The 144,179-nt window shown below is 39.2% G+C and overlaps 1 protein-coding gene and 1 long non-coding RNA gene across 3 annotated transcripts; one reads left to right on the top strand and one right to left on the bottom strand.

Moving 5' to 3' along the window:
* Positions 1 to 42,653: 42,653 nt before the first annotated feature.
* Positions 42,654 to 81,318, bottom strand: LOC128467440 (uncharacterized). Its single transcript, XR_008345726.1, has 2 exons — positions 81,253 to 81,318; positions 42,654 to 42,764 (listed from the first exon to the last, which is right to left on the bottom strand). It is a non-coding gene; the product is annotated as an uncharacterized LOC128467440 (long non-coding RNA).
* Positions 81,319 to 81,470: 152 nt separating this feature from the next.
* On the top strand, positions 81,471 to 115,401 carry RPGRIP1L (RPGRIP1 like). 2 transcript variants are annotated; one of them, XM_053449140.1, is made up of 26 exons: positions 81,471 to 81,572; positions 82,570 to 82,657; positions 82,884 to 83,028; positions 84,630 to 84,928; positions 85,673 to 85,778; positions 86,054 to 86,197; positions 90,089 to 90,194; positions 91,211 to 91,357; positions 94,214 to 94,287; positions 96,642 to 96,787; positions 96,976 to 97,082; positions 98,111 to 98,161; positions 99,399 to 99,578; positions 99,720 to 99,837; positions 100,273 to 100,725; positions 100,814 to 100,962; positions 101,057 to 101,402; positions 101,726 to 101,937; positions 102,124 to 102,204; positions 102,508 to 102,585; positions 104,318 to 104,483; positions 105,073 to 105,164; positions 111,760 to 111,946; positions 112,590 to 112,674; positions 114,330 to 114,463; positions 115,220 to 115,401. In XM_053449140.1, exons 2-26 carry the CDS (start codon positions 82,582 to 82,584, stop codon positions 115,309 to 115,311), a joined length of 3,774 nt encoding a protein of 1,257 aa, XP_053305115.1. In that variant the 5' UTR covers positions 81,471 to 81,572; positions 82,570 to 82,581; the 3' UTR covers positions 115,312 to 115,401. The 2 variants fall into 2 exon arrangements, with proteins under 2 accessions (XP_053305115.1, XP_053305114.1); XM_053449139.1 differs by having other exon boundaries at positions 81,480 to 81,567.
* The last annotated feature ends 28,778 nt before the right edge of the window (positions 115,402 to 144,179 follow it).

The raw sequence follows: 144,179 nt of genomic DNA, 5'->3' as shown, positions 1-144,179 counted from the left end.
GAATCAGAAGAGGTTAAAGAATTTCTCGCTCCGCTTGAGTTGTTATTTATGTCTGGCTTTCTATCATATCCAGCAATAAAACGATAAGAAAGGCTGTAATTGATGTTGATTTATAATCGCCAAGCTCGGTTTTGCTTTGTTTCGCAGGTATGCAAAAACTTAGATTCACAACAGGGAAACTTGGACGTAACCGATCCGGAAAGAAAATATTTATGTAATATTATCCAGAAAAAAATAAAATTAATTAACAAACAACTTGTGCTGCTCAACTTGTGTTCACTTCATACACAACTAGAACTTAAATGTTAATGTGCAAGTAAAAAATAGTATAAAAAGTTGAACTTTAATTTAAATTTCTCTCACAAATCTTTGTTTATCTTTAACAAAGAAAACAATGTTTTACGGGGAAATATTTCCTACAGCGGTTGCCTCCTGATGTAACTAGCGGTGGGTATCTGTGCGTATGAGTTGGGTGCGCACACTCGAATGCTCCCTCACTCTTCCTATGTCAGAATTGTTTCAGAAAATGGGGGGTGACTGCAGCAGAAAAGGCAGGCGGCCAAAGCAGCTCAGCATTGTGTTCATCTATGGAACTAGGAGATATTCATTTATATCAACATATTTTCAAGGGGACAGCTTCTTTCGCAGGCTGCTGCTTACAATCAAGACCGTCTAATACAATGCTGCCCAACTCAGTAGGGTAACTATGGAGCAAACAAATGCAAGGCGTAAGTTTTGCAAGCTAAGAAACCAGAGCTGGTACGTGATAAACATATCTAGGAACTTCCCAGGGCAGACTACCCAGAGTTGTCCAACTTCTAGGAGGCATTACATTATATTTATATAGCGCCAGTAGATTCCATAGCATGCAGGAGAGTGGTGGCAGAACTAGACCAAGACAGTCTTAAATAGGAGACAAAAGTGGGCAGGAGTGGATGTGTCTAAATATTGTTCCTCCTGTACGGAGACCAAATGAAACAATGCTTCAACCAGAGACCCCAAGTCAAACCCAGGGAGTTCCCATGTATGGGGTTAAATTATATCAAAAGCTGTCAACATGCCTGCTTTCTAATCATTTGTCACTGATTCGAATGGCCCATCAGCACACATACCATGCAGACGGTATTGTCATGGGTATCTTGTTCATAGATTAAATCACTCCATTTTACGAGGCAATAAAAATAGGAAAAAACAGAACATATTTGCCTAAAGTATCAAACTAGGTATATCTTTAAATAAAAATAAATATTTTTTGATAGTTGAAGTTCTTTAAAACCAGATTTTGAGTTCAAAATGGCAGCCATCTTAGAGCTGGTGTAAAAGTTAATGAATTACTGTTCACTCTTAAATGTCAGCATATGATTTTTTTTTTAAGGTGTTTACATATGAAAAGTTTGTGTTTCCTTTGCCAATAAGGAAAGTGCCTTTTTTTGTTTAGTCTTTGAAAATTCACATTAATACAGTCATTGTAATGGTAGGCATGTATTTCCCAAATATTTATTAAAACATATACATATCTGGTATTAATTTACTCTCGGTACAGCACAATATAATATTATGTTCACTTTAACTGAATGTCTGAGTTTATTGTATATATCTGGGAAGCAGGAAAAAATAAAAAAGGTAAATGTTCCTTTTCATGTTTATTAACCAATATCATATAATATACCCATAAAAGCTCACATTACTCAATAACGATTCATAAGAACTATAACAAATGGAGGGAATATTCTATAAATTGCCCAACATGTGCTGCATAGCAATGAATCAGAGAATTTGATGAGCATCAAATTTGCTTCATGCAATGGGAGGCCATTGGTCCAGAGCGGGAGGCCATGTTTACACAATGTCATCGCAATGGTTTAGAAGATAAATCCCCAAACAACGTATGGATTTCTCAACAGACTTGAGATGAACGAAATACTAGAATAAGAACTAAGGGTTATAGTATCTGACAGACAGAAGAATTGGAGAACAAAGAAAAACACATAATAAAGTTTCATAAGTAAAATAGTATTTAAAGGGCGTCATAGACAAAGAAACACAATGATTAAGTGAGTGATCAGCTGGATTATATAAACCCAACAGACTAGTGACCTCTGCATGTAGCTGTATTATGGGCGGAAATATAATTATATTAATAGGAGGATTAGCGTTGCCAGTAAAAATAATAATTTACACCCAATTATGATGCTGTCGGTGTCTAGTCGAGGCTCCTACCAACAAGGTGCACAGCCGTAGCCGACTCTCAGGCATTATTTAAGACATGCGAAATCAGGCCTTGAAAGGAGATGCCTTGTCTCATTTAGAGATGCTTATTTGTCTTCATGAGTGAAATGAGAAGAGTCTGTCACATTGATGTATAAACACTGTTACTGTCATTATGACTGAGACGTCCCACGAGAATCTAATGCATCACTGGACAGCTCTCTAACTACAAATGGACGGAGAATGTCTTTATAATTAACACTGCTTTTTGGCTGTAAGAGATCGCAGCGCAATGCACTGGAAATCACACTGTTCATATAAAAAAAAAAAAAAAAATTCTGAAAAATAAAAAACCATGTCCATGAGCTCATTACTAGTAACATCACTGTACTATGAGTTGCTGTTTTATACATAAGTGTTAACGTACTAATTCTTACAGTTCTCATAATAAATAATGATGACAATAATAAAAATAACAGCATTCCTCCCAACAGTTTTCTCAGGACAGTCACAATTTTATGGCATTGTACCAGGTAGATGCCTCGATTTTGCAGGCAGAGGGGATCATGGGCTAGTTGGGGGGATCCTTCATTTTAGTTACATGGCCTCTTTTGAAGATGAGCATGGCAAGGAGGCCTATAAAGAGGTGCGAGACTAATACCAAGCCCCTACCCGTTACAGTGTCTCTGCATGTCTGGGCTGTATTAAGGAAATCCTACCCTTTGCATGCAACCAACATTGCCAGAACAGATAGATGAATGCAAGCCTGGACTGGCCATCTGGCACACCAGGCAAATGTCCGGTGGGCCACTGGGCGCATCAAGACTTACCAGATTGGCTGGACATGCCTGGCCACACACTACGTGAGCAGAAAAAAAGTTATGTGTGGCCGCGCATATCCGCCTGGTGACCACACTGACATCATTGGGTGGCTGCCACCTTATGGTGACCGATCATGCCTTCCAACACGGAATGTGGCTGGGGTCAGGGCTTTACTGAGAGCTTTTGTGACTTTCAGCTTTTGACAGCAAATCATCTAATAGAGTAGAGATCTGGAAGAGCATTTGGTGAAGAAGGAGAGACACAGTAAGTTGGGTCTGAATGAGGGACTATCCCTTTCTGAGAGGGGGCTAGCATAAAGCCTGAAGACAAGAACAAGGGACCCATTCAAATCTGAGTCTTTACATTAGGCAAAAGGGGCAGACTAGATGGGCAGAATGGTTCTCATCTGCCGTCAGATTTTATGTATCTTTGTTAAAGACGGACACTTGGGAGGTACGATAGAGAAAGTTGCGACGAACCCAAAATCAGTTTTCCTGCAAACAGATGGCATCTTTAAGTACATTAAAAAAAAATCTAATAATTACTGAAAACTGCCATGATTCAACACAATAAAATGTACGTGTTACTTTAACCCCATCAGCCAATTTTAATTAAACTACGTGAAATCAAAGCTTGCAAGCTATGATGGCTGATAAAATTACTATTATTCGGTATACCATTGATGTACTTCTATGTGCAGCGGGGCAGGACAAGAAGACAAACAAACAAACAAAGAAAATAGCCTAATTATGTTTTTAAAAGCTCAAAATGCCGTGTCCTTCCAATCCCTGATGCTCGTTAGCACTTGTAATTAACTTTACAACTGTCAACACAGCCGCCAGGCTGGCAGACAGCGAGGGAAGAGGGGGTGTTACTATTACAGCTGAGGACAAATACTTTGCAGGTGATGGGGACATTTCTGACATCAAAACTAATTATGGTGGAAGCAGCCAAGAGACACAACGCACAGATTAAATAGTTTGGGGGTGGATCGCATGGAACAGAATCAGATACATTTGGCTCTCGGAGTCTAGCACATGCAGGCAGATCTGGGTCATTAGGCCCATCCAGTCTGTCCATTTCCCCGGCTTCTCCGTCTCCAGATACGTGTGGTTACAGCTACAGCTTGTTGAACAGTCCGGCGTCACATTTACGGACGCATTGTACTAGTTGTTAAATCTAGATCCTCTAAAAGGTTTATGACACTGCCTTTCGACCACGTTTTCATTTTGATTTGATTTTTACTCGTTAAAGTTTTCATTTTATCGTAGACCCGTCACACACAACCTACAAAAGTAGAGATTTAAACTTATTTATGGTTCAGAACATACTAAAAATTTGATTCTTGATTTTTTTTGTACATTATATAAAGTGATTGATATAGGAGATGTAGTCGAATTCCATTTTTGTGGCACATAGCTTAGATAATTGCATCACCATGTTCACCAGCCCTAAAAGTCACACTAACACTTGCCCTGCTTCTTCAATTCCTGTGATGTCATTAATAAGAACAGTTATAGACTGAAGTCATCACCACATAAAAAACATAAAATGTTTTCTTTAAATACACATTGAAGTACTTTATGGCTACTTTAATATCAATTCTTTCACTAAGTTATAAGTTATTATCATCCAGATCTGCAGCATACTGATTGCTGTCCAGGTTTGAACCAGCCAATCACAGGCAGTAAAACACTCCCATTAAAATGAAGGGTAGCAAACTCGGCACATGCGCATGGTGAATCTTGTTAGACCACTTGGAGCGATGCAGCTAGCTGGTAGTGACTATCCTGTGCATGCAGCATTTATGAGTAGGAGATACATTGCACCATGGAAGACAAAACAGATAATTCTGATAAATTAAAATGCATTAATATATTCTAAACAATTTTTTATTCTGGATCTTGCAAATACAATCAATTGAAAAAAGGTGACATAGGTAATGTTTAATTATCAAAAGTAATATATGTTACGGATCTCCGAAACTCTACCCAAACCAGTGAGATAACTGTTTTGCAATGCTATTCCAAACGGGCAGAGAATAGATCAAAACATTATCTTTTTGAGTTAATAACAATATTCATTCACCCTGCTAGTCACGCTACTTTATTGAGGCTCAGGAAAGATATGGTGGGATTTGGCGAAAATACATTTCAGCTTCCAGAAAACAGCATGATGAGTCAAACTATGCATTTCAAGCCATAGCATCTCTACTTAACTCTCACTTAGTACCGAGAGCTCATCTATTACGAGTCAATAGCAGAGGGTCTTGCGGTTCTCTGTTCCCAAAATGTACTGATTTTTGTTGTCTCCTGCCAGTGACAGTAGCTATTCTTGTGGCCTGGATATTGTGTGGTAGAAGTAAAAAGAGCTGAAATTCGTGGCAGCTGTCAGCAAAGACACGCAGGGACTTCTTATTAGCCTGTAGTCAGCCAGCCAGAAAACCCATTACATGGCCCTAAACAGACTTAATCACATCTATCAGTGGGGAAACAGGATAATTACAAGAAATAACAAAATGCCAAAGAGTACTCATAGAACAAAGAAGAGCACAATACTAATATCGCTCGTACTGTACATTATACAGGTTAGACATCAGATTGCAGGGCAAGGGTAGAAGCAGAAGAGTTAAAATACCTTCCTATAAAAGTATATGTATTTTCTATACCCGACAATGTTTGATATAGGTTTTAGTGAAAACAGAATAATATTGATTATGACAAATGAATAAAACATATACACTTATTTCCACTGCGCAGGTCAAATTAGGGACATAGCCGAGGAGCTTAGGGTGCTAGGAGGCCCTGCTGCAGAAGTACGTTCTTTGAAGCTGGCAATAATGATGTCTGCTGCTAATGGCCTATGTAATCATAATATGTGATGCAGTGTGCGGCCAGCAGCTGGATTTCCTTGCATATTGCGCATATCCAGATGCACTTAGGTCATCAGGTGTCTGCTGGCCTTAAAGTGCTCAGGCAGCCTTGCCATCGCCATTCCGGCTCTGGGGTTTGTACTTCATTGTTCCAGTTGAACGCCATTACTATTTTGCCTCAGACTTACTAACGTCTACAGAAAAGACTACATTTGTCATATATTGTGATATACAGGTATAAATGCTATCAATCACACCTTTAATAGTACATATGACCTTACTGTAGGACTGTACTGTTTCTTTTTAGCAGCCTATCTGTTGGAAGTACGAGTCAATGCTGTAGCACATCACATGTTAAGCAAGGAAGATGCTCAACCTGTGATGCATGTTGCAACATTAGAATTACCCTGGCATCTGGTTTCTTTATTTAACTGCCTTTCTTGCATCTTGGATCTTAATTTTTTACACTTGACAGCAGTGTTATTACAGGCAGACTGTGGCATCTGGCTACAGAAAACACTCCGAGAACTTTAATTAATTGGGGAGAAATTACATGGTCTTCCAACCGTGTAGTTTCTCATCAGAGCATATTACAGATTTATATGAGATGTTTCTCCACAGTGTCAAGAGTAATTAAAAGAGGGGGACGGAGGATGCTAAACTATTCTTTCCAGAGGAGGTGAAATTTTCTTTTTGTTATACAATAGTTATGATGAGCGGCCAGTTTTAAAGTCACTTACGTGGTTGTGTCCATTTCAACACATACTAGATGTTAAGCACATGCCTTCTTACTGCACTAAAGTTTATGTCCATTGCAGGTCATTTGGTTAACACCCTCTATGGTGACAAAATAAACCCAGGACTGACCAATTTCGACTTACTTTGAGAATGTGGGCTATAAGAAGTTCCTGGGGCCAGGGAACCACGGCACCTAACTTTTTGTACTATGTTATTCTCATTTCCATGAATAAAACTCATCTTGGCTCCTAAGAAAATCAAGAGGCCCCAAGAACATCCGTGTGGTTCCTACATTCTGATTATAACTATAATGTCACAATTTTGGGACCTTGGAGGCCTCTTCTTCACGAGGTATCTCTGAGAAATAAAAGGTTATGTTACTCTATTTTTCTATGTAGGCCCAGCCAAAGGTATGACACCTTCAACTAAACGCCTTATCTTCTCTCGGACCAATACGGTTATAAATGTCTTCCTTATAAAAGCTGAAGAAATAACCAGAAGTATGTTGGTTACTCAGGCAACACATTTATGGCTGTTTAGCTTTTGGTGGTTATATTTCTCAGAGAGATAACACATTGTATTTATATGGCCTGTGGAAAATTATGGTTGGCCAGACATGCTAATCAATTGAAGAGCACATATGCGCAGCCAATCATTAGCCACGGTGATTCATGATTGTAAGACTGTGTCTTATAAATAGATGAAGTTTGTCGGTGTAATTCATATATACAGCCTTAGCCATCAATCAGCTGTTCCCCTTAAAGCAGATCTGTCACCGTCCGAAGCTTTCAGCATCATTACATTCATTCATTAAGACTAATTCTCACTGGTGCTTTTTGTTTTTTCAGTCATTGCATTTTTCTTTTATGAGACATGTGGTAAGGGATTTATTTACCTCGGCAAAGTGGAGTTCAGTGGGATTTGGTGACCTATGCAACCCTGTCCTTAATTCTGCTGCGTTATACTCACAGAGATTGTGATGTTCAGAACGAAGACAAATAATCGTGTATCTCCTGAGAATAGGAAACTAATAATGTCATTATATCCATATAAGACAGGTTTCTGATACACATATATGCCTTTTTTTTTTTTTTACGCAAATGCATTACAGGAGTTTATTAAACATACTGGTAATTTACATCTTCAAAAATACACGTAAAGCTACTATTTATATACCTAGCTGGGAAATCTAGTTGGGGATACGGAAGCCGAACGATATTCATTTGGAGGATCAGGTACTTTCTGGGCGGAGTGTGTGGCATATTGCCCCACCTACTTCCTACCTGGCCCCTCCCACCATCTATGTTATCCCCCTTTTCATATGTAACTCAGCTCCACCCCTTCACAGAGAGGGAGGGGCATCATGGAGTAAAACAATTCCAGGAATGTTAACATGAGCAGAACAACACTGCGGGGGGGGGGGCATCCATTACACAAAGTCGAATATAAAGACCAACCGCTGACATGTAACTGTGGCCCTCAGCTGGATACCACCTACCCGCAAGGGGAGCTCCGGGTAGCCAGAGCCCAAAAGTTCCCAGGTATGCTGGTGTCCCTGATGGCCAATCTGGGCCGGCAAGGAACCGAGTCATATTTATTATGTCTTTACACATCAAAGCAGACCCTTACAAAGCCTAACATTATCAGATTACTGCAACCCTGCCACTGCTGGGTGTCATGGACATGTATGTTTACATGTAATTGGGTCCTATGTGGAGAAGGGAAAGGACAAGTACCTTTTATCACATACTTTACTTTCTGGAAAACAAAATAACCAAGGGCAGAGCAGAGGGCATCTGGGGCAAATGTTTCCAATATCTCCTGAATAAAGAGCATAAATCAGTTTAAGTAATTTGTTTTGTTCTGACAATGGATTGTTACATGTTAGATATTTGTAATATTCCATAAACATGCTCAAAATGAAACATATGTCATGTGTCAATGTGGCATGAAGCTACTTGTAGGTGTTGTGCGTAGGATTTTTCAGGCACGCCTTTGGATGTTGCAAAGGTTGCTATCGGTAAATCTTGTAAGGGCATATTTAAACACTACTTAACATGAAAAATATGTCAATACATAATGAGAACGTCTCATTTCTGCTTGCAAAACAGAAACACAGCTGCAAGCGACGCTTTAAATTACCCCCCAAAAGAATGCGCAGCGTTCAATCGAGTCCCCGTGACGTGAAAGTAGGAGGGATGGGTAATTTGTAACACTTAGCAGAGTGTTTGCTTTATCTTGTCTCTGTCCTCATCATCCTTTCAGCTCGGAGCTATTCTACCGTTGGTTCTCATTGATTAGATTCTGGATTTGTCAGCAAGTTCATCCTGCCTTTGATGTCTGACAGAGATGACCGAGTGAATCTGTACGTCTGCAAACCAATGGGCTAAATATTATTTTTTGTTTCCTTTTAGTTTCTGTGTCTTTATAATTCCTGATTTTATGAGTGTCAAAATAAAATCACTTTTCTGTTTGATACTTTATAATTGGGTTGAAGATATTGATGGAGCTGTCTGTTATCGCCATAGGGTGCATTTACCAAAAAACAAAACAGCAGTTTGCAGATGGGTTGTCGTGAGATAAAAGGGTTCAAATCAGAGAATGCAATATACATTATGAATAATGTTGATGGTTAAACTAAATGTCTCCAAAACATAAGCAAAAGGAACAACTATGCTAAAAGCTGCTACAGTGGCCATTGCCATTCATGAAAATAAGGAAAACAATCAAATGCTTTACTAGAAATATGATGATTCTATTTTTTTTTAAATGTAATGTTAATATTAACAAAGGGTATAGTGTGATAGCTAGTGTACATCACTGTTAATGTCATTTGGTGTCAGAAGATGGGATGGGCTCGTTAGAAGAGCGAAAGCCTTGGAGGTGGGATTCTCAAAACGAATAACAAACCTGCCTCAAGCTGCTGTCAGCTAACGATAAGTTAGAATTATAGTATCTGTCTATTGTATGAAACACATCAAAGCCTAGATCTTGATTAGCAGGTTTTCAGAACGATGACAAACCGACAAAAGTGCTGTTGACATAACTATGCAAGAAGACATTGCACATAATAAGCATTTAGGACTGTAATCACTAAGTAGTGTAGCTGGGATCGGTGCCAGTTTTAGACAGGAGGGAACCCAGGGCATAAATAATTGTAGGACTCTGAACCTCCAACTTGAGCTAAAACACCAGTTAGAACAAAAACTTTACTATTAATAACATAATTTATCTGCAATTAGAACAACAAACGGTATTCATTGCTACAGGTAAATAAAATGGAGCATAGAAAAACTACCTTTTCTGAACTTCTAAATTTGCCCTTTTTAAGGGAAATACATCCTCTAAAAGTGTATAATATATATATATATATATTAGAAGATACAAATTGAACATATGCGCGTTCTAAGGTTCTTCGTGATTCAACTACGCAGTGCAAAGTTTTTAATTTTTCTGCTGATGCCATAGGCAACGAAGACGTTAATTTTATAATCACAACTATATCATTGCCTTCTGCAATCAATCATGAACTCCCCATCAGCTGGTGGTGGGTCCTGCTCCGAGATGGCTTTCTGTAGCTCGGAATTAAATGCTTGAAATGCAGTTATACTCCTGGAAAATCAATATATGATTACTGAAAAGATTTGTATGGATTGGTCTGTTATGTAGCACACAAAATACAATGATCTTGAGAAAGGAGATCTGAGCTGTATAAACTTATGGACACAATGCCACTGCAGTTACTTTAAAGTTACAGAATGCAGTAATAAAGTGTCACCTTGCCGTAATGAGCTTTCAGATGACAGAAGGAGGTAATCGTAGGGACCTCGCCAGGTCCACACTGCGTGGATCCGCCAGTGGTTTTAAGTAATATAAAGTTCCATGATCGAAAGGGCTTTTTTCAATTTTATCTAAGTATGTTATATTGCCCGTGTATAGTTTTTGGAATATTTAAAGCCATGAAACATAATGATTGGACATTTTTTAAAGCCATTGGGCTACTATTCACATCTGCTCATGTTCTGCACAGCGCACTCCCGGCCCACATCTACATTATGGCAGCCCTGTTACACTCTTGTGTAAATTTCACAGAGAAGATATCTTAAAGCTGCTAAAGAAACAACTGTCAGCTGTATTTATACTGGACAGACAAGTGCAAGTTAAGGAGACATTATGTAAAGCGCTGAAACCAAACCCAGCAGATTACGCCTGGGACCGATAAATACTTATGTGAAAAGCTAACATTTACATTTTTAGCCGCAAAGATATTGTGTTACCAGTCACATTACATACAGGCTACATCTTAAAGCGACAGAGAATCCTATTTTTTTCCAGGGCAATATTTTCCAATTCTATGCACCAACAAAAGCACGCTCTACAAGTCCGTTCAACTCATTCAATTCATAATAGGAGCACCATTGTGGATGGCTCGCCAACAATGGAATTCATCTTTGAGTTGTTTACTTAGCTCTTGCTTTGGTTTAGTACAAGGTTCTATAATATTTAATATGCTTCAAATTTCACATACCTATATGTAATGGCTACATATCGATTCTGAGCTGCAAAATATACCTTAGTGTCAATTAAAATTGGTATACCAAAAGGGGTTACAACAACAAATTATATCAGCACTAAGAGATATCCAGGTATCCTCTGAAAGAGAAGACCATTCTTGTGTTAGGATACTCTTTTTTATGTCATATTAAACACCTGCACTTTTAGGCTAAAACTAGAACTACATTACCGTGCCAATTATCTGGTCTCAGTTACCAGTCTGGACTTAATGTAATTAATTAACCTGTTCCACTGTCTTGCTTTGATTCTCCTAAGAGAATAATTAATTAGAGTGAAGACATAAACAGCAAAAGTATATTCAGGGAGGGCTGGCCCCTTTGTTGCCCACTGTATTTGAGCCTCCTCATGTAATCCTTAGTTTGCACTCGCTCTCTTTCGCACACTCATGCATGCACGCACACACCCTCTCTAACAATCAGAGCTGAGGTTATACTGTCTGGTTCCTGAGTAGGCCTCTGAGTTACCGCACTACAACCATAGGGCTGTGTAATGTCACACTACACGTTACCACTGAGTGTCCGTCTTCCCCACCGCAGGGCACAACACCTCTGAGCATATTAAAATATTGAAATCTAACAAAAGATAGCAAAAAGCTATATCATGGTGCGTAAAAAAACACCCCTTAAAACAATATTGGACCGAAGAAACATTTCAGAAACAATTTTAACAGCCGGCCCTGGCACGTTAAGTTTTTATACTGTTGCAGCATGTGGTGGCACGTATCGACTGGCAGCGGCACACTGCACTCCAGCGGCACACTGCACTCCAGTGGCACACTGGCCGTTTCCCCGGTGAACCAGATGGCCAGTCCAGGCCTCACCACAGCTTTTAATGTAACTAAACGAATCGACGAACACTACCCACAACTTGCTCGTTTTGTCTTATATAATTGTTTGGGATATATTTGTATTTTATAGCGGCCGATTAGACAGCTTCCTGAAATCTTTACCTTTCATATCACCCCCAAGGAGAGGCATCATTTATAAAAAAAAGGGTGGAATAATCCTGCTAATCCTACAAACAGGAAGTTAAAATGGCTGCTCCCATCACATTGGTTTGTTAACTGTACTGGACTGCGGTAGATCAGTTAAAAACAATGAATAACAAATACAGTACAGGTAAAATATGAATCTATGCACGCGGAATAAAACTCACTCAGATCTATCTTCACTTTAATGCTCTCTTAGATTTACGTGCCTAATAAAATTTATCAGAAAGAAGAAGGAGGTGAAATAAATAATAAACTGCTGGACTAGCTCTGAGGGTAAGATAATATATAACATCTAAATAGGACAGCTAAGCGATGACCTCTAGCCACTTACTGTGAGCGGCAGGAAATCTCAACTCTATTTCATCCAAAAGTGCTGAACTGTCTTAAGTAAAACCGCAGCTTTTTCTGAGGGTTCCTCGGGGAAACGTCCCCAGCGCCGGAAATTAATTGACTTCGAAAAGATCTCTCTGAATTTACCTGCGTGAATATTGCTGTGAGGCAATTATTAGTACTTTTGTACTTACAATAAAACAATTTTCCACAGGCTCGTCTGCTCGGCTGGGGAAGGGAGAGGGGGGGGCTTTTATTTTTCCACTCGACTGAGGCTTCTTTTTTCAGTTCGTGGTAAGATCCGTTACATATCTGAGAGCTGCTTAATACCATAATCACACGAGAACTCTGCCGCAAGATAATTTCAAGCGCTCTTTAACCCTTTGCTCCAAACAAACCTTGTGACGGCCGTCATGGCTTTCGAACCCCGAGACTTCCGCGGAAACCCTCTTCGTCTTTCCTTGTTCGGGAGCCGATGCATCATTTTACTTGTATTTAAATCGAAAATGACATATTACGGTAATCGGGGATTAACTAGGTCTGTGAGATGTGAAAATTCATAGAGCAAAACAGTAACACGACTTTATTCAAAGCGAACAGGCTGGAACTATTTCCAAAAAACACAACTTCATTTCCGACGGGCTTTTTCTCTTTTTCTGTTAATAGTGATGTTTTTCAAGCATATATTTGTGTTTTTTTTCTACCAAATCCTCTAAAACACCTGGTTTGCTTTGATAAATAAAGTAGAGAAAATATTTTTTAAAACTGATGCAATCACATGAAATATTAGGCATACGATGCACTTATGTATATTACACATGCTTAATTTAGAACTCGATTTTTAGGAAAACCTTACACAGAGGTCATGTTATTCTATACTTGTGTATAATTTACACCTTTAGGACAACTTTAAAATCACCTACGGGGACGACGACGCTGTGTGCGATTGTACAGTACTGTTTACTAGAAGCAAAGGGGTTAACTGACATGATTTGCCCTTAGCATAGAGGCAGGGTTCTGGAGCTGGATTAGTTCTGAGCTGGAACTCAATCAAAGGCAGAAGGATTTGGAGAGAAAGGCCCACAGGTGATCCTGCAGGAAGCTTTCTGAGCACTTATCAAAAACATACAAGTTCAAAGCAGCTCAATTTTCATATGTTAAAAGTATCTGGCGAGGGCCCCAGGCTGCTTTCTAGGTAGAGAAATGTGTAAAAGCTGTTTGTACTTGCATATTTAGAAAAAGAAGGGGGATTGGAAAGCATGTGGTGAAACAGGATTAAGAGCAGACCGACCCTTGTTAGAAATAATGTCTTAACAAGACGTGGTAAGAGAAGACTCAACTTTCCCATATATCTCAGAGCGACACAGTGAGAAGTAAAAGAAGACCAGATGATAATCCTCTCAGTCGTTCTAAATTCTTCCATACATCCCAAGGGTCCCTCTTCACGAGAAAAAGTATCTCATTGAGACCCATCTAAATCTGTAACCCCTAGGGTTTCTTCTGTTCCTCTGGTGCATACCTTCCAAGTCTACCTCTTTGGGACCCAAATCCTTCTGTACCTGTTTCTCTTCCGATGGTCCTCTTTTCTATGAGCTCAGGATGTTTGCTGGGTAGGAGCATATCATAGTGATCTACAGCCCTAAAAGCTGCAAAAAATGTGTAAATAAAATACACATAGCCTTCTATGTCACTCAATTACATGAACGGCTATCAGTAGGTCACATAAATATCAGGCTAAAGCTATAGCCAAACATATAGTTACACCCTCTTAAACCCAATGTCCCACTTGGTCCATTTGAAGTGATGGAACGTATGTATCACCGTTTTTATCTGTAACTAATACTTAGCTTTAAGATGCCCCTCTGGTGGAAGCATTTGGATGAGAAGTAAGGAGAAGGGGGTTTAGTTTAGGAACCATGAAATAATTAGTTATTCAAGCTTTCCCCCACGTCAACTAACTTAGTGTTCACAAAGTAACAATCCTAACTGTTAAACCTAATATCCCTAATTATACTGTTGGAAAAATAAAGGCACAAAGAAATGTTTGTGTATTATACCCAGTCATGGACTAGCAATAATGAAGAATCCTTTTAGAATATATATCTATATATATAGATATCTATCTATATATATATATATATATATATATATATATATATATATATATATATATACACATACATTCAAAAAAATAAAATCACACATGTATGTATGTATGTGCACACGTGTCTAATGATAAATAGATGCAGGTATACATCTGTCTGTATGACCAAACAAAAATATTTTGCCAGAAACAAAATCTGTCTTTCATTGTCTGCCCCATCTGCGTGGCATTATGGGCATGTAAAACAGATGTAACCTCATTACTTTTCATTTAAATTGCTAAACAACTATTTAAGTAAAAAGCTAGCATAACATACAAACAAGTTAACGTAATAACCGATCAAAAAAAAAAATCCCATCTGGCCGAGGAGTTCTCAGCGTTTAGAAAATATTTGTGGCACATCAGATCTTCACAGAAAGTCTCTCTGGTATCTTGGGATCACCTCCTTCCGAGACACATGAAACAAAATGAATAATGCTGGCAATATGTTAGACTAAACACATAGCAGGTTTACGTGGGGTCCTGCTGAATAATTTTAAAAAAATGCCAAAGAGGAAGATACTATTTTTTGTTATTAAAAAAAGACAAACATATTTGTCTGATATAATGTACCAAGATGAAGAAATGGATTAGAACAAACAATTGCACATGTAATCCCAGACAAATAACTTCACAAAACAGACCAAACATCGGTCGCTGAATTTGCTGGAATTGGGAGCGAGACAATGTAAGGTAACTAAAGTTAAGTCAGAAATAATAGAATAGTGTACGGCTCGGTCCTGGTGGTGCAAAATAAACAGTGTAGGCAGTTCCTGGGTCCCGATATTATCACAAAAGGGACAACAACTGGGATTCTTGAACGAAGCAAAGGGGAAATAAATCCAAGAGACTCCAGGAGTACTTTGAAGATACTTATGAAGGCCTTTTCATAGATCCACACACAGTATATATATATATATATATATGAAATTGCTTGACGCTTTTCGCACCTTAACGAGCAGTTAATTGGACAGTGAATAATAGCAAAGATGCATGCATTCCTTATAGATCGATATATATGACAGCACACAGATCTCTAGTTGCCTCAGTTCGGAAGGTTTTGATGTTCTTGTATTATGGTCATCTCAGGGGTTTATTTCATGTATGGTGAATGGCCAACCCTACGGAGCTTCATCCACAGAAAAAGCTTGGCTGGCCCTGTATAATGTATAGTTAAATCAGTAACATTTCTCCTCAGTCCTCTCATCCATTAAATTATACATTATACAGGGACAGCTCAACCCTTTCCACTAGAGAAACTTGCCAGTGTTAGCCCTTAATAATGAAAAGTGAAGAGTCTCCCCTTAATAAATAAACCCATCAGAGCTTTCACCATATTGTGTCTAATGATTTTGGAAACATGTCACATTCTCATCATTTTATATTTCACAATTCAATACAATAAATAATCCTATGTAATATGTGTCTATGGTAGGAGAAGCCATCTTAACTTGTTCAGAGATTTTGTATGATTATTTCTCCCCTTGAGACGTCCCACACAAAATAAAGGTTTTATGTTTTCTTTGCTGGACACTGGATTATTTTGCACTTATAACCTGTATGGGTTGTGTGTTTTACATACTACACAACAGCAGTCATATAACCAAGGCAAAGATTTGATTATGGAAGTTCTGCCGTATGTATAATTCAAATGCACCTTTGTTGTATTTATTTTAGACGGAGGGAGGGCTGATGGACAACTCAGCCTTTCTTCTTAGAATTGTTATTTTTTTTTACTCATGCAACTAAAGGACAAATGGAGTCCTCTAATTAAGAACATTTATCTTGGGGACAAGAACATCAGGTTTTGAAGAAGGTTCTGTGAATACAAGGACAGATGGCACAGGGACTCATGGGGCTCAGAGTGACCCACAGAAAAAAAAATAATGTCACGCATTTTAAAGGTTTCAAAACATGGCACTGGAGTGTAGCCAAAAATAGTCATGTTATCCTAACTTCAGATGAGCATCATTAACGGTACAATGCAAAGCAGTCTGTTCCACAGAAACCCGTTCTGAATAACCGAAGACACACACAGTTATATTTATGCGTGTGATGCGCTGTATCTTAAACACATTCATAAACAATACGATAAACAATATAAACAATATCCGGTCAGCGCCTTGCAATTCCTGACATGTAGCTGTGTACTTGGACTGCTGCTTAAAATATAAATAATGATAATTCAAATATACGCAAGATATATAACTAGAAACAAAATAGGCGTCGATACATAAATAAAATACCCACAGTATGAAATAAAAATGGTGTAGGTGTTCATACATGATGGAACTGTGAAACCAATATGAAGCTTGAACCATGGGATATCGCGCCTTTTGAAAATACAATTATTGCAAATGTATTTATGGGTCTAGCAATACTGATTTCTCTGGTAGTTGGAGGGTTACAAAGGGTATGCTATTGTGGATTCTTGGGGAGATTTACTTTAAATGCAGTTAGAAATCTCAAAGACCTATGGTAACTCTTCAACTGCAAGGTATAGGGTGTGAAGTTAGTAGTACAACTCAAGCCTAACAATATGGTATTACTTTGGTAGACACAAGAAAATGGAGGATGATCATGTAAGGTGTAAATATGCAGAAGGCAAGAGGTACAGGCAAGGACAGTCCTAGAGACTGAAGATAAAAAGCAATTATCTGTGTAAGAAAGTCAGACTAGGTGCTTAGTAGTCACTCAAGGGAACTAGAAAATAAGCCTCAAAAGGAAAGCAGGCGAGATGGAAATAGGAAAGATGGAAAGGGGAAACCAAGGGGATCACCAATATGTCAGCCAACTCTGTGTTTTCACTCACTGCATTTTGCAACAAGATAAAAATGTATGTCGCTTAACCTGAAGGAGTTCTACGAAACCATGTTCCTAGCATGTGGCTTGCAGAGACCACCTTTGTTAATCACTCTGCATGTGAAGGAGATCAAACTCCATAAGAATGTTGAGAAAGCTATATGAGATTGGCCAGAGTCAGGGGGGTAGATTGGAAACTCCCCCAACCTACCTCTGAGAACAAGGAGGTCATTTATTATATCAGCTGAGCATTATGATTATGGAGCATACACTAAAACTACCCTGGGGTATGAGCCAGGCAAGGATAATGATGCATAAGGAATATGATGGTGACCTTCAACTGCTAACTCGGCCAGCCTGTCTCTAAAAGATGCAAGGTTGCCAATCTGTTGAAAATCACCATTGAGAGCATTATGCGTTCTATGCACTGGTTGTTATGTTTTCATAGGGCCATTAGTCAATCTCCTCACCCTTGACATCGCCTATCCGCCACAACAAAGCACGGTGGGACATAGTGCGTGACATTCAGTAAGCAAGAGTTTGCAATAAACAGTACACCTTCTGCTCAAAAATGAACCAACATCAAGCTTTTTGACAACAGTAAAGCCCTGGCACAGTAGTCATGAATGCATTAATAACAGCAGATTCTGGACAATATGTACAATAAAAAAATGTAATTAATGCGAAATCACATTCAGCCCCTAATAAATAGATTTTGGGGAGCTAAGAAAGCTAGAGTGTTTAGGCTTAAAAAGTGTGGCTATTTTTAATTCCCTATATTTGCCTTTGTGCCTATATGCTATTTATAGTGGTCTGAGTTTAATACATCAGAAAGAAAAAAGGAAGGTCTATTCTTCAGCTGCAACTTAGAATAGAGTGGATTCAGACCGTTTCCCAGTATTCATGAAATGATTATAACTATAGACATCTCCGTGACTAGAAATGCCTCTTCTGTTTGTTGCAATGTTTTTTTTACCGTGAAATATAAACACGGACACTCGAAAACCTTACATACATCTTAATGTACCTTTCCTGAAGGAGCATATTAAAAAAAAATGTAAAGAAAAAAAAAGCACGCTGGGAAAAAAAAAAGTACCAGTTGCGTTTAGTAAATGATATGTATATGTTAGCGTGGATAGGATCATTTCTACGCCGTTCGCCCTCTGCTAAATTAATCCAATTATTCAAATACCACTGACAGCTGTCAGCAGACGCTTCGCGGGGTTGGGCCGAACTGTTAAAAATTAAAACTGTTTTTATTTCGTTTAGTTTCTCTGCCTTTTTAATGTAATACCCGAAGCCCGTACAAAAAGTTGGGGGAGTTGACGGCGGGCAGCGATCAGACTTCCGACGCTGTTGGACATGCATAATTTACTTAGGAAATTTGAGGCTGCCTTTAAAATATTTCTAAAATATACATGTAACATATGCTAATTGAGCAGCAGTGTCTTGTAAGCCGGAGTCACTAGGTAATGTGCTAGCGTTGCCAAGTGCAATGTGCTGTGTGTAATGGGATTATATATGAAAAGGAAGTGGTGCTGCCCCCCGGCTTCTAGTCCTGAGCTCTGGCCAAACTGACAGGCCTAAATCCCAGCTACATTTAACATGGGCTTCCCGTGGTGAAGACAGGCTGTTCTTAGAGTCTTAATTACATCCCAGCTGACCTGCAGGCCCTGCCAAAAGCAAGCAATATGGTCTGTAGACAAACTGGAAAAAAAAAGGAGGTTTTATGTTAAGATGGGATCAGAAGGGACAAGTGAAAGGAGAAGCGAGAATAAAAGATCTAGTGAGGTTTCTGCTGAATCCGTGAGTCACATCTAAGCGCCTGGAGAAAATTCTGCTGAAAAGAGGCCAGAGGAAAAGAGGGACAATCAAAGTTTGCTAGAGGGACAGGACATAAAGACGCAAGATGGGAGGAGAAAGAAACGGCATGGAAAGGTTACTTGTTGTTTTAGTCTGACCTTTCTAATAAAAACCTATTTTGGCACCATCCTGGAGAAAAATCATATTTATCTAATATAACGTACCTCGATATGGCATCTTATGCCCGGTATCTTTTGGCAGCATCTTGTAAGACAATTTTTGCTAAAATTTGTAAAGTCGACACGAAGGCGGCGTTTTGAAGAAAGTTCAATTCAGGATAAAGGGGGCTTACCGTAAACGTGGAAAGCTCTGTAATCATAGAATGTTTTGTCCGAGAAATTCCCCCCCACACACACACACCACCACCATTATGTTACTGGGCTAGGATTTCTTGTAGAGGATAATTCTCTAAACGTTTTGCAGGTAACATGAACCTTGCAAATCACTGACTCCAGTATGTGTTATGTAGGGTCAACCACGTTCATGTAATAAAAGCAAGCCGGAGGGGTTCCTGGAATAACGCACAGCGAGTGTGAGGAGATTTCTGGTCAGCAAAAATCTTCTTCCAGGAGAACATCACTGTGGTTGGCCTTTCAAGATGCATATTGAAATCGTCGAGCTGACGCCTCACAAAAAGTTTACTGAATACGCCCTCTTAGTTACTATGCCTACATACACCTATTATATGTATAATACATATATGTATTTTACATATGTTGGTCTAAATTAAGTATCCTCATAAAACCAAAGGTGGCTTTTGGTATAAAGTAGTCTAATTCCGGCACCGTAATAGTTCATATATATATAGGACTGACCAAGATAAATGCATTCCCCTCAGACTCAACCAGAGATTAATTCATTTTATGAAGAGTCAAACCTGGTCTCATGACGGTCCGGCCATTATAATTACAGAAGAACAGCAGGTTACCTTGTGCTGATGTTATCATACGCTCATTTGGCTTGGGAAATTGATCTTCAGCAAGTTTCACATGGGCCGGAATCTTCACACTTCTAATCTAGTTAATCCCATGTTTTTATTTTGGGAAGCTGGGTTGAAGGAGTAGGCTGACAAATTAGTTTATGGAATACCATTAAAGAGAGGGTGTTTCAAAACTGGTAACTTTGTTGACTGGAAAAGATTAGTTTGATTCCGTTAATGGTTTCTTTTGATCTGAGACAAAAGTTTTATCAACATCGAACCTTATAAATGTTCACTGCAGAGTACAAAACAGTCCTCGTGAAAAATATTAATTACAGCATAATAAATACAGTCAAACATGGATATCATTTAGGCTAAATAATATGTTTCTCATGAATCAGGACCAGCTGTGTGACAGCTGCAGTCAGAAGAACTTATTTCCCTTGTAGGGTTTTCAACTTTCTTTTACTGTAAGATAAATTGCTAAGGTTGATGTATATATAATCTCTTTGGTGCTAAACTAATGTAAGTATATGCTTTAATTCATTTATTTTGCATTGAGATATCAGTGGTGAAGATATAAAACTAGTGGTAGCAAAAAGTCTCAATGATGCTACATCTCATTATTAATAAATTATATACACAAGATGAGAGTATTCATTTAACTAATAAATTACCGTATTTGCTCGATTATAAGACGAGGTTTTTTTCAGAGCAAATGCTCTGAAAAATACCCCTCGTCTTATAATCGGGGTCGTCTTCTAATCAGACCTCAAATAGAGGTCTGATTAGGAGACTAAGATCCAGATCCCCCGCACCGCTGCAGGGGACCTGGATCCTCCTGTCGTCGCCCCCCCCCACACACACACACTTACCGGTGCTTCCGGAGGTGAAGTTGGCAGCGGGGGTTTGTATGCGTCCATCGCAAATACCTTCCCCGACTGTCAGAGATCAGAGTTCAAGAGTTCCTGATCTCTGAGAGCCGGGGAAGGTATTTGCGACGGACGCATACAAACCCCCGCTGCCAACTCCACCTCCTTCCGGCTGCCGCGGAATGAGACGTCAACCCGCTGCCCCGGCAATACAGCAGGAAATTGGAAGCACCGGTAAGTAAGTGTGTGTGTGTGTGTGTGTGTGTGTGTGTGTGTGTGTGTGTGTGTGCGTGTGTCATTTCTGGAATGCCTTACACCCCTATATGCCACTCTGGCACTTAGGGGGTTAAAAGGCATATTATGGGGCAGAGTGGCATATAGGGAGGTATAAGGCATTTCAGGAGGCAGAGTGGCGTTAAGGGGGCATTTAATAGTGCACTCTGCCTCCTGAAATGCCTTATACCTCCCTATATGCCACTCTGCCCCATAATATGCCTTTTAACCCCCTAAATGCCAGAGTGGCATATAGGGGTATAAGGCATTTCTGGAGGCAGAGTGCTCTATATAATGCCTTTTAACTCCCTTAATGCCACTCTGCCTCCTGGAATGCCTTATACCTCCCTATATGCCACTCTGCCCCATAATATGCATTTTAACCCCCTAAATGCCAGAATGGGATATAGGGGTATAAGGCATTTCTGGAGGCAGAGTGGCACATAGGGGGTCAAAAGGCATACCATGGGGCACAGTGGCATATAGAGGGTTAAAAGGCATATCATGGGCCACAGTGCCATATTGGTGTGGCAAGCCTGGGGGCAGATGTGCGTAACTGGGGGACAGGTTGGAAAATACAAGAAATAAAAACAAAAAAAATATATTTTTCTCAATCATAGCTTTTATTAAAAAAAATAGTTTACATGAATTAACATTTACTGGTAAAACTTTTTTCCTTTAGGGTCGTCTTATATTCAGGCTTTTTCTTTTTTTCCTAAGTTAATATTCAGATTTTGGGGGGTCGTCTTATAATCAGGGTCGTCTTATAATCGAGCAAATACGGTATGTTCTTTTCTTCTAACATCACAAAGAAAAACAATTATTAGAATTTATTGAGTCCTTTGATTTCTGTTATGATAGGTTTTGGAACGTTTTTTTGGGGTAGGGCAGAATGTAATTCTTGGTCCGTGGCAGCACAATGTCTTGGGACAGCCCTGATGATAATACCTGTTAACTTTTTTCAACTGAAGTACCCTGGTGAAGCGATGCTTCCTCGAGTTGGTGTAATCAATTTCCAGACACGAGCGCTATTTGGTCCAACCCGCTTCTACCTACTTTCTGTCCCTTTTAAGTCTAACTAGGGCTAGACCCACCCGTATGCATGGCTAGTCTCACTCATTGATAGCAGCCATTGTCCTTGGGCAGGTGAAAGCCCCAGAAATTACCCCAGATAGTTCTGACCCCAGCCATTCTGGTCTGAGAAAAAAAATCATATTCAATTTGCGTAACTTTCTTTGGCAAAAGTCAATTATATAGCAAAGACACACCCGTGTCCCGTACAATGAGACACCTACTACTTTTATTAAAAAAATACTTTCTATTGTATGTTATACGTTGTTTTTCTGATGTATTTACATGTAAAAATGCCTGATCCATGATCAGCAAGGTCTCTTTTGATGTCCTAACAATAAGAGGATGACAATTCCACTCTAAGTACTCTCATGGACATAAATAGGACTGACGTGGAACATTAACAGCAAATTACAGAACACAGAAACCACAATTTCATCACAATTCGCTGCTTTGAGAGCTAGAAGAGTCGGTTTTATACCCTTCAGCAACAATTTAGGTACCAGTAATTCCTCCTAACTGGGCATCGAACATGTAGAACAGACTTGTTATGCAAGCTGCAAATTATATTACTGAAACAGAATGTTGTCCAAATAATGTGATTTATCACATTCAGTTATTATTGAATTGTAAAAAAATACAGCTAAATAATCTAAGGTTATTTTACTGCGTTTGTTCCAATTTTCATAAATGAATAAAACTGCAGACGGTACATTTCCAAAAGTATCGGCTCAAAATGGAGAAGACAATAATGTAAGGTTATTTTACTTCCTGTTTGTTCCAATTTTCATAAGCAGGAGGCACGTTTCCAAAGTTCTATAAGTCAATAAATGTGTTTTCCCCTTAAGTAAAATAACTTTATATTTCCTTTCTATGTAAAGTATCTAAAACCTTCTGCTTCTTCTCGCTTCCAACAGTCTGAACAAAAAAAAAAAAACCTGTGTTGTGATCATTACACAGACCTAAAGTAATCAAACTGTATAATTTTATTTCACATGAGATATTATCACCCCATGGTCTGTTATTCTGCGTATCTGATTTATTGAGCTGAGTTCGGCAGCACTGCCCTGTACAATAACACGGAATAAAGTGTTATTTTCTCAAGTGAGATAAAATTACACCATTTGATAATCCCTTCACCAAAGAATTATTAGCATGGAAACTTAAACCTATAAGAAAATCAATTTGTAATACGCATAATGATAATTCATTCTTAAAATGACGTTTGTGGCTTAACGCTCCGGCCTTAATGTAGTTATCAAAAATGTATTTTTTTTTCTCATTTCTGACAGCGGTTTGCAAAATAATAATAATGGTACTTTCCTAAATGAATTCTGGAACCTCCCAGTGACAATAAATCAACCTGAGACGCTGGAAACTAGTTGTGGTATCCTGCAATTTATTAGATGCAATAATAACAGGCTAGGTAATTAGGGTAGGGCGAAAGTTCAGAAGACGTGTAGTTAGTTCAACAACTCAAGCTATGTGTCACAGATTGTATTCAAATTATCTTTGATACATGAGGCAGTATGCCACAACCGTTAAAGGGAATCTATCATGCAGAACTGAAGCTACTTAAATTTGATAAGGTCTGAAGATCCGAGATGCTTAAAAGGTAACGGGGAATTTTAAAAGCGTCTTTTGGACTATGTGTAAAAAAAAAAAAAAAAAAGTCAAGGGTGGACTGATGATGAGGGGGCAGCCCTAGCCCTAGCTGCATGCTCCAGCGGGAGATTGGGTGAGTATGTGGCTCTGTGGGCCAGTGGCTCACCAGGCTTTTGCCTGTTGTCCCAGACGGCCAGTCCGAGCCTGAATAAGGCTATGCAAAATACGTCAGCATCTATATCATCACAACGGCGGCTGATAATATTAGGGCTACTATATAAGAAAGCCTATAGATATAAGGCAGAATTATTTGAATTATAATGATAGAATGAAAGAAGCCACGTAAAATCTTTTCAGCTGATAAAAACAATTAACAATTTGTTGTGTGAACACAAAAAAACAATATAAAAATTCACATATAACTAGTGAAAATTGTTGATTTGATTTACACATTTTCAATTTTCAGTGAAAATAGACTTCAATAAAGACGAAACCTGGTATCATTTTGATTTTGCATTGGTATTTAAATAAGCTCTATAATAGTTCATCTATCTAGCAAACTGTGAATGACTGTATACAGTAAACAAGCAGTGCCAATATCAGTCTCAATGACTTACTCACTATTCAGCTCAGGTAGGTGGATACTTAATCCATACACCTCCAAACGAGGTACCAAAGAGGGACACTAGTTTTGTTGGGAGTCATTAGGGCTGTAGAATACTAGGATTCACTTGTGTTTGCCAAACATTCTGAACAGAAAAGAAAGGCAGAGGGATATGGCTCCTAAAGAGGGACACTCGGGAGGTATGGAGCAAAGTCACTTCAAAGAGAGCATTACAGTTGTACTGTAGGAGAAAATCAATATGTTGCTTGGTACGTAGAAAGTTCAGCTGCTTTTAGTATCTACTGAAAATCCTTCCATAGAGCTGGAAACCCTCAAACTCCGTTTGAGTTGAGCATTTCAATTCACGGGCTTCCCTAGGATCATTATTGAGACTTTTCTAGTTGATTTAACTATGCATTATATGGAGCCAGAACAAATGCTTCTGAAGTAGAAGCCACCAGGATGAACCTATAATCCATAGTGGAGTCCAGATTTCTTAAAAGCTTCAATACAAAACAATATTAAAAAGCATAAAATTGATTAGGCAGTGAATAACATTATAATGCTCTTTAAATCATTACTGGACAACTGATGCTGCCATGGAAACCTCAGCTAAATTTTCAAATGAAATGCTTGATTATTTAACGTCTTGGTAATACAATGTGAAATGACATTTAATTTTTCAAAACAGCCACTTCCAATAATAAGTCTTGTTACTCAGCTTTGCATTTGTCATATGAAACCAGCCATGCTTAACCTGCAATGGAATGAAAATATGATTTCAAATAAATATCACAGCCCTTTTTTTAATAATATAACGAATACAATTAAGTGCACAGGATCGAAAATGCCTGAATAATAAAGAAGAAAACAAGCAAATATACAATTATTTTACAGGCTTCCTACAGATTGAGAAATGTCCCATAATTCGGTGTAACAGAGCAAGAAAGTTCATTTAATATTCTTTTCCACCACACCTGCTTCAGCTCCAGAGAAAATCTTCAACATGGACTCTTTAGACAGTATGGTAACTTGAGAGGACTAGACAAAATCTGTCAGTTTCACTGTATATACGCCAATCAGCCATAACATTATGACCACCTGCCTAATATTGTGTAGGTCCCACTTTTGCCAATAAAACAGACCTGAACACCTTGAACTTGTTGTATTCCTCAAACCATTCCCAACCATTTTTGCTTTGTGGCAGGGCCAATGCCATCAGGGAATAGTGTCCATGAAGGGTTGTACATGGTCTACAACAACGCTTAGGTAGGTTGTACATGTCAAAGTAACATCCATATGAATGGCAGGACCTAAGGTTTCCCAGCAGAACTTTCCCCTAAGCATCACACTGGCTCTGCCTGCTTGCCCTTTTCTCATAGTGCATCCTGATGCCATGTGTTCTCCAGGTAAGCGACGCACACACACCTGGCCATCCACATGATGTAAAAGAAAACATGATTCATCTGACCAGGCCACCTTTTTCCATTGCTCCGTGGTCCATTTCTTATGCTCATGTGCCCATTGTAAGCGCTTTCAGCAGTGAACAGGGGTCAGCACGGACACTATGATTGGTCTGCGGCTACGCAGCCCCATACGCAACAGAACAATGCAGTGTGTGTCTGCCACCTTTCTGTCAGAACCAGCATTAACATTTTCAGCAATTTGAACTACAGTAGCTTATCTTCTGGATTTTACCACACAGGCCACCCTTTGTCCCCCACGTGCATCAATGAGCCTTGGCCGTACATGACCAGAACACCCCTCAAGAGCTGCAGTTTTGGAGATGCTAGCCATCACAATTTGGCCTTTGTCAAAGTCACTCAGATCCTTCCATTTTTTCTGCTTCTAACAGACCAACTTTGAGGTTGATTGCCCAAAACAAGCCAAGAAAAGTTCTTTGCAGTCACAATGAGGAAAATGGTCAGCACATAGAGAATCAATCTCAGAAGTAATGGCACCCAGTGCTCACAGAAACTGATTTAATGGGCACCAGACAAGTGGAAATGGCATTAGGCTTAGGATAGTGCCTGATGTAAATACACCAGTGTTCAGGATTCTTGTGTAGTAGATCCAGCATTATGTTTCTAAACTTAGCTTCTTGAGGCATGTACTTTTTACTGAGAGAAATGTTGTTTATAGCCAACCCCCAAGATCCATTATATTTGCTCCAGAGTCCTTCTTTATCCACGGTGGCAATCTTCCCTTGCCGTCTGTGTGCCTCCTAATGCCTGGCTTCTGGATGTAATGTCTTGGAGATCTCCAGAACCTGGTGATTTGAAGGGACCAAAAGAACATCTGATGTGGTCCTACAATGTCAGCCTAGGGCACCTGTCTATTTTGCAGCTTATCATAAAATGTTAGGATCTCTGCCCCTCTAGAAAAGCTGGAGGGTAAAAAAGAAAAAGAAAGGTTGATGATACTTTTTGAAATTTAGGTAGTTTGGCATGCATATTCATTTAATGTAAAACACACAAAACGTTCTCAGCAATGCGCTTCCTCGTCTGCAAATTTCCCACCATAATTTTCATAGTAATACCAAGAGACAGAAGTAAGACTCCTTTATCAATGCCAATCTAGCATCAAGCACGTGTATTGTGTCTTGTCAAATTATGTTCTTTTGCAGCACACTTTTTTGCATCCATTATGAATCCTGTCTCAGACATGCATATTTGAGCATTGCTGTTATTGTTATCATGTATCTGAATCACCAGTCTTGCTGACATAAGTGTTTAGCATAGCTGTTTTTCTTTATATGAATTAACGGTGAATGCATCTTTTAAAAGCCCGGAATGTCTGCCGGTCCAATTACTGATTTTCGAACGAGGGTAGACACAGACAGTTTAATTAGGCAATTCTGTAGAAATCTATCTTGGGGACTGCAGGCAATGAACTATAAATGAGTGGAAAGCTGAATTCGAGACAAGGGGGGGGAAAAAAAGAAGATACTTTTGATTGCCGGATTCCTCATTTAGCCTGGCGTCAGGCTGGCTGCAGGTGAGTAGGAGAACCACTATGGCAGAAAGGTGAAATGTAGAGAGAAGTCATTTATCTTATATTGGATTCTGCACACTGTCGCTACAGATTGAATGACAGCGCTCTGCTTTGTGTCTGCAGGGGGACTAGGACATCATTGTTTTCCTATCATATTTCCCTTTTCTCATTCTGCCCCCTCTTTGAAACACGCCTCACTTAACATTCTTTGCAGGCTGGAAAATCTAAACAAGTTTATCGAGGTGGTGAGGCAGGAGGGGACCTACCAAGGTAGGGAGTGGGGTGGGAATTAATCAGCCATTTTTTTTCTTTTAATGTCAAGAGGTCAACTGGGAACACAATTGGTCCATTTGGATGGATCTGAGGGAGCCCCCAGCCTCTCGTCATTGGTAATTGAGCCTGCGCTTTTTGGTCAAAGTTTAGGATACTCGTATCCAATGTCCGTTATTAAGGAGAAATTCTAAATGTTATATTACACTGTGATGGGAGAAGTGTCCCAGTACTCATGGCACCAAAGTGATAACGTCAATGTCTCATTAACCTGTTGTATGCCTAGTGATACAACTGAAATTACAAGAATCAGTGTTAAATAAGTGGACTTTGCTGGTTAATAAATATACCATTAAAATCCAATGGCTTTCAGATTACATCTATGAAAGATTCAATGAAGGTTTAAAATGTAATTGTGATGATTAATATTTGCTCTAACAAGAGTTACCAATATATGCTAGAAACAAAAAAAATAAACTTGTAATTTTCCTTTCTTTAGGGGGCGAGAACGCCAATCTCTTTCTGTTTGAAATATAACCCCGTCAAATGTTGAAACAAGTGGGAGGTCTTAGAATAGAAATTTGTTTACACGGACCAGTGCTCCTCAGAAGCCAATGAGTTAATAATCGTCTCTTTTCTAACTGTGTTGCACTATACAACCGTGTATAAAGTAATATATCCAGTTACGACACATTATTAGGCCAAAGAAGGGGAATGTGGCCAGTCTGATGAAAGATCAAATTCTTTTGTGTATTCAATTGTAACTGAGTAGCATGGGACACTGAGAGCAATGATGGTGGGAGAAGAGGAGGGGGGTGTAAGGAGAACTGGAGACCCAAAAGGTCAAATAGCTTTATTTAGTCACTGGATGTCCAATGCTACTGTATAGAAACAAAAGACATTAAAATACATAGATGTGGAACTGTACTTACTTGCCTATCACTGTGATGTATCATATAAAAACACTTACATATCAATACACAGGTAAACAGTTTAATATTTTTATAGTAAAATTATATAAGAAACATTGATTGTCCAAACAATGAAAGAAAGCAAGGTCCATGTAGACATGGTTGGAAGAGTTTGGTGTGGAAGAACTTGACTGGCCCCACAGATCCCTGACCTCAACCCCATCGAACACCTTTGGGATGGACTGGAAAGGAGATTGCGAGCCAGACCTTCTCATCCAACATCAGTGCCTGATCTCACAAACGCTCTACTAGATGAATGGGCACAACTTCCTACAGAAACACTCCAAAATCTTGTGGTAAATACTTCCCAGAAGAGTGGAAGCTGTTATAGCTGCAAAGGCGGACCAGCTACATATTAATGTCTATGTATTATGAATGCGATGTCATAAAAGTTCCTGTTGATGTAATGGTCAGGTGTCCCAATACATTTGTCCACATAGTGTGTGTTTGCACACTGGAATAACTACAGGGGTCATAGCCCGGTGCGAGCCCTCCGACCCCTTGTTCCTGTCTCCTCGTACCAGTCCAAAATTGTTTAGAAAGGGCCCTTCTAAACGATTTTCAACTGGCACGGGGAGACAGGAGCACATCAGGGCATATGCTACGTCATGTGAACCTAAGGTGAAATCGACACTGGTCGCACAGAGAAGCCAGAGAGAAAGCTGAGCGGTGAGAGGTAAACAGGGGCGGGAGGGAGGTGCAATATATAATATATATATATATATATATATATATATATATATGAGCATGGATGTGTACTTGTGTGTGTGAGCATGGATGTGTTATTTATGTAAGTGTGTTTAAACGTTGTTTGGGGGCAATGATGGCACAGGCCAGCTGTGAAGTTGGGGGCGCCGGGGCAATTTTCAAACCAGGGCCCTGTGGTTTCTACACACGGCCATCCATGTATGTTAAAGAAAACGTGATTCATCAGGCCAGGCCACCTTCTTCCATTGCTCTGTGGTCCAGTTGTTAGCCGCCCATAACCTTGTGAATGGATCACCGCTTTTCTTTCCTTGGACCACTGCAGATCGGGTACACCCTACAAGAGCTGCTGTTTTGGAGATGCTCTGACCCAGTCATCTAGCCATCACAATTTGGCCCTCGTCAAAGGCGTTAAGAACCTTACGCTTGCCCATTTTTCCTGCTTCTAACACATCAACTTTGAGGTCAAAATGCTCACTTGCTGCTTAATATATCCCACCCATTGACAGGTGCCATGATAACAAGATTATCATTGTTATTTACTTCACCTCATAATGTTATGGCCGATCGGTGTATATATATACATACAAACATACATACACACACAAATATAGTTGTAAAATATTGAGAAATTATGGAAATGATGCAGCTACTTGAAAAGTTCCTTGTTTTTGCAGTCAATTTTGCTGTCAAATTAAAGTTCTGTAGGATACATAGGGGCATTCAAACAAAGTGTGTCTTGACATATTGGTCAGCGAAGCCAAGAAAAGGTTAAGCTGAAGAGGGGTTTTGGGCAAGTTCTCAGAGTTGACAGCAATGCAATCAGCACATTTCAATAGACTAGCGCAGTAATATATAAAGTAACTTAATCTGACATCTATTATCTACGGCTGATCCAGCGGCTACACTGCAATCTGGAAACGCGATAGCTTTAATTAAAAGGGAACAATGCAAAAGAATTGGTCCCCATTCCAGTCTGATTCACATCATATCATGGTCTCCATAAGATCCAATGGGATGTCTAAAGGTCAGCTTGGTAGATTCCTTTGGAATGTTGAGACATGTTCTTCATAAAACCAATGAATATTGGTCATCACAAAATAAAAGGTCTTTTACGGTTCATTGTCTGGCATGCTCCACAATCAACCTAAAACTTACATTTATAGCCTTTTGTTCTTATTTCACAAGAAAATGCAGTTAAGATATGTAAAGCATGCCTTAAATGCCTTAAGGTATTGATGAGCATATAGTTTAGAGAGCATCACAATATTTGCATCAGCGAAGTGCTAGTCACTTACGTTGGTTCTAACTTTTAAAAGTCAAACATTAGAGCACATTAGAGAAATTGCAATATTTTCCTTAAGGACGATGGAGTTGTGGATGGTACTTATTGATGCAGGTTTCATCTTCCATATAAATTAATAATTTTCAAATGTTTTTGCCTGATTTTTTTTTACTGTAAATTTTGATGTAAAATCAAACGGTGTTTCATTTTAAAGTAGTCAAAAACGTAATTTAGGTTCTTTAAAGTAATCTTGTTAGTATTATAATTACAATATATTCTTCATTGTTAGTAACTGTCTTTAAGTAACAGAATTTATTTGGATAGTTTTTCAGTTTTAGAGTTCAAATACGAACAAAAAAATTAAGCTATTCCAAGAGTCTAAGGTGGTATGGGGCTCACAAAATGTAAAATAAATATGAACAACATACCTGGAGTCTCCAGGTGAAGCCCTGCTTCTCAGGGTCGGATTCTTCCTTCTTCTTTCTCTGGGAAGGGGAGGGGCATGAAGCCACGCCTACTTTCTGCCCACTTTTCCCTTCTCAAGTTCTGCATTTACTTGAGGCTGTTCAGAAGTGGGATGATGGTGGTGAAAGATCAACAACCTATAGAAGATTCCATAGGAACTTGAAGAAAATGTGAAGGACTGTTTTTTATTTGTTTTTAGTTATGTTTTATTGTTTGGTTTTTTAAATATACATTGTATCAAAACAGTTGAACATACTCCCTTCCCCCCACCGGCTTCATGATCTGTTTATTCCATGGATTTTAAGATCTTTTAATTATCACTTTACATAAATCAAATTGATGATTGTGTATGTTTTTTTATATTTTCAATTTATATAAACATTTATTTTGTTCCATTAATGAGCAAAAAAAAATGAGGCGAAATATACATTTCCAGGGTTTTTTGTCATGTTTGTACATTTTTTAGCTTCTGTATCAAATTTTTGTTTGTTTTTTTGTCACTAAATCGGTACAGTTATTTGTGCGTAGCTTGTGTTGGATCCTTTCTAAGAGCCAGTGTGAATTCTCTGTGTTGGAAGGGGGTATGAATATGCTACACTAACTCTTTTTTTCCAGAAGCAGGAATATACCAGCAGCCAAATGTCACTGTCAGTGGGCGGTTTAATTACCTTGGCACTCTCACTACTTCTAATCACCTGTCATTAGCAACAAGGCGGGCATCTGTTTGTGCTTCTGTCAGAAATGCCACCCCGGGCTGGAGCCAAGAGGACAGAGATGTTTCCTGATGGCTGCGGAGAGGAAAGGTCCCATATGCAAAGAGGTAAGCAGGCTGTATGGTACATATTATGGGGGATGGGTCACTATACAAGCTAATCCTTTAAAACGGTGTGTTTTACATATAGATTCCACTTCCAACCATATGATGGGCATAACAGCAAAGGTATGCAAATGAGGGAGCCCATGGAAACGACTGTTGACTGGAGAAGGTTGGTCTCACATTGGTGATTCTTTTTTATTGCAAAAGGGGAAAAGCTGGAGAGGAAAATGGACATGATCTCCCATCTAACAAGCTGAGATTGTGTCTGCCATGTAACCATTAATAACCTGTCCTGTCATTATCAGTGTTCCCTCAAAAATAAACAAGAATCAACCGGCATAAAACTACAAACTGTCGAATAACTAAGATTAGAGATTTACTGTTCATAAGGGACATCTATGGAGAAGAAGATATTTTAATGATAGATCCAGCATTTCGTAATACCTAAAGTAAGTAGACACAGATGTCTCGATAGGTCTGCAGTAAGTCCGCAAAGAGTAGAATTCTTCAACATTTCCATTAAACGTACATCAAAAATGATGACCTACGTGAGCATATTAGTAGTTCATAAGGCTTATAATAAATATTTTTTATTTCATATCTACGGCCAAGTGAATACAATTTACGATGTAACAAATATAAAAAAAAATTAAGTCATGTCCTTCACCGAGAAAAACAATACACAAAGTAAGTCCATACGTTATTCTCCCCGCCAGCTCAGTCCTCAAGAAAAAGCTGAAGTATATTCATTGTTGACACAGAGCAGCGCACTTCAGATAAGATGTATTTTTTGCTGATAAAGACAGATTGCTTTAGCGTTCATTCTCAATGTGGCTACAGCAAATACATCACCACCGTACCGGGTCTGGGAGACAAAGGTTTCCATCCGCATCATTTGCTTGGCTATTATGAGTGAGACATTTCCATGATGTATTGCAAGAGGAACAGGGAAAAAAGAAAGCACAGCTGTTTGCTTGTACAAGAGCACGGCAAATACAGAGCGGCCGTCTGAAATGTTATAGAATGAGACAGCTTGGAGAGAGCTCACCTGTTTTACCTAACTGATAATAGCGGACCACTGAGGGCCTCAATGACTTGCATATTGAAGATTGTAAGCCATTGAATACATTTCCAAACTACTAAATTGCATATGCAGTCAGACATAGGAGTGGTCCGTGTAGAACAGTAGAATACTTATATTATCAATGGTGGTATGAAGAAACTATCATGACAATGTTGATCATTATAGTGGCCTTTGTATAATGCCTATATAACTTGGCACCTTCTCAGCAACTGACGGATATCCTGCAATAGCTAACCTGTTCTTTCTGCCCAGTATAATGGGACTAGGACATTATTCTGAGATGGACTCCTCATCTCCTCTCGCTAAATGTAGTCCTTTTTTCCTTCACTGTGCCACGTTTGCTCTGCTGACAGCAGCAGATGTACCACCTAAGATAGATGGTTTGAGTTTTCCTAACCAGCTTCCCGAATTACCTTTTACCTTCAAAAATTATTTATGAGAAGCCTGGGTGCCTCAGAGAGACAATATGCCGGGCCATAAAATTAACTGTTACCGGCTTGTAGGGTTATAATTAACACCGGGAAGGAGGCAGGGGCATGTGGTGTAATTGATGTTGGAAACTGGAAAATGAACAGGGGCCGGGAAAATTGTTAGTAAATGTGATGCGAAAAGAAAAGGTAACAGCTTAACTGTAATTATAAAGGCCAAATTATTCTGATCAGCTTGGAATATTTGTCCTTTGATTTTGTGTCATTGTAATCAAAGTATGTAAACATAAGAATGATGGCTTTTATCCTAACAAAATGTCTGACCTATGGACGCATGTAATTGGTGTATATGAATTACCTTTATTACAAGATAATTATGAGTTATTGATTAGGGAAAACAATACAATTCATTCACTGGTCTAAGAATATTTGTTCTATAATTCTAAATGGCCAGTCATAATAATTGTAAGAAAGGTGCAACATTTGTGAACTTAACAAAAACCTACCTCTGTTATGCCTATATGATGTTTGTTATTTGTTAAAATTACTTATGAATGATCCATTTTTGCCCTCCTCCCAATGTAACTATATTGGCGATATTTGGTTTTGCCATAGGTAATTGGTTTACCTACTGGTCCATGCTGATCAGTGGAAAAAGGTGACAAAGATGACATATCAATCTGTTTTAACAACTGAAATCTTCTCCGCCATCTATAAAAAAAAAGTTGCATGAATCATCTTGCACCAAAGGGGGGCAGTAGTCCCAGACTACCCATCTAGCAAAACAGACAAATGTACAGATGGTAGATCTGGTCCTTTATCTCGCAGCATCTGGCTGGCTAAGCATTGCCACGGACCGCAAGAGCGTAAGGCTATATGCAAGTAGGGCGCAAGTACGTAATTTGTCGGCTACTGGCCTTAAATCACCAGAGCTGAATTTAATCTCAGTAGGTCTCCAGGAGACAGTTACTTAAGAAAATGAGACAAATATACAACTTAAAGATGGCTGCTCTTATTATTTACAACATGAGGCCAATTTATAAGACAAAATGCATTACTATTGTAGTGTTATCCTTACTCGCAGTGCGGCAACGGTTCCCATTTCACACAGACCACTTGAATCAGAAACACATACACGCAGATTCCAAGAACGTACTTCTAAGACTTTACAATCCAGCCATCCAAATCACTTTTATATGAAGCGTCTGCTTATACATACATTTTATAGAGCAATTTGGTATGCTTAAATTGTGACTCATGGTCGATTGCAGTGGTTTGTGGTTCACAAGTCAAAGGAATTAAAGTAAAATACATGTTTAACTTGTTTTAATGACACAAATAGAATCATTAGTCCCTCTGAACATTACAAATTAGGATATTTGCTTTGATTGTTAACACAAGCTGAACGCATCAACAACCACACCCTTTATCTGAGACATCTGGTGACCTTACCGGAATAATGGTCTCCACATGGTCATCAAAACCGGTGCGGTGGGATATTTAGCAGTACAAAGGGATAATTTGTTTCTAAACACACAAATGAGTAAACCCTGGCAGAAACTGCGAAATATACAAACAGGCACCCCTACCCAAACATGTTATGTACTCTATAGGGGAGGGGAATGGGGAGGGGCAGTGTAGTTATCAATATCTCCACTATTCACCACTGCATGATGCGACCTTGCCAGTAGTCCTCAGATACCCGAAGGTAAGATGTGATGGCATCTTGCTGGCTTTACACACTTACTAGAGGAATAACCTGCATGCTTATGGGTGGGCAAAGAGAATGAGGCTATTAATTGGACCATGTATTCATTAATGATGTATGATTACCGTATTTGCTCGATTATAAGACGAGGTTTTTTCCAGAGCAAATGCTCTGAAAAATACCCCTCGTCTTATAATCGGGGTCGTCTTCTCAGACCCCCCAAAAAATGACTGCTGGCGCCATGCTGCTTACCGGTCGCGTGCAGCGTCTCTTCTGTTAGAAGCAGGAGGACAGGAAGCTTGCAGCGTCCTCACAGAGCTCTATCTCCCCCTCCCTCCTCTGGGGGCGGGGCCAGAGAAGTTGCTCTATCCTGCAGAAGTCTTCGAGTGAGAGATCTGCAGTTCAGGTAAGGGGGTGGGGGAGGGTTTTTGGGTAAGTATGTGTGATTAATGTGTGTTTAATGTGTGAAGTATGTGTGATTAATGGAATGAATGAGTATTTAAATGTGTTTGTGTGTGATAGCATGGATGTGTAAGGGGGGTGGGGGTTGTAGCATGGCATAGGGAGGCTGTAATCCCACTACTATCATCCCCAGGTTCCAGCATGTACTGGCTGCCTTGGCTTGATAGGAGTGTGATTGCTGTTAGCAGTTTGATATATATCTATATCAAACTGCTAACAGCAATCACACTCCTATCAAGCCAAGGCAGCCAGTACATGCTGGGTTAAAAGGCATATCATGGGGCTGAGTGGCATATAGGGGGTTAAAATGCATTTCTGGACCTCCAGAAATGCATTTTAACCCCCTATATGCCACTCAGCCCCATGATATGCCTATATACCTCCAGAAATGCATTTTAACCCCCTATATGCCACTCAGCCCCATGATATGCCTTTTAACCCCCTATATGCCAGAGTGGCATATAGGGGTATAAGGCATATCATGGGGCAGAGTGGCAAATAGGGGGGTATAAAGCATTTCTGGGGGCAGAGTGGCATAACTGGGGGGGGCAGGTTGGCAAATAAAAGGAAATTTAAAAAATATATTTTTCTCAATCATAGCTTTTATTAAACATGAAAAAATAATTTACATGAATTAATATTTACTGGTAAAACTTTTTTCCTATAGGGTCGTCTTATATTCAGGCTTTTTGTTTTTTTCCTAAATTAATATTTTGATTTTGGGGGGTCGTCTTATAATCGGGGTCGTCTTATAATCGAGCAAATACGGTATATCCAGTTATGCTTCACTGTTAAAACTGCATTGATCACTGTGACATTGGCAAATATAACATGGGCTATGTGAAGCTACACAAGCCCTGATGCAGGCCTTGCCAGCCAGTGTAAAACACGTATCCATCAAGTATTAAATGATAGACACATTTGTGGTGAAAAGGAATATTTTGAGACAGAAAGAATATTTAACTAAAGAAATATGAAACCCCGGTCCAAAAGGACGGCAAACATAACAGGTTTTAGAACATGCTGCATAGTGATGCCCAATGTTAATTGTTTGATTACATGTTAATTAGGCAAATTCTAACATTCTGGCAGGATTCTGGCTCTTGAGAATGGAGTTGGACAACACTGAAGTAGCATAATGGCTGAAAACTACTGATACATTTCACAATTGTAATACGGAAATTAAAAACGTAGAAGATCTCCACTTTTATTTTTGTCTACATCCCTGCCTTCCGGGCACCACCAACTGTTCTCAGCACAGTTGTAAACTTGCTACCTATGCATAGAGCAGGGTGTCTCACACATGGGTGGGGCTAGCTCCAGGCAGCCTTTAATTGGTGGAGGTGGGACGAAAGTGGGTGGGGAGTGTTATCATTCCCTATTTCCCATTGCCCTATGCTCCTCCACTGCACTCAGAAAGAAGAAGCGCCCTTCTCTTGGAGACTCCGAGTCAATCCCAGGTATATATAAGACCATGAGTAAATCCACCAGTACAGATAGCATTTCAATCCCACTTTTAGTTAAAATAGTTAATTAAAATGTTACATATGTTAATAGATCGTAAACTCATGAGTGGGGCCCTTATAAGCCTACCATTCCTGCAAGGAACGTTCTATAAAGTACCATAGCAGCTCACAATGTGTCTGTATGTGTTCATGCGTGTGTTAACTCTCCTAATTCAACTGTACAGCGCTGTGTAATTCGTTGACATTTAATAAATAAAAGGTAATAATAATAATAACAATAATAAATATAATAATAATAGGATAATAATAGGTGTAGGATTTACAAGTGGGGATAAGCCAATTTGTCCCCGAGATCCCTGGGTTAGGCAATGTCACACAGCTGGTGAGATAGCAAACCAAAAAAAACTTCGTTTCAACACACTCAAGGTTTCAAAGATATTATATTTGTACTGCTAATTTTATCCAAGAGGGGTAGGAAAAATGGTTTCTGAAGGTAGATTAACCCACTAAAAGATGACCTATATTTAAAAACATGACACTTTTCTACTAATGGTATTAATGCATGTGATTAATGGACACGTCATGGTAGAAGTTCTGCGCGATTAAATTGTCTTTGGAATGCATTTGCAACCCATAGACCTCTTTTTTGAGTACAATGGAGGCTCCGACTATATGCTAAGTGCTAAAACATACCTATTGATGCTGAGCTGGTGTCATTCAGTGCCTGGTAATTGATAAGGAGCACAGGTGAAAGACTGGAGGAGTCAGCACAGGTCAGAAGGGTCTAAAACAAAAATAATCTGGCCATGGGACAGCCAGGCAAAGTTCAAGGGTCATATGGAGAGCAGATTTTTTTTCGGTTGTTTCTAGGGGTATGCTGCTAGAGTCATAAGGAGAAAAGTATAGTTAAAATGATACCATTTATTGGCTAACTGAGAGTTTGATTGCGAGCTTTCGAGACCAAGTTGTTAGGTCCCTTCCTCAGGCATTAATGAAGCTAACACAGACTTATCTAAATACAAAAGCACAATAACTAGAGTCATAATAAATACAACATAGCAGGAAGAACAATTCGTAAAAAGCTAAGGATTGAGAAAAAGAGGGGATTCTCATAAGCGATCACATGCATGTGCACGCAAACAAAATTCATTTTTGAAGGTGACACTCAACTATATATTAAAGTGCATATGATGGTTGGAGCATCCTTTCAACAATAACCACTGATTATAACAGATACATAGTAGAGCCTTGCAACGTGTCCTAGTTGGGCATTAGGACAACACCTCAATCTTCACAACCTCACAACCTCTGGCCTAGGCTGACTTGACTTAGGGCGACCTTTCCAGGGATGTGGCAGCCTCTCTGCGCCATACTTGGGGGGCAGATTGGCCTATTTGATGATATGCCTCCCTGGCACAACATTGTTCCGTATACACTATGGAAGAACGCACCTAGCCAGCAAAGCAAAGCAAAGCAAAGCAAAGCAAACTTAATTGGCCTCGCGCGTCCTTAAAATGCAGAGCACCAGGACATGACATCCCAGCATTGAGGACAGCAGCTGAGGATGTAACTGGTGGGGGCGACTAGGGTGCTGCCCTGGGTCAGGCTTATGGTATTGCTCAGCCAAGCTACACTACTGGGTGGTGAGGGGTGAGGGTAACCTTTCAACAGAGATGATATAGCACAAAGAGTGGATCCAAACTACTCTCCCCCTTACCCAGAGATCAAAAGGCTCCCTCTTTGACCAAGCAACCATCTGTGATTACCTGAGACGCCTGTCCAAACCTTGGCTATGTCAACCATTGATTTCCTGAATATCTGTTGTCCATTACTACAACGTTCATTGTTTTCCCCCCTAGTGCAGCATTCCTAAAGACTGTATAACAAAAATTTATTTTTGAAAACGAAAAGGCAGACGATATTTGAAGAACTATTTTTATTACAAAGAATCTAATAACCCACCCAGTTTTAAAATGCGTCATTGCTGTGAATGAAAGATTAAAATATCCTCTATGCTGATTTGTTATTGAAAGGCAAATATTTATTGTAGAAAATCCTTAATTATCCCTACATAGGCCCAAGGCCATATCAAAAAATCAAAAAGTCAAACATATCGGATCCATGTTGACTGTCTGGACGCCCCTTCAAAATTCTTAAACACTTATCTTCTCTTGATCTCCTTTGTTCTTGGCTAAACATGTCCCCAGCACCTAATCCCTCTTGTCTGCTAAAAACTCTTACCCACTTATCATTCTTTCATCAAGTTCTTGTGTTTTCACTACACTTTGACTAAGAAAACTTCTTCAATCAAGGAATCTGATGTTGACCATCCTGAGCAGTCTACACGTAGATACTCAGCATTCACATTCACTAAATGGGAAAGGCTTCAGGAAGTTTTCATCTTAAGTAATGATTTATGTACCCTTCAGATGAACTGTTAATTTTGATTGAAAAAAAAGTTTATCTTTTAGAACTTTGTATATTTCCACATAGCTTTCTAGCGCTATAAATATCTTTATTCTTCTAGAGATTGGGAGCAGGGCCGTCCTTACCGAATGTATAGGTTTGTCTTAGTCTATTAATTACCCTCAGATATACGTATTGTAAGAAGCACTGGGTAAATTTTTGGCATTATATAAAATAATTATTATGATAAAAACAATCTATCTTTGTCGATCTATTGAAAAACAGTGACCTCCAAAATATCTTATAATTTTGAAATATTACTACAAGATTCTAAAACCATATTCAATATAATAAACATATTTCTCTTGTGTTTCGTTTAGCCGTTAATACAAAATGTACCCCTATTTCCAACTTTTAAAAAAAATAGTTAGTCCTCAAGATTCTAAGCTTGCGAGCAGGGCCCTTTCCACCTAATGTATCGGTTTGTCTTAGTCTGTCAATTCTCGTCTTGTCATACCCCTTGAATTAATGTATTGTAAGAACCGCTGCATAAATTGTTGGCGCTATATAAATAAAAGATAATAATAATAAGAAACAGTGATAAAGGTGCATCTGAAGCGTCATCCGACATAGGCAGAGTCCTCCTATATAGTGGTATCAGTTGATAGTAGAATCCAAATTGTTACTGAAGGATCATGGGAAATGAGAGGCGATTTGCATGAAATGCTATGACTAAGTATTGGGTTGAAGCTGGCATATTTACATCTGAATCACATGAATCATGTGAACCCAGACATGGTGGATCTAATTTATTTACAATTGTATGACCTCATGGTGACATGCAATTCATGTTTAAAAAACACATTTACTTAATTTATATCTGCAAACTATACAAATGCTACTTCTTGACCTAGGGACAGGTAATGATTGTGGGGGGGGGGGATCTTATATGTTTGCTTTTTACCACATTCTAATCAAAATACCATAGAACATTTTTTTTATTATTTATTTATTTTTACAAAGGATGAAGTTCCATCAAAGCACAATCATCCAAAATGACCCAGGTAGAAAATGGGTTAAAAATCACACTGATGGGTAAAGGAAGCAGATGGTGACTTTATCATCATGTTTTCTTCCTAATTTGGTTGCAAATTTCCCTATTTAAAACGTATGTTCTTTGCTAACTAAAATTCCGCCCCGATGAAGGCACAATTTCTTTTGCTTGATTGGTGTTGTTACTTTATTCTTCTGGCTGGTAAAAGGCAGCAGATGGGTAACTCCCCATTTTTTCTTCTTGCTAAACCCCCATGTAATTTGGTTGTAATGTCCATTATTGTGAAGCCCGTTCCGTAGTATATGCACCATATTCCCAGCTGTTAAGTCGCCCCTCCTGTTTTAATGAGTAGTGGGATATTTGCAGGTTAAGTGCCGAGGGGGTGACCTCTTTGCTGTCAGGTCAAAATAGGGTCATTTAAAAAAAAAAAAAAAAGTTAAAAAAGAAAAGATGGCTTTGGCAGTCACTTGAAAAATTTGTCTGTCTGCTGTCACCTACCATAAACAAACTTATCAATTGAGGAAATCCTGGCCTCTTTCTTTTAACACATCCACAATGTTGTAATTGTCTCAGGTATCTCGTGTTGGTACATGGTAACATTTCGTTCTGATACCTCAAACACCGCGTTCTCTTTGGATTTAAAGCAGATATTTTTGTTTTGTGTTTCATGCCTCACTCTTGATGTATGGGTTTTCACATACATTCCAGTGTTAGCACTATTAAACTTTCCATAGGTTCCTGACATGCGGGAAAAGTGATTTTTATTTTAATATCGCAATATTTAATTCAAACCAAAGCAACAGAATCATCAAAGCTAACCTATTTTATTTTTTTTATTAAATATATATATATATATATATATATATATATATATATATATTTCCAACCTAGGCAATTCTAGAAAGCTTATCCTGCGTTCTCCTAAAGAGTAGGAAAGGTTATATATCTCCAACTGCAGTACAAATGAAAATGCTTGGTCAGAGATATTACTAAATATATCGCAAAACTCTGATATAAGGTATAATGCAATTTCAACTAAACAAGTCACAGAGATAGGACAAGCGCTGCGTAAAAGCAAATATAAAGGATAATAATAATAATAATAACAAAAATAATTACTCTAAACCACATCATATATTTCCATATAACTAAGAACATTAGTCCTTCTCAGTCCCATCCCACCACTCTCCTCTCTTTTGATCCACACCTCACTCAGAATTTTCCTGTTTTGGAGGTGCTTTTTCCACAAGGAAAATAATTTGGTTCATAAAAAATGTGCCATTAGATTGTCATGCAAAGAACTGTAGAGTCTAATAAAAACTTAAAAAATCATTAATTACTCTGGGGATTGCATCTGCTCCAGAACAATGCAAATTAAGAAACACATTTGCCCCGATGACCCCCTGTTTTTCTAAGAAAGCTCCTTATATTCCAGATTCCTCATAACTCCTTCATAACTGTAAGTCAATCGTACAAGGACCAAATTTCGAAAGACTAGGAATGTGTGTAATAGACGCATTTAAAAAAATTACCCCATTCTAACGTTTCTAGGTTTCATGAACCTGCTACTGAATCGACAGCTGGCTATGAGTATGTTCTGGAGTGTACATTTTATGTAATTATTCCTATCCATGAAGAGAGTTACAATAATGGTGGGATACGCTGAAAACATTAAGTTCTTCCCGACCCACAAAGCAACATATTAGTGGTCATAAGGAAGTCTATCAGGTCGAAGATGAGGATGAAACTGTGGACATTTACACAATGGTTCTACAAGAAGAAGTCTATGCTTGCACTCATATTATACATACAATGGGTTCATATTAGTTGTCCTCACCTCTCTCTCTTCATTCTTGTTCCAGGTTCTGATGGTCTACGAGCAATGGCCATAGGCTTCTTATTATTTCACACCTCTCTTTAACAGTCAATTCTTCTTTAACAATCTCTTCTAATAAACCGTTCTATGAAGCAAATTAAATCAATGAGTAAAGAAGGCAGAAAAGACATAAAATGCATTAAAAAGCTCATAGGCAAATAAGGACAGAAAATCGATATATGTTCATTATTATTATTGCAAATTCACCAACATAATCAATATAGGAAATGATGGCCACAAATGAGCAGCATATATTTGGACTTTGGTCAATATGTGTGGCACATTTACTAGAAACTTTGAAGTTTTAACCTTTTGCCGACAACGGTTAATTTATTGAACTATGCGTGAACAGTATTTCATCCATACCTAATCGCTTTAATACAATAACAAATTCAGAGCTAAAGATGACTCACAAGTATTTTTTTTTTTTATATCCAACCAGTGATTTTCGTAGCCATAATGCAAAGGCTGGTATCAAAAGCTTTTTCTGGAAATTTGCCACGGACGGCAGCTTCTATTTTAATTAAATAGAACTTTTTGTGGATAAACTTCTAGGGACATATCTACCCCAGTAGAACATTTGTCCTAGTTACGCTTTAAATAGGAGGCATTTGTTTGTGAAAACTGAATCTGCAATTATTCTTGAAATAATGTAATCAGAGATTTGCACTACAATATGTTTTTTATATTATTTATTCTTTTTGAAAGCAAAATAGCAGATATTATGCATTATCTCACATCAATATATTTTCTTTAACGAAAGTGTGTACCTAAGCAAACAAAAGAAGAATAACGGATACATATTACCACTGGTGAATTGGTCAAACAACTGCATTATCAATATAAAAAAAGTGGATCAACTACGTGACCTGCAAAACACTGCAAAAGTCTTCTTACACCACAGTTTTTAATAATGTTTGATGACGGATAATGGTCCCCTGACCGCTGCTTCCCCTTAGGGTTGAGTGAAGCCTTCATCTGCTATCTTGAACTAATGGAGATCTTCTGTAGTCCAGGGCAAGAGGTCAGCACAATGGATAACAAACACTTCCTTCCACTGGAGTTATTCTTGCCTTATCAGGGGCTAGATTTTTTTTACAAGGGCATGTGTGCTTTTCTCAATGTTTGCACACTGTGGACACTTTCTTTCCACTGTTTCCTGAATGAGCTGGACTTCTCCTTGTGACCTGTTGCTTATGGCAAGGTGTACTGGGGCAGACTCCAGAGTCTCCAGAAGGGGAATACATTTATCTAGAAACATATTCTAGTCATATTGCCACACCGACAATCACCATGATGAACTCTATATATATTTTTCTATTGGGACCCTGGTGACATGGACATGCCCTGTAATAGAGATGGACTGCCCTCTATGGACCTACTTCCACCAACGTAATTACAATATGTCACAGTTTGGTGGTATATACATATATAATTATTTTATTAGTTCAAATGATATCACTATAACAAAACTGCATACTGAACTGTTGGGTGATTAAAAAAATATATGTCAGATGTTTACTCCCAATTATTTATGTTAAAGGGATTTAGCTTTCTAGAGAAGGCATAAAGACACAGTAATGCCCCCTGTGGAGCCATGCTCCCATAGGTAAGTATTCTTATCTCTGTTCTGTTGGATAAACATGGAGCCATTAGAGTGCTTTATGGGGACACAATGGCACTTGTGTCGTCATCTTTGCCTCTTATAATACATCTTCAAGAAGTGGAATATACTCAGCAGGACAGGTATCCAAAGATTCGTGGTGGTTTAATGTTGGGCAGTTCCTGTATCCACTAATAGAATAATATGGGTATTTTCTATTTAAATGTTTCCCACCAGAATTATATTATCAGTGTTGTTTTTGAAGATGATCACCAAGCCTGAGATTGGTGGTGCATTTGTTTACATGACCTCTACAATGTTACAGTTTTTTGGGCATGTATTATGTTTGTTTTTTTTTTTAAGATTATTATGCCCATTGCAAGATATAGTATCATATAAAGCAAAATGCTTCAGTATGGAAAGATTCTCTAAGCAAATCTATTGAACCATACCACTTTAAAACATCATAACATTCAAGTATTCATATAGTATAAAATAGCTCCCATTTCTATTAGATTTCTTCACTTCTCAATGATAATGTGCATTCATTTCTTAAAAAACGCTCCTTTTTTTGTTTATTCTATAATATTGTACCGGTATTAGTATAGTGGACACATGTACCATTGCTACCCAGATAATGATGATGATAATAATAATAATAATCTTATAGTTAATAACTAGTAAATTAATACAATGGTTACATACATGGCAACTGTCCCTCTTTGATCAGGACAAAGAGCGTAATCACTGGCCTATTTCACTAGCAATAACATGGTTGGTGTTTTTATTTATTTATTATTATTATTATTATTATTATCATCATCATCATCATCTTTTATTTATATATGGCCAACAATTTAAGCAGCACTTATTACAATACATATATTTAAATTAGGAACCCAAGGCACTTGTGCACCTATTCAGTCTGCTAATCTTCACATTTATAATTTTAATTTTCGTTTTGCTCTTTCCAGCAGAGCCGTCCTTACAGGATAGTAACAATGAATGGCAAACATGCACGCTGCCTTATTTTTCCTTTCTGATCTCTTTTTTTACTGCAGTGCAGAATGGGTCCCCAGAGATCTAAGGGGAAACTTGGCAGTGGAGCGTGCTAAATGCTGCTTTCACTGCTAAGTAGTTGGGTTAACATTGTTACACAGATTGTTAGACAGATTACCGAAAGCAGCTACTGTTATCCAAACCCAATGATAATACTTCTAATTGCAAAAAATAAAGAGTAGTCAATGGGGGGGGGGTCATGTATAGGGGTGTTGCAACTATCGAAAAAGTCTCAGTATTTTGAGATTGTAATACATGCACTAAAAACGAAGTCTCCAAAAACCAGAAAAAAAATGGCTACTTTAACCAATGAAATGGCAATCTCAGCCACCACATGCAGAATGCCCAAAGAGTGCATTGAATAGACTGGGTTTATTTAATTTGTTATTTTTAATGTTTTTTTTTTTTTTTGGTTTTTTTTTTAATAACTACATACTTCACCTCCACAGGACAGAAGATAAGAGGGATGGGAAAATGCATAGTATGGGCTCTGTGCCTCTACAAAAGGGTAATTTGGCTTTAACAACCTCCATCCCAAAGGGCAGGGGGCATAGAGGAGGCACTAGATTGTCTCTCTACCTCCCATAGGGCATACACTTATAATTTGACCCCCCTTCCCTCACACACACCGACAAGCACACAACATGGAGAAGAAGTACACATTTTGCTGTTCGGATGTGCATGAAAAAAAGATCACTAAAACTGTGTAACTGCATGGGGAACATGGCAAAATACACCATTTATTTCATCTGCATGCTGTCTGACCTCAACCCAGACCCATTTTGTCTTCCAGTAGAGATTATGGACATGCTGATAAAAACTGTAACTATATTAGTAACATTATTACATATGGTATATTAGGTATAATAGCTGACCAATGAAAATAATATTTACAATATGCCCCAACATGGCGTAGAGGCCAAACACAACATTAATAACAAAATCTAATGCTTTCATAATGTCCGCTGCTCCATTTTGAGCTCATGAACTATTAAACAACCCTATACTACAGCGAATTAAAAAAGCAAAAGGTGCCTATATTTCACTTCTTGTCCCCATTTGTTTTTCTGAGTGCATTGCTTCTTGTTTTTGCTCTTTCCTTTAAAACCTATTTTGTACGAATAAACGTGCAAATGAAGGCATACAATCTGCCAAACGGCACCACGGTACCATAGTGCAAAAAAGGAGAAATTGTTCAAATGAACATTTAAGTACTTTCCATTTGCAGCAAATGGGACCCTCTGGGTATTAAGGAGTTAATGCGAAAACATATAAGACAATTTTTCAAACCAGTCTTGATTTTCTTTTTTTTTTTTAGATCTCCTGCACTTAGTGGAGGTTAAGTTGCTTTTTTTTTTAGTGTAAAGTACACAAAAGGGGCATATTTAGTTAATTGATGCAGGATTAGTGGGCTTTTAATGCACATACAAGCATATATAAATATGTAACTATATAAATCATTTTAGATATATATGCATACATATAAATAATCTCATATTTCTTTGAGTAAGCATCCGGTAAAATAATAGTATTGTAAAGGTGAGAAGCGGATGAGAAGTGTTGTTTATAGAAGCCAGCTGCTCGGAGTTTGGCGCCCAATGTTATTAAACTTGCTATTTTATGCTTAACCCCCCCCCCAACACACATACACACATATACACACCCAGCACAGGTACAGCTGAAACGTTAAATCCAATGCAAAGATTCTGTAAGTGATTAATTGTATGAGACGTGGCTGACCAGATGGAACAGAGAAAGCATCAAGTAATTCATACTTCTGTATGAGCTTGCTAGGCCCCTGTTGCTTTTAATGCACAGGAAGAACGCTGGCGAAACCCAGACCGGGTGTCTTGCCCCTGACAGCCCATTAAGAAATCTCGAAGCACCTCTCTCAAGTTCTGCTCTTGCTTTCTCAATGGCAGCCCTAATAAAACAGAAGCAAATCTTTCCAAGTAAGTCTTAAATCTTTCACGTACAGTACATTAACAGCCGCTGCTAAAACAAGTGGCTTTTTTTATTATTCCTGATAGGAAATTGGGGCTTCATTCCTTCTGCCTACTTACTAAGACAAGCTGCATTAGAACAGTATCTTATGCATACGCTATGTAAGTTTTATATCTGCCTCGCTTTCTATGCTTGTGTGTCTAGATAGACACTAATGGATAACATTGTGAACACAAAATATATATTTTTTTGTTTTCTATTATTCCAGTTCTTGAAAAATCCAAGCAGACCATCTTTCAAAGGGTTAACTGAGGTCATATATATATATAGATATATATATATATACACACACACACACACACACACACACATACATACACACTTTACTGGCTCTTAAATTTTACACTGATTTGTCAAACCCTATTTTAAACCTTACATTTTCGATTACAACTACGAATATATGCTTTGATAACATTTAAAACTATGTATAATTTATATTAATAACATATATTATAAAACACGAAGACAAAAAAGTTTAAATGGCTCCCCATCCTTTTAAAAGGACAGAGTACAAAAAAACAAAAAAGAGACCAGTGGTTTTTAAGGCAATCTAATGGGACTATTGCAATGTGAAATACTGTATATATATATATATATATATATATATATATATATATATATATACACACACATATATACATATAGATACATATATATACACACATACATATACATACACACGCAAAGGTGTATAACATACATCCCGTTACTGGACAGTTACGGTCTGTTCAGGACTCCGTTTAGAAGTCTGCAAAGTGTTAGGTTACTTACAAAATACACCCCTGTCCGATCTCGGTAACAAGGTATTTTGAAATAGCATGTTTATTTTGGGTTTTGGATTTTCTTATGTAGGAAAGTTGTCAGAAATGTATGTTACAGTAGCCCATTGGAGACAGGAGCAGACAGATAAAAGCTTACCGTTTAAAAAAAAAAGAAATTGGCTCCTTTTTCCCGTGTGAGTTAACTTAGATTTTTCAAAAGTTGGTGCTTTGTCAAGTCTTGATGATCAATAATTCTGCCTGTGAGTAATTTGTTTAAACGTGTCTGTGGCACAAGGTTATAATGCCAGAGAGGTACATTTTGGAGCCAAGTGGGATAAAAAAAAATTGTGAATTTATTTGGAATCTTTAAATCTGTGGGTGAGTGCGAGGTTAACCTTTTACCACAAGTAATCCATCCACCACCCCACCTCCAGGACCTCTTAACACCAGGCATCGCAGATCAGTCACGTCTTATGGGCTGAGTTATATGAAGTGAAAAAAAAAAATGAAGGCAAATATGGGGGAGAGGTAAAGAATGATAAATCGGCTAACCAAGAGAAGCCAGATGACAGGACGGTGCCCGGGCAGTGAATATGTTTGAAAACATAGCAAAGGCGAAGAGAGAACATGGCTTTTGTCTGGGGGCTTACAGGCTGTCTTTATTTCAGTGGCTGACTGCTTGGGTGAACATATGTTTTTTGCACAAGAAGTGGAGCAGAAAGTGTCCTTTGTTATACATTCTTTTGTGGACTCTTCTAGTCCTTGTGCCTGCTTAGGTTGGGTTTAAATACAAATTTGCCGCAGACACTTAAATTCTGAAGGGCTGACATGGAATCCCATGCATCGGTGGGAAATGACTATTGATAAAGGCTGAGTTAGTATACACAATTATGGTTTGAAGCCTCAAGGTTGCTCAATTGGTGAAAGAAAAACATCAGAAGTACTCACATAGTTGTTCTTAACCTTTCAACGCCGGCTTCATATTTTTACGCAATATTAGACAAATATTAAAGGTAAAATTCTAAAGATAAACCTGAATTTATTTACAAGCTTTATTATTATTATTATTTTTTGCAATCATTCCTTTTCTAAATTCCCTCAAAGAAAACGTGGTGGTTCGCGGAAAGTATGTTTATATAAATGTCGAAAAAATGAAACTGAGCAAACGAAAAGATAATTAATACAATGCAGGAGATGAAAGATTTTCAGAATTTACGTGCAGATTAAACAAATATGCGATCAGAAAAATCCACAGTCTAATTCAAGATTATTTACAGAAATAGAATATTTTATAAGGATCCTGTTACTGATAAGACAGGCAATTAAGTTGTTTCAGGCTTCGGTTTAACAAACTGCAATGTTGTGTACTTTTCTTTTTGTAACAGTGGAATAAAAACAAAAAAGTAGTAAAAGGTCAAAAGAGCAATTTAGAGAAAAGAGAAAAAAAAAATCTCTTTTCCCATTGATGACTGAAAATGATTGTGACCAAAAAACACAAAACAAGTTTGGGATGGGGCAGAAATATGTTCTCTTTGTGACTAAATGACAATAAGTTATCTGGACCTGTTGAAGCCTGTAGCCTGTGTTTCTTCTCCTCATTGTGTTGGAGTGCACATTAAGGAAGACAAAAGGAGGACATCTGCATTGTTACCATGCGCAGGGGTTAAGCATGTGACCCCTGAGGATGCTGCACTTGTGTTGCACAGGGAAAAAGTTCTTGACAATATAAACAAGAATTACTGCTGTTCCAAAAGAGCACAGACAATTAAGGACAATGCGGAGTGCTTGTTGAACAGCTGTTAGAGGTTCCTCATGACCTCTAGATACAGTTGCATTTTTGAAGGCTGAAGTGGGAACGTTTCTTGCGCCACTCATTTTTGATAAATGCCTGGCCTCGTTGGAACAATTTACGACCCCGATCCTGCCCTGCAATCGGGTGACCATCAAAATTACACCTCAACCCCCCAACAAATTGTTCCAATAATAAAGGAGACAAATAAATCATTACTTGACTATACTTTCTTCATGGCTCCAAGTGTTTCAGTTAACACATATATACATATTTTATTTCTGCAGGTCTGAGGCAATGAAAGTTAATGAAAAAGTTTTGCGCCACGGTAGAAGAACTGCTACACGCATAGAAAATCAACCACGTTTACCGATTTACTATATTTTTTTTACTCACGGACACAGATTAAACCAAATCTGTTGCCCTGTGCTTTTTTTCTTGGACTAGGAGAAAACTTTTATTTTCCCCTCTAAGGTACATTACCGAGAAGGGCTCAATAATAATAATCATAATAATAAATAATAATAATGGTATCAAAAGCAGAAATCTGGCAATTATTGGAAAAAAAATATTTATTTTCTCTAGAATTTAGTAAAAAATAATCAGATATTTCAAGCAAGTGGAATGTGAAGCGCAACAGCTAGTTTTTCCATTATTATTTTAGACTTGTGATTTATTTTTTTTTATTATTATTTTTTTAACAGAAAAATAATAAAACCAGAAGTATAAAGAGAACAAATAATTTAGCTAATAGCCAAAACAAACAAAATGTCGGTGAAGTCCCTGCTCCCAACACCAGCTCCTTAGCTTGCAGGAGCTATATCTGTCCGAACGCACTTCCTTAATTAATGTATTTATACATACACTAAGATATATATATATATATATTATATATACATATACAAACAAACACACATACACACACACACACACATCCTTACACATGCTTGCATATTGTTTTGTGAATGGAACAGACTTTACATTTGTCTTCTGGAAGCCTGCAAGACAGATTTTGACTTTCTAGGGAAAAAACCCACTACAGGCCAGTAGCTATGTCAACAAGCTGGCACAATAAAGGATTAGATTGTTCTGGCCATATGGGTTTTTCCAAGACAGGCCCCAAACGAAGGGTCGGCAGCAATGTTCTTTGTGAAAGTGATACTTCCTACAGCAGTGCATGGGAAGTTCCATATAAACAGGACAAAAGGAAGAGGCATGACCAGCGGGATTTTATAATAAATACCACTGCGAAAGGCCTCCTCATCAGAAAGCAAGATTAAAAACATGTTTTAATACTTCCAGCCATAGGACTTTGATGTGCAGAAGGAGGCCGCCGATAGATTTTGGCCAACAAGCTTTGTCCCCAGGGGAAAGGAGAAGATTGGGTTTCTGTTTGTCTGCAACTTTTCTTTTTAATATTTTTATTTCAGTGTCTGAGATTTTTGGACCAATGGTGAAGGGTCAAAATGGCAGCAAATCACACTACTTAACTCAATTCTTGCTTCGTACTAACGGAACTAAACACAAACGGGGTGAAAGGATATTTCCCGTGGAACAACAACATTATGCAAATTCATTCCATGCTAAAGTGCTATGTTCCAAAGAGGTGTCGGGGGAAAAAAAAACTATTTCCAGGAGCCAGGCAATAGGTTTCAGAGGCTATTACACAATGATGTTTTATTAAATCGGACATATTTAATAATAGCTGTGTGGACCCTTTACATTTTCATGGTGTCCCCCTTTCAAATTCATGGTGGGATTTTTCAGAATCCCCCCCATATGTGTGTGCTTCTTTTCCCAGCCCTCAACTGTTTTCCTTGCAGGATATGTGTTTGGCCAGATAGATCTCTCTGCACATGATATACCTACTTCCAGTCACCTCTGGCTCAACGACCCCCATAAGCTTAAATGGAAAGTGTTCCCCTTGATTTTAATGGGATCGATTGCAAGCGGCAGTGTTAGCAATGAGAGCTGTTGATAGCTTCAACCTGGGGTAAGTGTTTTTTTGTTTTTAAAGAATGCATTTAAAAGTACTTGTAGAGCATTTCATGTTATTCATTTACTATCACTTTGAAATTAAGCGGCCTCTAGGTGTGTGGACCACCTTCTCAAGCCACTAACAAAAATATACATATTATAATATGATGGGGAGTAATGACCTAATTTTTCCACTCTATTTTGTTTCCTACCCAGTTATTCTGAAAGACTTTGGAGGGAATGAGAAGGAAGAGGTTGAATGCAGGGCAAATAAGGTCAATAGCTGTGCAGGTGGTGCCACCATCTGCCACATTATTTTAAGACCAATATTTCCACAACAAATACAGTGTTCAAAACATTAAAAATAAAATCTTCAGGCAGTCTGATTAATTTAATAAAGAATTTAATATTCACATAATGAAGCGTAATTTCTTTGTTTGCCAGTTAAATGACTTGCAGCCTGACCCCTTAAACGGTAGTGGAGAAAATCAATATTGGCCATATCAGCAAAAAGCAAAGGTCATGAAGGGCTCCAGTCAGGTTATCGGGACCTATTGGCTCTTTTAATAGATATACCATTCTATGGTCTTTTAATTTAATGGCAGAACAGGACTATTGATATATATATATATATATATATATATATATATATATATATATATATAGATATATATATATATATAGATATATATATATATATATATATATATATATATCTATATATATATATATATATAGTTGTCCGGAAGACAACTCAAGTGACCATCAAGCGCAGCATACACCAAGATGATGCACTATCCCCATTGCTGTCCTGCATAGGCTTGAACACCCTCAGCCAGCTAATCACAAGGACCGGATATGGGTACAACTTCAAGGGTAGAACTTCTATCAGCCACCTCCTCTATATGGATGACATCAAGCTGGATGCCAAGAGCGATGCCACTGACTTGCTGATCCACCTGACAGGGATTTACAATGAAGACACTGGGATGTCATTCAGACTAGAGAAGTGCAGCCGGATTGTAGTAAAAAGGAGAAATACACTTAAGACCAATTAAGTAAAGACCAGCTACAAGTACATTGGTATGCAATAGTCACATGGGAACCATGATGAGGAAGCAAGGAAGGCAGCAACGTCTAAGTACCACCAAAGGTTAAGCCAGATCCTTAAGCGCTGGTTCAATGGAAAGAACAAGATCTGCACATACGCCTTGCCAGTCATCAGATACCCTTCTGGCAAAGCGAGCTGGTCAATGGAGGACACGGACACTGCTAATTTGAAGACACGAAAGCTACTCACAATTTACATAGGTGTCCAACACCCAGAGACTGTACACCAGCCAGAAAGAAGGTTGACAGTATCGGTCAAGGCCACGGTCCTGGATAAAACCCAGAGCAAGGTAAAGAAAGTACCATGGCACGCCAAGACCCTGCATGGGAAGTACTATCAACAAATAGCTGAGGTGGCTGGCGTTGGGAAACTTTACCAGTGGCTAGACAGGGCTGGCCTCAAAGAGGCACAAACGCAGGCACTTAGTAGCAGATCCATAGAGGCAGGCATCTACCACTCCAGACAGGACCCAAGGTGCAGGCTATGTAAAGAGATTTCTGAGACAGTCCAACACATAGTGGCAGGGTATAAGATGTTTGCAAGAACAGTGCACACTAAACGGCACAAACAAGTAGCTAGCATTGTGTACAGGAACATCTGGAAAGAGTATGGGCTAAACCCTACCATGTCCAAATGGGAGATCCCACAGAGGATTGTGGAGAATAACTGGGCTAAAATCCTGTTGGCCTTCCAGATACAGATGGACAAGCAGGTACTGTGGTATGGACCCAAACAGAGTGCACTTTAAGAATATGTTGCAGGTGCAATGTCCACGGTTTTGCAAATGATTCAACATTTTTGCCCCGAAGCTACAAACCTTTGGTGCGTAATTATTAACAGGACGGTGTTAACGGGGAACTAATGAAGTTAACTTTAAATACTTGAACACACATCTGGAAGTAATGGGATAAGCCAGAAGCTGTTAACCCCTTTGATACTTTGATTAGCAAAGGATATGTTCATTTCTAAATGCCTGTTTGTCATAGCACATGCAATATATATCATTTAGCTACATGGAAACAATGTTGCTAAAATTACATCTAAGCATGTAATATATAAATATATCTGCAGGTACACCAATTTCAGCACTACCCATCGGCACAGCAGTTTAAATATACGCTACCGGCATATCTTTCTTCTCCGAGACAGGGTTACTCAACTTTTTCTTCCCCCATCTTATTCATGTCTGCTATCAAATACCGTTAGTTTCAAAATGAATCAGGTTTTGAAGTACCCCTAGGGGTACACGTAAGACAGGTTGAGAAAAGCTGTATTACAGTACATGTCATGTCTGTTTGTCTTCTCACCCCATCACTGCCAGCAAGGTTTTATTATCCCTGTTGACTTCATGATGTCACAAACTTAGACCAATATAGAGATATGTGTAATCCTATTGCTTCGTTAACATAGTGTGTTTTATTATTACCTAGAATGGATTGGCTGCACATATAATTTTAAAAATTTTCTACTAATAGGCTATTTAATCCTGATTTATCGTACAATTCTTCTTCTTGATTGTGCGCGAACAGACAAGAGCAGAAAACTAGCATAAACTAAACATGGGCCAGAAACATATAAAATAAGCCTTTTAAGTTGTACTTTTACAAGCTGAGAACTTCCATCTTCATCCTTATCAAGGTATCTTTACAGTAGTCTGGGTCAAAGGTTTCCGCTCTCATGACACAAAGGCTGTCTAAGGGTCAAAGGAAGTAGGTTACAGATTGTCCTGGGTAAAGACCCTACATTTTACCGACAGCCTGTTACTGAAGTTCTTACCTTAACAGGAAAGACCATCTTTCAAAACATTGAACATTGGTGCATGGCCATCCACGCACCTTACCCAAATAGCCACCCCGTGGCAAGTTGGTGTTACAAAAAGAACCTCTACTGGGTCAGATCAGAGGATCTCACCGACTAGTCAATGCTCTCCACTATCCTCAAAAGCTGGACATGTTGGACAGCTAACCGGAACAGTGTCCTACAATTGTTGGACTGTCCTGCCCAACATAACTTCCCCAAACATGAAAACATTGGCAAAGGTGAGCTTCTAATCTTGCTTAAAAAATTGCTTTTTCCAAGCTTTAAATGTCTCTTTATACATGCCAAACTAAATTGTCCCTTGCATTGGAAAATCAGGCAGCGCACGAGCGGTTCACATCTAGAGATATAAGCTTTTCATCTGCATCTCTACCCATAAGCCCATGCACGAAACGGGCCTTTTAAACAAACCCTCTTTGAATCTACGTTATCTTGATCTAAAGCCCCATAAGGCCCACAAATCATGGACTTTTTGAAACAAAATACATACATTTTAATAGGTTTTTTTCATTCTGCCCGATTGGGAGTGGTAATGTAAATGAGACCAACTTAGATTTCACTTTTTTTTTTTTGTTACATTTGTGGCAGAATGTGCTGGTGAGAAAAAAAGTAATAGATTTTTTTTTATTATCAGAATGTCACTTAAATGAAAAGGTTTAACATTTACATTACAAGAGGGACTTCTGGCAAAAATCTGTCCTCAAGGGATAGAGAGAGAGCACAAATAAATAAACTGATAAAAGCATACCTAATATCAAAGTAGAAAGGGATGACTGATAAAAAAAAAAAAAACATTTTTTCTTTGCGATTCTCAATAAAAATATACAAAATCTAAAGTGCGAAATGATTTGATAAAACAAATTCATTTAGGGTTATGAGAGTAACAATATACCAGTTAATGGAAAAGTGTGTTAACAGATCAATAAATTGGCCTTATCTACACAGAAAGAGAAAAAAAAAACATACTCAAGAGAACATCGCCATTAATGGATCCTTATAAAATGCTTGGGTGTTCACTAAAATACACTTGCCGGGTACCTAATAACAGGTATTATGGTGAATCCTAAGCAACTGATTCTTGAAGTAACTGTTTTTTTCTCTTAGTTCCATTTAAAAGTTGAGTTGCCACGAAAGTCAATGGAGATACATCATGGGCAAATTCGGGTGTCATGGGCAGCTCAAACATGAAGAACCTAATGGAAAGTGCTTCAAGTTGTAGTTTTAACAACCAATTTAGGTATCTAAACTTTTTGTTCAGCGACTAAACCCAAAATGCTTCCAATTATGGTGCCAGTTGACCTAATAGAGGAGCACTGACACTGCTCGCTAATGAGGTTACTTTAAAGGTAATACACATTTAAATGTACAAATTTAAAAGTAGTAGCAAAGCATCATCTTGAATGTAGACTAAATAAAAAAAAAAAAAAAGGTCTTGCCATATTGTATTTGAATCCATTGTTTGGTCCCCATGCTGTATACAAATATCAAACCCATTAAAGCGACCGGCGTGTACACACACCGTGCCGCCCAGTGGCAGCAGTGTCTCAGCTCTTCGTCTCGCCCCTTTCAAGACGTGACATTCAAGGGAGCCGGCTAACAGAAGAGTTCCTCCTGACAGGGAGAGGATCGTCACGTCGGAGGACAGCAGGGAAAAAATTTAAGTATTAACAAAAAAATATTAGGGGTTATAGGAAAGTGGACCCATATTCAAGGGGGGGACAAAAATTAATACAAAAGGGGGGTGGCTGTGTTGTGGCATTACAAAATCAATAGGGGGTGGCTGGGGGTAATACACATGGCAGTGGGGGCATCAATAGACAAGAGGTTGGTTGGGCATCACAAAAATCAATATACAAGGGTGTGGGGGAGACACATTAATCAATACTAAAGGGGGCTGGGCATCAATACTAAAGGGAGCAAAAATACAAAAGGGGCAGTTAATGACAAAGCAGTGTAGAAAATATTTTTTATATGCTTCAGTGCGGCAGAGCCTGTGCTGTTGTGTGTGTCTGGGTGTCGGTGTGGCAGAGCCTGTCCTGGTGACTGTGTTTGGATGTTGGTGTGGCAGACCCTGCTCTGGTGTGTGTGTTTCGTGTGGCAAAGGCTGTCCTGATGTGTGGGTGTTTGGGTGACAGTGTGGCACAGCCTGTCCTGGTGTGTGTGTTTGGGTGTCGGTGTGGAAGAGCCTGTCCTGGGGTGTGTGTGTTTGGGGTTGGTGTGGCAGAGCCTGTCCTGGGGTGTGTGTGTTTGGGTGTCGGCGTGGCAGAGCCTGTCCTGGTGTGTGTGTTTGGGTGTCAGTGTGGCAGAGCCTGTCCTGGTGTGTGTGTTTGGGGGTTGGTGTGGCAAAGCCTGTCCTGGTGTGTGTGTTTGGGGGTTGGTGTGGCAAAGCCTGTCCTGGTGTGTGTCTTTAGGGGTTGGTTTGGCAAAGCCTGTCCTGGTGTGTGTGTTTGGGGGTTGGTGTGGCAAAGCCTGTCCTGGTGTGTGTGTGTTTGGGGGTTGGTGTGGGAAAGCCTGTCCTGGTGTGCGTGTTTCGTGTGTCAGTGTGGCAGAGCCTGTCCTGATGTGCGTGTGTGTTTGGGTGTTGGTGGGGCAGAGCCTGTCCTGGTGTGTGTGTGTGTGTGTTTGGGTGTGAGTGTGGCAGAGCCTGTCCTGATGTGTGTGTGTTTGGGTGCCAGTGTGGCAGAGCCTGTCCTGATGTGTGTGTGTTTGGTTGTCTGTGGGGTAGAGCCTGTGTTGGTGTGTGTGGGTTTGGGTGTTGGCGCGGCAGAGCCTGTCCTGATGTGTGTGTGGGTTTGGGTGGCGGTGTGGCAGAGCCCGTCCTGGTGCGTGTGTTTAGGTATCAGTGTGGCAGAGCCTGTCCTGCTGCGTGTGTTTGGGTGTCGGCGTGGCAGAGCCTGTCCTGGTGTGTGTGTGTTTGGGTGTCGGCGTGGCAGAGCCTGTCCTGGTGTGTGTGTGTTTGGGTGTCGGTGTGGCAGAGCCTGTGCTGGTGTGTGTGTGTTTGGGTGTCGGCGTGGCAGAGCCTCTCCTGGTGTGTGTGTGTTTGGGTGTCGGTGTGGCAGAGCCTGTCCTGGTGTGTGTGTCTGTGTGGCAGAGCCTGTCCCGGTGTGTGTGCTTGGGTGTTGGTGGGGCAGAGCCTGTCCTGGTGTGTGTATTTTTGTGTTCATGGGGCAGAACCTGTCCTGGTGTGTGTGTGTTTGGGTGTCGGTGGGGCAGAGCCTGTCCTGGTGTGTGTGTGTTTGGGAGTCGGTGTGGAAGAGCCTGTCCTGGTGTGTGTGTTTGGGTGTCGGTTTGGAAGAGCCTGACCTGGTGTGTGTGTTTGGGGTTGGTGTGGCAGAGCCTGTCCTGGTGTGTGTGTGTATGGGTGTTGGTGTGGCAGAGCCTGTCCTGGTGTGTGTGTGGGTATTGGTGGGGCAGAGCCTGTCCTGGTGTGTGTTTGGGTGTCAGCGTGGCAGAGTCTGTCCTGATGTGTGTGTGTGTGTTTGGGTATTGGTGGGGCAGAGCCTGTCCTGGTGCGCGTGTTTGGGTGTCGGTGTGGCAGAGCCTGTCCTGGTGTGTGTGTTTGGGGGTTGGTGTGGCAAAGCCTGCCCTGGTGTGTGTGTGTTTGGGTGTCAGTGTGGCAGAGTCTGTCCTGATGTGTGTGTGTGTGTGTTTGGGTATTGGTGGGGCAGAGCCTGTCCTGGTGCGTGTGTTTGGGTGTCGGTGTAGCAGAGCCCGTCCTGGTGTGTGTGTTTGGGTGTCGGTGTGGCATAGCCTGCCCTGGTGTGTGTATGTGTGTTTGGGTGTTGGGGTGACAGAGCCTGTCCTGGTGTGTGTGTGGGTGTCGGTGGGGCAGAGCCTGTCCTGGTGTGTGTGTGGGTGTCGGTGGGGCAGAGCCTGTCCTCGTGTGTGTGTGGGTGTCGGTGGGGCAGAGCCTGTCCTGGTGTGTGTGTGGGTGTCGGTGTGGCAGAGCCTGTCCTGGCGTGTGTGTTTGGGGGTTGGTGTGGCAGAGCCTGTCCTGGTGTGTGGGTGGGTGGGTGTCGGTGGGACAGAGCCTGCCCTGGTGTGTGGGTGGGTGGCAGTCGGTGTGGCAGAGCCTGTCCTGGTGTGTGTATGTGTTTGGGTGTCGGTGTGGCAGAGCCTGTCCTGGTGTGTGTATGTGTTTGGGTGTCGGTGGGGCAGAGCCTGTCCTGGTGTGTGTATGTGTTTGGGTGTCGGTGTGGCAGAGCCTGTCCTGGTGTGTATGGGTTTGGGTGTTGGTGGGGCAGAGCCTGTACTGGTGTATGTGTTTGGGTGTTGGTGGGGCAGAGCCTGTCCTGGTGTGTGTGTGTGTTTGGGTGTTGGTGTGTGTGTGTGTGCGCATTTGGGTGTTGGTGTGGCCCTGCCTCCAGTGTGCGCCAGCTTAAATCCAGCTTGTATCCACAGTGTGCTCCAGCCTTGTGCAGTTTTATTTGGGTAAACTTGTTTTAAATGGTTTGTGGGCTGACTGTTTTACTGTTTAAGTAATTTAGTAGTGATAGAATGACATAAAAGTTCATCAAAAAAACGTTTCCACTGCTTTTTTCATTATCGCCAAATTAACCCTGTATTAATACGCATTATAAAGCTAAAAGGCCATATTTTCTCTCAGTAAAAAAATGAGTGCGGCCCACTCACACATACATTTCAGATGAAGTGGCCAACTGCAGAAAAAACTTGTACCACGTCCTATAACAGGGGTTTCCTAGTCTTCCTATTCACAAACTATCCTTCTGTGGGACTTGTCTGCTATTGATCAGAGTCGACAAGAATAACTAGAGACAGCAATTCATATATGGTGACTTTCTGGATTCTGGATTCCTTTTTTTTTTATTAAGAAAAAAATCCATAAGTATTTTATTATTACACCATTGCTCAGTTCTTATTTTTGTAGTTAATGTATGTATCTAAAAACTCTAATTGCAATGAATGTACCATTAATTCTATTATATATCAATCATAATTACCCTAGATTATATCCTTCACAAAAGGATGAAAGGTCTTTTGGGGGATTCACACTACCAACCTACAGGTCAAATGAATTGTTCCTCCCCAAGACTCAAAGTACTTTACATGCTGCATTGCTCTGTAAAAGCACTGAGCTGCTTTATGTTCTATTGATATTGAATTTGTTAACCCACAATTGATTTTCTGTGTTATACAATCTAACTTAAAGAAACAGAGATAATTCCCTACAGTTAATGTCACATTTTAATGTAGCTCGCCTTTTCAGTTGTTCTATGCAAGTGGATGAGTTCTCATATGATAGGGTAAGGTCGCCCTCTTCTGGAAAACAAAATAATCTAAGTTAACGAACAGAGGGAAACAATTTTTTGTGGATTGTTTCTAAATACAGTTTCAGCAGAAATGTATATAATTGTAGAAGAATTCATGAATATATATATTGTTTTATATACTGCCATCATATTCCGCAGGGCATAAGAAGTAGTATATGATATAACAATTTCACTTACAGAAACAAATGTCTCCTTCAGCATAGACATTTTGGACAATGTTATGCTTTCAACTTTGTGGGAACAGTTGGGGGAAGGTCCTTTCCTGTTCCAGCATGACTGCGCCCCAGTGAACATAGCAAGGTCCATAAAGACATGGTTGGATGAGTTTGGTGAGGAAGAACTTGACCGGCCGCACAAAGCCCTGACCTTAACCCCATCAAACACCTTTGGGATAAACTGGAACCGAGATTTTGAGCCAGGCCTTCTCGTGCCTGACCTCACAAATGCGCTACTGGATGAATGGGTAGAAACACTCCAAAATCTTGTGGAAAGTCTTCCCGGACGACTAAAAGCTGTTATAGCTGCAAAGGACAACCAACTACATATTAATGCCCATGTATTAAGAATTCAATGTCATAAAAGTCCCTGTTGATGTATGGTCAGGTGTCCCAATCCCTGTCCATATAGTGTATTTAGAAGCAAAAAACATTACACAACAAAACCTAACTTACAGATCACATATTGGTTGGTTTATACTTTTATAAATATAGGATATGGAAGGAAATTGTATCCAGTATATATTAACACTAACAATATTTCACTGCAAGCCAGCCAGAGACCATCGAATACAATAATGAAACTTTTCAATCAAGGTGGTGTCAGTTCATTAAGACACATAATATACCAGAGTAAAAGCAACAATCAATAATAGGATTGTTAAAATAGTTCCTCGAGACTCAATGTCACATTTGATTAAATATGTCACACAATTACAACTTTTTTTCTTTGAAATATCCAACAAAAATGTTTATACCATCCTTGATTATATCTGAAGAAAGGACCTCAGAGCTGTCAAAGGCTTATGTGACTGTGCAACTTGTTCTATAAGTAAATTGGCCCATATATCTTCTCAATCAAGTACCCAAAGGTTAACACTGTTCTTTAAGGGGGCAGACATTTTGCCGATTCTTTAAAAATCATACTTAATTTTAATAATACATTTGGTATTGTTTGTGGTTCACTATCTTGACATTTTTTTTAATCTTATTTACCTTGATTACCCCAACCAAAATCAGAAATAACACACAAAGCCAGAAAGCCCTGGCAGAATAATAAGTGACATGACTGCGAGAAATAATTTCTGCACTTGTGGGATAACCACAGAATTCCCAGTTCTAGAAATCTGATAATTATGGCTTTTTAAGACTCCTCATCTCTCATGTACTTCATACATTAAAATAAATCCAGTCAAACGACAATTTTTAATTGTGGGTCTGCTGAAATGGCAAGCTAACCAAACAAAATCAACTAATTACAGACACTTTGTAAAGCAGTTCTTAACGCTGCTGCTAGAACATGATGACATACAAGACAGCGAGTAACATGGGGTTCTTAATGGAATAATGCCCAGAGTATTATGTTCACAATTATGCCACTAATATAATATTTGCACAGCAATGGTAAACACTGTTATGCTACTGGAAATAACAAAGAACAAAACACATCTCATAGCAGGAGGCAGGGAACTGTCATGGATGCCATATCAATTGTCATCCACGTCAACCCCCTAGTAACTCGGGCCAGTCTGAAATCAATGAGCCTTTCATGTTATTGTTCCAGAAAAGGTACACATACAAGCTATGGCGGATCTGGTAATTTGAATAATGTATTCAATGTAAAGAATAAAGTCAAGATAAAATGTATTGCTGCTAAGTACATTAGCATATCTCAGAAAGGTTCAAAAGACTGCCATGCAAAATAATTGAATATACTGTTTTACTTTCAAGCTATAGAGTCTGTATAATGATTTGTTCGCTCTACAATATTATATATATATATTTTATTATTATTTGTTTGTTTGTTTTTAACTTTCAAAGCATATGCCCACAACTCTTTAAACATATCACTTCCAACAAGAGAATAATAAGAAAATCAACTCCGGGACAGGTGTAATCATCCAGCTTTAGATCTGCTCAGTATTATGCATACATAAAGACTTCTAATTGGGCTGTAATCCACAATTCAGCAACAAATGTATTCTTGATTAACTATAAAATGGAGCCCTGGCACTTTAAGGCTGGATACTCAAGATTGTAAACTACACTCACACTTCTGCATCATGTGTCTACCCTTATCCAGCAGCATTCCATGAGTAGAAGTAAAAGGTACATAGGAGGCACCATTGAGTACCGGGCCACCAGACATTCGCCCAGTGCTCCCTGATGATCGTGCCAACAGCAGGCTTCCTGGAGCTCTCCCTCTTCTGAGGAAGAGGCTTTGTTAGGAGACTGAGCTAACCAACGAGAGGCATGGTTTGTAATGCCTGGTACAATTGACAAGTACGGAGCTAGCTCGGAGACGCAAGTAAGCAATGCTTAACCTAGCGACTTCTCAGGTTTGCCAATGATCAGTCCAGGGCTGTTTACGGCATTCTACTGTTGGGCACACTAACACTACTATTATACCAACCACCTGGTCTGAAGTTGCAACTTTTAGGATAATTACATTTATTTATCGACACTGATCTACCCTGTACGTTTTATTTTTCAATCAGAATAACTGTCTCACTGGCACAAGGTCAGACTTATGAACAACAATGGGCCAACCAGCAGGAACATTATTTAACATAAGAATCTTCTTTCTCCCTGCCTTGTAAGTGCATAGCTATGGCACCCACACACAATGCCCTGCAAGATCATCAGGACTTGTGATCTGTATAACAAATCCATCATCCTTCCAAAATGCCATATATTAATTGCTAGTATATTATTAAAGGTGCTCTTTCATTTTGGACTAATTTATATAATTCTTGTGAAACACACTAAGGTAAATAACCAGCTGTATAGTCCAGGGTAGTGTGCAAAAAAACGCAGAGAAAATAAATCAAATCATTTTAGGTAGACACTAGTAAGTTAGTATACTTTACTAGTATAAATCAGTCAGCCAACACTTCTAGCAGAACATAAACCAGAAAAGCATCCTATAAAAGTCACAGGCAAAGTGTGAAAATTAGGCACCAGCTTCTTCGGGCAACAGTTTGTAGCAAAACCACAGAAACACAGCAGGGTGACCCAGACTGTTAGCAGGACTTGAAGATTACTTTAAGAGCTACTCCATAAGATAAATAATTACATACATACATTACAGAAAAACGTACTGTATTAATTTGAATTCCTTCCCAACACGTTTCTGTTTTAGCAATATTAGCATAATGAATGTAACAGGTAATATGTAAGGTGAGGTTGCCTTCCCTGTGAGTAGACAGCAAAGCATGGAGCCAGAAGGCACACAGTGTCGGTGTATTTTGCTGGGGTCATCTGTGTTGAAAACAACCATAGAAAAAACCCTACAGTGAGACATTAGCGTACAACCTTTAGTGTAAAATCCAGTTTGGATTTCAATTACAAAACCTAAACACATAGGGATGTGATGTACAAATAAAGCACTTGGGAAACAGTCTTCCTTAGTAGCTTATTTCCTCACCTAGTACCTTAGGTTGGCCAACCAAGAAGAAACCACATTGTGGATTACAGTCCTAAATATTTACAGGGGTGGTAAGTTCGGTGTTCTGAAAACAATGTACCAGTAGGTTGTAAACCTCATGTTGGCAATCCTATCCTTTTAATTTTTGTATTTCTCCAGGATTTAGCGGAATACCTAGGTCAATGCATGGCTAAATGGCTAAACATGTCCAAGGCTGTCTACATGTCCCCTGCTTGCCCTAACCCACATCTATTTGTTGCGTTTTGAGATGAGATGGAAGTGTCCCCCAGATACAGGGGGTTCTCATGAGCCTCAAATGGCTCCAAAGATGGAAGAGGAAGAGGATTAAAGTTGGCTTCCCTTCCTTTCTGACAACCCCAGCCAAGCAAGCCAGGCTTACTGGTTATTCTAATAACAGAAAATGTAGCCAAAATACTGTTTTAATTAATACTTCCATTATACAAACAGGGCTGGCAATTCCCCTGAGGCTAAATGCATGATGCAGAGAGAATGTCTTTCTTCCTTGTACCTAATATACTAGACAGATATATACCAGAAACAGGCAGGACCAGATTTTCAAAGATATAGGTCATATCGGTAAAAAAGCCATTCTGGGACAAACTTCTAAATGTGCAATATCGATAATGGAAAACAATGGATTGTTTCTACTGAGTTTCCTGCATTAAGCAATAGAATTCCCACGTTGTATATCTATGTCTAAATTGTTGTAGTTCTCTCTGTGAAACTTAAAAGATGCCATATGACCAGATATTTTTAAAAAAAGTCAAAGGGATACATTTTAAAATGTATCTGAAATTATACATTTCATGTCTGTTCTCAGTCTCGAAACATTTCAAATTCTTACACTTTCCTTTACAGACGAGCACAGCATACTGTATGTGTGTGTATATTGTAGTGTCAAAGTCAGTGTATAGTGATAGAGTCGGTGTGTGTAAATGTATAATGCCTATTGTATTGTAGTACCAGATTCAGTGTGTGTGTGTGTACAGTGTGTATTTTATATATGTATATTGTGTGTCTGGGCCTGTCCTGATGTGTTTGGGGGGCAGAGCCTGTCCTGGTGTGTGTGTGGGTGTTGGTGTGGAAGAGCCTGTCCTGGTGTGTGTGTGTATGTTTATGTTTGGGTGTCAGTGTGGCAGAGCCTGTCCTGGTGTGTGTTTGTGTGTCGGTGTGGAAGAGCCTGTCCTGGTGTGTGTTTGGGTGTCTGTGTGGCAGAGCCTGTCCTGGTGTGTGTGTGTTTGGGTGTCAGTGTGGCAGAGCCTGTCCTGATGTGTTTGGGTGTCTGTGTGGCAGAGCCTGTCCTGATGTGTTTGGGTGTCTGTGCAGCAGAGCCTGTTCTGATGTGTTTGGGTGTCTGTGTGGCAGAGCCTGTCCTGATGTGTTTGGGTGTCTGTGTGGCAGAGCCTGTCCTGATGTGTGTGTTTGGGTGTCGGTGAGGCAGAGCCTGTCCTGGTGTGTGTGTTTGGGTGTCGGTGTGGCAGAGCCTTTCCTGGTGTGTGTGTTTGGTGTGGCAGAGCCTGTCCTGATGTGTTTGGGTGTCTGTGTGGCAGAGCCTGTCCTGATGTGTTTGGATGTCTGTGTGGCAGAGCCTGTCCTGATGTGTTTGGGTGTCTGTGCAGCAGAGCCTGTTCTGATGTGTTTGGGTGTCTGTGTGGCAGAGCCTGTCCTGATGTGTTTGGGTGTCTGTGTGGCAGAGCCTGTCCTGATGTGTGTGTTTGGGTGTCGGTGAGGCAGAGCCTGTCCTGGTGTGTGTGTTTGGGTGTCGGTGTGGCAGAGCCTTTCCTGGTGTGTGTGTTTGGTGTGGCAGAGCCTGTCCTGATGTGTTTGGGTGTCTGTGTGGCAGAGCCTGTCCTGATGTGTTTGGGTGTCTGTGTGGCAGAGCCTGTCCTGATGTGTTTGGGTGTCTGTGTGGCAGAGCCTGTCCTGATGTGTTTGGGTGTCTGTGTGACAGAGCCTGTCCTGATGTGTTTGGGTGTCTGTGTGGCAGAGCTTGTCCTGATGTGTGTGTTTGGGTGTCGGTGTGGCAGAGCCTGTCCTGGTGTGTGTGTTTGGGTGTCGGTGTGGCAGAGCCTTTCCTCGTGTGTGTGTTTGGTGTGGCAGAGCTTGTCCTGATGTGCTTGGGTGTCTGTGTGGCAGAGCCTGTCCTGGTGTGTGTGTTTGGGGGTCGTTGTGGCAGATCCTGTCCTGGTGTGTGTGTGTGTTTGGGGGTCGTTGTGGCAGAGCCTGTCCTGATGTGTGTGTTTGGGGGTCGTTGTGGCAGATCCTGTCCTGGTGTGTGTGTGTGTGTGTGTTTGGGGGTCGTTGTGGCAGATCCTGTCCTGGTGTGTGTGTTTTAGGGGTCGTTGTGGCAGATCCTGTCCTGGTGTGTGTGTGTGTTTTAGGGGTTGGTGTGGCAGATCATGTCCTGGTGTGTATTTGGTTGTCTGTTTCCTGGCACTTTACTTACTGCAGGAATAAATAGAACTATTTAATTTTCACTTATCCAGAGAGAAAAATGTCCTCTTGAATTTGAAGCCACTTCAGAGGACAAAACTTTGGTTTTGTGTTATTTTTTTTAAAATAGGATTAGCGGTATTAAATTGTGGCTTCAGGCATCCCGTGTATGATGACTTTTTTAGTGTACTGATTACTCCCAGTCCCATCACATAAGACAGGGCTCGACAAATCCCAGGCGCCAGGTCGCCATGGCGACTCAGAATTTCGTCCTGGCGCCTAGGAGTTTGTCAGCCTCTTACGTCCACAAAAAAATGCCCTCGCGTCACCACGCGGGGGCGCTGCAGCTGCTGTCTGCCCAGAAGTCTGGGCAGACAAAACAGCCACTCAGAGCCCGCCCCCAAGCCTGAGATCACTCCCACGGAGTGATCCGGTAGGCTGAAACCGCAATTGCAGGAAAACCTGCAATAGCGTTTTCAGCTGCCACAGGCAGCTTCAGGAAAGGGGGTTGAGTGTTGATTCGGTCCCCACACAAGTGTGGGGACCTGACACAACATCCCCCTGCTGCCTGATCGCTCCATGAGAGCGACAGGGCAGCGTTAACCCCTTCAATGCCGCGATCGCGGCATTTAGGGGTTAATTCCCGTTTTGTACGGGGCTCTGCTGCTGGTGGTCTGCCTGGAAGCCCAGGCAGGCCAGCAACAGCAAAAACGAGCCCCCCCCCCCACAAGCCCTTTGATGACTCCTGTAGGCATGGAAGCCTACAGCAGTCATCAGAGAGACTCCCCCCTGCAGTGGCTGGTCTATAGACCAGCAGTCACGTCCCAGCTGCCAGAGGCAGCTTCAGGGACAGGGGGAGAGGGTTCTTTGGTCTTCACACTCATGTCAACACCCCTCTGCTGCCTGATCGCTCCATGAGAGCGATAGTGCAGCGTTAACCCCTTCAATTCCACAATTGTGTATAACACATTCGTGGCATTGCAGGGGTTAACATTTGTTCCCACAAGCTTGTGGGGACTAAATATCAGTCAATGCTGTGCTCCAATGGAACATCAGTATTGAAAGTGTTACATACATATATACACACACATATATATATATATATATATATATATATATATATATATATATTTATCAAAAAAAATAATAATAAAAAAAAAAACAGCACTGACTTGAAAGTCCAGGGTGCTTCCAGGTCAAACGCTGTGAGTTTAGTAAGTGGGCTGATGATGATCAGATCGCTCCTAACCAACTGTTTAAAAAAAAAAATCCTGGCTCCTAACTTTTTTAGCTGGCGCCTAGATTCACAACAAATTTGTCGAGCCCTGACATAAGATTCTATCTTGTATTAACTGCAGAGCACCGATGTCATCTTTATCCAGTACACATCGATGCCGATGACTTATTTACATAAAATGGCCACCAAAATCCTCAGCACCAGGCCCGTGATGCTCTTAGTTCGGCCCTGCCTCCAGTGTGCATCAGCCATCTTAAATACGGCTTGTACCCACAGTGTGTTCCAGCCTTGTGCAGTTTTATTTGGCTAAATTTGTTTTAAATGGTTTGTGGACTGACTTTGTTTTACTGTTAGAGTAGTTTAGTATTGATAGAATGACATATAAAAGTTAGTCAAAACTAAATTTCCACTGCTTTTTTCATTATCGCCAAATTAACCCTGTATTAATATGCATTATAAAGCTCAAAGGTCATATTTTCTCTCAGTGAAATATGAGTGCGGCCCATGCACGCATACATTTCTGATGAAGTGGCCCATACCTGCTGGATGTCTTTATCATTGATCACAGAGATTATATTTTTTCTTTGGATAAAACACAGCTTCTACTTTACGGGATTACAAATTTATTTGTATATATGATTATTAAGACTAAATGCAGAAGAATACTCTACACATTCTAGAGTCTAAAGGTAGCCTTAGATACATTTTAGTGTGCCAATGTTTCAATGTTAAGATCCAGAACTGACTTTATCGCAAACACAAATCATCTCTGGTACCCATACAACAATATCTATTTTGGGTCCAATTTGAATAGAAATTGCAAGTGGGAAGGGACATTGTTTTTTGAACATCTAATAAAGACATCTTACATTATTGTGCACAAGGTTTTTCTGCAGCTTACTCAAAAAGTGCTTTTATTATTATTTTTTATTTTTGCTGTTCAGCAGATACATTCACACCCCTGTGATTAGAAAGGGGGTTTCAGTGTGTCCCTGGATATTATTTCATTATTATTATTAACTTCCACCATAACCATTCAGAGACAAATGATCTCAAAGAACAAAATGATTGCCTTGAAAATGCAGAACATACTCTGCCTTCAGCTTTTGTTTCAATGACTGAAATCAGTCCAAGGGCCAAGTGAGGGTAAAGAGGTGAAGCCGTGCTCCAATTTATCTCTACTTTATTCGCTGCCGAGAACCAATCTATCTTGCTGCGCATACAAGGCTTTCTGAGAATGGCTGCAGGGCGTTATTTATTCCTGCAAAGTGACTTTTGACACGGGGACAAAATAGGAGAAGCCGTCTTAAAATGAGTGGCCGGGGGCCAAATGTTTGTGAGTTTGTTTAAATGCTGGGTGCTAGATGAAACGTGTTGCCTTGGTAACTTGGCTGTCAATCACCCAGCTAAACAGATTTGCCCCCGATCAGGAAATTTCCAATATGCTTGAGATAAATCACAGAGTTGGTGCCGCACTTTAATTCGTGAAACAATATAAATATAGTGTTATCTGTAATGCAAAGATGAAAATCCTTCATCCAAAAATCTATTATTAGCAGAGAGAAAATACAAGTGAATTGTTATATCAGAAAGCAAGATTAACAGGGATTTCTTGCACCGAGTCTGTTTTTCTTTTTTTCCATTTTTGTCTTGAAACAATGCAGAAGACTATTTAACATATTTTTGACTTACTGTCTCGCTGTACACAACCGTCTTACACATGAGTTTAACTTGTAATCAGTAAGAACGATGATTAATTATAAAAATTAATAAAATAACTTCAACACCTCTTGAGATGATGAGGAACCCTTTATAAAAACCCAAAACATTACTAGGAACCAACAGATAAAGGTCTATGATACAGCCAACATTAATGGCCTGATCAATGACCCCTGGATTCATTTGTGTGGGCAGAGTCAACAAGCTGGGGACAATTATCTTTATCTATGTTACCTACGTAAGAAGATGGGATAAAATGGTGGCATACTAGAAAAAAAAAAACATCTTTCGGGATAGTTGTCCACAAACCAAAGAACATAAAGCCATCTCTCGACTGGGCAACATCGAAAATGTATTCTACCGGGGCCATTCTGATTCAGTTGCAAAACCTGTCAAACTTTTAGAGCTCTCTGGTATGGCAGCCTCTTAGACTGTTGTATGAGGTAAAGGAGCATAGTGTAATAGACTGTCTCATACAGTCAAAAGTCTCTGATAATATTAACTATAGGTTGATTTCCTTCTGTACAATGCTTAGAAACCATGTACATAATAAATGTCTTTCCCATAATCCAAACTGCCAAGCAGGAAACCAAACTGTTTACCGTATTGTAACAATACACTATACAAGCTTATACACATAAATGTCTATATACTGCACAGAAATATAAAACACAATTGTAGACCTATGACCCGAGTTGAGCTTCATAGGGATTAATGTGGGAAAAATCTAATATATTACCAATGATGTCTGCATTCATATACCGAATAAGCCCTTGCGGTCCAGAAGGATAAAAGATCACATTGCCAGAGACCCCTATTGAATATCATTGAAATGAAACAACCTATAACCATGGGTTTGCTTTATGGGGTTTCAGCTCTTGCAGAAAGATCAGAACGTTATTAGGAAATCGTATAAAATGACAATAAAAAATACATAAAAGAAAATTATAAGAACAGGCTGTGTTTTCGCCAATAAAACTTCATATCAGCCTGGGGAATATTCTTTGTCTTGAACAGAATGTGATCAATAAAATATTAATTTCAAAATACCCCAGCCCCTAAACCTATTTATCTGTTATTATATCACACTAACGGTATATGGAGGGCTGCGAGCAGACCACAGTCTATTACTAGTATTATTGAAAATATTATATATATATATATATATATTTTATTTATTTTTTTATCTAACCTCTTTAATTTTACAAGGATGTTTAGAAGGAATGCTTGTCTGCCCCAAAAAGGAAATAAATATAAGATAATTTTAAAATTATATGCAGAATAAAACCGATTGAGCTTAATACTTTTTACCAATATGTTACTGACACTTTAGATATTAACAGTATAAAGCAACACCGCCAAGACAAAAGCAAATAGCTTACATTAATCTAAGTACATTAAAAGGATGTGAGTTCAGCTAATGGGCAATTATCCATTATGTCTAAGCTAATTTCACCAGCCTGCAACACTTCTTTTCCTGAATTGGTCTCTATCACTAATGTCTTGTTTAAAAAAGTTAAGTTAAAAGTAGTAAGTGTACCAATTCAAGCTTTAAATATAATATTAACCCCAAGGCTGTATTCTGAAATGACCCAAAACTGCTTCAATATATACGTTCATACAGTGTTATATTGTACAATCTGTAAGTAAATAAAAAATGTTGGTCTGTGTGTATTTTAATAGAAAAAAATAAATAAGTAAATTAGTTGTGGTCCAAAAAGGATTATTATGATCGCTTCAACACCCGCTGCCTTTTTTCAAGATCTCATTCACCTGAAAGATAGTTAGATCTATTTCCTAAAGAGAGAATTTGCAGGAGAGTTGTGTTGCACCATGGCTGCGTTATAACATCATGAAGATCCAACCCAAGAACTTCTGCTGCAAGAAAAGCTTGGCCGGCCCTGTGTAGAGTATAGTTAAATCAGTGAAAATTCTCCAAAGTCTTCTCATCCATTGAACTATACAGGACCAGCACAACCTTCTGGGTGGAGAAACCAAAAAAAAATAAATAAATAAAAAGGCAAGCGGTGGTAAAACGAAGATGATAATCTTTCTTGGACCACCTTCTACAACTATGTTGGTATTCTCTGAGTTTAGCAGATGGTTATTTTGGGTACTTGGATTTTCACTGAAAATTGATAAAAAGTGTGATCTTATTGATTACATTTTTAAAGATACACAGGTGCCTTGTATTCCTTCAACATATATCTCAACATTCTTGAATCTTGAACACTTTGAAACATATAGATAATAATATACTACAGGCAAACACCAACTTTTTTTGGTTTTAAGAAACAAAACAAAAACCTACATCATTCAGAAACATTTCAATCTTTTCCCAAAGGTAAATGGTACTGGGTAGACTAGAACAAACACGCATTTGGACGGGGGAACGATACAGCACAGTAACCTATCAGATATTTATTGATTTATACAGCGCCATCATATTCTGCAGTGCCGTACAATGGGGTCATTTGATACAAAGTTTCATGTCTTTCTTGCTGGGGTAAAATTATAACAAGAATAATATATCTGAAATATGTTTAGATAAAATGAATCACTGCATTGTAAATTTCCACACATGATATATTATTGGGATTACTGCCAACAAACTGATTTTTTTTTTTCTTGGCTTAGTGGCTACCAAAAAAAATGAAACCTAAAATGATGCGTACGTTAGTAAATGTTCAAAATCAGTTATCAGACTATAACGTAATAACAGAAATATATTTGACCTGTGTAGTACTATATCCTATTGCCAAGCTTATCCAAAATCTTATTCACATCATACTTCTCTGCCCCCATCCCCTCCACAAACAAACACTTTCTCGCCGTTCCCACACCATCATGCATATTCGCAAACTACTTAACAAGTACGACTGAGGTTATTCATGTGTAAGATCACTTAACAGAGTATGTTTGGTTAAACCTTTCAGACCCAGGAGGGCAAGTGAAACATTGTTAATTCTTCTGTGCTACTGTGGTCCTGGAACAGTTAAAGTCCCATCCAGTGAACACACATGGAAATGGTAAAACGTCAAGACCTATCAACTGTGAAACATTTTCCAAAACATTGTGGTATTAAGACTCTAGAAAGATTCAGCTCTCTGCTTAAACGTCTCAAAGTTTAACTTTATAATCCATTAGATTTAACATTCAGCTGGAAGCTGTAACCACCAAATGCAGAAATATGGCTTGAAATAACACATTTTATGGTCTGTAAATTTAAACTATTAGCAGTACTTCATAAACTACCTTGTTATATTGTACTATGTAATTGGAATGCATTATACCCCAACTATATGGATGGACCATACCAATATTTAAATCAAATTATTTTTTGCCTTGCATGGTTATTTTAAACCCATATTCACCTGAATGGCTGACTACGCTTTATAGGTCTTCCTGAAAGAATAAAGTGGAAAACGTAAACGTGGTACAAAGTTTGAAAAGTGTTGTTATCACCATAGCAATAATAGCGGTGACCCAAGAATAGCAGAAACGTTCCAGCTGGTTTCTTTGATGACAACACTTCTCTAGCTTTGCACCATAGTAACTTCTTATACATAACCTCCAAAGGCAACTATATGTTGTTAAGGTTAGGATTCTAGTTCAGGCATCCAAGAACTCTGTCAAACTTCAACACTAATGTAACCAGTTATCTGGTAAGTAGGACAAAGCACATAATGATCACCCCTTAGCCCCACCTTAATTGTCACAGAATGTGTAACTTGTCACGAACCTCTACACCTTGGGTGTTTGTAAGCACTGTGGTTAGTGGCAGTCATCTGCTAATTATTACACCAAATAAGCTCCATTAACAGGCCTTTGGCTGTGAGAAGGGCATGTTACCGAGGCCTTAAACGCCCCTTAGTATGGGAATGAATACATTAGCTTGTGCCCTTTGCTCAATAAAACAAACCTCCTGACGGAAGAAAACATTAATGAGATATAGCATTGGCTGTGAATCTTACAAACCAAACGCAGGTTTATAAGGACACCTAGAGGTGTTTCAAAAACTACAGGCACAAGTAGCTAGTTTATGAAGCCGTGTGTGGGCCTTATAGCCAAACACTCACTCAACGTGTATATAGAACCTTGATGTCATCACAAGCGTGTATTTGCCAATGTGTTTGGCAGGACATGATGAGGGAGTTGAGTTGGGTAAGAAAGCCCAGATAGGACAAAGATTTTTTTACAATTAAAGTAAATCCTCACGTAACTATGAGGGTTGTGACACGGGCCAGCAGGTTCTTCGGCACAACTTCACTAGATAAGCCAAAAAAGTAATTAAACTTTAGTTTTAGTCATTAAACAATGTTTTTAAACTTATGAGATGCCTAAATACAACTCTGTAGGACTAAAGACAGAGGGATTCAAACATTTGCAGGAACAGTTAAATAACAACAGGGGAGAGCTGGCAATTGCTCCATGGGCTGCTCTCATGTGAACATTCTAGGCTACTACTTACTAGACTTGTGCGTTCGGATTTGTATGAATTAAAATTTTAACAAAATCTGCTAATTTTGTCAATTTCTGCAAGTTTCCGAAAACGAGGGTGGCCAACAAACAAAAACTCACCTACACTCTCATTCAGGTTTTCTCACTCTCTCACGTTCTCTCTGAATGTCTACCTACCTTCTCTGCTGACCGCTTCCATGTACCTGTCTTCTTGCCGCGCAACACCATTTCTTCTCTTGCATCTTTTTCTTCTTCTGCCTTCTTTTCTTCATCCGCTTCTCTGTAGACATGGCCTCCCAGTGAATTTCCACAAAAGGGCGGAGCCTCAGGGCTCACGCTCTCTCCCTCAATTGATGGAACTGGGGAGAGGCCGTCTCCGTGAGGCCAAAATAACACAGATAGATACGCGGAGAAAGAGAGGTGCAGAAACTCTTCCCTTTTTCAACCTGTCTTTATTATTCTGGCCACCTCAATTTGAGGGAGGGTGCACAAGGCTCTTTGGCGTAGAAGGTAGGGAGAGAAAGAGACGTGAATGAGACTGCGTGAGAACGTGCATGAGAGTGTGAGAACGTGCATGAGAGTGTGAGAGAACGTGAATGAGAGTGTGAGAACGTGAAAGAGTGTGAGAGAACGTGAAAGTGTGAAAAAGCACCAGAAATTTGGTTTCTGAATGTAACATTTTCTTCAACTGTCCGAACCGAAAGGGCAAGAAAATAAGTTTGTCGTCTAAAAACGAATGGACCACAAAAGGTTGGATAATGGCTGCCCCTCTTGTGTACACCAGCAACCTGATATTTGTTCTCTTTTAATTACATGCTTCCATTGTTATTAGGTCAAGTAGACCGGGTTTGGTGCTGTCAAACCTCAAACCTTAATGGAAAAAACCAGAGTGCTACTAGGGATGAATGTATTTCCCCCCATATATACCCCTTGGTTCATGTGGTGAGGACCTTGCATGCAGACGGGCATTACTCAAACTTTTGTCATATACTTATCACCAGATGAAGGACTGTAAAGGGTATCCTGTAATTTCCCTTTCATAAAACACATCCGACATTTCCCTACAACAGATCTTCCACCTTTAACAAACACTATTTTATAGTTCTATAGAGTAAATAAACATATGAGGTTATATACACTTAACTTGTATATGACCTGGCCACATACCTTTACTACGTTTTCTAAGAATCCGCATGGTTATTACCACTTGCTTAGTTATCTCTTCCCTATTATTGGGGCAAGGAAAATGGAGAGAATGTCTGTACAGGAAACTGATCAGCTAAAGCTGGTTCTGCCACAGGCTGCCAACAATCTCAACTTCAATGAGGTGTTTTGGAGAAAACAATGGCATCTATTGAAAAATGAAGACATAAATTACAGCTACTTTTAATAAATAAATGGCAGAACATCATTACAAAAGCTAAGAGACTGGTCTTATTTTAATCTCAACAACAGGCCTTACTTTTACTAAAAAGCCGATAAACTTATTCTTTGTTAATTTTTTTGTTGGTTGGTGCAGAATCGCAAACATTTATTTAGAGTCTTGCTGTTATTTACTGGTCTGGCCTTAAGCCCCATTGCGTTCTTCACTTACTGGCAAACTAATAGCTAAAACAAGTCCATGCTAAAGTTCCCACAGACCACACATTTTAAAAAGGAAATCATATTACACGTAGATCCTAATCGCATGCTTCTTCCAGAACAATACAGCGCAGCAGCCATGTTTACACAATCTCTGCCAAAACAATCCACCATTTTGGGTTCTCCTCTAACAATTCAAAACCACAAAAATCATGGTTGTATTTCAGAGCCGGGTAGTTTAAAGTAATTGTTATGACAACAGTATTTCATCTACGTCTTTTGTTCTTTTTCCTGAGAGGGTCAAGGATTAGACCTAAACTGAAAGGAAGGAAAAAACTGCATCATGTAACAGATCAAGCTTGTATGTTCTCCATTACTACAAATGTGGGACTCTGAATTCAAGATGAACATTAAAGATGTGGCTTTGCTTTCTCAATAGAATCAATAATTTTATTTTTTTGCCTATTGCCTCGGTTCCTCTTTAAATCACCGACACTCCAATCCACCAGAGTGATAGGACCTGAATAATTCATTGCAGCGGCTACAAATGTCATTACTTCAAGTTAAGCTTTATCCGAGATTCTGTTAGTAGACCCTGAATACGTTTGGGTGTCACAAGCACATTTGATCTCACTCCTTGTATGTCACGACGTTCAGGCAGACATAAGACTGACAAGAGATAGAGGAGTGTGCCAGACGTCTGGACAGATCAGGAACAGATGCTTATTACTGCTCTCCATCCTTCTTGCCTTTGACAGCTACGCTGATGCCCAATGTTCTGACAGCATCTTCAGCGGCTTGAAGTTATTTTGCTTGGAAGCAGAAACTAGAGAGGCTTGTTCCTCCCCCGAAGCTCTATTTATTTACCACTTCCTTTTCTCAACTTAAATAACGCAAAACAAATAAAGATGTGTCATGAGAAAATAAAAACTGCAGACCAAGTCGAACACCTCTTCCTTGTTTTGTGAGTGTGTCAAAAGAATTCATTTTCTTTACATTTACAACTCAAAAGTATCAATCAGATTATGCAACCAAACAACTTGTGCAGAAGAGTGGGTCTGTGAATAAAGGAGACTTAATAAAAACATACAAATTATGGAAGTAGATTTATTGTACTTGCACCTGCCATGCCGGTTTCAGTTAAACCCTGAAGACTTCTGTTAACTCCTCCATGGCAAAAGCAGCAGGGAAACACAGAATCTGAAGCCAGATAAGAACCGGCTCATGTAGTCTACACATTATTCCTGCTGTAAACACTCAGACCTTAATTAGTCCTTGGTCTTGTCTTAGATGTATATCAAGTGTTACTACCAGGACACACCTCAAGGGGGCAGTATGACGTTTGCTGCATTGTTACACAAGAAACTATTCTCCGATTTTTAAAAAGGAACGGATTCACATGAGGCATGGACTCCACTAGGCCTCCGAAGGTGTGCTGTAGTATCTGGCACCAAGATGTTAACAGCAGATCCTTTAAGTCCTGTAAGTTGCAAGGTGGAACCTCCATGGATGCATCCCGGTGCCATGTATTTTCCAGGTAGGCAACACACCTGCACCCAGCCATCAACTTGATGTAAAAGAAAACATGGTTCATCAGACCAGGCCACCTTCTTCCATTGCTCCGTGGTCCAGTTCTTATGCTCACATGCCCATTGTAGGCACTTTTGGCAGTGGACAGGGATCAGCATGGACACCCTGACTGGTCTGCGGCCACATGCGTATCAAACTGCGATGCACTGTGTTCTAACACCTTTCTATGAGAATCAGCATTAACCTATTCAGCAATTTGAGCTACAGTAGCTCGTCTGTTGCGTTTTACCACACGGGCCAGCTTTCACCACCCTGCGTCCATCAATGAGCCTTGGCCGCCTATGACCCTGTCGTCGGTTCACCAATTTTCCTTCCTTGGACCACTTTTCATAGGTACTGACCACTGTAGACCGGGAACACCCCACAAGAGCTGCAGTTTTGGAGATGCTCTGACCCAGTCATCTATCACAATTTGGCCCTCGTCAAAGTCGTTCAGATCCTTACACTGCCCATTTTCCCTGCTTCTAACACCTCAACTTTGAGGACAAAATGTTCACTTGCTGCCTAATATATCCCACCTACTGACAGGTGCCTTGATAACAAGATTATCAGTGTTATTCACTTCACCAGGCAGTGGTCATAATGTTATGGCTGATCGGTGTATACATTTGTAGAAGCAGTCAATAGCATAAGGTTTCTCTTGGCATTAACTCTGCATTATGCAGCTCTGCTCCTTGCACCAGCATTGCCCCTTTATAATGCACAATAATGAATGCATAACTAACGCGCTACAATTAGGTTTTTAACCTTATACCAACATTCCTGCAAACCACTGTTTAATAAATAACCCTCTTTGTTTATGTTGTTTGGTATTAAACAGGATTCTCTGTAACTGTAAAATACAACATTTCTTGTGTGTAACCTTTGATCGGCTTCATATTAGCACATGGGTATTTAGTATTCCCTAAAAAAAGTGAGACATGATTAAGTAATTATTTCGGAGAAGGGTTTGGGCATTTAGTACTATCGATGTCTCTTATTGTACATTTGGTTAAAAAATGTTACAATTGCTAGGTGGGATAGAATCTTTTAAAACTATATACGAAATACTGATTTAAAATTTATTCTGAATTTCATGTTTTATAAACAGAATTGGAAAAAAGTAGACTTTATGTTATCAATGTACTGTCTCTAAAATGAGTTCCCTACACTGTAGGACAGATATCACATTACATACATGTACATATGCAGTTACATTACATACATGTACATATAATCTTTCACATGATCTATGGAATAAAAATTCCTTGAATTGAGGATAAGCTCCTCTTGCAGGACTTCAGGAAGCTTGGATATGTTTTAAAAGTTATTGACTCGTCATTCACAATATAGCCCTGCGATAACTTAATCCTTTGTTATCTACCCTGTGCGGCTTTATTCTCTGTCCAAAAGCCAGGGAAATGTCATATCCTTGCTAACGCTATAACGTACAACCATTTTAAATTGCTGCGTGTAGTGTTGTGACAGCCGGTCAGTGAATTTGCCTTGGGTGCCTTTTTTTTTTCCTCTTTCTCATTCAGCGGTTAAGTCATTTACCTGTAACCAGAGGGTAAATCGGATGGCACCTTATTGTGCCTTTGAACGGGTCAGATGACTTGTCTGCCCTTAAGGTGACAGCATCCCAGATACAATAATGAAGTCTATGACCCATGTCAAAGCCATATAACATCCACACGGCATTAACAACTCAATCCGTATCTATTAAATTGTATATAACAAGATTTTGAAAACCATTTTCACCAACACATCATCGTTCAGTACTGCAGTGACTCATGTTGTATATCCATTATTATGTGACCAATGTCCTGTTGATTTATGTTTATCTGGCTATTAATGTGTATGTATTTTAAAGAAAATTAACAGTTCTGAATATATAGGACATGTAGAATATTTTATTAAAAATACCTTTGAAATTGCTTATGTTTTTTGTTTTTTTAATTAAAACATTTTAGTCATGAATGGAACCATCTATGGAGGTTATTATAAAGCACAACATATTATAAGCCATAGCTACTTGCTGCTTGGATATGTCCAACTCTGGATACATTTGTTTAAATTTAATACAAAGTCAAGAAACCAATCATTCTTGCTCACACTGTGTATTTTATCCCAAGATATTTGCCCAATTTTTCCTTGGTTTACAGACCACAATGCCTCATACCACAAGATGAGACATAGAAAAAAAAAAATAAAAAAAAACATGTATTGCTTGTACGGCATCCTTGGTTTATCAAGCTGTGGCCATCGGTTCACATTTCAGTGAGGGTCGACTCAGTTCAAAGGATACTAGTCTGATGGTTAACCCTTCCAATTCAGCACAAGAAGGATTAACAAGGGAGAAAAATAAAGATTTGTGAGGTCATCCACAGTACAGCTTGATACTGGAATGTTATTGACAGCAAACCAAGGCGAAATCACACAGAGCCCAGATCAATAACTTGTTTCAAAGTTACGGTCTCCTGCACACGTGAAGTATATATCCTTAGCACTACAAATAATAATTATAATGGGAGCAGGAGATAAATGGTAGCCTCTAGGTAACCGCTCTGATTAGATGAGGGTAGAGGTGACGGGAAAAAAACATACTTCACAAATGCATTATAGCAGCAATTTTATTAGTGTTTATTTATGGCTGTTATTGCGACAAGGAAAGCAGAAAGAGATGTGTCAGTCAAGGGGAAACAACGTCTGTGCGGAAGAAACACTATACGGTCAAAAGTATTGGGACACCTGGCCGTAACACCAACAGCATACCAAGACATTTTGGACAATGCCATGCTTCCATCTTTGTAGGAACAGTTTGGGGAAGGCCCTTTTCTATTCCAGCATGACTGCGCCCCAGTGCACTGAGCAAGGTCCATAAAGACAGGGTTGGATGAGTTTTTGTGTGGAAGAACTTGGCTGCAAAGAACCCTGACCTCAACTCCATCAACACCTTTGAGATGAACTGAAATGGAGATTGCGAGCCAGGCCTTCTCGTCCAACATCAGTTCCGGACCTCACAAATGCTCTACTGGATGAATGGGCAAAAATTCCCACAGAAACTCTCCAAAGTCTTGTGGAAAGCCTTCCCAGAAGAGTGGAAGCTGTTATAGCTGCAAAGGAAAACCAACTACATACTGTATTAATGTCTATGTATTGATGTCTATGGATGATCTCTACAGTCTCCGTGTTGCTAGCTGTGGGTGTTACCCGCACCTAGCGGCTTTAAAGGAACAGAAACAGTTACCCGGCCCAGTTGCAAACCCTGCGACCATGATTGTTACACTCCCCGTGTCTAAGCATTACTTTAGTCAACCACATTCACAACGTTCTAAATAGCCTGGCCCCAAGATTCTTCAGGTGTCCACCCTTTAATAATCCATGGAAATATTTTATCGTAACAACTGGCTAATAATGATTATCCTTACCAAAACATAATTCCCGTCAGCAGCTGATGATATTCTCTATTAAGCAGACATCCCAACCTGAAAGTTTTTTATTTCAGGGAGGTCACTTCCCCGGCCACTGCCCGCCGCCACCAAGCTTGCATTATGGTCTTCCAACCCTGTGCCCTGGTCAGCCACTGTGGTAGACGGGCTCTGGAGACACCAGACTCCAAGTGACAAAGCGTGCATCCTGATTTGTCGCTCTTGTGCTAACTAACCTTTCCTGCCTACCGAGAAAACTGATAGTTCTCTGTTTGCGCTAACCTATCAGTACGTACCAGAGAAGAAGACCCGGGCACAGGCACCGGAAGCTACCGGAGGACATGAGCACAGTTTTTGTTTTTTTGAGAGCAAGCGCGAGTAAGAATTTAACCCCTTAATGACAATATGTGCTCAAAATGCATTGTTTTCAATGGGTTTAGGGACCGCCCATTGTCCTTAAGGGGTTAATAGTCATAACTGAACTCTATATCACGCTTGCTCTCAAAAACAATCGATTTCCGGGATGTCTCTTAGGGTTTGCGGGCGTCAGGGAGCCGCTATGAAAATGTGTGAGAGTACTGGGAGAGTTGGGATGTCTGATTAAGTCACCTGTATTCAAGTGGGGTTCTCAGACAAAATTAAATTGGGATAGAATGTGGAGACTTTTCCAGACAAAATTACCCAGAAAATGTTTTTTTTTTAATCACAAATGAGCAAAAACCACGCCACCAGTAATGGAGTCATATTTTCACCTTTTTCATGGCACAACTTAAAATATAAACCCTTTCCTGCTGTTTTTATAGACATTACTATGAATTCTAGGGCTGTAGAACACTGAGATACCATCATACTGAGAAAGCATTCTGGGCTCCTGGAAATGAGGGACATTAGGGAAGGAAAAATGGGTATAGGGATTAAGGTCTAAAAGAGGGACAATTGAGAGATATATCTTCTACCAACGCCATTTGTACATTTTACTGTGAATGCAGTCTGTACACTTCTTATAATTATAATAACAACAAAAATTAATTTCTTAATAAAACGCGCCAATACAGCTATCAGATACCTTAGCTTTCCTTCTCACACCGTGTGCACTACGTTTCATACTGAATGTCCCTTTTCGACTTCCGTCTATCGCTAGGAATTATGGGTCTTGTAGTAAAAATGTGGACATTCTGTACGGACGTTTGAGCGTCTAAAACTACAACTCCCAAAAAACGAATCGTTCACCCCAATCAACTACATTTCCCTATAGGCATAGCGGCACTGCGGCTAACGGGCAGGAAGTGAGGGCGCTAGCAACCGTTGCTGGGCACCGGAGAGGGCGACGCGTTACCGATCTAGAAGGCCTGAAGATGTTCCCATAAGAATCCATTGGAACGTAAGGTCTGGTTGCAACACCCGTTATATTCTATGTGCATATCATATGGTTTACTAGTGTTCTGGAATGTAGTGTTCGCTTGTTAGACTGATGTAGTTTTGGCTACATGTATGTACAGTATAAGTAAATACATGTATGGAGATTGCAATATCTGGGATACCAGCTACTCGGGCTTTGCACCCACATGTCTTCACACAGTTTATTAAAGAGCAGTTATTTACATAAAATGTACGTTTTTTTTCTTCGAAAGCACGATTTTTATAAATGGATCCTCCAGGAATAGATGCCAGCAGACCACAATTTGTAAGGATAGTCATGCTTGCAGAGTATCATCTGTAAAATGGTAGCCAAGAGCGAAATGTGGCATGACGTTGGCTTGGCCTTGACTTTCATGGCTAGAATATGGTGTTCCAATATGAACACATCAATGATGATCATCAAGGACTTTAACTGTCTGCCCTGATGATTTTAGCATCATTAGATTCATTTATTGAAACGAGCAATAGCTTGTCCTTCCCATAAATCGTATGTCAGATCCTCTGGAATATCTCCCAGTAGTTCAGCTGGAGACTTTGTATACTTTCTTGGTAAAATGTACTTCTTTTTCTGTAAACAGTTATACTTTTTAAGTAATACTGCAATTGTAGCAACAACAAAAAAGAAAAAACAAACAATGTTTTTTTCTCTCTCTGGCCTGTGAACATAGACAAGTTTACATTATATCTTTATAATTCCAGTTTACACATCACACATAAGGTGGAAACACCCGAAATCCTTCTAATGCTCCTGTTTATGAGCAAGTTCTTTGCAGTACACAAACCATTTTGAAATTAAAACACAATATAAATCTATAACACCTCCACTTTTCTCTTCTGAATTTCTAGTTTTGGCTGCATTAACAGTGGGGAGCAGTTTCCGTTATTACCGTTATAATAACACTTTCTTCTGTTTTCTGTGAACCTGTGTATTGATCTGCGGGACTTCATCCTCTTTTTATTATAGATCACTATCACAATGGCTCTTCCGGCTGATGAGACGGCTGCAGATCTACCCGTAAAGGACAATGGACCGAGTCTCACTGGAATACAAGGTAAGCAGTCATTTGGGTACTACTTTTTTTACGTTGTATATAACAAATGTGTACGTCCCCTACCTCCCGTTTTTTTGCAGAACACCTTGGATTGCGAGGTTTGGATATAAATGAGTTGACAATGGTTATTTATAAGTGTCTTTAAATAATAGTGAAGGTATTATCTGTTCTAGATAAATCCTAGGTTTTCTACCGGTCAGAGATATTGTTTTCTCTTCGTTTATAGAGTCCCCCTCTGCGCAAAGTGTGAAGGCGCGTCAGGCAGTGTCCCGGATTAGTCGCCAAGAGCTTGAGGATAGATATTTACGTATACATGATGAAAACCTCTTGCTTAAACAGCATGCTCGAAAACAAGAGGACAAAATCAAGAGGTAGGTGCCGTGACATTGTGACATTTGACTGTTATATATATATATAGTTTTCTTATATATCTGAATTACAGGGAACAGTACAGCATCCGCACCTATGTCCCTCAAACCATCGCTGCTAATAAATACCATAGTGGTAAATTCATATGGCCTCTTTGCTAAATTTTCATATGCTCCTGTTTTACGCGGATTATGTGTCACTGCTGGTTCACTGTCATCGCATTTCTTCTTAACCTTGGAATCTCTGTGTTGGGAATTAAAGTTTGATATTGTCTCTCCAGGTTTAAGGACCAATGGAAAATCACTAATCTGACTTGTAGCAGACAAAAAACCCATAGATTTTAAGTGGGATTGTGGTTTTGGCAGCATCATTTAGCCTGAATCAGAACATGGCATGAGACTGAGTTGCGCGTGTGACTAGGTTTTGAAGTTCTAGTACAGTTGTAAGTGCCACATGAACTAAAATTATCAAGAAAGCCATGAGCTGATCATCCAGTGGCTGCTTGGCGGACGCCCAGCCAACTGTTTCTTCTTCTCACCAGTTTCGTTGGTTGATCTTAACGTGTATACAAATTATAGCCACAACCGTTTTGGTGACAAATAAGCTTTGCCTTCGAGCTTGAAGAACACGCAAAACTCTGTTTCCCATTTCGTTATAATTTCAGTTTGCACAAAAGGTGGAAACACCCGAAATCCCTCTAATGCTCCTGTTTATGAGCCAGTTCTTTGCTGTCCACAAACCATTTCGAAATTAGAAGACGTTGCGTTTGTCTTCCTATCGTGCAATTTTGTACGTTAACACGCAGCTTGTCCTGTAGGGCCAGGCGTGCCGTAACAATGCAACTTTCAGTACATATGGACTAAATATGTGTCCTTTTTTTCTGTCTTTTACCACACTTAAATGATAAGCCTTAGGAAATTGTTATTTGTCAGTGCTATAAAGCAGATTGCTACCCAGTGGTTTCAATTATCTTCAAAGGACCATTTCACAGGCAGTAATAGTTCTATCAAAATCTGCAAAACATTATTTCACTGCGTACTGGAAGCTTCAACCCAATACTCCTTTTTGCTGACTTTCACATTCCTTTTCATCTTTTGTGTTAATTGGGGAGAAGGAGTGGTCTTGCGGTTACAAGCAGAGCACTTTTTTTTCTTTAACGTTCTAGCCACAAAATGTGAAATGCTTACCTACACTTGGAAGGCTAGAGCAAAACAAATAACCAGCACATTTAGAGCACATATGTTTGTGACCTTGTGGAAGTGTCAAGGTCATTGCCAATTACATACGGTAACAATGTTATGCTAACCGTGGCCGTACCGAACAGGACATTCAGTGGTGCCGCGGTAATATCATTTTAACTTGCATTGCTGTTTATGAATTTGTAACAAGTAGTTCTGGATACATCCCAGGTTCTAGATTTTGCACGTGGCTCGTAATATTTTGTACAACTTTATACAAATCTCAATGATTATATTCCATCTTGGCTTCTAAAAAATCGAAATGACTTCAGTCATCTGCATAACTTTGTCTGACACTGGGAATAATAATAGGTTATTGACTGATACATATTTTGTGTAACGCCGCCATACATGTCCTGTTTAAGGATGGCTACAAAGTTGATTCGGCTGGTGCAAGACAAGAAGAAAGCCGAGCAAAGTCCTGGAGTTCCAAGGAGATCGGGGAAGGATGTGGAGCTGGAAGAGATGATCGAGCAGTTGCAGGAGAATGTGCGAGACCTGGAGAAGCAGAAGGAAAGCTTGCAAAACCGACTAATAGCAACCAAGCAGCAGCTACAAGCCCAGGGCCACAGACACACCCCGTACGACTATGTGCAGGCTCGGATTAATTCTGGCCTGCGCAAAGCGACAGAAGGGGTCCTGGTGCAGGAGACTATTCGGAGAGGTATGCTTGTTGTCATCTACTGGCGCTGGATCATAGATCTCCTTCCTGGATTGCTGCCCAGTCAATCTTAACTACAGATGTCATTTTATTGCCAATTAATGGTTTCGTCCTGCGTAGAAGTTGATCCTTTAATCACTTTGTGTGTGAAACCAAACAGCGTTGAGTGTAATGTAGATTGATCCGTGGTCATAGTCCAAGGAAATAACTGGTGTTCCTCAGTCTTTCAGCCTACAGTCTCAACTGATCCTGTCTTATTCTAGAGCCATGTTTTTTTTTGTTCTTCCAAGGTGTACTTAATACATTTATGAAACCATCACCCAAGGAATCCTTCTTAATTTGTAAATTACTTTGGAAGATGTAGGCCTAGATGTTATAAGAGACATATTGTTGGTGTAGCAATAGACACTCTAAGTAACTGAATGGGGAAAACCGTTAAGGTGATACTAAATTCAGCTCTCACAAAATGTAGAATAACTGTCTTAATAGACACAATTAGAAATTTCTGTCTGTAAAGTGACTGAGCCCTTTCTTGGGACAAGGGTACACCAGACTCTGGAATATGGCCTATGTGGAGCATAATGGCAGAATAAGCATAAGTAAACACAAATGGATTAAAAGAAAACTAGTAGTCCTTTTGAGGAGAAATCACAATATCAGTCCTTTAATTGGGTTCAGATTTTGACACTGATATTGTATAGGCATGCAGTTATCTTAATTAAGCATCCTTTATGTTTCTTATTCCAGGAATGAGAATGCAGGATCCTGAGATGATGACCAAATCTACCCAAGCTGTTCTTCCACGTTATGGGCACAGTTTGCTTGAGGAAGCCAGGGCAGAGATAAGAAACTTGTATGTCTTAAAACTTTGATTATCTACATTGACATATAAAACGTGTCTGATCCATTGGATAACAAATAGCTGAAGATTGCACCCAAAAGTTCTAAACCTGTTATTCCCTGCCTCTCTTCTTATTGGCCTTCAGCAAAAACAGTAATAACAGGACGGGACAGTTCCTGGGGACCAGGTCATCATGGCTCTTAGATCTGTACAGCAGGCTTTTCGTAACTTTATATTAATTACATGACATTTTCCTACTTTGAGTATTACTGCAATTCTGTCTTTAGGGAGAATGTGGTGGAATCCCAACGAAGTCACATCGAGGAACTAGAACATTCATCAAATATACTCCAAGATGAACTGAGAAGAAAGGAAAAAGAGTACGAGGAAACTTTTTTACATCTAAGGGAGCAGCAAGCCACAGGTCAAAGGTATGTGTTTGGTCTGTTCTTGAACCTACCGTAGATTACTTGTTCATTATCCTATGTCTCACTATATATTTATATAGATGTGTTTCAGGGCTCCTTTCTGGACGTGTTTGTCTGCGAAAAACTCCTAATACAGGAGGACAACCTTGGGGAACTCTTTGTTATTATTATTGTTATTATTATAATTATTATTATTATTTTACTGCTTTGGTATAGTATTTTTCATTGGTCTATCTTTAACTAAATATACGTATCCATCAATGATTAATAACAGTGATCTGTCATTGAAACCACTTATCACGAATACAACTTAACACACACACAGAGAAGCCAGATTTCATTACATGCTCCATAAATTTGGTCCAAGTTCAGAAAGGCCCCAATTGCCCCTCACTATGTGATATATTGCACATCGATGGATATTTGATTAAAAAATAATCAATACACAAGTAACAGGCATTAAACCACTGTGGTGGAACATTAAATAATCTTGATGTGCATAATAGTGAGTCAAATTTGGTCTGTCCCGGATTTGGTGACGAGTGACGAGTCTCCCCGGCCATAAAGTCTAAAGCTGTGTAGTTTCTCACCCTAATAAAGTTGGCAACAAATATATAAACATAATATAAATGAGAGGTTTTTGTTTTTTGTATACATTGTACAGCCAACACACTGTATTTGCAGCATGCTCACACTGTTTGGTAGGCCTCGTATTACACATTTGTATTATTTGAGCCTGAGACTAGCTTAGCGCACCGACATCTTTTCTTTTCCCTTAAAGCTGTGTAGTGTATAAGTGAATAGTTTTGATCAATGCATGTTGTGTACGTTCCACAATGGGCAGTATGGTTTGGCTGCCACATACCAGTTTACTTTCCAGGTTTTTGTTGCTTTGATGTTAGACCAATTTTTATTGATATCCTCTATTCATTCTTGGGCTTTGTGACCAATTATTGGAAATACGTACATTACACGATTATCACGTTTACGATAAATACTGAGCTACACGTGGCCCACGCAATTATCTCTTTTGTACCACAACTGATCTTAAAAAAAGGAAATATATACAACTTTTAGCTTATTAAAAAGGAACTTTTGTTGCGAGCAAACAAAATGCTATAATAGGTGAGCGGAAAGTATATTAACTCGTATGCGGGCCAACTCGTAAAATCTCTTTATACGTGTTTTATTAGATGCTGGTAGAAGCATTTGGACTCCCTTTTATTAGAATATTGCATCTTCCAACATGCCTAACGTTTTGATGTTTCAATTTGTCTATCCAGATTCTCGTCGGGAAGTGTGTTTGTTTTTTTTTTTATGTACATCACCACCATTTGTTATTTTCTGAGCAAAAATGGGGATAAGTTATATTTAAACCTACATATGGTATAATTTTGGCATTTTGCCTTTTGTAGAAGTATGGAGCAGTTTATGCTTTTTATATATCGAGCTTTCTCAACCTTTTATCTACAAAATGCTTGTTTGTAAAATAGAGGAAGACATTACACTAAATATACATTATAAATACACCCATTGTATAAACAAATAAAAATAAAAGTAGGGAGTTATACCCATCGACCTAGGCTATGCCGGCCATGTGTTTGTTGACAGGGGTATGTTGTGACCTCAAGGCACCTTGACAGCTGCACGCTATTATGTTTGGTGCCGGTTTGATATTGGGAAGCCAGTCTGCTCAGCGAAAACAGATAACCTCTGAAATTAAATGACAAATGGGGTTTGCTTGGTAATTCAGAGCATAATATACAGCGAAGAGCGTTCTAACGTTTTTTGGTCATTTGGTAGATAAGGAACGAGAAAAGCAACCTTGGGATACCGCTTAATTTGTGAAGATTCGGCAAGCCAACCATACCCAACAAGATGCATTGTCCTGCCTTTGTTTCCATTGTGCGATGTGGAAAATATTTAGGAATCAGAGACGGTGGTGCTTAGGCAGGCAGATGCCCGGATGATCGATCGTGTGAAAGCTGTGGGGTTAATGGGAGGCTACAGGTCTAAGGCTTCTGAAATTGCGTTATCGGACCAGGAGCAACCTCCATCAGGCATATTGTCGACCGTTGCTTTGTCAGAGCCGGTGATAGCGTATCAGTAATACTCTTCTAAATGTTTGTAACCGGATAAAAGTCTCCTCAAAGGATAAACTCACATCTCCTTCAATAGGAATTCTTGCTGGCTGATGATCTAGGGTTGTGTAGGACCACCATGAGCCAATTACCAGCAGTGTCGGCTTTGTAAGATTTTGGTTACATTTAGTTCCATCGTAGTTCCATCAACTTTTTTTTACATTCAGGCAATATCCCCGTTTAACTTTCTGTAAAATTATCATATCATACTCTATGCAGAAACTCCTTGAAATCCGATTCCTTGGGTATCCCTTTTTGTCTTTAAATCACTTCGATCCCACATCCTTTTTTTTTATTATTTTTATTTTTTTAAAGGTATTACTTTTCAGATTCACAGCATGCCTTACTCTAGTTTGTCTTTTTTTTCACAAATATGCTTCCCATTTATACTTATTTAAATACTTTGAAGAAGAAAAAAAAACGTCTTGACGCTGTCCAACTTTACTTCATTGGGTGGGAAATATTTTCTTAAATCTGGTTTGCGTAATTGAAACCAGTTTTTCGGTCAGCAGTAACCACTAATTTTTCAAATGAACATCACCGTTTCTTTTTCTCTAGATAACACCTCTCTTTATGTATCCATGTCAGGCGGCCTATATAGAATTAGCCCCCCCGATGAAATGCTTTGATCGACTTAAACCTTTTATTCTGTTCCTTCGGCGCTGGTTCTACGCATTACAGCACAATCTTCTTAGGCAGGGAAAGGCTTGCTTCAACGCGAGCCCTCCGAATACGAGAAGGCAAGTGGTATTTTGGCGTCTGCTCTTCAGAAGCATTTTTTTACCGCAAAATCATTTTTCACCATTACAAAATTACCAGGAGCACGCAGAGGCGTCCAGCTGAAATAAGCCGTCTGCTTCTTTCCAACGGCATCCACGCGGTTTCTTTGATCTGTGGTGCAAGATATCGAGAATTATGCAAACCACATTAACCCCGCGCATGATGCACGCGGACCACAGTGCTGCATCTTTTCACCACGTCCCAGATTTATGTGTCTGACGTGTCCAAGTCATCTGCTTATTTCAACATCAACTTAAGGACGTTAATTTCTTCCCTGCGACCCACCCAGTCTTATGAGCTTGTTTATCTCCCAGCATGAGGACAACGGGCAGGCTGATGCCAAATCACAGCGAGCTTTGATTTTTCTAAGAATAAAATGAGCTCTTCTGGCCATCAGCTGGATTACAGATGTTGGGACTTTATAGATTTCTGGTTTCAAGATTGCCTTTTGCGACGGTGTTTCCAAAACGCACACAAATGTCGAGCGAAAAAGTAGGAGAATCTGGAATCTGCTTCTTATTCCAAAGTTCTCAAAAATATTGTATTTATTATACGCAGAATGATGCCCAAGGACCCTACCTGCTTAATGTCAATGAAGCTTTACCACCAAGCCCCCACTGCCAAGAGTGACGGGTTGCTTTAGTGGAAACTAGACTTTTAGAGCAAAAATTATGTATAATTATTGTAAATTTCCCAATAATAGCTTTCGCCAGTTCAACGCGTTATCTTGACGTTATGCAGTTGGATGACCTTTCTGCCACCGGTGTATTTTTATTTCATGGAGCATATGCTATTGGACCAAAAATCTGTCACCCAGCTCTGTAAATATAACCTACACCTATTGCGTTGCCATTATTATGAAAAAAAAAGACTGAATTAACTCCTTCTTCTTAGTAGGAGTATCTTCTTCTTTTTTTAACCAGATTATTATTATATCCAATGACAGATGACATCATAATCTCATTTTTTTTAGGGCTACCATAAAGGAGAATGTATCAATGATCAAGCTTCAGAAACAGCTGTCAGAGAAAAGCAATGCTTTAAGTGAGATGGAAGGCAAATTTCACGTTCTTCAAGAGGTACAAAATTAGCTTTTTATTCTTATTACTATAAAAGGAAACCCAAAAGTACACACTAGTGTTCCCCCACTTCAGTGCTGAAGATTTATATATAACGTGTAAAGTATGCAGAGTATCATTATTTGCTTTCTTATTGGTTTAATGGTTTATACCGAACCGTATACATTGGTAAGCATTAGTTCCGCAATGCAGTGTTAATGCTTTCTCATACTGAGTGACCAATTTACTGCCGAGGAATTCTTACAGATGGTTGAAAACCAATTCTCAAGTCTTTAGCCATAAGAGAATATCTCTTCTTGGGCCAACATGGACCATCTTCTTCCGGGGGTCCTGAAAGTTTACGTGACTCTACGTTTTTATATATTGATATATTTAGGAACTTACCTTACTTCAGATCATATACTGGCACAATAGATTAATTGGCTAAATAGTGAATAGTCGGATTAGCAGTATATTATGCAGAATCCATCTTGCTGGAACTCTTCCAAAGGAATGAGTAGTACGTGAGTGGCCGTGAGAAACATTTCTTATCTTGTTGTCACTGCAGTGCATCCAGTGGTGACAAACTAAATTAGTAACGTTACTCCTTGACTCAGAAGGCAGTTACTGTAGCGTCTTCTTCTGGGGATGTAGGTCATCCCTTCTATAAACAGATGTAATGATGTGCAATACCGAGTTTCATCATTTCGCACCGTTTCAGGTTATTGCCTTGCGCTGGAACATTTAAAGGGGCACTCCAGCCACTAAATGCACTTTAATGCAAATTATAGATGAAATTGTATATTATCCCCCTCTATAATGCATGGAGGGCGGGGGGTTGCAGCCCCCGGGTGGTTTTTGCCCCCTTTCTCTACACACCAATGCAATTTGCTATGCAGTAGATGTGTAGATGGGAGCGCTTTCTTGGGAGTGATTTTTTTTTCTTTAACTGTGAAGTACAAACCCTCTTTCATTCATTGTGTTCATTCATCGTGTTCATTCATTGTGTTCATTATGCTTCTATCTCCGCTGACCAGAGTCTAAAGGCCATGCAGAGCAGTCAAGAAGCCTTCCTGAATGAAGTGGACAAACTGAGCAGTCAGGTGAAGGAAGAACGCGTGAAGAACTTTCAGCTGGAGAAGCAGTTGCAGTCCAGCAGCCTGTCACAGCGAAGGGTGGAAGAGGTTCGTATTGAGCGCTTAAAGCCGGGTCATTAATCATTTCTCCTCCTCGAGGCTCTCAAAGATATTTCGGCACAGTCATTTGGTACTTAATGGGCAAATTTCCCTTTGGATAAAAGAATCCTAATGCGACCTAATTATTTCCCACATTATATATTTTGTCTTTATCGTCGTCTTCGTTTTTATTCCCTTAGTACTGATTTCTCGCTTAGCGAGATTTAGTGACAGCGCTTTTCTGGAGCTAGACAAGGAAATTAGGATTATGCATGCCACATCCATTGAATAATTCAGCCATTCTGCATTTCAGTGCATGTCACAGTCCATTGAAATGAAATCATAAAAGAAGACATCTTTGTTCTTTCTTGAAGCCAAGTCAGTTTTTTCTCCCTCTTTGCCAGTAGTTCACTTTGGCAGGTTTTAAAGAGCATGTAATTGAAATTTTGCATTTAACGAGTTGAGTCAACTGTGGCAAAGGTTTCCAAATTCAAATCTCTTGTCAATTCAGTCGCGTGCGCACGGTCTTTTTTTATTTTATATTCTGTCAGCAAGAGCGCTATATTTTGAGCTTCTTAATGTTTGAGATTTTTTCAATATATATATAATATATATGTATCAACATGGAACAATTAACCTATACAGTGTTACCTGCTTACTAGGAGACCATTGGATTAAGATCACTCATTGGGTCTTTAAATAAATTATATATAATTTAATTCTAGTTCAATTGGAAGACTGCGATCATCAAAGCTTAAGAAAGCCATTTGGATATTCTTCCAATAGACTAACGATTCATATCCTCCTCCATTTCCACCATTGTTTTTTGGGTGGGGTTTAGCTGCAGCCCCACCCACTCATCTCAGGCTCTGCCTCTTTTGACAGACGTCTGACCAGGTCTACCAGTATTATTGCTGTGCCCCGTCGCAGGGGTATGGCGCAGTTTTACCTATGCCTCTGGTGATCCAAGCGACTTATGTGCCACCCCTAGGGTGTAAATCCAGCCCTCATGTAAAACTTTGGACACCCCTTTAGTGATGAGCAAGCAGGTTTTTCTTTACTGTTTTGCACATCCATCCACTCCACCTGGGAGTGTAATATATAACCATATTCATGCTCGACATCTAATTATTCCATATTAGAATAATAAGTGCACACCTCCCAAGATTTCAAATGGCCAACGAGGGGCGTTGTTCTTTTAGGGGGCGTGGTTATGGGTGTGGCCATGGGGTTGGGGGTTTACTAATACTTTTTATGTGACTCAATGAGAGGTAGATAGTTATTAATGTAACGGAGTAAGAATGTATTTTATTAACACATTATTGTAACTTTTAGGGCTGTAGAACACAGGGATATACTCATACCCAGAAAACATTAGGATATAATAGAAATTAGGAATGTCCGGTTAAGGAAGGGACACTTGGGAGGTATCTACTTTCAGAAAATACATCTAGATCTTGTTTTTTTAAGCTATATTTTCCCCAGGGGAAATATTTTGTTTTCATGCAATAAAGATACTCAGTATGGTGGGTAATGCCAATACTCTTTCTACCAACACGTCCTGTTTTCTATAGACTTATTTTATTTAAATATTATAACGTGCATTAAGCACTTTCTAATCGGCATATGGATCTCCCGACGTACATATGTTTTAACAACTCTCCTTTGATATGTAAAAAAACCAGGCTATAAAAGCAATCGTAAAGAATTTTGCCTTTTTTTATATTCATATTATACAGTTTAACATTGTGTAAGATATTCGTATGTTTTCATATTGGTACAAACCAATGCAGATGTTAAATGTGCTTTTAACATGAATATTTCCTTAGAATGTTCAATGTGATGTGAAATAATTGAAAACATTATGTACATGTGTACGCTTAAATCTCGGTTGATTTTAGATTCTTTCTGATACCGTGGGTCAAAGGCTAACATTTTTCCCATGCATACTCCCAGAGTCCTGAATGGGGAGAGTCAAAATTGGCACCGAACACCAACGCCAAGGCACATGTGGCATACCCTATAAAAAAAATCACTTAATAGAATAGAAGTAAAGTAAAGGGTCGTGCGATAAAACCATACAAAATAACTGGGTATGTAGCTTATGCACTACGAGTGTCTTGGTTTTTCTCTTTGTCTATTGGTACATTTGACATTTATACGCTCCCATTTGGCGGCCTTCATCAGAGACATTTTTATCAGTGTTTGGGAAACAGGATCACGAGCTGATCACTAAAAGCATATTTACATCTTCATTTCTACATGTTATGCCTTTTCCCCCAATTCTAGAACACCATAGCCAATGGTGTATTTCGGTTGGGCGTCCCCAAGTTACTATGGAGGCCGTATTGGCTAGCTTCAGATCTCCATAATGTAAATGAACCAGTTCCATGGGAGATCTCTCACCTATCAGCGTTGAGTACACCCACAGGTTGACCGGCAGAGATGGCTGCCTCCCCTGGACCTATACTTGGGCCAGAATACGCCACTGACCATTGATTTCAGTGAGAGTGCTTTCCTGCCACCGATTGAATGCGCTATGCAGCAATCAGTGGTCTGAAAATGTGAAACAGACCATAGACAGGGGCATTGCACTGTAGCTGCAGAGCTGCAACTTCTCCTTAAGGTATTTAGTTGTTATTATCAAGTAATTCTTTTTGGAAGCACAAGCGGTCTCTTATTTTCGCATAGTGGACCATCTACCCAAACAAAATGTTTTTCATCGCACGCATGTGTATTTTTTTTTTTTTTTTTTAACATTTTATGCTTTTTCAGTCTATCCTCCACAATTACATATAATCTCTTCATTACCAAAGAACATAGTATCGCAACCCATATTTACCAACGACCTATTTTATATTCCAGCTACTTGACCGAATCGGTGACTTGGAGAAAGAACGAGATCTCTTAAAGGAAAATTACGACAAGCTTTACAACAGGTAGTAAAATCACTATCTCCCTCGCTTCTACATTGTCGACTGTTTTGTGCGCATGAAAGGAAGCTCAGTGTGTTGAGTTGTGTTAGGCCACCGCATGCAGCAGCAGCAGCTTCCAACCTCCTATAAATGAACTGTCATTCAATAAGATTTTCATTTATTTTCCATTATTTTCCATGTACTGTGTGGCATTTCCTTGGGAAATGCTATATAGTCTCAGGCAAAACCCTTTCCTTGATAGGATCCCGACTGGGTTCAGTATACAATAGAAAACGTCAAAACTAATTCATTCATACCGAATTAACTAATCTGATTTACTTAATGCTGAAAGTCACAGCTGCTGACAGTCCTTTGTCCGGACAGTCCCAGTATCCAAGCTTTACGTTCCAGTGGAAACGTTGTGTTTACTGGGACCAGCACAATTCTGCCTCATGTAATGAGAACAAAACCACACGTAACATCACGCTTACTCCAGCGCACCACTTGAGATCATTTAAAGCAATCAGCAGAAGTATTCCTTTGGTTACTCGGGTAATTTGCTATATGATTAGGTATTAATAATATAGTTTGCATGTTATTAGTGTCTTGGAGAAGTCTAATACCATCAAAATGTTTTGGTCGCACATTCTAAAGGGCAACAGATAATTTAATAAACGAACCAACCCCTGTCCGCCGCACCTTTGTACCTGTCAGGATATTGTTGATCCCATTTTCCCCGTTTCATTTCAAATAGTTAATGAGTTGGTAATGTACATCTATTATATATAGAAGTACATAAGCTCTTTCTACAATGCAACGGGCCGTAAAGTACATCATGTCTTATTAAATCATTATTCTCTATTAGATGCCATATCATTCTTTGTGTTGGAAATCATTTTTTAAATTGCATTTTCTGCTTGAGCTGAGTCCATTCTGCATTCATTTTTTTTTTTTGATTGAGACGGGGAGGGAAAAACTTCCACCCCTTTGTGAAGCCGGATATTATTTTGCCCTAATCCGCATCGAAATACTGGTTTTTGTCCTTTCTATTAACCCCTGAATGTCGAAAGGCAAATTTCACCTAGAACACACCTGATGGGAAACCGGCCGTGCAAAATATAAAGAAAAGGGGTTCTGATCATTAATTTAAAAAGCTAGTGGATTTCTTGGTGTCACCTTTTGGTAACACAACCACCATGTGCCTTTTGCCTTCCACAGCGCCGGCTGCCAGGCTAATGGTCTCAGTGCATAGTTTACAAGCTCTGTGGTCGTGTCGGTGACTGCGTTTTGGATTCCGATACATTATGCATCTAATTTCCTTCAGCATTTCAGCGAATAGTGAAACCCCGGCCAACTTTTCACTCTCTCCCTCTGCATAGCTGGCTCTCTAAATTAAGGCCAGTCCCCTGTTCATCCCACATAGTCTTTCATCTTCCCCAACCACAGCCCGTGCAGGCGCCTTTGGTTTAAGCGGCAGCATAACAGAATATGTTTGGCTAATTCCTTAAACATCAGGACAAGTGATCTCTGTGCCACTACCCTTCCCTTCCAAGCGTTGTAACTTTAAAGAGCCTTTCCCCTCTCAGATGCTCCCACATTCTTGGACATGTTTTTCACTTTTTTTTTTTTTTGTTCTTTAAATCCAAATTGAATACATAACTGTGAAATCCTCCAGACGTTTTGTTGGGTTGAGAAAGTATGATTTTCATTTTTGTTTAATGCTCCCAAATCAAGTCAAGACTTTTGTAAGCGACACCCGATCTCCTTCAATGTTAACCTTCCGCTGTGTAAGTTATATTATGCATTACATAAGGAGGTTAGCGTAGGCTTACCGGGCTTCAGTAGACCTATAATGAGAAATGTTACTTTCCACTAGTTGCCAATGTGCAAAAATAGTCTAAAAGGAGTTAAATTACATTTAAATGTTAAAGGTAAATTATTGGCGCTATATATAAATAAAAGATAATAATAACTAAAGGTTGTGAGATCTGTGGCTTCTGGTGGCACAACTAGCGCATTTAATACATTTATACGCAGTTATCTTTCTCTGCCTTACAAACACTGCCTTAACCCACAATCCGTAACTTAAAAATAAGGCATAAATAACATATTGTTGAGGACCAATTATGAAGGTCGAGAGAATAGGGAGTTTTGATATCGTTCCCCATTGTATATATATGAGGTGGGTTTCTAGTACATATATGTTGCTTGTTTTAATCTGCAAAACAATGCTGCAAAGGTTTACTTGTATGCACTGTGATGTTGATGGTACAAAAAGCGGCGGAATTGCGTAAAACAAAACAAAAAAAACAAGTTTACTAATAAGCAGGTACTGGGTCGACTGCTCTCTGAAGCAAAGATTCTCTTTCTTGCCGCAGTGCTTTTGATGTGAGCGGCAGCCAGGAGCAGCAGCGGAAGTTAAGAGAGCAGCAGCTGAAGCTCCAGATCGCCCAGCTGGAGGCAGCACTCAAGTCCGACCTGGCAGAAAGAAATGAGCTTCTCGACAGAGTCAGACGCGAGAGAGGTGTGCTTTATAAAACTTGCTCCGAGTGGGCACTTAAGGCGTGGGTTGTACATGGAGTAAAGCATCCTTAGGATGGCATTCACAGACAAGGGAGATTGTAAGATTGTTGATAGTATGAAACAAATAGTTATCGTGACCAATGTATTGTCGTAGTAATTTTATTGTGTGCTCAATTTTTGTTTTCAAAGAGCAAGCAGAGAGGCTGGATCAAGAGAACAGAAAACTTCAACTACGCTGCCTGGAACAGAAGCAGCAACTGGATGAATTTCACAGCAGGCTACGTTTCTTTACCAAGGTGCTTTACCTGTCCCTCCCGCGTTCCGCTCCCAATTCCCCACTATCAATGAGGCCGCAATAACAATAAAATAACTAAGAAAATACACCTATCGTCACTGTCACTCTTCACAATAAGCTCCCATTCAAATCAATGGGATTAGTGTAAACCAATCACATATATGCAAGCTGAGCACCGCAGCCCGCATCCTCTACTCACATTATTATTATTATTATTATGATCTTTTATTTATATAGCGCCAACAATTTATGTAGCGCTTCTTACAATACATATATTCAAGGGGTATAACAAGACGAGAATTGACAGACTCAGACAAACCGATACATTAAGTGGAGAGAGCCCTGCTCACAAGCTTACAATCATTTAATAGGAGCTCTACAGAGCATGTGCAGGGGCATACTTTAGTATGCTTCCTGCTTTCAGTATAGGCAGCCAGGGGGGGAGGAACACGTGGCAGAAGGCCTATTGACCCAATATGTTAATAATCCCTGCACTTATTTCAATGCAGTAAAATTGGAGAACGTGCAAACTGGACTCTGATATGCATCAAAATAGAATTTTTTGGGCGCTAGAATATCCATTTACCGAATATGGTGACGAGTTTTGTTAGGTGTGGGCATCAAATCTTATTCAATACTTCATTGGTTGGCTGTATGGTTTATATCTGTAAAAGTCACTGACCAATGTACTCATTTGATTTCAAATTCCAGAAATTCTACTTTGTAAAAACTGGAAATCCAACAAAATACATCAAAAGGCCTATTTCAACTCATTTGCTTTCGGACCTAAAACATGTACAGTAATCTGGAGAAACTACTCACTTGAAGCAGAAAATAATGGGGAACTTTCTATTTAAATTTTAACAAAGTAATACATTTCTGTCAGTGTGAAGGGTCGTGCGGCGTGTTTTTTTATTATTTAATACCACTCAGCACAGGTTTATGCCAGACCATATTCTGTTTTGTTTCTTAAGACGTAGTTTGGATTTGTTTCTGCTCATCTGATCTCCTCTCTGTCTTCCACTTCAGGAGAGTGATGTGGATGTGGCCGAACTCAGCGAAGCCCTAATGTTGATAAAGGTAATTCCGAGACGCTCCTTCCGTACCTGTGTCTTAAACTGGCCTGTCAGCCTTCGACTGGAATTTTATTGATGTAAAGCCAGCGAGAAACTCGGTGTTCTGCAAAAATACTCTTACATCTTTTGCATATTTTATAATTACATTGAAAATGAATTAACAGGGCAGATGATGGGTCTAGCCTTCCAACTTTGCATCGAACGATGTGCTCCGTTCTACTATACCACTAGCTTTTTAACCATGTTGATGCTGGTTCAATGTGCATCACATTAAATTGCTAGAAAGAGATTTATATGTATCATATAATGCGTATAATGTATTTTGAATATAAATGACCAATTGAACATACGTGTTGCACCTTTCTAGTTTGTGCATAATTAAACCAATTGCATGCATTGGAGATAGACCCCTTAATTGTGCAAATGATTGGTATCTTGCCGTCAAGAAATGTCGTATGATCTATGCTATGTAGTAGTATTAAGAAAACATCAACCAGCTCTGAAACATATCTGCTTTCAGAACCCTTTTTTGGACAGAATTTTTATGCTCACATATCACAATTACAGATGCTGACGCCAACCTTTTCCATGTGCCGCTCTTTTTACGTATGTTAATGGTTCCATAAGGCTTTTGTACTCAAGCTATTAAGTTTAGATGTGCATTTCTCATGCGTCTAAGACTTTGTCATACGTTTCTCAGCTTCCCTTCTCATATATATGCGTTGCTCTTCTTTTGTAAAGCAATGGTATTGCAGATCCCAGCCTGTACATTTGTGATCTATTTGGTCTAAGATGTTTGAGGTATATACAGGTCTTGGGACTCCCACTGAGATTAGATCATCGCTAGTCAAACTATCTAATTCTAGCATGTGCAGTTTGTCTTCTTAATCGGTTATGGCTTGGGAATGACTTTGAAAATGTGCGGCTGTTTTGGCAGTTTCACAATTACAAACAGACTGGACCAATAGCTGTGGCCAAGACGCATTCATAATATAGTCATAATTAGTTGGCATTAAATACAGCTTTGTTAATCATCAACATCTTTGATTCTCCATGTGTTATTAAGTGCTAGATTTTCCAGAACCTCAAGTCAACCTTTTCTTCTTCTTAACCCTTGTAATGTCTAGAAGAACAAATCGGCTAGAGCATCACTCTCTGGATTTCTCTACATAGGTCTTGGCCGGTTTGTGTTCAAGCATGTTTAACATGTAAGTGTAGCGATCATGTAACATATTTTGTAGGCACGCAAGCAGCAAAAGAATGGTGACCTGACGTTTTTGGGAAAAGTGGACGATGACGTCCACAAAGACCTGGAGAGGACATTGAGGGACCTGCAGGCAAGTCATGCAGAGACAGTGCAGGAATTGGAGAAGACCCGGAACATGCTGATAATGCAACATAAAATTAACAAGGACTACCAGGTAAGAGCATAGTAAGTGAGCATGAAGAAAAAAATGACCACTATAAGGGTTAAAACTAAAAATGTTATGAATGAGGCAGTGCAGGTAATCAAAGATACATAACAACAAAAAGCTGGACCATCTAAATGTTCTTACTTCCAGACTGAAGTGGAAGCAGTAACAAAGAAGATGGAGGGGATCCAGCAGGACTACGAGTTAAAACTGGAACAGTATGCTCATCTGCTGGACGTCAGAGCTGTCCGCATACGCAAGCTTGAAGGTACAAATGAATGACATACACACAATTTTATGTGCTCTAGTGAAATGATGAAAAAATCAGTATAGAGAGCACTCCAAGCTGAAAAATACACTTGGGCAGATTTACGTATCAATTCCACAAACCCCAGTTTCTTAAAATATAACACATTTTACATTTGCTGAATGCTGCTGGGAATCATCGTTAATGACACACAAGCAGCAAACAATAAATTGTCATATTCTGGGATAACCGTATACAATAGGATGCTTCTAGGATCATTGGAAATAGTTGTGCAGATTAGCCGATTGTCTATGGCTTGGGTAGACCTTGTTAGAGTTTCTGATAGAGTTTCAAGGTGAAAGCAGGAAGGTTTTGGGTTCACAGAAGCCAGTGTTTAAAGTATAAGTTGTTTTGACAAGCTTTTTACATTACTTCATTCTCCTTGCTATTTTCTAGCCCAAATAAAAGACATTGCATATGGCACCAAGCAATACAAATTCACACCAGACATCACACCAGATGATGATGTGGCCGAGTTTGATGAATCTCTGAAACTGGAGCGTGGCGAGAACCTCTTTGAGATCCACATCTCCAAAGCAGCATTCTCACCCGTGGCTGGCCGAAGCTTCGGCGATCAGGAACCTAGCACTTTTTGCACATACGCTTTCTATGACTTTGAACTGCAAACAACCCCCGTAGTACGGGGTATGCAACCTGTATATGATTTTACATCCCAATACTTGATCCGTGTTGATGATATGTTCCTGCAGTATATCCAGAAAAGCACAGTAAGGCTGGAGTTGCATGTAGCATTCGGGACAGATTATCAAACGGTGGCTTTTTGTCAACTTAATTTCCAAGAAATCCTGGAAAAAAGTGGACGTATATTCTCAAGTGCCGTGCTTGTTGGTGAGTGACACACAGATCAGTATGATTCACTTTGAGGGGAAGAAGACATCTGAATTCACATTACAGTCTCCATCCTTTTTTGTTGTAGGTCTTGACAATAGCATTCAGAATTATGGTACGCTGGAATACTGGATCAGGTTAAGAGTTCCCATGGAACAAGCTATTCGCCTCTACAAGGAGAGGGCCAAGGCCCTGGGCTACATAACCTCCAACCTCAAGGAACCAGAACTAAGCCAGGTATTAATGTCAGGGTAACAATAATTTAACATTGATATTTTCTGTACTTTATGACTTTGTAACCCTAATATTAGCTCTTTGTTTTATTGAACAGGTTAACCTCTCTTCCACAACAGAAAAGAACTTTAATGAGCTCTTCATCACCATTAAAAGCTGCAGCAACCTGAGTTCTGGCTCCAGCCCACAGCAGCCTAGTCCCTATGTGGCCTACACCTTCTACAACTTCTCTGACCATTACACACCCATTATTACAAGCAGCAACAACCCACAATTTGAAGACCATATGTCCTTCCCCGTGCCAATGACCAGCGACCTGGACCGCTATCTGAAATCCGAATGCCTTGCTGTCTATGTGTTTGATGATAATGAGATGAGTGATGCATACATTGGGAAAGCTTCTGTGCCTCTCATCTCCCTTGCCCATGACAAGTGTATTTCAGGTGAGACCTTTTCTTTTACAGCGCTAGCTACATTAGTATTTGTGAAGGAGGCCAGCTTAAATTGTTCGGCATCATGATATACGTGGCAGATTTGGTTCTGCATAGAACTAAAGTAATCTTTTCAATTAATAATTTAAGGTAGTTATGATCTATTTTCCGAGTATCCGTGATGTTTATACTTGGTGGCACTAGTGGGTATCTGTGCATGCCTGCACTTTTTTTAGTGGTTCCCCCTTGCACCTGGGATCAGGTCCAACCACATTATAATTTTTATTTATATAGCGCCAATAATTTAGGTTATCTGTGTTTTTCTTTTTCATTAGGCACATTTCAGCTGACAGATCGCAGTGGGCAAGCCAAAGGAACCATAAAAGTCACACTGAAATGGAAGGTGACTTATCTTCCACCCAGTGACTCCATCCTCAAAACACCATTAGTCGATGAATTACCGAAGGAAGTGCCAGCTCCTGTCAGACTATTGCAAGAAGAAGAAATACGGACTCCTACACAGAAACCAGAAGTGCCCGCTCCAATAGTAAGTGGCTGAGAGCTTATTACTTGGTCCTTCCGATTCACCTCTACAGCACCACTTTCTATTTAAGCATCAACCCATCACTGTCCTTGTTGGGAATGGAATTTGACCACATACATTATAGGACTATCTTTCCTATAGGATATAGGTAGTCTGTGAGCATTTTGATTATTTTTTAATGTTTTGCAGACGCCTATGCCGAAGCCCAGACAACGGAAACCTCCAGCAGAGAAAAAAGTCTCCTTCTTTGATACTAGTGTGCAAAACCTGGTGAGCACTCAGCGTTAATCCTTGACCTTTTGTCACAGATCGTTCATTGCTGTTATTTACTATTTACCCTTAAAGAGTGCGTGGCGCAAAGCTTTTTCATTGCTAGGTTAAATGTGTACCAATTGATCAGTCATTTAATTTGAAAGCCACAGAAGATGTTTCCCCACTGTTATGCTGAGCTTGGTGGCAATTTGTATAGAACAGTACATAATAAACCAAGTTCAACTGCCCTCGCTTCTTCTAACTATTGTTGTGCGGATCACAACTTGACTTTAACACTGGATGTATTATGTGTGATTACAGAACCCCATTGATCAAACTGTTGAAGAAGAAACCTCAAAAGTGTCAAAAAATCCAGTTACCATCTTAAATATTCCTGAGGTAAATTTAATTTTTTATAAATATATATATACATAATACAATCTCAAAAAAAAAGTCTGGGGTTACTTAGCTGTTTTCAGGGAAAGCAAGGCCATTTCTAGCTGTAACATTTTTGCAAAAGGGTTTTGTAATGATCGATTAGCCTTTATTGGATCAGCGAACACAACTTGTCACTGGGACACAGGAGTGATGGGACACAGGAGTGATGGGACACAGGAGTGATGGGAGTGATAAAGGCTTCTGTACACCTAGGAAGATATTCCATAAAAAAATCAGCCATTTCCAGCTACAATTGTCATTTACAACATTGTGCTGTATGTCTCATGTTATTTAAATGGGGTAAATCTGCTTTTCTTTCAAAAACAAGAAAATTTAAGTGAATTTTGAACGGTGTTGTGTGTAACTGGGGAACTGGGGTGGGGTTGAACGTTCTAGACAGTTATTCAAGTTAGAATTGTCTCTATTACTTGTGTGTGTATGTATGTATATTATATATATATTATATATATATATATATATATATATACACACATATACACACACACACACATATACATATACACACACACACAGGTCTTATCTGAGACTAGCACAGTGTAAGAATTGCTTAGAGATTTCAGTTTCAACTTTGATTATGATTTTTGTTTTTTAAATCCTGCGTGACTATTATTCAGTACTGAAAACACATATACACAAAAAAAAACGATTTTACAAAAGCTGACAATTCTCATGTTTCTTTTTAACAATCTTGTATTTCCAAAAACAAATCTGTTATTTGCTCCTTGTCAAGAATTTGACGCCACCATTTTTCTTAAGAGAAACAGCAGGTGCATATTATACCGGCTAGTCGGTTCTCGCCCACGTAAATGATTGCCTTTAGATCTTATCGTTTGCATAATTCAGGTGCGTAAGAAACTGCATTATTCTCCAAAAAGGGGTTACAAATCTTTTTCTTAAAGCAATATGTTTCGCGTGACAACACACATTCTGCAGCGCAGGTAGAACAAGAAACATCAGGAAAAAATGTGTATACAGCTTTAGGGATTCTATAAAACCCAAGAACACCTTTTAGGATCTTGTGCCTTTTTTGGATTATTTTAGTAACAACGTGAATACAGACTTGCGAGTGTATAGGGTCTTGGAGATAATTTGTACACTTAAATGTGCAACTATGTTTGGTATAAATATAATAGACCCCCTGGAACTCTGAGTTTAGTGCGAATGTATTAACATGTAGAGAAGTGGGATGTTTTATGTATCTCTATTGCAAGGATTCAGAATAGAGGCAAAGTATGACATCATAATACCTCTTTAATAGTTCTGTTCAATAAATATATTGATGAAAATGTTTTTAATGAACAATTAGGTCAATTTATAATAACGCTCTTGGGACCTTAGAGGTCTCTTTTTAGATGGGATTTCCCACGTGCCATTCCATTTGAAGAAGAGACCTCTGAGGTCTACATTTTTTCTTTGATGACCCTATAAAGGGGTATCACTGAACTAAAGACCACCTTCTCCCAGGCAAATACAACAAAGCATTCTACTAATTTATATGACCGTTATATGTAAAATGTGTTTAATAAAACGGAAACAATTTAAGCTTAAAGTGAGGTTTAATGTAAAGCCGTGTTATTTACATGTCCCGTGTCTCAGCACTTTTTATATGCCGTGCGGTTTGTGGAATTTAACGATGGTCTGCCTTTATCCCCTGGCATGTTTTATGCTGTAGATGGCACAAGATAAACCAGCACAGGACGGACAACTTGAAGATAAAATGAAGGAACCTCAGAAGGAGAAAGAAGAGTCTTCTCAGCTGTCAGATGGACAACTAGAAGCCCAGAGCTATGACACGTCAGAAGATGAAACGGAAATAACGGAAGATTTGGAAGAAGAAGGTAAAATGGAGAGTTTGGTTCACTCGCTACCAGAGACTCGCCTGACAGTGATATGCCGAGAGTTTTATCCTCATTCACAATGCGTACAGTATCTCTCTGTCTTCAGCTCACAAGATATGTTCCTCAGCAGAGGAAAATATTTCCTACTTAATAATTCTCCACAAAATATCAATTTAGACTATGCACGATTATCTACATGTATAACAGAGATAAGTTGATGCCGCAGATGGACATGCATTCAAAATAGTAATCTGGATTTGATTTTACTGATGAGCCTGCCTGTCGGCTCACCTTAATACATATTGATTCATCATCCAATTTAGTTTGATATATATTATGGATAGATGGCTTTAATATATATTTACTATAAATAGTAATACTACTAAGACACACCATAGCAGTAAAACAAACAGTGTCCACAAATGAAAGGATATACACAACAAGGCTTTGCCTGCCACGTAGTGGGATATCTTCTTGTATTAAGGATAAAGTCTCTATAAAGTTTCTCCAGGACCGTTGCGTTATTGCAAAGGTATCTTTATGCGTAATCTGTTGTCGGTGGTGAAGTCTGTAACTTTTTGTTTATCAGATCACGATGGGAAACAGACAACGGATGGAAACGAGTCTTCAGCAACCGATAGCGACGACTGCATTATCCCCTTCGCCAAGGATGTGAAGCCGGTGAGTGTAGTTAACACATTCGGAAATCACTTACATTATACATATATATATATATATATATATATATATATATATATATAATATATATATTATATATATATATAACAATCAGTTCTATTGAATTTATTATGCAAATTATGTATTATTCATAATAGCCCAGCTATTTCCTGATTTCTGCATAAATTATAAAATAACCCATTATGACAAAAATACACATGGGTAGTCAATCAAGGAGAAACGATATGGTGGGTATATACTCTATTGACCTGAACTGATGCTTAAAAGAGATACTTAATCAATGTAATTGATGCAAAACTTATTCTTATCCCCAAAATATAGAATTGCCTTGTTTTTAGCTTTTTTTCCCCCAAACAGGGTATTTATTTTTATAAAAGCTTTGGATTATGGATTCTGCTTTCCATAATAAGGGACATCCATTAACATGTCCAAATAAGCATAATTTGACTTTCCCGTCTTAGAGACATTTTATGGCTGCGTTGTGTTGTTGTGGCACGGCTCCCCCGCTGTGGCACAGTCATATAATTAAGCATCTCTTTCCGCCGATTGTCAAACAACATTTATTTATGTCAAACCATTAGAAAAGCCTGTGGGGAGGGAAGATCTAGATGAGATGGTCTGGATAAGCCAGTAGTTATGGTCTTCTCTAATCATCATTCCCCTCAACCCATTGAAAGCGCATAATACATTCATTTCATATAGTCAAATAACCAGAAATGTATAATGAATTGATTTTGTTTTAGGGCTTCCACTAAAACCTGATCCTCAAACCAGTCCAATTCATTTCCCTGTAACACTTCATGTGACAGCAGCTTAAATGTATTCTAACCATGTTTTTGATGGAGGTAGTGGTACCACCTCCCAGCAGAAGTGGTAGAGGTTATTGAAACATGCATGGGATAGGCGTACGGCTCAACGAATGTTCAGAGAGGTTCCCCTGTCCGTCTTTCTGTATGTATAGGCATACATTTTCGCTGGGTAGTTCCGAACATGGTAATCAAAAAGAGTTATATCAAAAGAGGCAACATAAAAAGTGATCTTATCACCATAGCAACCAATGGAATGGTCAAATCACTAAGTGATTGTTGGTTGCCATGGCAATACCGCCACTTTTCAAACTTTGCACCAAAATCGCTTTTACACGCTAACCCCCAAATATTATTATTATGTGATGCCACGATTCATATAAAAAATGAATCACCTGATTGAATGATAACCCGGATCCCCCTTATATCTGTTATAAGATAGGATGCTTCGTAAATGGAAAAGTCTATTCCTATCTTTACGTCTTTAAGCACCTGACAAATTCATTTGGAAAGGGACACCAGGGTCCCGGTTGAGTTTGTCAGGTTGATTTAAAACCATTTTGTTCATAAAACACTCCTATAATTCTGCCTTGCCATAACAAGCCTTTTCAGCGTCATTAAACTTTGAAATACTTGAACTGTTTTAAATATTTATGAGTCTTTTAAAATACTGAAGAGGAAAAATTCATCAAGATAAAGCAGCGCGTTTCACTCTAATTATGCCAGATATATGTAGCTTTCAGAATAATGACATTTATCTGACGCTTGGGATTTTAGGGGGATGTATTGTACTCCTCGCCGCAGTTCACCAGCTATGTGAATGTATTTCATTTGTTCTCCATGTACCGGGGAATTAAAATTCCAGCATAGCAGCGATGGGTATTGCGAGCGGCTAAAATCTATTTTAAAGGACTTCGGTGAAAGAGAGGCGCTAACAAAATAGTTACAGTGTATATCACGAAGTACTTAGGCCGCTGTAAGATAGAACGATACTGGGTCCTGAAGTAGAGTTTGTATTATGAAGGGAGGGGGAATGCAGAATGCAAAGGGCCGTCACAGCGATAACCTCACAGAATCTCAGGTTAAGCGTCAAGCTGACCCTTCTTGGAAGATCCACATCACGCGTTCTGACGTTGGTGAGTTGAGTTGTCCATCTGACCTACAAACTGATGCTTTATTCTTGAGCGTGAGCTCTTAAGTTTATTGACTGATACTGCTTAGTTTTTGCAACCTACTAATAAACCTTCCAGTGACTCAAAAGATCATCATCATGAGACTTCTCTTGGATGTGTCTCGGAAGGGCTTTACTCATCTCGTTCACCGGCCCCAGCATATTTACATGCTGAAGTAGACATACTATGAGAGTTGTGATGAGATAAGGCAACTGAGATAGATAAAAGGTACAAACAACCAATGAAAGTGCTGCCAGGTGATGTCCTTAAGAGAGAGCTGGCAATCAGTCCCATGTGAATGATCTCAGCAGATCTTCACATCTCTTTCGATAATAAAAGCTGTTATAGCCATGCCGGCCCAAGAATAAATCTGAAGCCTTTAGTTGAAGTTGTAACCTTTTATTGGGCCAATTTATTAAAAAAAGGAGTCAAATGACATAACTTTTTAGGATCTCACATGTCTCTTCTTCAAATGCAAACAACCCAATTTAGATTCCTTCCAAAGATGAGGCTTCTGAGGTCCTGAAAGCTCATTTACCTTTACATTCTATGTTGGCCCAATAAAAGACATCAACCTCAACTAAAGGCTACATCTTTCCATCTATTCCATTATAGATAAAGATTATAGAATTGGTCTTTTATCTATGCCTCGAGTATTTCATTACTAAAGATTTCCCAGTTTCCACTTGGCATTTCCCAGTTATACTAATGGGATGCTCTGTAGGTGGCAGCCCCAGGGGCTTCTCACTGAGTAAGTTTGCTCGCTCACATTCTTCCTAATAGGCGGTGATGAGAAAGTAGTGTCCCGGGCTTGCTATATTAAAAGTGAGCAACAAATACGATCGTCATGAAAGACACTATAATTCTTTAAATCTAGCCTTCGCAGTTGGGTTTGTACAGCTTTTGATTGTAGGTCTTTGCTAATGAAAGGTTATACAACCCTTTATACATAAACCAACCACAATGAATTTCAGTAGACATATCTATTGTGGTTTCTGTGTGTGTATACACTGCATGTTTATATATGTAATAAATCTGTAAATTATATGTTGTTCACATTTTAATTGAAAGTGGCATTTATTATTATGAGCAGTGAAAGAAAGGCTTTTGAATTTTTTATTTTATTTCCAGCAGCGAAGAGAACTTTTGCCACGGGGATAATTTTCAGTGTTGTCGAGTTTTAAATCATACTTAATGATTGAGAATCTGACATCTGACAATATATATATATATATATATATATATATCTTTATTTCTCTGTAGCACTGGCAGCGTACATTACATGTTATAAAGTATCGTTCCGCCATGGTGGAAATTTGCACCACACAGCTTACAATCTAGAAGCCAAAGCATGTGATTATAAGAGACCTTTCAACTTCAAATTATGTTGGACTTTTTTCCCCCACTCTAAAGAATACAAATACACAAGCCATGCTTATATTACAAGTTTGAGAAAAAGAAGCCCCCTTAGCTTAACTGCCGATGCTCATCACACACCGCCGGACCCCCGCTCGACAGCCTACAAGGATTGGGTCATTGACTGCTCGTGTCCTTGGCACGTACCCACGGCTTCTGATATTGGAGCTGAAGATGCCTACTATTTTGTGATATTCTCTACTGATTTTGTTTGGAAAAAGCACATTCCAATCACTAAACTTTTTGTTCTTTAATTTAGACGACAGTCTTTTCTGTACCCGATAGAAAAGATCTGTTTAATAAAAAAATAAAATCCTTTCTGATGACATAATACAGTAGAGGATACGCTGACGCCGAGAGGATTAAATTATTACACTTATCAAGACAACTAATGTGCGTTCATTTCTTTATCCATACGAGCACAAGCTGCAGGCGGCTATTACTGGAGAAGCCGCGCACGCTTTCATCATTTCAAATTTGAATATGAAAAGCACATTGCATTCGGAGTGTCACCTTAATGGCATTTGGCAGTCATTTGATTTATTAAGGTTTTAGTGTAATAAAATAATAAAAAAAAAAGGAAAACCTTTTAAATATTTCATCAAACTATGCTAATCGGGGTAATATTGCCAGCTGAAGGCTTGTACCTGTATGCAGAACGACAGAGAAATGTGGTCGGCCTAGTAAAATTTCCATGAACCTAGTGAATAATGAAAGACCCTTATTGAAATATTCAGATTTGGGGAGGGGGGTACGTTAGGGTACAAGATGAAAGGAAATGTCTCTTTTATAGGAGAGGAGAAACCGGCACACATCAAATATTCAGATGGCTTGACAGCTGTGAAAATTGTTGGTTTTTTTAAATTGATACTCGCTCTTAGCCTATATGGTAAATACATTTTCAAGCAAATATTCTTTAGGCGTGTTCCCATTTTAATAGTTGAAAGAGTCAAAAGAACACATCTGGGAATTTGGTAGGGCGCAAATAAGTTGGGATCGGGATATAAAGGTATTTGCTTTTTATTATTTTCTTTGCAAGATGCATTTTGTCGGAGCGGATGCATTAACATGGCCCAAGAAGAAAAAATACAGCTATTACAATAAAAAGCCTTCTGGTATATATATATATATATATATATATATATATATATATATATATATATATATATTCTAAGATGCAATAATTCTGGCTTTGGAACACCTGATAACTTTTGGAACTTGATGGTAAGCAGGCAATGCAACAAAGCATCAGAAACAACAAGTAGGGTGCTGGGTTGTGTAGCTAGAGGCATTAATAGCAGAGAGAGTATGGTGGTTATGCCCAGGACATGATGTGCCAGGTAGGCATATGGCTCCTGAATCTAAGACAAGACCGAGCAATGATTAAGGTCTGATTCTTTACATCCGTTCAAGAAAATGGCAGACTAGATGGGGTTCTTATCTGCCGTCAGATTTTTTTATATAACTTTAGTATTGTATTGCTAAAAATTACGCAGTTAGACAAAGACTTTAAGTGTTTCAGATTGGGGTAAGATAAGTATTTTCAACACATAAATCAATCAACCAAAAACGATGTGATGATAAGCACATGAAAAAGAAATTCACAGGTCCCTTTTGGTTTAGCTTATTTGTAAATGCCTTTTCCCAGATTTTTTTTGTTCCAAATGTTTTGAGAAATAAAAGAATAACTCTCGTTTAAAGCAGTCTTTAAGAACCAATCACAGCCCGACATTTAGATATCCTAGACTTTTCTGGTGAAATAACAGTTATTTGTAAATACGTTACGGTTAGTAGTCCTTGAAGGGTTGTTTGAAAAGCATCAGGGAATAGAAAGTAATTTCGAAAAATAAAAAGTAGAGCAGCTGAAATGTAGACCGCCTTCTGAAAATGTTCTTTTTATATCCAGTTAGTTTGCATCTATATATGTGAAACACATTTCACACAATATTCCTGTGGTACAGATAACACAAAATACGATGACAGCCAAGTTCTGTCTATTGCATGGTTTACAGAAACGTATGTGTCTGTTTAAGACACTATGGTGCACCTGCTAAGCAATGAGGCGAGATGAAAAAAGCTACCACACCTACACACATCAAAAGATACCACATCTACACACATATCAAAATCTACCACATAAATGCATGCATTTGGACAAGCCAACGTTTTGATTAAGAGCTTAAGTTGGCTAATAGCTTCATATGCCATTTGATTGTATGTCACGTACCGGGTCAATACCCGATGATGGTATTGCAGGAGTCACCGTGCAAGAGCGGAGAACAGATGCAGAGTAACCACACTTCCCTGTGTGTTGGGCCATCGGGATTGTGTGGCCGCATACCAGGACCGTGAAATAGCACCGGGGGGAGTATGCAGTACAGATAACAGGATATAGAGATATCTGGAGCCAAGAACAGAAAAGGTAGGACAAAGCTAGAGGAGTAGAAGCAGGTTGCAGAATGAGGAATTCAGGTTACAGGGACAGGCTACACAAATAAATACAGGACTAGCCTAGGACTATATGATAACTATTGGAGATTCCATCACATCTTATGGCCATAGTATGCTTAGCCCACCACTACGCCAAAGTACTTCAATATTTGGTGGGCCCTAACGTTAAACCCTGCCTACTGAATCACTAATAAGCTGCAACTAAACATTAAATCTATACACAGAACCAAAAAGGACATACCTTTAGACTGCAGACTGAGACAAACAGAACACACGGGTGGGGCACACCTTATAAAGGAAACAGAGCTGAAGCAAAGAGCAGGACTGGAATCAAGGAATCAGAAGAACAGGATAGAGCATACGGAAATCCAGGAATGGATTATAGCAAAGGGGAACTCTAGTGAGACTGGGAAATTCAGAGATATGCAGCTCCGCAGCCTGGATGGGGCCTGACAGTATACCATACATTCTTTTATGATTTCCCATTACAAGGAGAACCAAGAAAGGTTTCAACTCGCTCAAGACCAACCGCAACTGAAATCTAGATCGGTTGACTTACATTGGTACATGTTAATTAGGGTTGGAAAAATACATCAATAAAGAGACAATAAAGTTCAACCCGTTACACTTACACATTAGTCAAAACAGCATCCATGAGCCTAAGGTAATATGTAAAGGAACAAAGAGTGTAGTGTATGTCGTAACCAGTATTGTTCTTTTTGTTCTTTTTAGCCAACTGAAAGAATTTGCATTGAGATCATCTCCCTGAGCTTGGATGTTGGATCCGATGTTGTTAAGAATGACACCATCCAGAGATTGTTTGTAGAGTATAGATTCTGCAACTTGCCAACCGTGGAGACACCAGTTTCACTCCAGAAGCCTACCAAGGGGCAGAAGATCCACTACAACTACAGCAACGGTATTAACACGTGGAACGAGCAGGCGTGGGGAGGGGCAGTTGTGAATTTGAGTTGTTCTATTCATACTGAAATATGCTTATTCATGACAGTATCTATTCAAAATCTTCTCCATTCAAAACAGTGTTCTGCATATATGCATCACTGGTGTTGCTAATGAAACGATTTGAATTAAAACACATTTATTGTGCCACCTCCCTTATTTCTGATTTTATAAATTATACTACCCACAAGATTAAGAAGTGGTTGGCCATAGACAATTGAACTCGCAGTTTGAACGAGTCTCTCTTGCTATATATATTCTTGATGAGGTATCATTTAATTCTATCCTGCACCAGAATAATGCAGAATTCAGATTCCTTTGTTCCATTTCAGGGAGATCAGTGATAATAAGTAAATGTAATGGGATCACACTACGTAAATCTTAACCCCATGTGAGGAATTAGCTTGTACATCTAATATAACAGATTAATAATATATGGCTTAATAACTATCCGCAATATCTGTATCTTCTTTCGCCCCAATAGCTCCCATTTAATGAAGCCCCATAACAGAGTCGTTATGGATTATATTGTATTTGAGAATTATCTAAAACGCCTTCTGATTTCTTGTTGAGATATAATTGCGTGTGTTTTCTGCCTTCAGTGATTCATGTGGATAAAGAAAACAACCAACCGAGGAGAGACTTCATAAAGCCTAATCTGTGTGATCCAAATCTCAGCAATGCGAGGTACACCGGCTTGTGTAATTAACGATTCGACAGATCAAGCTAATTGACGGTAGCCCTATGGCTTTAGATATTTATATCACGTCGACGAGGGATATTCCTGATGTGTACAATGGTCCCGTCAAGATTTTACCATAACAAAAGGCATCAATCTGAATTGTGTATAACCAGAACTATTTGTTTGGTAATTAAGAGTGATTTGGTTAAAAGAAAGGAACGAACGGTTTTATCACAGAAATACGTGGCAACATCTTGCAAAGGTAGCACGTTGGTGATTTTTCTATCATGAAGTTATCTTCCTTCTAACCCTCCAAACTACCCAAAACACATATTGCAATATAAATCTGAGAAAATAGAGTTTTACATTTGATACCTTTTATTGATTCAGCAAAGAAAAAGATGTAAAAATTCTAAAGTGTAAAATGTAGAATTATGAAAAGTGAAAATACACTTTAGGTGAGTCTTTTTGGCTTTTTTTTAGCCATCTTTATCTTAGTTGTATTTACTACTGTAGATATTTGTGGCCGTCGCAGGGGCCTTTACAGAACGAATACTTCACCTGTTGGGGTAAAAAAGTAAAAACGTAATAGTAACCTGTCTAAATGTGACAAAAGCCAAAAGAAAAGGGGAAAGCCGGATGACCAGATATTAACAGCTGTTCCATTCAGTGTTTGTGGGAAGGTTGCGAGCCCCGCTGTGTTTTAATGCGTTATGTTTTATTAGTAACCTCCTCAGCAGTATCGTTAACATCAAAGGAATATTGTTTGCCATTCCCAGAGGAGAAGGCTGAGGAGAGTTGACTTTATTGAAATGTGACATTAATAAAACAGTGTTTTTCAGAATAGGAGACAATTTGGTTTTTACACAGACACAACCGGGACCCAATTTTAATATAACCTAATGAGGTTTATTGAGAGGCCTAAACCGGTTATCTTTACAAGCAGATCACAGCAGGATTTCTGGTGCCAAGAAACATCAAAATGCAGCCTCCTGCATTTTGAACACCGAGCCAGCCCAAAATGGGGCTTGATTGCCGCACAAGCCACAAATTCAAAGCATCTTGTGCTATGCACTACAATTAAGCCTTCTGGAGGAAGAATAAAACCTGGCCGCAGAGGCCGATTGCTGAAACACAACTTAAAGAGCGCATACATCTTTCCGAGTCTTAAAAGCGCGTCTTAAATTTCATAACCTACCAAGGGTGTGTGTTTTCCACATTTTACAGCGGAAGCAACATTTTACTGTGGTTAGTTGGGATCCAAATTCAGGTCGTACACGGGTTTGTGGGATAGATTCCCTATTAATCATTTTGTCAAAGTAAAGGGGGGAAAAAAGTTTATACTTCCAAAGTTTTATTGGGGGGGGGGTGGAACAGTACCCAGAGGAACAAGGAGTTTGCAATTTCTGGCTGCAGAAGGGTTAAATGTTCTTTTCAGACATTTTATGTTCTTCTAACCAAGAAAGAAAGAAAAGGTACAATAACCATTTCTTGACTATTCTAGTTCATGTAAGTGGATTGTGATCGAATGCTTTCCTTTCTTCATGCATTGTTTTTGTGCTGTGTGCCATTGGCTGTTATGACTCTACCCATTATGAGACTCGCTTTGAGTGAGTTCTGGAATTCAGAAGTTCATTTGATTCTTGTGCCTCTCTATTAGTGTGAAGTTTACTATAGTCAGCGACCCACCGGAGGATGAACAAGAGCTGGAATGTGAAGATGTTGGCTTCGCTCATATCAGCCTTCAGGAGGTCTTGCAGACTCGCAAGGATATCATCAACAGAAGCATCGAGAGTATGTTTCAGAGTTTCTTTTGTCCATGATAGACTGTTACCACCAGATGCAGAAATTGACATTGATGCATTTGAGAACTGGCTTATGTGACTCTGCCTTACGCTAAAATATATCTATTTATAACCTATTTTATGAAATGATACGGCTTTTGGATTTGTGGGAACTATCCCTAGTTATGTTAAAGAAATGCCCGGTGGTCACTGTAGGGCTATCAGCATATCTGGTAACTTCCCATGTCAGCTAAATGGATGTTCCCCGTCTGGGGATGCAGAGCAGGTAGTGGTGTTTTCTGCATGTGAGGGATCAGGCATTGAGTAGACATAGCCAAACACTGCTCTATCTTCTTGGAGATTTAAGATAGTAACCTAGAGTCCCAGGATAACACTCTTCAACTGAAGAATCCAGGCCAAACCCCATAAATTCCCAGGTATGATTACCAGCAAGCAGACGCGTTGCTGTAATGGAAGCAGGGAATTTCCCTCATCATTAAACTGGACATTATTAACCACTATTAAATGTTTTAATTCCTTCTCCAATGTTATTTTAGTTTTTTTTTAATCTGAATGGCCCACACTTGTAGATTGAATTTGATGGACTTCCGTGCGTTTTCAATCATAGCTCCTATGGGACATTTTTTTTATGGCTCGTCATGTTTCAGGAGGTGAAATAGTTTTTATATCCAGACACCAATAGGCGATTTCTATTTTTTATATTACTGCTGAAACCTGCAACCATTTTTCTCCCCTTCTTTCCTAGTTTACGACACACAGTCTGATGGGAAAGTAATCGGGAGGCTGACGGTGACCGTGGAGGCAGCTGTGGCTCTTCAATCCATCCTGGCAGATTAAGAAGAACCCCAGATAATCCACGCTGCTTTCTCTGCGTTCTCTACCTATGATGTTCAAAATGTTCCTAATAAAGTGGAGCATGACACAGATTCTCAGGCCACAGCTCGCGTTCTTAGTTTCATAATACATTCCTTATAACATAATACATAAAGTGATAACCTTCAAGGATAAAATCTCAGGTATAATATGCACCAGAGGTCATGGTAGTCTCTACGTTTATATAATACATACTAGATCTCCAAGGGGGACAATGGATCCTACGTGAGGTTTTACAATGTTTAACGATAAATGATTATTACAATACATTTATATTAAAAGAACATGTATAGAACATAAACCTTTATTGTTTTTATTAATAATGAGACACTATTTTCAATATGGACGACACCAATTTATTTTCCTACATTGAGTAGACACACAGTGCCAGTCGGGTCAATCAGAAACTTGTTTACTGGCATTAATGTTATTTTTAGTATTGTTTTTTTTAAGTGATGTTTTGTACTGTTGATTTGGACAAATTGTATCTTTAAATTGTTGTATTTTGCACAAACCTGGTCCAATAAATCATAAAATATTTTTGTTTTTCACTTAACGATGGTGAATGAAGTCTGTTCCTAGATGATGTTGAATATTCTACAGAATGGGATAGGTCTTTGAACGTGGTTTTGAACGTGGATATTCTGGAATTCCGCTATGATTTTGCATGGAGTAGAATTGCAGCGACCGTTTATTAGTAAATTTGGTATGAAAGTGCATAAAAGCTTCATGGTGCGTTGTGATTGGCATTTGACTGGGAACGCCTGCTGTCTTTCTGGTAATTGAGGTAAGATCTCAATACAGAGGGTAACAGTCTAAGGAGTAGCCTGTTCATAGCTAGTGAATAAGTGATCACCGAAGAGGATGAAGAGGCAGAAAAAACACTTGGTTATTACTGAAAATATTACTGAAATCAGGTCAATGAGTTGGTATGCAGACAAAATTTGGCATCTGTCATCTGGTAATGGACCAAATGCCCAATAAAGGCCAGAAAATGGGATAGGAACGAGAAGCTGCTTCGAGAACTCTAGCGAGGGGAAGCCATCAATAATAATGATAACTACACCACTAAAGTTATTGGGGAGAAATAATCATGCAGATCTTGAGAATCCCAAGTTAAAATGGTGGCCCCCATGGTACACCAAAAAGGTCAGCTTTTCATACATATAAATTGCTTTTTTTATTTGTGAACACCAGTACATCCATGGGCTTATTAAATGCGCTGAACTGTAAAATGTAGGCTTTAAGAAAGTGACAGATCCCCTCTAAATACATTAATGAAATAAAAGGATCTCTTACCGGTGTTTCCGGATCAGTAAAACATTTAAATAAGTATGGAACAGGCATGCAACACTTCGACAGCGACTCTTACCGCACTGGCATACATTTACATCCACATAATAATAAAGTGAATTATGTATACATCACAACAATTTTCAAGTCTTCTAATCCTCTTTACAAAATGAAACAGGATTTACGGCTCGCGAGCGGTTTGCATGCGCTCATAAGCATATGTAAAGTATTCAGAGAGATAAGTAATTTATTAAAATCAACCTAATTTGCCATGATATATTAAATCTCTGCTTGAGTGGTCGCAAACCATTTCATTTAGAGAATTAGTCGCCTGCCTCATTGTACGACTTAAGCAGTGGAAAATGAGTTCTTTGCTCGTGTTTGCGAACATCCAAAGCTGGCTAATGGTACGGAGATGGAGGAGATTAGAAGACAATTCATTACACTTCAGCGGTGACAGTAAGTTGCTTTCGGGATGAAAAGCACATATGAATTTCAGGCATCCACGTAGCAGAGAATGGAACACATTTTTAGCGGCTTCAATGATGTTTTTTTGTTGTATCCAATTACAAATAAAATCCTTTCTAAATGATAAAAAAAATACCATTGTGGTGCCGTTTTGATTTGAAATTTTGAATCAAAAATTTTAAAATCACATGATAAGTATTTGAAAAGAATCTATAATTGAAGATTCTTTTTTTTATGTTCCTTATAGTAACTATTTTAACCTATTTACTGATTCATTTGTAAACATAGACTACACTTGAGCTCCATCAATGTAGCCTCAATTTTGGAAAACAGCATGAAAGCATCCAAAAAAGAATCCTGGGTTGGTTGTTAACTGCGGGGAAAAAAAACTTCTACCCCAGTTATGGCACTGAGTCTAAGCTGAGTGATAGCCTTGAACAAATCAGGGAACAATATTTCTGTTTTAGCTTCACGTGTACATAGAACTTTATCAGAACCAGCATAGCTTGGTTAAGATGGTTCAGCATAGCCACTAGTATTATAATTGTTATTTAATATACATACTACTGTTGGGGTCACTAAGCTGTTTTTATGGAAAAGCTGTAACATAATTGCAGAAGGGTTTTCTAATGATCAGTTGTCTTTTAAACTTAAACTTGTATTAACGAACACAACGCGCCATTGGAACCCAGGAGTGATGGCACACGGGAGTGATGGGACACAGGAGTGATAAAGGCAGTGATACAGTGATAAGGCCTCTGTACGCCTATGAAAATATTCCATTAAAAATCAGCCCATTCCAGCTAGAGTGTCTGTGTATGGATATATAAATTCAAGCTAAACATATAAGAGAGAGGGAGGACATGTGTGAGCTGCATGAATTATTAGAGAGAGTGAATGTGTATAGTGTGTGTGTATGTATATGCCGTTAGTGTGGCTATATGTGATGTGTATACTAAACTATATATACACACAAAGTTGCACTAAGCAATTACATAGAGGAGTCATGGTGATCTTAACCAACAACCCTGTATATGGTAGGTAGTACACCTAACATTTATGCCACCAGGCAGCTGGACTCTCTACCTCCCAATGGACACATGATGCATGCCTGATCATGACTCACGTATACTCATATGCACACACACACTAGGACCGTACACATACACACAGTCTGTAACACTATAGACTTACACATGACTATACACATACATTATGTACTTACACCCATTCACTCTAACACCATACACACACAGCTACAATATACACTTACATAGAGGAGTGAGGGAAACTTGAACCAACAACCCTGTGTAAGGTAGGTAGTTCGTCTAACACCATCAGGTGGCTTGACTCTCTGGCTCCCCATGGACATACGGACATCACCTTCATAACTTACCCTTAGCACACCCTACTTCATATTCATACAAGCATTTCTCCTCACCATCTACCAATCAGCACTGTGCTGAATAAGACATCATATCTAGTACAGCACGGACTGGCAGATGCACAGGGTTAGTTCGGAGAGAGAGATCTCTAGGAGATCTGCGCATCAAATGGCACAAATCTTTTTTGCCTCTGCAGCTGCTTTTGTAGCTGTGGTCACACATATTATCGGATGGCCACTCAGGACCGGTCACTGGGGATGCAGCCTACCAGAAAATCTAACTTGTTAACCCTTGATTTTGCCCTTTTCATTTCGTGAAAAGTCCCAATTTGCCGATTTACTAAAATAATTTTATATTCTCCTGTTTGAGGTCATTCATAGATTTTCTTTCATAAATAAAGACTAACTACTCTCCGTTCGACTTATAATTTTTATTACATCAATATGTAATAAATCATTAAATACCAAGTTACTCATCAGACGTGTACAAAATGCAAAACCAAAATTATTATTTACATATTTTTTCTGGAATTATTTTGTGAAAATGTTATTTCCATCAAGAAGCTGTAATATGTATTTTGTGGCATGCTCTTTTCTCTTTGGGACTGTAACTCTGGCAAACACTAGGTCACATTAGTATGTGTATAAAGGAAAGTCTCCAAACCAACCCAATAGCATCCAAAGCAAGAAGCCTCAGACACACTCACACACACTGTCTTTTTTAACCTTTAAAATGCCAGTACAGGCAGAAATCTCTCGTGCATGCCCCCATGTGTTGTGGAGGTTTTCATTGCAACCTTAATAAATGCCACACCTAATTCCACACATTGGGGGCATTTTCTGGGGTGACAGTCGGTGGCCGCTGTCCGAGCCTCCTGGCGCATCTAGATAATATTATAATACATTTTACAAGCATAAATATGTGTAGTAAAAAGTTCAATACAGAAAACTAAGATCTTTGGATAGCAAAAAGACTCAAAGATCCTATTAGCTAAGGGCAAATATTGGCCACTTAATTCTAGGTTAAATTCTGCTTGTCTTCTTGAAGGTAATGGTGCTCCTCGCGTAGAATTCCCTGCCGAACATGGGCTGGAGCTGCCCCCTGCTGTCACCACGTTCATACAGCATCGCCGTGATACACGGTACTATGTAACATATATACCCTTTCAGGATTTGGAGTTTACCGTTTATTATTAAAAACATATCAAATGAGTACCAGATTTAGTAATTGTTTATTAAGTACTAAAAGATCTAGAGGGCTAATCTGATTTAGTAAGCAGTCTCTGAAATCATTTGTGATAAATGTATATTGGAGAAGGTAAATAACACCAGAATTTACACACAAAAAAAGTTGCCAAAATCTGTAAAAGTATAGGATTTCATGCCGATTAAAACAGGGTAATTTAGCATCTTTTTTACCGGAGGACAGCCTGCTGAATATTATTGATAGATTTGTTGGTTGCGTATAAAGAACTGTTCTGGGCAACAGTGATAAAGTGCGGCGCCTTTGGGAAGGGCTGAGGCTATAGCTAGAGATGCCAGGGGTGAAACTTCATGCCTACCTTACCTAAGGAGCCAACTTGCGGCTCTCATCTTCAGAACATAGTGGCCATGTAAGAACTGCCCTGGAACTGCACAGAATTTCATCAATTCCACAGCTCCTTAAGATCAGAGGATCAGCGCAACCAGCCGATGACCCTTACTGCCCATAAAAGTGGGGAAGCTTGGGGACACTGCCCAAACAATTAGGACTGTCTCACTGAAAAATAGACAGATGGGGAGGTATGCCCACGTGCATAAGTAGTAAGGCTTACAGGGATGGCCCAGAATGTTTTGTTCCTGGTCAATATGTAATTAAACATTCCACTTGTGGGGGCCATAGAAGAAATACCAGCCCCCTGCTCCTCCATCATAAAAACAAGAAGCATCAGAGGATATATATATATATATCAAATGTGGGTTGAAATGGTTCAAAAGCTCCCATCAGATCTTTTTTGCTGCAAAAGTGGTCTTCTAGACAACAGCCTGTTGCTTGCGTGGTATAAGTAAATTAACAATTTCATAATCCTGTTACATTATGTGCTTTTTCATGTCTTCGTTCAGAACAGATTTCTAGAAGTGTCGCTCCAGGTCATATCAGCACTTGGTGGAAACCCGTGTGATATTCTTGTCAATTATACCGCGGCCTATAATTTGTCTTTTGTTCTTCAGATTTCATAGTTTTTTTTAATAGAAAATCAATCTTACGCCATTCTTGTCGTTGAAGATCTGGGAGTTGGCAGTCACACCGGGGGGGCCAAGAACGGCCTTAAACCAAATGGCATCACAGGCAAGAATACTCTTTGGTGGCTCAACCTCATTTAACTTAAGTTAACATTTTTATTCACAATTATTGTGTCTACACAGTGTAATATATCATTGTTCTACTTTGCCTTGCTATTTTATCGGAACAATATTGTGATTTTTCGGTGGCACTTTGGGAAATGATGTCACGTCCAGGTGCTCAGTACGCAGGATGACATCATGGTTTCAGGGGATGGATGGAGCTCTGCCCTGGGTCAGGTCTAGGACAGCCCCATACTAAATACACCACCTTCAGATGTTATTCCCGCTCAGGCATTCTGCTGCTTTCCGCTACTGTTGACTATTTTCTTAAATACTATCATCAATAAACGTCAAAGTATTTAACATATAAATATAAGAAATATTCCAAGACAGGGTACAAAAAATGTTTTGACGACGTACACAAAATGAACGCATTTTTCTTACAGCGAATGATGGTTATGCTATTAGCATAACAGGATTACTGCTGCAGACGATAATTAATAACCCTAAACGCATTTTAGATATGAAGTCTTTTTTTTTTTTAGGTTGCAATCTCTCCAGACACTATCATGAGATTCTGGTTCATTCTGCATCTTGGCAATAATGACACAGAAACGAGTTAACACAATCGCTCCAGGCTTTAAACCTGGATTTCCCCCCCCCCTCCTCCTCTGTATAAGATGACGGATCTGAGTTATTTAGAAATCAACTTAGTTATGACACATTATCAGCATTATTGCCGGCTTTAATATTTGTGACAGCAGAGAGGAGATGTATCACGGGGTGGCATTTATTGGTCCCAGGCATTAGTTAAAGGGGCATGTTATTTGATTTGAATAACAGCTCAGAGCGCTGGTTGAGAAGTTGAAGTGTATTAGTCGGGAACAGCCTCATTTAATAACACAGAAACCAATAAAAGAAAAGAATTCCGTCTGTTTTCAAATTGAATTTATGAATATTGCTAGACGGGATTAATGATCAGGAGGGGGCCTGCTGGTCTATCAGCTGGCGGTTCTGTTTCCATGCAGAATTCCGCATGGAATAGATGTGCTGGAATGGGGTGAAATGATGACCCCTTTTATATAAGAAATGTATTTTTTTTTATTTGTCCCACTCTAAAGAAGATGCTTCTTTGTTACAGATAATTACAACAGAGATGATTGTTGTGTTTTGGTATTAATAATATGCGTTGTGTGTGTAGAAGACAAATGTGCTATGATTGCCATCATTCAATTTTAAACAGCCAAATTAAACAAACAAACCAAAAAACTATGTGCGCTGGAATTTGTAGTCTAAAAGAAATACGGACTATAATGAATGAGTAAACCGTGTTCCAGCATGAGATTGTATGCAGATGTTTGTGAGCACAATGGGTCAGATACAAAAACGTAGAGGCAATAATATAATTACGGGTCTTGCTAGCTACATCTACTATGTTAACTTAAGCAGATTAAGTTAAAATGTAATACAGGGGTATTTTAATAAGGGGTTGTATGCATAAATGTAATTTATTTGTCTTAATTTTATATCATATTTAATATATTAAACATGATATTTGAGACTCCCAGGGGTGAATGGGCAGATTCTCAGTGTCTGGTGTCTGGAATTACATTCTTCATATTATGCTCTGAGCATTGTCACACTTACCTCCTATAGGGGAACCTCCTATAGGCCACTCAAGAGGCCACTCAGTCTCGATCTAAATCACGTCCCACAGTGGGCAGGTCCTCCTCTCTCAAGTCTCCTTGTGTGTGTACACCGGCTACTTGCTTGACTGATATTCCTATGAAAATATTCTGTAGGAGAACAAATGTGTCCAAATGTGTTACACCCTATTTAATGTACAGCAGGAGAACTGCACTTCATAACCCACTCCATCCATAAGGTCAATCATTTTAAAGGTGACAGAACAATTTCTCCTCTTATGCTGAGGGGTAAATGATAGGTCATGAACTAAGTCGGTCTGCTAAATACATTGAGAATTGGGGACCTGACCAAGCATCTCTGGCACGCTAAGGTCAATGATCTCTATATGACATGTGCGTTCACCAGCTTCACATGCATGCCTTTTATACTCTCGCAGCATGTGGTTGTGTGCTGCAGGGCTTGCCCATGGAGGGGCAGTATGGATGGGTAGGCGCACTCTTGTCTAAACGTCCAAAGGGCTTTTGTCTGATGTGCCAGACGGCCTGTCTGGGACTGAGAAGAATGATCAAACGGGGCCCCTATTCTTTTCCCGCATCACTCGGGAATTGGATAAGAGCAAGTAATGCAAATCATCGATAACCAGATCCCTTGACTATTAAAACATTTATTGTCAGGGAGGTGGATTCCCTCTAAACAAATAAAAATAAACATCTGTCCATTGAAATGATCTTAGAATCTCTACCTATGCATCATAGGTATGCTGAATCCAGAGTATTCAATGGTTCTCAAACTGAATTCCTGTTCCCGTCTTACCAAAGGGGGCGATTTCTAACAGTGTTCAGGAATAACTCAGGATGAGGATATCAAGGCACGTTGGGCATGATTCAACGACGTGTCTAAATGTTAATTGGATTTAACAGAGGTGGAAAATGCATGGCTAGCTATTCAATGACCCGTGCAAACTCGGGTTAGCGCTTGTTTAATAAAGACTGCTAAAAAGCACTAAAAGTGCTAAAACAAAAAATGCTTCACAGAGACCAATAGGAAACAATCTGACCTGACTCAATGGGGTGTGCAAAATTTAACATGCCTTAAAGTGATTTTTAATAAGAGAATCAAAAAACAGTTTAACACTGATATTTTAACCCCATTCTTTGGCAGATTAAATAGATGCCAGCATTGCAAAGACTATTAAACAAAAAAAATAATAATAATTTCTGTGTTAGTGAAGTATGGTAGTAATCACATGAAAACGTTTTATTGCTCAACTTTCTACAATGTTTCATTGTTAAGTGGAATATTTTTTTATCAATGTTCATTGACTAAATTCTGCAGTGAACCTACATATTTAGTAAAATAATCTCCTACTCGGCATTGATACATTGTCGGGACCTACTTAGACTAGCAGCCATTTTTTTTTTTTTATTGAGAACAGCACCGTACATGTTTTTTTAGAGGTTGTACTTGTTACTTATGTATGGGCCATAGGAGTTGAGTTGCTTGCTGGTGAATAATAATTTAGTATTAAATCATTTTTCCTCCCAAAAAGTCTGGTTTTAGATGATTTTCGCATCTGGGGGAATTTTGTGTGTTCCAACTTGAATATGCTTTCAAATGATCCCATTTTGTTTCTATACATTTCTGTTCTTTATTGGGAAGGGGAACAGGAGCGTAAGTGATCCAGTGAAATGCTTCCAGTGAACTAATTGTGCAACATCCAAACATATGATTGAACTGCCTCTGGGCGCTAGCAATTCTAGACACGTGTGTGTCCGTTTCACAACTATAACATACTCTTCAAATGCTCCCGTTCCCCCAGGGGGACACTACTACATGCGTGACATGATGTGCGGGAGGTGGAGTGGTGTTCATTGTGAGATTTGGACACTATGAGTACCTGCTGACATGACTGCTGCACTTGCCAGGATACCAGCAAATGTAAAAGTGTTGGTAGCTTGGGATTTATTCACTAAAGGAAAGTTGGCAGGAGAGTTGCAGCTTCAACTCCTTCATTTGACTACATATTATGAAGGGCAAACTCTCCTGCCAACTCTCCCTTTAACAAATAGATCCCTCTGTTGTGGGCAGCAAAAAGTACAAATTGAAAGAATTACATTCCAAAGGCAGTTAAGCAATTATGTGACAAAAGGAATCTAGCCTCTCCTTCTTTATAATCCGCTGCATTACCACCATGCCAGGATCGTGTTCCTGTACAGAATAACTCCTAATCACTTTGCTAAATATTTGCAGTAACAGAAAATGCTGAAATATTGCTCCCTGGAATGGATCCCAGCTTTGGAAATCGACATTGCCAGAGCACCTGCCGTGCTGGGGACCTCATTAAGAAAGTACTGCAAACACGCTGAAAATATATTGAAAGCGGAGGCAGCCCTTATACATTTACCAAGCTAATTCTTGGAAGAAATACTGCCAGAACCCATAATTGAGAAAGCTGCCTCGTTCATCCGTTCTAAATAAGCATCAATGTTTCTAAATGATTACTCGGGGTTTATGTCAGGAGCTGGCTCCATATGTTATTTCCAGTTCTTGCAATGAAGAAATTCTAATTATGGAAAGAGAAGACTGGAATTAATATACTTTATTGGATTACAAGGACACTTACAAGTATATAACATTAGATACATTTCAGATGAATTTCTTTAATAAATACAATGTTTCTCCTTGACGTAGAATATTGTATTATTTAATACAAATGGTCATGTGTAAAGGACACAAGGCTTCTTGTTTAAACAGGGATGTTCAGGAGTGAACAGGTCGGGGGAAATGGGTGTAGAGCCAAGCAGAAGATGAAACAGGGCACTGCTTGACTTTTGGACACCACCATGGTGGAAGCCAGGCCTGGACTGGCCACTAGGCACACCAAGCAAACACTCAAGCCAAGGATCTTTGTGTCTCCTACTTAATATCATTGTTGTGGGTCTGTTTTAGTGAGCAGTTGTCTACTGGAAGAACTGGCAGGTAATACATGTCTGGGTTAAAATGGCACCCATGCTTTATACCTTCTGTTTTACCTTCTGCACCATTTGTTTTCTTTCAATCATGAAATACCCTAGGTATCCTGATACATTTTCATGATTTTGATGCAAGAAATTTCATTCAGAAATCCAAAATGACCACCAAGAAAACTTTTCATCACTGACCAGTAGTCCTGCATACGCCAATCATTCTTAACCCCACAAAAACTTAAAAACTTGGTACAAGGCTTTTCTAACCTTTGTTGACTAGCTATAGGTGCCATCGGAGATCTTATCTCTTATCTATGTCACACGTAATAAGTAAGTGATTTGTGATGTAGTGTGTGATATCATAGCTGTTAGCATTAATCTATTTGAGAGGAAATTGCAGCCATACCATCCCAATCTCACATGTTTACTCGCCTTGAAATCATCTTTATATGATCTTCTTCCAATAAATCAGACCATTTCATCTATGAACATGCCATTTCTTTCAAAGCTTCCTTGGTCACTCATTGTTTTTCCTTGATTTTGTTACCCCCACATATACCCCTGAATTCCTCTAATTTCTCTTGCATGGTAATTAAAATGCTTTCTTGCACGCTAGTTGTGGTTTTATTATAATAAAGCTCAAGGTCAATAGATTAAATGATGAGCTCTCTAGGTAGTGCTGACACCACCAGTTCCAGATGTCCATACACTTTTATAGTGATCTCCATCATGTATTGCATTTATTGTACTTACAGAGAGGGAGATGGGAAAATGGAACAGCCTCCAAGCAGAAGTGGTAGGAGCTAATACAGCGAGGGAATGTAAGCATAGATATACTGATACCCCAAAGGCCTGATAAATGTTTGAGTCTATGTTTCCATATATTCTTCTATCAGGATATACTTTTTGGAATGTTTCAGCTCTAAAACACATGAATGTGTAGGTTTTATTGCTTTATACAGTATATCATATCTTGAATTTCTTGAATGTATGGTGAGTTTTCCCCATGATGAACATAGTTCATGGAAGGGAAATTACCTCATTTGGAGAGCATAGAATATCAGATATTATTTGTAGACAAAATAAAGGGTATTTATGTACCAATAAACTGGTTTAAATAGACTCCGTAAAACAGATGGTAGAAGTTGGCAGTGACGTTTTTTGTGAAGATTCCATTTATTTGTCTGCAAACCAAAAATAACTGTTTAATAACTTCTGGCTTATGTTAGAATTGGCACACTGGTTGCAATAAGGAAGTTAAGAAAATGTAGCTTAAGCTTGAGTTTTATCTTTTAGAGAGTAACAAATACATCTGCTAAGTCTCTATATTTATTATTATTCAAAGTATCCTCTAGCACTAACATTCCAGTTAACCGCCAGGAGGTTATATGAAGGCTGACAGAGTCACTGTCACTTTGAGACATTGGGGCATTGTAAAGGACTCAAGATATTGTCCAATATGTTGACAAAACATAAACGGTTTTAAAAACTCGCTTTTGCATCATGCATTTGGGTGGGGAGTTAACCAGCAGAGGTGGTAGAGGCAACTACAGTGAGATAATTTAAACATGCATGGGAAAGGCATAAAGCTTGACCTTGAACCAGGGGCGTAACTAGAAACCACCGGGCCCTGTCGCGAAAAATCACCCTGGGACCCCCAACTTCAACAGCTAGTCTGTGCCTTCTTTGCCCCCCTCCTTCTAACATAAAACATACGTAAACACACAAATTACACACACTTACTCATAATAACACACACACTCCATCTTACCTTACTTACAAATCCATGCTCACAAACACACACACACACAAGTATACATCCATGCTCACACACACAAAAGTACACATTCATGCTCACACACACTTCTATTACCAAGACATCATCAAACATGGAAAATGAGAATCTTGATTAAACCAACATATGCAAAAAAAGGTAAAAAGCGCTTGTAGTTTGTTAAATAAGATTTTATTTAAAAAAAAAACACCTATAAATAAAACAATTTTCATCGATATTGCTTCTAAGGCCATGCATTATTAACAGTAGCCAATAGGTGGCAGCATAGTACCATAAATATTTTAGATGTCTGCTGCTGTGTAAGTTGAAGAAACATTAATAATAAATAAATGCTATCAACCTTTCAATAAAGGTCACATCTACATCATTAAGAACCTATATTTATCTACTTACTTTTAACAGTTATTATTTTGTATTTGTCTTTATGTTATGTGTTCACTTAATTAATCCTTTCCTGTTTCCTGTGTATGTCCTCTGGTAAGGAAGCCATATAAACTATGCCCACTGTCAATAAAGTGTCCTTCTGCATCTCGTGTCACCGTTACTTTGGTGGGTCGTTTGGAGCTTGTTCACCTGTATTCGTTTGACTTCCGAGTACTTGATGGCTACCAATCTCGATGGCCACTGTGCAAGGTAGGTCGTAACGACAGCCAGGGACGTCCAGTTAGACCCCCCTTCCGGTTCCCATTACAGAATTATTAAATGCCTGATATCAGTACTCTGTGTTGAGTTTGAACACCTGTGTTGCTTTCTTAAACTCAGACTTGTGCTCCCAGAATCTACCTTCTAGACATTGTTATTTTTTTTATTAATTCATAGCAGAGGACCAATGCTCCTCTAGCCAAACTTCCTAGTCTAAACAAATTAAGGAAGCTACTGTTAAGGTGAACATTCGAGTAGACAAAGCAATCACTTAATTTTGAACAACTTAAATAGTATACTATTTTTATTTAAAAACCAGCGCTGGACTGGGGATGACTAGGCTGCCCTGGCAGTTTAAGGTCAACGGCCACCTAATAATGTACCTGCGGCTGCTGGTTAGATACACGTGGCCGCATCTTACGCTTTTATACTAACCCCCATGGCCGCCCATAACCAGTCAACAGCTGCACACTGCAGGACCCGGTCATTGAGTATGTGGCCCTACTGGCCACCGCCTCCCTGGGCACATACCCGGTACGCCAGATGGCTAGTCCAGGCCTGTTAAGAATCAACCAAACCAACCAAACATATTAGAGACAGCAGCTGCTCGGTGCACGTTGGAGAGTCTAGGCCTAGACGACTTTATTAAAGTTCTGTTCCACCTACCCTATGGAATCCAATACTTTTATGACTTAATACAGCCTCAGAAGCATTATTTCTAGGACTATTCAATGTAGCTTTGCTTAACTTTAATTAGAGAGTCCAATTAATGTTTTGTCTAAGTAGAACAGCACCGATACAGATTTACTTTGCTAAATATTTTGGATACATATATATACTGTATATGTATATATAATATAATAATATGTAACAATAGTAACACCACTACTCAAGTTTGCTTGCTGCTTGGCTTTAGAACTGGTTACATAGAGTAATTAGCAATGAACTGAATCTCCCGCAGCCACGTTTGTTCAAATAGTCAATTAAATTGTTATTGTAATAAAAGTTTGATATCCAGCTTTTTATACGGGAGAGTAATGTTAACTTTGTCAGTTGTGCTAAACAAAATGCATGCCAATTATGGTTTTGATTTAGAAAGAAAAACACAGGGACTCAATGGCTCGCTTTATTACATTCACTAAACAGAAGCACAGAGTGCATTCCTAGGATAATCTCAGCGGACATCGCAGCAACCACGGGATTCAAGGAATTGAACTTTCTTAAATCATAAATACAATTTAACATTATTAACTATTCCCTTAATATATATAATAAATATATTTATATTTTGTGTCTGGTGGCACAGATATCATTTTGAAAAAAAATAAAAGTAGAAATGATTTAATTAGCTGTGCAGTTAAATGTAGTTACATAATATTCTGTGTATTGCTTTCTTACTTCCAATGTAGGATAGTTGTTAAAAATAAGTTCCATGTTTAATACCTGCAGCGATCCTATTCATTATTTCCCATGTTGCTGCATTTTCACAATCCTGATGGTCTCAGTTTACAGTTTGCTGCTCACTGGGCAGACATGAAGTCACAAAAGACACCACAGTACCCTATCTGGGACCCTGCCATGCCTTACCTTAGGAGTCAGGCAACGCATCCGTTTTCGAGTGCGTGTGTATCACTGAATTGTACGTGAGCAGCAACCTCTGCGCCAGCACATGTCCTTGCTGCCCCTATTCCAAGTGTGACTCCATGGTGGCTATGAGTGTTTGGAACATCATAGCGCATGTCAGTGAGCGTGAAGGCCAGTGGGTAACGTTACTTACAAATAATATGTGTACACAAGGGAATGTCAATCAACGCATGGACACACATACTAAACAGTATGGGCAAACTGGACAAAACTATAAAGCTGTGCCAAGCAAACACATTGGTGCTTGTTATTCCAGAGCTTTAATGGCTACTAGTATTCTGTCTGCCATCAAGTTCCTGAGTATACTTCTTGCCGCCAGTCCTGACTTTTATTTGATTTATCATTACTGAACCTGCCTGCCTCGACTATTGGGCATCCCTTCTTCTACCTGCCCTTGGTAACTCGCTTCTGGGCCCCCAAGCTCATGCTCCTGCTTGGGTTGCTCTATTTACCTTCAGACTGCCTGGGTCAGAGATATTCCCAAAGTGGTTTCCTTCTTGTCGTGCTTCCTTAGATTTTTATCAACACTCACCCTTAAAAACACTTCTAATAAGACATGTTTTGCTGGTACTATCCAAATTATTTTCTGCAACAATATATTTTTGCGCCTCATGTCCCTACTAACAGCAGAACCCTCAATACACGCCTAAAAGACATGATACATCTTTAACAATTGAATGCAGGATGTGTCTATCACGTTGGTTGACATATAGGATATTACAGTATGCACAGTTGAATTATTTTTGTAACAGCACAGAAAGGTTGTGCAGTAGTGCATAGAGTCATGTGCAAATACAGACACTGAGAATAAGCGTTGCAGTTAAAGTGTCATCGTATGATCCCAGCTGAGATACATTTTGTCAGAAATTGAACATTGTAATTCTGCAGAAGGTCTTCAGATGTCCTAAGAACCCCATCCGCGGTGTATTCTTGAGAAGAGTTTTGTCTGCCATCCTCAACAAGCATGGTCTTTTCCCATAAAGCAGACAAGGGATGCGCCGATCTGTTCTAACCATGCCTCAGCACAAGGCTTAAGATCGTAGGTCTAGGGCAACAAGGTCATCTGCTGCATTACTGGACCATTCTCTTGGTTGCTCAGGCTCCTAGTGGACTGATTGGTTAATGGGCTTTGCCAAGCTGGCACAGCCGGTAGTATCTTTACCTGGCACTATAAGTCTTTCTATGATGGAGCACTAGGATCTATAATCGTGCCCATTGCACAGAAGATGTGTGAAGCAAGAAAGATGGCAAGTAGATGGCGAAGGATTACTAGGGCCAGTTCCATGAGTCAATGATGGCCGTATACCTTGTTCATAAAAGGCACATTTCTTCTGGGGCAATTACTGCATCAAAATTCATATGGAAAAATTAAAATTACTCCAATTTGTAAAGGTGCCCCACAAAGATTTATTTGTGGATTTTGAGTACATTGCTATATGGTAGAACTTTATCTGCACCCAAAGTCTGAAGATAGAAATTGGGAAAAGATGTGAGGCTCCACTACCTACATATAATTAATTTACTATTTATCTCATAGTTCCATTAGTTTTGCCGCAGAGACACTGTTATAAACCCTCCTAACTGTAATAATTCCCGGGAATGGAACATACGAAAACCATTATAGATCTGCTCATACCTAACAGTTTTAAACCTCTGCTGCAGAAATAAGACAGACCTACAATATAAAAATATCCCACAGTTTCCCTCTGGGAAGCATGTAACTGGCTGGTGTCAGGAAAACAGATCCTTTCAACTGACTCTTCTTCTTCTGAAATCGGCAGAAGGTGTCATGTAAGAAAGGGATTTGGGAATTGTAAAAGGGCTGAAATTGGTGTCGCCAGCCGGGCTGCCTTCTCTGTGTAACCATAATATACACATTTTTCCTTTAAAACATCTGTTTTTTTTTAAGGAACATGATAAGAAAACTCAATAAAATTCTATTTGCTGCATGACCGAGGATACATAGTTGTAGAGCAAACAACCCGCAGTGTTTTGAAATATCCCTGCAGCAAAACAAAGTCTTGAGATGACCTGAGGGTGTCAGTGTCCACATCATTTTGCGTCCTCGCTGGTTCCTGAAAGATAATTGCTTCCTTGATCTCGGAGTAAGATGTCAGCATGGGATTCAGCTATCAAAACCCTTGACTAGAGCATTAAAACTGTGGTTGTTGTCAAGATGATATCAGCATTATCAAAGGGAAAGGACAACAAAGAAAGCAACCATCTTCCAATAACATGATTTTTAACATACAAGAACACACATTTATACATATACACACTTATTCAGTAGGAAGGTCTTTGTTTTTGCTTACATTCCATCCGGCACACTAAGTATGATGTACGACCACATGTTTGATTGATGAACACACTAATACAAATATGATTAATGTGAAAAAATATCATTAGTTAGTACTTGTCAGATTGGAATGGAATTTTTCGATTATTTTTCAGCCATACAAGTATTTAAATTAATTAGTATTGTTTGGATTGCAGGCATTATTTAAAAACCACATAGGTAAGAAGGGAGGGTCATTTGCTACAAGTAATATGTGGAAAATAATATTGTATAAAATGATGGTGAATAAATACGTAACCTTTGTGCTTGAGGTTCAAATACCAGTCTAGCCAGTGACGTATTTACTTTGGCCGCTAACCATCACACTGAACAGCAGTGATGCACTGATAGCCTCAGAGTCCCCTGTTAGGCATTGGAGGGGCTGCCGCCCAATGGACCTGCTGCCCTAGGCCAGAAAAACTCCACTGAGTGTTGGCAGTGTTACAGGCCTCAGTAGAAGTTAAGGTTAAGGATTTAACTACGCAGTACTAGTAGTTTCTGTTATATAAGATTTTTTTATGTTTTAAGATTAGAATGTTTTGGCTATTCTGTAAAAATGATCAACATCTTGGCCTTGGTGATTTTCCTCTCCTGATTCTCTCCTGAGTTTATGACCATTAGTACTCTTTTTGAGGTAGCGATACGCAGGTCTAGTTACAAAATCTTATATATATGCAGACCTTTGTTTATACTCTGGGGCAGACCGAGAAACTGAAGCTAGACTTCATATCGAGACTGACTGGTATGTTTATTTTTATTTTGTATGCATATAAGCTTTAACAGGCATTCTATGTTATACTCTGTTTTAATTTTGGATTTCTGTAATTTTTATTATTTTTAAATAAATAATTACTATTTTGAATTCTCAGTCCTTTCTTATAACTGTGCTCACGATTTCATCTATTGAATGTGAGACCTATCCACATGTATAAAATTGAAATTTGGTAACTTATCACTTAGGGTGGAGAATAACCTCTTTTTAAGACATTACATGGGAGGAAAGGTGTGAACCTATCACAGCAGGGGATGGTGAAGGGACTGAAGCACTTTGATCATGCTATATTCCTTCAGCTCAGTTGCTTTGACATACTTTAACATTCCATATTCCTCATCTATTAGGATTAGACTTGGAGCATCGCCAAACTTAAAGATTCCCCAGCAATGGCTCTAGCTTCAGACAAAGTAAGAAAGGCAATGAAGACCCTGACCCAGTTCATAAAGCATGTGCAGAAGCTGAGCAGACTTGCTTCTCATAAAAATGTGTGTATAGGAGGACGCCGTTAGAATCCATTGCCAGTAGAGGAAGGAACAATTAAACTGATCGAGGATCTGGCTTAATTTTGTGTTATTAAGGCTGGGCCTGACCAACCTGGGCATCGGTCTCAGTTCCAACGTGAGCCTTCATCCATTTACCTATTCTGATTCATAATCTATGCAGAGTACAAAATGAAGAAAGTGTGTTCCATTAAACATTAATGATTTGTAGAATTTTAAAAACTGAGATTGGCCTTAAAGTAAGTCCCATCCATTCAGTCCCTTTATTTATCGCTGTAGAGACACTCATTTCTTGAATTCAAAATCAGTGTTTCTATATTTTGTGTAAATGTAGCCTTAGACAGGTCAGACAAAAAAGTTCCGCGTTTTGACATTTAATGGGAAGCACTACAAGGAATTTTTTTTTAGGAATCAGGCAATTCTACTTTGTGGCGTTACCTGTAATCGGAAATGTTTTTTACTCTGTTGGACTTCGGAGAAACAAAAGTGGAATTGTGAATTTATTTCTTTACCTCCGACTGTGCTCTAGATTTCAGGCAAACGCTTCTATAACACACACGTCTTGCTGGTTCCTTTGACAACAAGGCTTTCATAGGATTTTCATAAGGCTTTCATAGGATTTTACTGGGTGAGATTTCTCATATGGTTAATTTCTGAAATACTGTATATTAAAAACTTATATTAGTAAAATAATTGCTAACTTAAATACCACTTTAAATTCATTCGATGATTCTACATACATTTTTGTCTTTCTGTCATGTCATCAGACGTGTCAACTCACGGCCAAATATATAAACAAATTAAGGTACACGAGTCTCCAAGTCACCTTCTTCTTTCTACAGGGCAGGAAAGCAATGTTTAGCCACGCCCACTCCCCACCCAATTCTCCTCTCATTCCCAACCCATATAATGCTCTCTTGGGCTAGCCCTGCCCTTCTTTCTATTTTATTAAATTTATTTTTATTTATTATTATTTTGTTTTAGTTATTAAGACATAAATGAGTGAAACAATGCAATTTTGCCTGGATTAACTCTCCTTCACTAAATATAAATTGTAAGATGCATATATACATAACTTTTAAGAAGTTCTTTGGCAGTAAGTATAACGTACCGCAGAAAGTTATACTTGGGACTTAGCATTCAGCTGCTTTTTCTTTATTGAGCTATAGAACAGCTACCCTGCTGCGAGGCTAGAGTTCCTGACAATTGTCAAAAGAGTTCCATGGTCAGGTTTGTATACTCTGGTGCCATTGTGCTCTTGGACACTTTGTTTCAATTAGAAAGAGAACATTTTCAGGTTTGAACAGGGTCGAATCAAGGGAGGGGTGCAGAAAGCTGAAGCATGGAAGAGAGACACATACGTAGGGATTGGCTTGGAGGAAAAGAACAAATAATTGGCTTCACAACAGAAGCAGGAGAAATTAGAGGAAAGACGATGAAGAGACTCAAATGAAAAAGCATGGACTGTTATTGGATTGATTTAGGTATTTTTATGGCACTTTAACCCAGTGTGTCAGAATGTGTTTGCTCTGTCTGTCATTCTGTTTGTTAATGGAATCACCAAGAAGGATACAGACTACAGAATGATAGAACTGATTGAATGATGGAACCTTGACAAAAGCCAAGGTTTTTTTTAATCTTTTGTAAATTACTTGGCAATTAACTACTTGAAACTTTTGTCTATTCCTTTCTTTATATTTTTGAAGAATGGTTCTTTCTTGGGTTAGAGACCTTAAGCAAATGTATGCCAGAATTTAAGAAAAAAAATATAAATGACACTTTTACATATATTTTGACAAAATACATTTAAAAAAAAAAAAAAAATACTTCCCCCACTTCTCAGTCCCGTCTGTTACATGACTTTTATGATGAAAATCAATCCAGAAGTTCTGTATCTAGATTGACGAATCAAAAGTTTGTTATAGTAAAGAATCTGTCTTTGACCTACAGCAATTCACAATTAAACCTGAAAAAAGGTAAATCAAATCATATTGTTTGGCAATATGTAAATAAGATCAGCGTCTGCAGTTTTCTGACCAAGAGCATAATACATGAAAAATTTGATTTTTTCCTACAGAAGCATAATATTTATATAAACTTTACTTGAAGCATGTGAAACATTCTGCTTCAGCTCCTTCTAACTAATGTTGGCATAACACCATTTATTCTTATTGGGCATGCCAAGAAAATTTCTATGGTAGATTACCAAGATCTCTCCTTCTTCTCGGGAAGCAGTTTTGTTAAGGGGTAGGTCTCGCTGCATGTAGGGGTAGGACTAGCCCCAGACAGCCATTAGTGGGGGGGGGGAGTAAGAGGGAAGTGGGCTGTCTATGCCCCTTATCATATTACTGTTCAGGTTTTTACATATTTTTGGTGCTGAACGGGGTTAAACTCGAATCGCAAGATTAACATGAGTTTTTTTGGAAGAAAATATTTTATTATTTTTGTATTTGTAAGTTGCCACTAGCAAGAGGAAGGGAAAAAAATCCAACTGAAACTTCATTTCATATCTTTCCAGACAGACATTGATATGTTATCCTGGGGCTGTCCAGGAAGAGTTAGTTATTATTGTCTGGGATATTGCAAAGATGTTTTTTTTTTTCTAATTTCAAAAACTAAGATATCTACACACAAATGCTGGCAAAGAGACTTCTTCATGGACTAATCTACAAAAAATGGCTGCATAATATGTAATCCAGATTAATTAATGGAAACTAATGTCTATAATGCATTTTGTGTATAATGCAGGAATCATTGTAATACGTATGATTCCCAGGTGTCACCATGCCATGCTTGTTAAGGTCTAATGCATGCTGAGGAACGCATATGAAACGTGAGATGGAAAGAATTTGACACCCTCTAATCTGCCCCTTCTCTCCTCTACCGTCCGGAATAACCTCAAATCATTTTTCCTTGGGCTTGTTAGGATATCCATCACATGCATGGCTTGCCAGATTGTCCCAGCCGCTCGGCCCTTGCCGTTGTGCGTGTGCATCCCTCTATTAACATACATGATCAGAAAAGCGTACCCTAAAGGCTGGGGAATCACTCCGACATCTCCAAGAGCTTCAATAATGAATGGGGAAGGCCCACCTTCTATACCGAAGCCCAGCGTTCAGTAGTCCAGCAGTTCTTCTGGTTTCTGCGATCTTGCACTCCTGTTGATTCCTGGCTTACGCTCTGGACCTCTGATATTGTGGTGTCCCCACTGTGATGCACTGTGTTTTCTGACACTTTATCAATTTGAGCCACAGTCGCTCTTCTGTTGGATTTGCATCAATGAGCCTTGGATGCCCATGTCGATGGCTGACCGCTTTTCCTTCCTTGGACCACTTTTGATAGGTACTGACCACTCCAGGCCTGGAACACCCCACAAGAGCTGCAGTTTGGGAGATGCTCTGACCCAGTTGTCTCTTCAAAGTCGGCCATTTTTCTGGCTTCTAACGCATCAACTTTGAGAATGAAATGCTCACTTGCTGCCCAATATATCCCACCCACTGAGAGGCGCCATGAAAACAAGATTATCAGTGTTATTCACTTCACCTCATTGCCCTGAAATTAAAACCATTCCATCTTTATTACTCCGCCACTTTTTCAGACGGGTGAAAGGTTCTATTGCCCTGTTCGACACTCAATTCCAGAGCCAGTATAAAGTTAAAAACTCCATTATCCTGCAAAGCATATAATTAATTTCAGCTTTTTTCTTTTCCTGCTTAGACAATTATAGTTAAACATTAATTATCCCCGCCATGATCATCCTAATTAGTGCATATGTCTAGATCTTTATAAAATATAAACTAGAAGAGAAGGATGCAAACATTAAACTTTTTTTTTAAAAAAAAATAAGCCCCTCTGGAGCAAATTATCTCTGCCGGGGCTACAAGCTCTTTAAGTCTTGTTCTCAATGTTTATGTTGTCAGACTGCGTATTACAGTTTTCCAGTAGTTTATTCCGGGCAACAGAAACATTAACCCCCTAAACGATCAATGACGCCATAGATAATTTTTTTGCAAAGATAGGTAGGAATTTTTTTTTGCATCCTCGAAGGGTTAAAGATATTAACTTTCATTCTTAACTATCATTAGCTGAAGTACCCACATTGTTTAATTATGCAGTGATCAGGAGCCTTTACATTTTAATTAGAATGTTGCTGTAACGAAGCCGTCCTACTTTTCAGCAAACGGTCTACGAGGCGGAAAGGTCTGTTTATTAATTGGATGTTTGAAAACATATTTCTGACACTACTATGCAGGTACGATTACTATTGCTTTCTCCTCTAATATGTTCCGCAGTCATATTTGATTTGCCTAATTAGTGGTAATGATTTAAAAGCGGTGTGGCGTTCCCAAGATCCCGCTGTTTATTATAGATATAGCTGTTTCATTAACAGATATTAAACAGCTAACATGCAGTGACACATTGTTACTGGCTGCTCACAATAAGTGTCAGATTTGCTAAATATAAGGGCAAATAGACTTACTACGTCATTAGCAACAGCACAAGCCGCACATACGGAGCTTATCCTGCAGTTTTCATGCTCATTGGAGTTGTGAATCTTAGTTATGCACAAATATTAACATGTACGATACAGATAGGATAGGTTGGATCATCTCTGTAATCTCCATTAGTGCAAATGCTCTGCTGGAGGCTCGGTTTATGATAGATAATTATTTGGCCTCCAGCATAGTCCTTTGATGACTAGGTGAATCGTCCTTTAACTACCCGCTTAGGGTAGTTCTGATGCCTCCCAGGTGTGGCTGGTCCCATCTCCTCTGCTCCAGACCAGCTTACCTAGGAAGTTTCGCAGGTACAGCCAATCAAAACTCTTTGTTGTCAGCTAAAAGTGGCAAATCGAGGCCAAATCCAGACGAGGTATACGACTGTCTAAATGCCACTCAAGGGCAAAACCAGAGAGTTTCAAGTTATGGTAATCGTGTTTTTACAGCAGACTACACATATGAATACCAAAAAAAAAAAAAATCAAAAAGGTAATTAAGAAGTAGTCTTTTTTTCATACACATCAATGTGCTTCCTGAGACATCTTCAGAGACAACAGTAAACATAAGATCTATCAGTAATGATGCCCATTTTGCTTGCTGCTCCTTTTTTACCAGGTTCAGTAGGCAAATCAACATCCCTGTGAATACATGAGATGTACCTTGGACTTTGGGAGCTGATTTTCAGGGCCCTGTGGTGGTCCTTTGACTTCCTGGGTCTCTTTTCAGTCTTTTGGGGAACTTGACATGTATGTTTCTATAAATGTCCAATATGCATCAGTGGCTTCTACAAACCTCACGACTGACACCAGTACCTGGGTAACTGACACCTTGCCCATCTCTTTCCTGTATCCCAACTGGAGATGGAGAGCCAGAACAGAACAGCATATCCGAGAAGCTCCCAAGTGTGGAAACCAAGTTCACGCAGTTACCACCTGCCCAATTTGCAAAGCTAAGGAAACTGGCCGGGTCCTACCGCACTAAGCTGGTAGGGGTGCTGCCACCTGGTTATCTCCAATATTAGCAAGCAAATAAGTGCTTTTAGTGATAACGATATCATCTAATTACCGTTAATCTTAAAATGATGAGTTTTGCTTGTGTTTGAGTAAACAGGAAAACAAATCACTAGTTTCTAAAAAGCAAAATCATTTCATTATAAAATAGACTTCAGAACATGCCCCAACCACTCAGCTGCCCTCAGTCAATGTTTCCCTCACACACTGGTTTAATTTATATCCAGCAGAACAACAGTGCTAGCTATCTTCTCATATCTGGTCGATAAGCTTGGTACACTCACAGCAGAGAATCTGACACAGGCAAGAAATCAAAGTAGCTGAACAAAGGTGAAGCTTGTTCCTATGCTCGAGAAAAATACATTTCCTGGTGTAAATAAAAACTATCTAATGCACACAGATTAAGAGTAGTCATGTCTCTGATGTGTTGAGGATTACAGAGACAGAACATCTTTGCACTCAGAAAAAAATTACACAAAACCAATAGATGAGATTTAACAGAAAGAGGAAGAATACATGTATAAATGTGTTTGTACGCTATAGGTAAAGTGCAAGACAGAATACGCAGGAGAGATGAGACCGATACAGGTGGCCAAAATGGCTGTTGATGTTTTATATTGAATGGAAACATATAAATGGAGGGTTTTTCCACTTTTAGTGGCAGATTATGCATTAGGTACACTAGGCAAAGTAGGCATTAGGGTTCCTGAGGCTCGGAGGCTGGCATTAAAGGATGATCTGCCAGTACAGAGGCAGCAGAATTCTTCATCACATATAGCACATATAGCAATAGCTGCATTATGTAGGCTACTATGTGTATTTCCTGCCTCTTTGGTATACTCTATGTGTACTTACAAGTCATCCGGGTTATTTCCCCCCAGTTTTATTTTCTCGATCACTGAAAGTGGCATATTCTGTTCTAGGCGAGACTTGAGTTGTGACAGACCCTGTCCCACAGTAAAAAAGTAAGATGGGCCTACTGGGCAATAAGGCTACCTGGTCAGTTGCAGTTGAGTGAGATGATTGGGAAGACCTACTTAGATAGAGCACCAAGAATTGACATCATGTTCTGATTCTCTGTAAAAAGAGGGTTCAGGAAAAACAGAATAAGGAAGTGGAGTCCCTTCACAAGGTAGGTCCTGGCAGATCCTGGTTTGTCCCAGATTTGGGCTTCTCATGAAAATACCATCTGTTTAGTTAAATAGTTAACCTCATGGAAGTCCTCAGGTTCAATCTCTTCTCCTTACAAAGACAGCCTCAACCAATCAACAACAACCAGCAACTGAACAACAGAGCTCAGGTAAGTAACACGGTAGGAATGATTATTCAGATTCCGAGAACACACAGTTTTATGTGTAACGTTATACTGGATTTAAAGAGGTCAGTTTGTCCAATCTTAAAGGATGCTAATAGATGTCTATGAAACATTATAAAAGTTCAAGTCCATTAGTGAGTTTTTAGATATTGTTCAGTGAACTGCAAATGCAGGTTATTTGATAATGGATTTTAAACTTACATTATTTTGTTCTCTGCTATTGCAGTGGATTGTCTGTTTCTTCTCATGGGTTTCAAAGTACATCGGGAATAGCAAATGTGTTTTTACAATGCAGTTTAAGGATTTTGAACGTATATGGACACTGCTTTACAGCACAATATCTCCTCTTTAATTAATTACGCCTAGCTCTGGAACCTACTGGCACTGCAAACTGTAATACTATAGTGATACAATACTTGGAATACCTACAATTAACACTTTCTCCTCTTTCCTCAACCCATATCCCCCTTTTCTAGTTACATAGATCTTTTGGTGCGCAGGAGTCTATGACAGTGTTATATAGCCAGGAAAGTAACACAGTAACAGCAATGTGTAAATAAACACAAGAAAATTAGTTTATAAATTCAAATGTGTAAATTAAAAACAGTCTTGTTAATTATTTACAGTGTTAGATTACAAGCTCTTGGTAGGACTCAAAGCCACATTTGAGGTATACCTTTTCATGGGCCAATCGAGAAATCAAGGATCTATGAATGTAAAGGAGGGTTTGCATATAATAACTATGTGATGGTGTGTAACTTCATATATATTAACTGAATGAAGTACACTTTTTCTCCTCATTGCCTGCTCTTCACTTAAGCCATCATTACAGAATCTATTCATTGTACCTAAATGTAAAAAAAAAAGTTGAATCTCATTTCTTCCAACTTTGTTGTGACATCCGATGTGATTAAGTTGTATGTACATCTTGGTGATGTCTTGAAATTATCAGCTCAAAGAACACTGAGCTGTCAGTAGTGCAGAGAATCTTGAATGTTGGCTGGGATATAATGCTGCTTGTTGGGACTACCCTGAAGAATAAAGGGCTGCAGGCAGCTGTGATTTGAACTTGGATTTTAGCATGTATTAGCTCTCTTTACCCTTTGTTTCTCTAAGTCCAAATAGTTACAATATGCCCAGTTTCCCCATTATACAGAGCTGCCAAATATGATAACGCTATATAAATCAATAAATAATATCAATAATTATTTAACATTAGGAATCCATCAGCATGCCTGGAACCCACTGGGAAGCTTTTGACTCCCCAGGTTTTGGGGGCGTGATATCTAGCCCCACCCACTTCTGTCCTTGTCCCACCCACACACAGACATCAATGCTTTCTCAAAAGAGCTATCTCCACCTCCACCCCATCAACATCTCCAGAACAGGTGCCTTAATAGGTTATTTTTTTTTATAAGGCCACTTACAATCTACTTAGTAGCTGCATGACAGTATTATGTGTGTCGATATGCCTCCCAACAGTCTAGGATTTTTGCCGCATAGTCCCAATTATTGGGCTCTGTCCCAGGTAAGCAGGCTTACTGTCTTGTTTTTGGGGGCAGTGTGGAGCATGGACTGGTTGGGGAGATCCAACACTGCCCAAAACCAGGGCAGGCCCTGCCCTTGAGGAGGCTGTTTAGGTAAGGCGAGTGGGTGTCACGCCTCCTACGTTGCCCTTTGTCACACACCCCAATACAGGTGTGTGTGTGTTCATGAATATGGACAAGGAGGCCATCTGTGGCAATAATCCTGGATATCCAATGTATTTTAACGCCTCCTTGTGAGCAAAGAGTTAAACAATGTGCTAACAAAGCATTTCCTCTTCTGTTTGTTAGACGGTATGTTTTGTTGCAGATTTTTTCTTTATTATTCATGAATTTATCCGAAAGATGCCAAGGTCTCTGAAACATTAAGGGCTTATTTTCACTATGTTTACCTATTTGTTTTGCCGTCAAATCAAAGCGTTCTGTCTTCTGCCTTCATTCCTAAAATGTCATGTTGCAAGGGAAAAATCCAGAGCAATTTTTGACAGGTAGGAGAATTTGTTTACATTTTATCAAAATAACAAGACTACCCCAGCCATCCCCTTCTGTTCTGTTTATATTAATCTTAAAGTTCGTAATAAAATCTTAACACTTTGCCTGCTGCACTGGAGGTGACGAAGTACTGCAATAATATAGCTTAATAATTGTAACCTCTTTTGAGCAGGGCCCTTCTCACCTGTTTCTGTATGCCATTTTGTTATGTTATATATTATATTATATATATATATATATATATATATATATATATATATATATATATATAATGACGTCATTTCCGGCACTCAGCATTACAAGCCGGCACCGAGGGGGGTAAGGGTAGATAATGGGTGGGGGGGCGGCAGAGGAAGGGTAGATAAACTTCGCCCCAGGCGGCATTATGTCTTGGGCCCGCCCTGAACAACAACCCCCCACCCAATGATGGACCACCTTGTTCTGTCTGAACTGAAGGTGTCCTGTGGGGGTGTTATGGAACCTCAATGCAGATTTATTAAGTGTTTTCAAATATGTCCGGAAAGATTCGATCAAAGCTTTAACCACAAGGGTTCTCTGCATCCTGGCTCTCGGTGTAAGATAGCAAGAGGACTGTGAGATGTATTCACCAAACTGGCAGCTTACAGGATAATAAACCTTCAACATAGACAATGGAACACATTGCCTGTAATACCACTCTGTTTTTCCCTATTATACTGCACCATTATTCAGCCATACCAAAGCAGAGCAATGGGCAGAATTAGACTAAAATTTACCTTATGCAGTGACACTTTGCGAATCTGCTTACCACGCTGACTAAGATTTTGGCCTCCAAATGATATTGCTATCCTGTCTCAAAGTAAGTTAACTAGTGAATATATATATTTTATTTCTCAGAGTAATCTTTCTTAATCTTAGCTCTGACATATTTCCTAACACTGAAATAAGTGTTGTATCACAGAAGGTTCGCTGCAAGGTAAACCATTCCCGTGGGGCTCTTTAATTCCCATCTCACTGGTCTGAGACACACTTATTTCATCCATGGAAACACTGATAGATTATGCATGGGGACTACTAGATGCATACATACAAAGTACGCCCTTTTGAATTCTATGTTTTTACATATCAGGCCATAATAACAATAACCTGCCCCTTAGCAGGTCTAAAAAATTTGGTAAATGCAACCTCAGATGAGAAAAACATGACATTACACCGTGTGATTTATTCATAAAAAATAAAGCCAAAATGGAGAAGCCATGTGTGACAACTTTAGTAGAAGACAAGTGCTGCTAATCAAATGCCCTTGATTGCATGATTATCAGCAAATGTGACCACCTCCTTAAAAGCGGAGAAGGGTTATAAGGCCATTTCCAAACAATTAAGTCTTCGTGGATGTTACATTGTTAGATAATTATGGTGCCAGTTGTCCAGGATTTTTTACATGTCATTTGCGTGTCAAGATTTTTCATGTGTCATTTACTTTCTTTTCTCCTTACTACCAAGTTTTTTTTCCACCGAATACTTACTTTCTCCCGAAAGTGCTATAAGACAAACATTACAATCATAAAACACAGATTTCATCACAGTGTGCTATTTTATATAAGGCATTACTTAATGAAAAAAATCAAAGACGAGGATTTTTTTTTAATGTACTTTTTTTAATTTACAAATTAAAAAGACATAGATCCCAAATTAGAAAATAAACTATTTCCTTGCACCATAAGTGGTTTTATTGACAAGATTGTCTAGACTACTGTGTAGGGACCCTGGCCAAGTGCGTGGGGGCATTCTAGAGGTCACAGGAGGCATCATATGGTCTTTTGTTAATAGTAATTGGTATTTCTTAGATTCCATAGGAATTTAGACTGATACCGTGAGACCTGAGACCTTGTTTCCTACATCTACGTGGATTGTGACCATGTGTAGGTGGATTAGTGGCACCTTATTGTGTTATGGAATGGAACAAGTCCAATGACAATAGAAAGAGTGTGGGCCATTGTAACATTTACATAGCTAACACTTGTAATTAGTCCCTTGTTTTGCACAGAAACATTAGGCTTGTTGTTTTGTATATTTTTTGCAGACAAGCTTCTTCGCATCATGGAAACGTTCTTGAGCTGTAGCTGAATGAAAATGAGTTTGCCATCAACTCTAATAAGTCAGGTTAGAAGCAGCAAAAAAATATTGGTGGCTTAATTACTGGATGTTTTGCTACCAAA

This window comes from Spea bombifrons, chromosome 10 (assembly GCF_027358695.1).
Source record: "Spea bombifrons isolate aSpeBom1 chromosome 10, aSpeBom1.2.pri, whole genome shotgun sequence".
In the NCBI taxonomy this organism is placed as follows: domain Eukaryota; kingdom Metazoa; phylum Chordata; class Amphibia; order Anura; family Pelobatidae; genus Spea; species Spea bombifrons.
This window is presented reverse-complemented; position numbering and strand designations above follow the sequence as displayed.

Excerpts from the sequence above, each read along its gene's own strand:
- RPGRIP1L (XM_053449140.1), top strand. The coding sequence starts at position 82,582 with ATGGCTCTTCCGGCTGATGAGACGGCTGCAGATCTACCCGTAAAGGAC. Across the intron at positions 98,162-99,398 it reads AAGCCCTAATGTTGATAAAG|GCACGCAAGCAGCAAAAGAA; the intron begins GTAATTCCGAGA and ends CATATTTTGTAG. Across the intron at positions 100,726-100,813 it reads CTCAAGTGCCGTGCTTGTTG|GTCTTGACAATAGCATTCAG; the intron begins GTGAGTGACACA and ends TTTTTGTTGTAG.